General features: G+C 39.8%; 1 protein-coding gene and 1 pseudogene across 5 annotated transcripts; one reads left to right on the top strand and one right to left on the bottom strand.

Annotated features, from left to right (window-relative positions):
* Positions 1 to 2264: 2264 nt before the first annotated feature.
* Positions 2265 to 2382, bottom strand: LOC124559687 (annotated as a pseudogene).
* A 35322-nt stretch (positions 2383 to 37704) lies between these two features.
* Positions 37705 to 130125, top strand: LOC124615405 (calcium-transporting ATPase sarcoplasmic/endoplasmic reticulum type). 5 transcript variants are annotated; one of them, XR_006979789.1, is made up of 21 exons: positions 37705 to 37913; positions 41162 to 41348; positions 68821 to 68838; positions 93431 to 93513; positions 95489 to 95593; positions 96155 to 96293; positions 97486 to 97628; positions 98935 to 99025; positions 99792 to 99964; positions 100108 to 100331; positions 101362 to 101869; positions 107160 to 107444; positions 108315 to 108527; positions 108635 to 108855; positions 110147 to 110282; positions 111081 to 111233; positions 113586 to 113719; positions 113804 to 113921; positions 117048 to 117165; positions 126283 to 126347; positions 128293 to 128405. XR_006979789.1 is itself a non-coding variant. In XM_047143279.1 (20 exons), the coding sequence occupies exons 2-20, from the start codon at positions 41231 to 41233 to the stop codon at positions 128857 to 128859; spliced, it is 3015 nt and encodes a 1004-aa protein (XP_046999235.1). In that variant the 5' UTR covers positions 37705 to 37913; positions 41162 to 41230; the 3' UTR covers positions 128860 to 130125. The 5 variants fall into 5 exon arrangements, 4 of the variants coding, with proteins under 4 accessions (XP_046999235.1, XP_046999244.1, XP_046999215.1 ...); XM_047143279.1 differs by lacking the exons at positions 126283 to 126347; positions 128293 to 128405 and adding an exon at positions 128825 to 130125; XM_047143288.1 differs by lacking the exon at positions 126283 to 126347.
* Positions 130126 to 144179: the final 14054 nt, after the last annotated feature.

Raw genomic sequence — 144179 nt, 5'->3', positions numbered from 1 at the left:
AGAAAAGTCAAAAAACGTAACGCGGTCGACACTGCATGACTCTCACCTACAACTTACTGTCAGGCGACAATAGCTGTGGGGGTAAGAACCACCTAACTATCAAAGGGGTGGAGGAGAGGGTGGAAAGGAAGTACAGCAACTAATTCGTGAATTCCCAGATTTTATTCATCCAATATTTGAGAATAAGGGTACTTAGCGACTTACAACAAACTTTACACACAATTTCTAACCTTTTCGGAACTTTTTCTCGCTGACACCCTCCACAAAATAAACAAAGGAAAAATTTTATCGCTTACTACATGTTCGCTATTAATGCAATCCAACTTCAGCATTAGGCATCATGTTTCAATTTATTACTTCTTCACTCCTAACTCTACTCGGAACACATTTTACAGACAGTATTCATATATACCACTGAGTGTAACTGCAAAATTATATCACTGTGCGACATATAGTACAGGAGATATGACGTAATAAGGAATTTGATGCGTGAACAACTGCCGCATCAAGCATGGTGTTTAAATTTGTTTCTTTGCTGCTAACACTATTCGCAATAAATTTCGCAGACAGTATCCGTATGCCGCTAAATGTACCTATAGTATTATATCGTTGTATGACACAGAGTTCATGAGGTACGACATCATAAATAATGAGGTTCGTAAAAAACTGCCGCATCGTACATGACATTTAAATTTATAAGTTCGTTGCTACTAATTCCATTCGCACACATTTTACAGACAATATCCACATATGCCGGTGAATGTACCTTCAAAATTACGTCACTGCACAACACACAGTTCAGGAGGTATGACGTCATAAACATTAAGCACAGGGCCAGACGCTGCGTGTTACGGGCGTGGACGCACAGCTATAAATAAATAACGTGGGCAACGCCGGGTTAGTCTGCTAGTAATAGTATACATTTCGCAACAAGTACTATAAAATGTAGAATGGCAATGGCAAAGAAAGCGTTTCTGAAAAAGAAAAATTTGTTAACATCGAGTATAGATTTAAATGTCAGGAAGTCGTTTCTGAAAGTATTTGTATGGAGTGTAGCCATGTATGGAAGTGAAACGTGGACGATAAATAGTTTAGACAAGAAGAGAATAGAAGCTTTCGAAATGTGGTGCTACAGAAGAGTGCTGAAGATTAGATGGGTAGATCACGTAACTAATGAAGAGGTATTGAATAGAATTGGGGAGAAGAGGAGCTTGTGGCACAACTTGACTAGAAGAAGGGATCGGTTGGTAGGACATGTTCTGAGATATCGAGGGATCACCAATTTAGCATTGGAGGGCAGCGTGGAGGGTAAAAATCGTAGAGGGAGACCAAGAGATGAATACACTAAGCAGATTCAGAAGGATATAGGCTGCAGTAGGTACTGGGAGATGAAGAAGCTTGCACAGGATAGAGTAGCATGGAGAGCTGAATCAAACCAGTCTCAGGACTGAAGACCGTAACAACAACAACTTAATTACACAGCATACACTGTATTTCGACAAAGCACGTGTCGTATATTTTCGAAGCCTATAAGATTAGTTTGTCGTTGGAATTGTTATTTGATGGGAAATTTTTTTTCCATAGGATAGTTTTACTTGAGTTCAGTGAGAGGCGAGAGAGCTCCTTACGTCTTGAGATGAATGCAAGCATCCGGTGGGATTCTTGGAAACGACCAGAACTTTACAGGGGCTGGGATATGTGATAGTCTCGAGGGCAGCCGGGAAGGAATGAAGATTTTTTTCATCTATGTATCTCCTCTGCAAACCACCGTGAATTGCATGCCAGACGGTATTTCCCGCTCCATTTGTGTATGGAGCTAGAGAAGCGCGTTAACTAGTCTAACCTTTCCTTATGATCCCTACGGGAGCGACAAATAGGTGACTGAATAATGTCTCTAGATTTATTAATACTGGTTGCTGACACTTTATAAGTAAGCCTTTGCGGGATAACTGATAACAATTTACAAGTGTCTGCCAGCTCAGTTTTTTCGCGTTTCCATTACTCTCTCCCTTGGGTGCTGCCCTTCCTGGTATACGTTGAATATACACAATTAGTCCAGTTTGACGTGAACTAAACTCCGCCCGAACAGGCCTTGGAAGGCTCAACGGTACCGACCGGCCGCCTTGTCGTCCTCAGATACAGGCGTCACTGGGTGCGGACGTGAAAGGGCATGTGGTCAGCACGTCAGTTTACGAGACCGGAGCCACTACTTCTCAGTCAAGTAGCTCCTCAGTTTGCCTCACAAGTGCTGAGTGCACCACGCTTGCCAACAGCGCTCGGCAGACCGGATGGTTACCCATCCAAGTACTAGCCCAGCCCGACAGTGCTTAACTTCGATGATCTGACTGGAACCGGTGTTACCACTGCGGCAAGGCCGTTGGCTATAGGTGCAACATAGTTGTCCAATATTCTAATATTGGTCGCGCAAGTGTTTAGTAACTGGTCTCCTTCGTAGAATGCATTTTCCCAGTACCTTACCATAGGTACTGAGGTCCACAAACCTGTTTCATCCATGACTCGGCCAGTGTGATCGTTTCATTTGACATCCCTACAAACAGCAAGGCATTCTTATGAACTGACTGATTCTAGTTGTGCCCCACTGATACTGTAGTCATGCACTTTGTGAAGTGCATAGTTTTACATTCCTGAACATTTCAAACAAGTCTCCCGTATCCGCACCACTCTGAAATCTGACTGACTAGTTACGCGTGTTTGAGAGACTACTTCATTAGAATCTGAATCATGTACAAAAAGTCTGAAGTTACAAACAGTATTGTCTGCCAGGAAATTAACAATACAACATGAACAGCAAGGGTCGCAACACACTTCCCTGAGGCACTTCCCGAATCAGAGCATAGTATCACATTCTGGAATGTTTCCATTGCACGGAGAATCGAGAGGACTTATCGTGGAATTTTTCTGCTCGTTTGTCATATTAAGATACGAGTGCTGACAGTGCCTGCCAGCAGAACCAAGTAGAGGCTTTTAATGAGCTAAGATTCTTTTTGTTCTAATGAAAGTCAAAGCACAGAGTAGAGCAGTGGTTCCCAACTTTTCCAAAACCATTAAACCCAGAATACAATAGTAGCTAGTACCCCCCCCCCCCTTCCTCCTCTACCTCCACCCAACACCAACATTAGCTGTCAACTAAATTTTAGAACGATATGGGAATCTTCTTTGAACGCTTTCATTTGTAAAACGAATCAAGATAAATAATTTTTATTTTCTGTATGTATTTTACTGAACCAAGAACTTATGAGTCAAATGGTTACTGCTTATTTCTAACAACCTTTTTATATTTAGTTTGTTCTGCGTCAGCGCCCGTCATAGGGCACGTTCCAAATCTATTCAGTTCCTTGCGTTTGTCTTCATTGTTATCTAGTCAAAAATTCACTTTCACATATGCAAATCTTGAAGGCAGCGTTTCTCTTCCATGTGCTGTGTTCGAGTAGTGACTGAGTTAGAATGTATGATGAAGCAATTATCGGTACACTGTGAGCACTACCTACACCTCCTAAGAGGAGAAATCAACCTGTTCACAGTAATTGTGGACACTTGTCACAAAACATACTTACTCTGCATCACTTAAGTCCCTAGCGGCAGTTCCTTCACTCGTACACTGCAGCCCCATTTAAAACCAAGCGAGTTAAAATGTGTGCGCTGTATGTACTGTAAATCACTTGATTGCTGCACCCCTTACTTCTGAACCGACAGAAATTAAAATACTTCATGGTGTTAATGCTTTTTTCTTTACTACTGCCACTGATAACAATAAATAATAATTAATAACACAGTGTACAGCAGTATGGCAGATATCGTGTTGTTACTGTTGTGTTGTGCTCTCAGTGTCAGTTCATTTATCAAGTTTCAAAGCGAGTAATGAATCGAAATTTGTATGACATGTATAGCATTTGGTACGTGTCTCACTTTCATTGTCATAGATACACGGCACAAAGGGCAAAGTATGTGCGTAGGGTGGTGTATGTGAACAAAATGTTGTTCATACATTTGTTTTCTAGTTGTAAACTCTACCGCATTGTGTGACGCATTTTAATAATAATGTTTGAAGTATGAAGAAGTTGGCTGACTGCCGTCGAAATATTTTGCGGAAAATGGAAACAATGATTCGAAAAATACCCGGAGGCACTCTATTAACTGGTCTTACGTGACCAATATTCGAGTCTTACAATATTTATCAAAATATTAGTCATATTTTAAAAATAGGTTCGTGACTAAGACACAATTGTGGACCCTTTGTTTATATCCCTGAAAAACATTCATTTTGCCCCCAGGTCGGCAACCACTGGCGTGCAGTGTGCTGCACACGAATTATCGAACAGTGTGCGGCAGACGCATTATAGATACGTCCCTTGATGTAACGACAGTTAAGGTACTTACGGTCATTTGATTCATCAAGAACGCCTAACAGACACCTGAAGATGAGACTGTACTGTCTTGAAATCGATTGTGTGTATATGAGATAAGCATAAAAATAAAAAATGCAGCTGTAAGGAAACTGACTTTCCAAATAAGTAACAAAAAAAGTTCAAATGTGTGTGAAACTTTATGGGACTTAACTGCTAAGGTCATCAGTCCCTATGCGTACTCACTACTTAACCTAAACTATCCTAAGGACAAACACGCACACCTATACCCAATGGAGGACTCGAGCCTCCGCCGGGACCAGCCGCCCCAGACCGTTCGGCTAATCCCGCGCGGCCAATAAGTAACAGCTCGAGCACCATACAATAGAAGCCAGGGAAGTTCCGTCCTTCAAACTGGGACTTGCTACAAAGGTTAATGTTTCATGTTGTTATGCAGACGTGCGTACTCACTCGAGCAAACGCATTGACCCAGAAACCCGGAAATTATCTCGTGGATAACAGTTGGTTCGACAGCCACTTGGCCCGTCGGACGTCACTCAGCTACGTGCAATCAGGCGTAGGCCGTGCTGAGCAAAGGCTTCTTGCATGATATTCTTTAACCTCTTTTCCGACAGAATGGTTTTCCATGCCAGTTACAAGTGTCTGCCTCTAGCAGATTAGACTCAGTACAAACAGAATGTTTGTAACGACTGAAGACATGTAAACCATTCAACGCCAATGAGATCATCTGAAGTATGAAATAGCTTTCAGAGAAGCGCTATTGTATATCGAGACATAACTCACAGACGCACCGTGCTTGCTACGTCGATATAGTAGTGTATGCCCTAGACATGAGATATGAAGGACTTCTCCAGGGGAATTGTCAATATTTAGGTATATGGCAGGGATGCCCATTCGAAGCAAAATAGCCTAGTAAATAGGGGTTCTAAAATGTGTACTTGAAGAGCTATGAACACTTCTTCATCTTAAATACTGCGAAAAAAAATCTCCTCTACTGACAGCTCTTTGATTTCCATATTTTTGGAGGAGATAGTATGGATCGAAACAATAAAATAATGTCCAGTGAATCTGGGTCCTAAAGTACACACCATCAAAGCCATGAGCACTTGTCCAATAGCAGAAATGTTTTCACCGCAACGAAGATGGGCAAGTGCTCATGGGTCTTAAAGCTTGCGCGTTACAGTCATTATTTACTAGACTTTTTGTCCCGTATGGTTCATACTACCATCTCCTAAAATAAGGAAAAAAAAGAGGCTGCAGCAGAAGAGATCTGTTTCACAGTATCGAAGAAGTGCTCATACCTCTTTAGGTATGAATTTTAGAGCCCATGTCAGAAAATATTTTTTGCCTTTCATATACCTGAATATTCACCATTCATCCTGGGACATCCTGTATTGACCGGTCCGGGGTGACCGAGTGGTTCTAGGTACTACAGTGTGGAACCGCGTGACCGCTACAGTCGCAGGTTCGAATCCTGTCTCGGGCATGGATGTGTGTGATGTCCTTAGGTTAGTTAGGTTTAAGTAGTTCTAAGTTCTTGGGGACTGATGGCCTCAGAAGTTAAGTCCCATCGTGCTCAGAGCCATTTGAACCATTTGAATATCCTGTATTGGCAGGAAGAAGACTGCACTTAAAAGACTGGCCATGTGCGAGTAGGACTGGCACAATGACAGTTACGTAGAACTTAATTATGTACTGGTATATAGACAGTTCATGCACTCTGGAAGACCGAGAGGTCCGGGGCGCCTTGCCACGGTTCGCGCGGCTCCACCCGACGGAGATTCGAGTCCTCCCTCGGGCATGAATGTGTGTGGTGTGTGTTGCCCCTAGCATAAGTTAGTTTAAGTTAGATTATGCAGTGTGTAAGGGTCCGATGACTTCAGCAGTTTGGTCCCTTGGGAACGTACCCCAAATTTCCACTCCGGAAATCGGGAATCTCGATCATTTTCGCCTGTTGTCGACACTGATACTGGCAATGTATCGGTCCCACGGATTCCAGGATTTTCGAGAATGTTCTAATTTCAGTAATATAAATGTGACAAAGTGATGTAGGAGGAGGGCGACTATTATTATAATTATCAGTAGATCTGCATTCAGGCTGCCTGGGTCACAATGGTAAAATTCAGACATCTGGCAAGGAATGATTTTGTTGCTCATATGATACCTTTTCGAATTTATTCATGATCAAATATCCAAAAGCGATTACTGCACGTAGATACAGCGCTTGGAGTTGTACACGAAACAACATTCGCAGACTAGTCTGCCAATGCGATCCAATCAGCCTGAATGCAGAACTACTGATAGTTTTAATTTCGGGTTTGACATCGGATAATAAATGACAAAATAAATGTTTTTTGTGAATTATAGTTACAAGCTAACAATTTTCAGATTTTTTTCCTTTATTAGAACTTTAAAACATTGATTCTTGTCGAATTTCAGGATTCTAGGCCAATGGGAAGTACACTATAGGGTTTAGTGAGAGAGTATGCATTACAATCTACAACAAAAATGGCCGTCTATTTTGTCTGATTTGACTTAAACGCTTACATTTATTATGCTGCCAAGGGCGTATAGACCTTGGTATGTGACATATATTACAACTTGATTCGTCCACCTTTCCTAGGAAAATAGGGTCTTTACAGACGGAGGACAAACAGAGACAGGTACAAAAATGACAAAAATATTTTTCGTGTGATATAATTACAAACTCACAATTTTCGGATTTTTTTCCTTTGGTTTTACCGTAAAAGCTTGTGCCTTGCCAAATCTCGTGATTCTAGGTCAACAGGATGTACGCTACAGGTTTTGGTGTGAGTTTGCGAGTAGTAAAATATGTGACCTAAATGGCAGTAGCTTTCGTTGCATTGATCCTAGCATGCGACATGAATTTCAACTTAACACATCTATTTGTTCCTATTAAAAAGGTTTCTAACAATCTGACAGACAGACAGACAGAGGGACAACGAAGTGATTCTGTAAGGGTTTCATTTTTACGGACTGACGCACAGAACCCTAAAAACAAATGTGCGCTGCTGTCCAAGGAAACATATTTGTATACTGTCTCAAATGGATGACAAACAAAACCACTGAAGGGGACAGTCAACGGAAGAAGCAGAGTTTCGTAATGAAATAAAATTAAAAAATCTATGCCCTCGACACCGTTGACCTCTAATCCTGCTTATTTCCTTGTAAAACTATTACTAAATTGTTTGTAATCTTTGCTTTCTTCTCTCAAGGACATTTTTTTCACTGTGTTAATCAACTGCTTCGCTTCTTCTTTCAAACTTTAACTTTCCATCAACCGATGGAGTTCGAGGACAAAGAGAACAATTCTTGACAGAGCACAGAGTTGATATTGGCATCCAAAAAACTTTGTTTTTGTTGTCTTGGTACATGCTGTACAACAAGATAAGTCAAGTTTAAAGTTGGTGTACTGAAAAGTTTTGTTTAAACGCCCTTTTGAATTAGTGGCGCGAAACGCTGCTTTCGTCCAACCTCAGAGCTACCATGATGCCGGCGAAGTTCCAATAGCAGCCACGAAAAAACAAAAGCTCTAGCGATATGCTAGAGATTCCCGGGAGGAACGCAGATTTTCTTCGCGCAAGGACGGGATGTTTGCGTTGTCTTAATCATTTCGTGTCATGTTCTTCACAAAGATGTGCAAGTCGCCGAACAAGCCCGGCCAATAAAGCCATACGATCACTTCATTTCATTTTTACATGCAGAAAGATTCCGAGGTGCTACACAGAGCTGGAAAATGCAAATCGGTAAGAGTTCACAGAGCACCTGCAGCTGGCTCGTAACAACAGATGCTGATAGTTTCCACCACGAAATAGGAAATAGTTGGAGGTCAACAGGTCAAAACCACGCACTTCAGGTTTCAGTGGAAACAAAGTTAATTATTGGCTTCAATTAAACATTTTATAAAACCACGCCTCCCAGTTAGTTACTGACTGCGTCATTTAATACATACTGAACTGGCGTACGCTCACAAAACCGCAACCCTCGTCTGGGACACCACACAGTGTCTTATGAGAATCCCCATACGTAACCCATCAGTTGCCAGCATTATCTGCGTATCCGGTAATACTGGCAACTGATGGGTTATGCATCGGGATCACATCAACCTGTACCGCATCAAAGACAGCCTGAAGATGACGCAATGAAGCGTTGAAACTGGTAGCGACAAAATAAATTAAAATCACAAGGACGGCTGTAGGTGTTTTTATTTTGTGTCACGATGCATTAGGTTCGTCCATAAGTTCTTGGCGTTTTTCCATAAGCTTAATAAACACAACAGGTAAACGTAACAGAGAGTTTAGTCATCAGTAATGTATTCTCCTTCACTATTTACATCAATCTGCCAAAGCTGGAGCACCTTTACGATTCCGCGACTGTATAAATCACGTGCTTTTGAGAAAAAAGTCGTCGAACCGTGTTCGGAGAGCATTTTCATCCGGAAACAAAACTCCTTGGAGATTAATCGATAGAGAGCGGGAAAGATGAAAATCTGAGGGCACAAGATCAGGAGAATTAGTTGGGTGCACAATGACTTCCCAACTCACCTCCTGTACAGTGTTTTTACTCAGTCTAACAGAATGCGAGTGGGCGTTATCGTGCAGTACCATCACTTCAGGCAATCTTCTTGGTCGTCGTTCTTGGACTGCGTCTGCAAGACGTCTCAGTTGTTGACAATAAAAGTTAGTAGTGATGGTTACACATCGAGGAAGCAATTCGTAGTAGACCACACCTTCGCTGTCCCACCAGATGCATAACATTATCTTTTGTTAATGAGCGTAGGTCTTTCTACGGGGATTTGCTACTTCGTTTGGGCTCAGCCATCGTATAAAAGGAACTGACTGACTGACTGAATGACTGACTGACCCATCCCCGCCCAGTCCATATCGCTAAGGGTGGAAACCTGAAACTTGGAGAAGGTGTGGATCTTATACTGTACACGTCGCTTAAGAAGGATTTTTCGAAATTCCAAAACTAGGGGGGTGAAAAGGGCAATGAAAGGTCTTTTTATAAAAAAAAAAAGTCTGCAGATCTATGTTCACAGTCTGTGCAGTAACTGAAAAACTGGTAATGCTGACCAAACCCTTCTATTTTATATCGTGTAAATTATGATATTATGAAAGTTCTGAGAGTTTCCTGTTAATTAAGCTCTTCAATCAATTCCGTAACACATATGCTTCTCAGATTATTGGTCGCACGCTTTTCAAATTATGTATTTTTTTGGTCTGCAATTTATTGGGGAGGTATGCTAACACAATGTACTAAACACTGACGCAAACAAATTATTATTATTGTTACATTAAGCTGTTCTATACATTCCGCTGTTATTATTATTATTATTAAAATGCTAGACGTCTGTGGCAAGCTATTAGTGGGACGACAGTAAGTTCTATTTGGGGGACGGGCGGAGTAGGACAAAGTAACAATCTGTGCACCCTGCAACGACACTCTCCTCTCTTAATACATAAAATAATGCAATGTACAGACTTGAGAAATTAATTATTGTTTAAGTCAAATGCACTTTTTAGCAATGACAACGCTACAGTAATGCAGCCAAAATTGTGAGAAAGAAGGCTGCACAGTAAAAAAAAAATTACTACTCATCTGTTTTTTGTGGCGTCCAGAAGGAAATGTGCCTTCTAGGTAGCATGACCCAGGCTTTGATTTTCGCATAAGAACCTGTGTGCTTAAGATGCATTCAACTGTTGATTTATTTCCTTCGTTTCACATACAGTAGTTTTCATATTTCCACATTGTCTTCAGATTCAGAAGTTTTTCGGTATACTCAGTAACAATGGTTCCACAGATCAAAAATTACACTTTCTCTTCAAAAAGAGATTTACATAAGTATATTACACTCGCTATTTGCATCATACTGAATCATTTCAACTATCTTCCAAGTATGAAATCATGAATCAGATCTGTTCAACATGACAGTAAACGCCCGAAACCACGTCGCCAACAACAACACACGCCGTTAACAGATTAATGCATTTTAAGTACGCAGATTCTTAAACGAAAATCAAAGCCTGGGTCATGCTGCCTATAAGCCAACATACGCCATCCACATCACAACCAACTAAAGAAAACAAAGCTCCTATATGTATCAAAGAAATTTTTTGTGTAACAAATCAGTTACTTGTCGACATTCTTTCGTTTGGAGTGATTTTAAAAGTTTGTGACTACCAATTTCAATGTCTATGGCTTCGAATAGAATTAAAATTGAAAAAATAAACTTTGAAATAAATCTGAAAGAAGTGAAACTGAATGTCAGAATTCTTTCGGTAAACTACATTGCAGTGTATAACGGTTATTCCAGAAATACCTTTAACACCATCGGTAAAGGTCCATTCATGGCCAACCGTTTCCATCATCGGGGCTGTTCAGTTCCGTGAATGGTACATGAGACGTAAATCCGAAATTTCGTAACTAAACATCTCTTATTTCAGTATACAACGACTGGGTGGATTTGAATATGGTCAGAAAGTATAATCAAGAAACTAAAAGGATGATTAGGGAACAGGAGAAATGTTTGCTAAAGGAACAGCCAAATGACTGGGTCCGGCAGTATTTTTTTCGGTGTCCTTGGCGGCTGCTGGCTGTCTTGTTGAAATTTCTAAGCAAGATATTGAACCTAAGGCCCCTTCCGTCGCTGTTGGTGATAATGGTGTTGCGTCTGTCACTACTGGTAAATCTTCATTGGATGGATCAGAATGAACTGCATTATAGGCAGAAAAGTGATGATCCTTAAAGACATCTCTATCCACCGACCAGACTCCAGAACGAGCAAATCCATTGCTTCTCTATACTTGCTGCTCTCCCATATGCTTTCCCAAAAGTCGCTGGAACTTGGAATGGGTCATTACACGTCCTGGATGGGCTCGTAGCCATTTTTCCATTTCGTCTGCGTAGTAACTGCTTAAAGGATCGTAGTAACACACATCTAAAAGCTACAGTCTATGCCTGGTGTGACTGGGAAGAAACAGCAATATCACTCCATTCTCTCGAGCCAGATGCAGTGCATCCGGGTTTTTTGTATGGGGTGTATGACCATCGAGGAGAAGAAAAATCTTATACTACTTCGAATGTTTTACATGAGCAATAAAATGTACCAGATATTTCACAAATAATTCTGTATTTGTGTATCCGCTATCTGAATACAAAGCGAAGACTGTCCCAGTAGGTACTCCATGTCTCAGATCATCTTTAGCACGAGCACGCTTGAAGATTAGAATCGGTGGTGCGTATTGTCCAGCAGCACCGACGCGTCAAACAATAGTTGTAACACTATGCTCTCCACTCGAGATGGATCCAACTTGTCTCTCCTTCTTAGCAATTACTTTCCTTGTCTTTTTCTATGCGGTGGAAAGCCCAGTTCCACCGGCATTAAAAACTGCAGATGGTTCCAACATGTTCTCACCGACTGTCTTTGTGAGAAGCTCAAAAAACTCTGCAACTCTCTCTTTGTCGAAACCAGTGGCACGAGCCATGGGTGTGGCCGGCCTCTTGTGCTCTCAACGAGAGTTCTTTATACCTCTTCATAAAACTGTAGTACCACTTCTTGGCGCCCACCTTTTTCTCACAGCTGAATCTGAGCGGTATATTGTTTCTTTCGGCTACTTTGAATTCTGTCATTCGTTAAGTCCTTAGATGTGATGCCAAACATGCACTTTTTAACTGCGGCACTAGTTGACGTATCTCTTGCTCCGCTTCAGAAGCCAAGTCACTAGCGCTGCCGATTACTTTTTTATCGTCCACAGCCGTTTGAGAGTTGCTTTGGGAACAAAATACAGCTTTCCAACAGCATTCAAACCGAGATCACCATTTCGCAGAGCATCAAGTGTTCGCTGCAAATTCTCTTCCTTCCGTTTTCCATATCTGACATCTTAGTCATTTTGAAAACTGCAAAAAACTAGTTTAAGGGTATTTCGTTGTTGTTGTGGTCTTCGATCCAGAGACTGGTTTGATGCAGCTCTTCATGCTACTCTATCCTGTGCAAGCCTCTTTATCTCCGAATAACTACTGCAACCTACATCCTTCTGAATCTGCTTAGCGTATTCGTCTCTTGGTCTCCCTCTACGATTTTTACCCTCCACGCTTCCCTCCAGTACTAAATTGGTGATCCCTTGAAACCTCAGAACGTGTTCTACCAACCGATTTCGTCTCCTAGTCGATCTATGCCACAAATTCCTCTTCTCCCAATTCTATTCAGTACCTCCTTTTTAGTTAGGTGATTACCCATCTAATCTTCAGCACTCTTCTGTAGCACCAGATTTCGAAGGCTTCTATTCTTTTCTTGTCTAAACTGTTTATCGTCCATGTTGCACTTCCATACATGGCTAAACTCCATACAAATACTTTCAGGAAAATATTTCCTGACACACAAATTTATACTCGATATTAAAAAATTTCTCTTCTTCAGAAAAGCTTTCCTAGCCATAGCCAGTCTACATTTTATATCCTCTCTGCTTCGACCAACATCAGTTATTTTGCTCCCCAAATAACAAAACTCCATTACGTGTTTCCAAGTCGCAATATTTACGCTGTGAAAAGAAATGTACGACGAAATAGTTGTATCGAGTGACAGAAGAACGATAGTCCATCACAAAAAAGAGTGAGAAACATGCTGAACAGTGTGTGGATATGGCGAAAACACGAAGAGGTGAATATAGAACAGTGATAAAAGGGGTAGTGCGACCTCCAGACCAGATATGAGGAAACGCAGATCAGCAAATCATCCCACTGATGTTGCCTTAAAACAGTAGAAGGCGAAACGGGTATGGATTAAATAAAATAAATAACAGCAGGAAAAGGCAGTTTGATTTGCAAAACAAGTATTTATATGCTTGCTGCGGAGGATGGCCACACAAACAAACTTGTTAAAAATATCCCAGCTTGCTCGGTCACAAGCCTACGCAGGGGGTGGTAGTCCAGCTGCTGCTAGTAACCGACCAAAGATCCAGGATCACACGGAATGTAGCAAGGAGTTTATTATTTGTTCTCGGATGGCAGGCGCAGATGTGAAGCAGTTACGATGTGCTCGGTTCACAATATGGCGATTTTCTCTCGTTGTGGTCAGACGTGGTTACCAAAACCTTGGCGACGAGTATATTTTCTCTCACGTTACCATGCAATCAAACAGCAAGCCACTGTCACATTAGAATACCCCATAAACCTGGGTATTGTGCGATTCGACCAGCCACATCAATGGAGTCCTCAACGAGGCATTTTTTCAGACTATGTCGATTGCTGATAACGATGTCTCATACAAGTTCGCACCAACTGCATGTCCTTCACTATGGTCACTCATCATCCGACGCTGTTCAGGCCCTTTACGTATTCTGCCAGGCCTGGTAACTACAGACACACGAACAACACTAACACACTCTTGCGTCCGTACCATCTAACACCGATGATGTGCATGTTCAGACCTTTATACTCTCATCTATTACATTGTCAAAATATAATTTTAATATAATCCATAACTAATCAAAATATAATTTTATCACAAACCTCGCAAACTACTTGTTTGCTTATGTCTGTGTAATGTGTTTTGCCACTGAGAGCAAATACGAATACAGGTAGAATTACTCATAAAATAGTGGCGGCTATAAAAATTTATTAGGCTTTTACTTAACTTGTTGTATTCATTCGATTTATTTGTTGGCTCTGTATCTAGAAGTATGATATTTTTCCTCGCAGGAGGATATTTAGGATTTTGTTTAAAGTATGTATGTGACGTAACTCGTTGCAGGCACTTTATCTTTCACACTGAGCTATTAATTCTCATATTTTTTGATAGAGAACAGTATCAAGATTAAAAAATGCCTGAATATCAGAATATGACATGACATAGACAGTGCAGCAACTTCTAGCCAAATCCAAGCAACAACTTCCAACTAACTACAAAGAATCTGACGGCCGGTGTGGCCGTGCGGTTCTAGGCGCTACAGTATGGAGCCGGGCGACCGCTACGGTCGCAGGTTCGAATCCTGCCTTGGGCATGGATGTGTGTGATGTCCTTAGGTTAGTTAGGTTTAATTAGTTATAAGTTCTAGGCGACTGATGACCTCAGAAGTTAAGTCGAATAGTGCTCAGACCCATTTGACCCATTTTTTTAGAAAGAATCTTTTACATAACAACTGTGTTACATATCGATAATCTTCTATGAAGTTAATTTTAAAATTAAAAATTAACCATTTTAATGTCAATGACTTCAAGTGTTATTATAACTGGATAACCGAACTTTAAAATAAATCCAAAATACGAAAAATAATTGTTATTTGGAAAGTAATAAAAATTATCATTTAGCACCTATGACTGAAGCATTATAAAGAATGTAAGGAAAGGTAGTAAATTATTTTTACCTAGCAAGAATGACAAAATACAATTGCCATATCAAATATTCAGTGCCGGAAGCGAAGATGTGGAGCACAAGTGAAAAAATTCAACAGAGTCGTTCAATGTATCTTAGACAAGTACGTTCCGAACAAGGTCTTAAAGGGAAAACCAACCGTGATTTAATAGCTGTGCTAGAAAACTGATTCCAGTCGAAAGTTAGCTGGTAAACAAGAGATAAACGAAGTGAATATGAGACTAAGGAGAGGAATGAGGAAAACTTTCAGTGACTTTGAAAGTAAAATTTTGTCAGTCGATCTGACTAAAATCTCTGAAACCGTCGTCGCACGGTACGAGTTAGCTAACATTGGCGTGGCGCCCTACGATTTTTGTGCCGTCACTTCATGCTATTTCACGTGGAGGAGTCTTTCCGACCCGTGAAGCACAAAATACACTACTGGCCATTAAAATTGCTACACCAAGAAGAAATGCATATGATAAAAGGGTATTCATTGGATAAATATATTAGACTAGAACTGACATGTGATTACATTTTCACGCAATTTGTGTGCATAGATCCTGATAAATCAGTACCCAGAACAACCACCTCTGGCCGTAATAACAGCCTTGATACGCCTGGGCATTGAGTCAAACAGAGCTTGGATGGCGTGTACAGGTACAGCTGCCCACGCAGCTTCAACACGATACCACAGTTCACCACGAGTAATGACTGGCGTATTGTGACGAGCCAGTTGCTCGGCCACCATTGACCAGACGTTTTCAATTTGTGAGAGATCTGGAGAATGTGCTGGTCAGGGCAGCAGTCGAACTTTTCTGTATCCAGAAAGGCCCGTACAGGACCTGCAACATGCAGTCGTGCATTATCCTGCTGAAATGTAGGGTTTCGCAGGGATCGAATGAAGGGTAGAGCCACGGGTCGTAACACATCTGAAATGTAACGTCCACTGTTCAAAGTGGCGTCAATGCGAACAAGAGGTGACCGAGACGTGTAACCAATGGCATCATGCTATCACGCCGGGTGATACGCCAGTATGGCGATGACGAATACACGCTTCCAATGTGCGTTCACCACGATGTCGCCCAACACGGATGCGACCATCGTGATGCGAGCTGATAGTCCATGCTGCTGCAAACGTCGTCGAACTGTTCGTGCAGATGGCTGTTGTCTTGCAAACGTCCCCATCTGTTGACTCAGGGATCGAGACATGGCTGCACGATCCGTTACAGTCATGCGGATAAGATGCCTGTCATCTCGACTGCTAGTGATACGAAGCCATTGGGCTCCAGCACGGCGTTCCGTATTACCCTCCTGAACCCACCGACTCCATATTCTGCTAACAGTCACTGGATCTCGACCAACGCGAGCAGCAATGTCGCGATACGATAAACAGCAATCGCGATAGGCTACAATCCGACCTTTATCAAAGTCGGAAACGTGATGGTACGCATTTCTCCTCCTTACACGAGGCATCACAACAACGTTTCACCAGGCAACGCCGGTGAACTGCTGTTTGTGTATGAGAAATCGGTTGGAAACTTTCCTCATGTCAGCACGTTGTAGGTGTCGCCACCGGCGCCAACCTTGTGTGAATGCTCTGAAAAGCTAATCATTTGCATATCACAGCATCTTCTTGCTGTCGGTTAAATTTCGCGTCTGTAGCACGTCATCTTCGTGGTGTAGCAGTTTTAACGGCCAGTAGTGTAAATTCTGCTATATTTCGGCACTGTGCCACGTTTAGTAGAACCAATAAGAAGCAAGAACGCTCGCTACATAACAGTAGAACTTGCGAGACGAAAACGCCATATTGCGTTTGTCTTGTTCCATTGAAGACCATATTTGGACTGTATGAATATATGCTTTTGCTAAGCACCAGCACATTTAATCCCTTGAGAACGCGTTGTTATTGGTACGGTTTGTCGTAACAAAATGACGGGAAATGCCAAAGTGGTAAAGAAGTTTCGTATTTAGTTATTTTCGTGTTACGAAAGTACGCAGTTTTAAGGCAACGGCACACAGAAGATTCATCAAAAACATGTTGTTTTGTTTTCTTATTATACTTTAATAAATATGCTTTACGTAAGTGTGTGGGGAAGGTCTAATGATTTATAAGGTTCTGAAGATAACAGAGTCATCCAATGAAACAGGTAAAGATAAATAAAAATATCTGTGAAATTGACTACTGAAGTTTTTTCCGTGCTATTGTAATTTTCTGGTCATTTGCAGGAGACTTAGTTTTTGTGCACTTTTATTCTTTAACAGTTTATTGAAATATTTTAAGATATAAATGGCTTTAGTACGCTTTTCTTCCGAACGAAATGGGGGGGGGGGGGTGGGAGACATTACTCTATAATGTCCTCCTCTTCCTCCCCCACCCCTTTAGATCCGAGCCTGGTGCCAGGTGAAGCTGGTCACGCGGCAGCCGTCGTGTGCCGTGTGGCGACTATTACAGCAGCGGCCAGGCGGAACAGCTGGGTTGCGCTGAGCTGCCTGGCGGATCGAAGGGTCGGCCCGCCACCCTCGCCGCCACCAAGGTTGCTCTACGCCACCACCTGTTGCATTCCAGGCACGCGAGCGCTCCCTGGGGGCCGCTTATGGCCGGACTGCTGGCGTTAACATGCAACCAGAGAGCCCCCGTCTACATGCGGGCGACGAGCGCTCTGCTGCCTCGTTCTACCTTACACTGTCTACAAGCGATTCGTCAGTACACGGCACAAGTCCGAAGTGTTGGAACTCGTGTAAGCTTTAGTCCGATCGAATATAGCGATTTGGCGTTATCGGGTTAACCACTGCGTTGCCACTTCCTCTGCGCAAAGCGCTGTACCTTCTAGCTCTGAAGTAGGAAACATTTCTAGACGCAAAAATTTCGCCCATACACCACAGAAAACTACAGGGTGGTTATGGTTAACCTTTCGCTACTTGACATGAAAAACAAGTGATCGTAGGGCAATGAAACTTCGTGGAAACATTTGTAAAGGAGATACGGCACAGTTTTAGTTTCCACATGACAGGACAACATTAACAAATTTTGTTAACAGCGTACCATGTTTACGTTCCAGGATACAAACGTTGGTCACCGTGACTAAAACCTGCATCCACGACAGCCTGGAAGACTTTTTTTTTTATATAACATAGCTTTATTAGTAAAGCGCTGCTCACCCTGTCCAGACGCATGTTGACTATTTGCAACAGTAATGCGCACTGTAAAGGCAAGGCATGACACTAACACTACTAACAAAGCAAAGCCTGCAGCACACGGTCTGAACATCGTTCCTATAAAGTTGCGTACCCATACGGTAATTACAGTGAGGTGACAAACTCATGGGATAGTGATATGCCCATACACAGAAGGCGATAGTATCGCGTACTCGAGGTATAAAACGGCAGTAGATGGGTGGAGCTGTCATTTGTGCTCAGCTGATTCATGTAAAAAGATTCAGACGTGATTATGGCCAAACAACGGGAATTAACAGACTTTGAACGCGTAATCGTATTTGTAGATAGACGCATGAGACATACGGCTTCGGATATCGTTAGGGAATTCAATATTCTGAGGTCCACAGTGACAAGAGTATGCAGACATCACCAAATTTCAGGCATTATCTCTCAAAGCCGACAACGCAGTGGCCGACGGCCTTCACTTAACGACTGAGAACAGCAGCATTTGCGTAGCGTTTTCACTGCTAACAGACAAGTAACACTGCGTGAAATAACCGTAGAAACCAATGTGGGACGTGCGACGAACTTATCCTTTAAGACGGTGCGGCGAAATTTGGCGTCAGTGAGCTATGGCAGCAGACGACCGACGCGAATGCCTTTGCTAACAGCATGATATAGTCTGCAGCAACTCTACTGGCGTCGTGACCACGCCGTTCGGACCCTAGGCGACTGGAAAACCGTGGCCTTGTCAGATGAGTCCCGATTTCCGTTGGTAAGAGGAAGGGTTCGAGTGTAGAGCAGACCCCACGATGCCATGGACCCATGTTGTCAACAAGGCACTGTGCAAGCTGGTGGTAGCTCGGTAATGGTGTGGGCTCTGTTTAGATGGAATGGACTGGGCCCTGTGGTCCAGCTAAAGTGATTATTGACTGGAAATGATTATGTTTGGCTACAGGAGACGATCTGCAGCTATTCATGGACTTCATGTTCCTAAACAACGATGTAATTTTTATGGATGACAATGCGCCATGTCATTGGGCCACAGTTGTTGGCAACTGGATTGAAGAACGTTCTGGACAATTCGAGCGAATGATTTGGCCATCTAGACCGCCCGCCATGAATCCCATCGAACATTTATGGGACATAATAGGCCAGTTCGCGCACTAAATTTTGCACCGGCAACACTTTCGTAATTATGGACGGCTGTAGAAGCAGCATGGCTCAATATTCCATCAGGAGACTTCCAGTGTCTTGCTGAGTCCACCCCACGTCGAGTTGCTGCCCTACACCGGGCAAAAGGAGGTCCGATAGTAGGAGGTATCCCATGACTTTTGTCATCTCACTGTAGTTTTCTGTCTAGCTGGCTCAACTACCGTTCATTATACGTAAATTTAAAAAATTTTTTACCTGATTTTTGTAGGAAATAGGGACTTTAAAGTCACTTTCTTTCGCAACCCTGGATTTAATTTGAATCGGGCTTCATGACCAATTAGCCTATGGCTGGATGAGTGGCAGCCAACAAATTCCAAAAAAATCCAAGTTGCCCCGTGGCTCAGATATTCCCAGATAAACTGTAGGTCACCCCTGTAACTGGCTGGTAGCCCTCTTAAAAGGTCGGAGGAAGGCAGCAGGGCCGTGCCTAGTACAGCACTGTGGTGTTGCAGCCGATTGTCAGCTTGACGGCAGCAGACTGCGTCGTGACGTACGTAATAACATGTATCCACAATTAATAGTTGCTCAATAACAGTGAGTCCGCAGCTCGTAGTCTCGCGGTCGCGTTCTCGCTTCCCGAGCACGGCGTCCCGGGTTCGATTCCCAGCAGGGTCAGGGATTTTCACCAGCCTTGGGATGACTGGGTGTTGTTGCGTCGTATTCATTATCATCACTGATCCCTATTACGGTCGGAGGAAGGCAATGGCAAACCACCTCCACTAGGACCGTGCCTAGTACGCCGGAGAGCGTCTCCAGCATCGTTCCCTTACGCCCTGTCAAGGAGTATGGGACTTCATCATCAATAACAGAGAACAGCAACGTGAAAGATTAGCATTAAGCGAACCACACTGAAGAAGCATATTTGAAATGGAGTTTCTGACAACCCCCTCCAGAACAAGGAAGAAGACGTTGTTCAAATGGATCTAAGCACTAAGGGACTTAACATCGAAGGTCTTCAGTCCCCTAGACTTAGAACTATTTAACCCTAACTAACCTAAGGACATCACACACACATCCATGCCCGAGCAGGACTCGAACCTGCAACCGTAGCAGCAGCGCGGTTCCGGACTGAAGCGCCTAGATCCGCTCGGTCACAACGGCCGGGGAGATGCTGTTATTCGCATCTCCCAAAATGGTCAATTCCACCTTGACCCTTGATTATTTTGTTGGCAAGGTCACTTGGCTAAATATTATGCAGAGGATTGAAATCATCAGCCTGGCTGGACGTGCATAAATGTATTTCCAGAGGAAATATTTCTGTTGTTCTGAGCAGGTTTTGTTATTTCATGAGTATAATTTAGATCTCATACACGCAAGATCATGAAGAAGGCCGTAGTGGAGCACGTTTTGTCTCTCTCGTATTTTACATTGAGGGCAACTAAACCCATCGGAAGATAGTGCATTTTCATACTTCTGCGACCTAGGAACTACATTTGGGAAGAATGTGCGGATTCAGTCACAGGTACCAACCAGCTGGCGTCTGTACGAGGCAGTAGGTTTACGAAGAAGGAGATTGTCTGCAAAATACATGACACCCCCCTCCTCCCTCTCTACCCCTATGCTGGAGTGTTCCTAAGTTTGTGAAATGTGTGTTGCCTTAGGCAATTAGAAGACATCGACAAAGAACAGTAGCAGAACCGTAGTTGATATACTGGACTCATGGGAGAAACGCTGAAGAACAAATGCTCGACGAAGAACGTCGAGCACATCATGGGACATGTATTTAGAAAACCTCAAGACATGTTTATTGTATGAAGAATCAGAAAATATACTGTAATAGGTGACCAGATGTCCTGTAACGACGTTCAAGATGAAAACGTCCACAAACGCGTATAAATAGTCGTTCTTCCCTTGGTCATCGTGTGAACTATTTAATAGTTCAATACTCTCCGCTACGTATTAGGTTGCTGCATAAGTTCGTAGCGTTTTTGTTTAGCATGATGGTGTTCCGGTTGCTATGGGTTTATTTCTCGAGTATCATTTTTTATTTGTGGTTCGCTGTTGCTATTTGACTTTACATACTGTCATTTTATCATTTGGGGATAGTGAGTGGAGACGATAGAAAATGGAGGCCAAGTGAAGCATTAAGAGCCTCTCCGACATGTTCTTCTGTTTGAGTTCAGCAGATGGAAGACAGCAGCGAAACCAGCCAGAAACATTTGCGTCATGTATGAGGATAATGCCATTAGACAGAGCACAGCAAGAAAATGGTTTTCTGGTTTTAAGGAAGATCGTATTGACATTAGTGACTCTCCACGCTGAGCGCAAACAAAACAGCAACTCCCCGTACAAAGATCTGTGCACATCAACAAAAGATATGTTATGCATCTGATGGAACAGCGTCTGTTTGTTGTACTACGAATTGCTTCCACGAGCTGTAACCATCACTGCTGACATTAGCTGTCAACAACGGAAACGCCTTGGAGACGCAGTCGGAGAACAGTGGCCAGGAAGACTGTGTGAAGTCTACCACTCGATAATGTCAGTCTGTTACACTGACAAAGAAACTGTTGAGTTGGGAAGACATTCCGCTCCTACCATATTCAGCTGATCTTGCGCCCTCAGATTTTCAGCTTTTCTGCTCTCCGTCGAACAACCTTCAAAGAACTTCTTTTCAGGATGGAAATGCGCTCAGAACATTGCTCAGTGAGTTCTTCGCCTCAAAACCTGGTGATTTCTACCGCCGTGGAATCGAAACCTTATCCCAGCGTTGGCAGACTGATCTATATAGTGAAGGAGAATATATTATTGATGACTAAAGTCTCTGTTATGTGTATCTGTAGTCTTTATTAAACTTATGAAAAAACCCTACGAACTTACGTACCAACCCACTAATTTACAATGATCGCCAAGTGCGACTGTAGAGCTTGCAACGCATCATACCTCTGAACCTCTCCCTGGACATCGCAAGCCTGACGTCACTCAGCGAAGTGTTTTCACAGCTGCCTGCCGTACAAAGGCGTGTTGACCAGAATGGGAACCCCGGAGTAGGTGCCGCTAATCCCACAAGAATGCAGACATCTCTGCGAACTGCCGTCCTCGCTCACAAAAGGCTCGCCCTGCTCGGAGTAAGCTGAAATATTAACGCTCCACAAGCCAGTCTCTTACAGCATAAGAAAAACTTTCCCATGTTTGCTCCTCCGATGCAGCGAGTATATTCGGTATTAATAGTGTAATCAATATTTTGTATTTATGTGCGGTACATACGTACCAATCCCTAACGGCCACTTACCTTTTAAAGGGCGTAAGTACATCTTTTGTGCACAAACATCTCCAGTTCTTGGAGAGATTATTTTACCTGGAGGTCTTGGTACGTAAAAAGAAGCAGGTACCACCACACTTCCACCCCACAGATCAAGCAATTCCTATAAATTACCGCGATGTCTTTTGTGTGCTCTAAAGATGGCATTCAATGATATGTCATCGATTCCTGTAGGTCCAGGACTTCAACCAGCGTACGTCGTAATGTTCTCAGACGGCTTCTTGCGTGAATAACGGTCCTATCGCAAAATACTATTCTTGGAGCGGAACTATCTATCCGTGCAGTGGTGCAAGTTGGCAGCAGTATAAGTCTGTCACCTTCTACAAAAGCACAAGCCCCACATAAAAGACCACTGAGCAGCTACTATTATAAAGTAATAGCACCATCAGTGTGCAGAATACGTGACACCCTACAAACTGCTGTGCAATGACACCTGATGTAGGGAACGAAGCATCTTTCGATTGCAGGAAAGAGTTTAGACTGATGGATGGAACCCTGTGGTGCCAGGCAAGAATAATGCCTTTAAAGGAAGTAATATGTTGCGCATATATACGAAAAGAAATCCGCTACTGTACAACTACACTGTTAATAACAAACTGCTGGAAACAGTATTTACTGTATAGATCTAGGAGTAACTATGCAGAGCGACCTTAAGTGTAATGACCAAATAAAATGTATCGGAGAAAAAGAAGATATCAGACTGGGATTCGTAAAACGAATCTTAACGAGACGTAATTCATCCACGAAAGAAGTGGCTTACAAGGCGCTTGTTCGATCAATTCTTGAGAACAGTTCATCAATATGGCGCTCTTAACAGGTAGGACTCAGGAGAGAGAGAGAAGGTTTCTAAACGGGATCGTTTAATCGGTACGAGAACGTCACGGACATGCTCAACCAACTCCAGTTGCAGACCATGCAAGAGAGGGTTGTGAATCACAGAGAGGGTTACTACTGAAATTTCGGAAGCGTACTTTCCGGGAAGAGTTGGACAACATATTACTTGTCATTCTTCAGTTTCTCCTGGCGTATTTCTTGCTCGAACAGTCCACGGGTGTACTGTCGTTCCACAGTGTCCAACGGCCCGTTGGACACTATGGACCGGCAGTACGCCCGTGGACTGTTCGAGCCAGAAATACGCCGGGAGAAACTGAAGAATCACATCATATACCTCAATGGGGAGGAGATGTATCGCAGCATGAAGAAGGTGCCCGTTGGACACTATGAACCAGCAGTACGCCCGTGGACTGTTCTAGCAACATATTACTTCGTCCCACATACATCTCGCGAAGTGACCAACAAGAAAATTAGAAAATTATAGCTAATACAGAGGCTTAGCGATAATAATTCTTTCCACGCAACATTCGCGAGTGGAACAAGAAAAGGAGTATCAGTTAGTAATACCAGAAATGCACTCCGCCACACGCCGCCAGGTGGCTTGCGGAGTACTGAAGCAGATTAAATGTTTCCATTCATTGGCAGTATACCAGAAAACTGAAGTCGACATCAAAAATTGCTAATGAAACATTTGGACGGCATGTGATGGAATGCTGCTCCAGTGTGTGGTATCCACGCCAGGTTCAAGTAACAGAAGATGAGACTGCGTTAAAAGAAGGGCAACATAGGTGGTCTCGAGCGTTCGTAATCCACGAGAGAGTGTTGAAAATGTGCTGGCACAAGTTCATTCGGAAATGCTCCAAGAGAGCTGCGCCAATCTGCACAGAAAGTTTTAATAAAAACGCTATCCAGATCGCAATAAATAAATTATTTTTAATTCGTTCTGTACGACCATCTTCAGATCAGAGGCTCCAGATGAAGTGAGGCCGCCTCACGGAGCTGCTGTGAGTACCGACTGCCACCTGTCACCAACTAATGGCTCTGAGCACTATGGGACTTAACAGCTATGGTCATCAGTCCCCTAGAACTTAGAACTACTTAAACCTAACTAACCTAAGGACATCACACAACACCCAGCCATCACGAGGCAGAGAAAATCCCTGACCCCGCCGGGAATCGAACCCGGGAACCCGGGCGTGGGAAGCGAGAACGCTACCGCACGACCACGAGATGCGGGCTGTCACCAACTAAGTTCGTATGTTGGTGGCAGGTACGAGTCGGTGCTCACAGCAGCTCCGTGAGGCGGCCTCACTTCATCTGGAGCCTCTGATCTGAAGATGGTCGTACAGAACGAATTAAAAATAATTTATTTATTGCGATCTGAACTGCTTTTTATTAAAGCACGAGGGGCGTTCAGTGAGAGATGCAACACATTTTTTGTCTGAAAGCAGGTTGGATTTATTCAAGATTCCGATACACCATATTATTCCCTACTCTTTTAGCTACAAAAACCAGCTGCGTGAAAGGGGTAGTGTAACACCTAGACAACATAAGGGAAGAAAAAAGTGAAGATAGAAGAAGGGGAAATTAATGTTCATGTTGCTGTTGCAATTGATCCGCACGTTAGCTCCCGCGCAATCACTCGAGGAAGTGGCATAAGTCAGACAACTGTCTCCATCGATACTGGTTTCATCCCTGTTACATCTCTCTCAATCAAGAGCTGATGGAATCGATTGTGAGAATCGTGTTAACTTCTGTAAATGGGCATTAAGACAGGATACTCCAGATGTATCATGTATCTTGTTTAGAGATGAAGCCACATTTACCAATCATGGCAATTTAAACCGCCGAAACATGCACTACTGGTCTCTTGACAATCCCCGTTGACTTCGTCAGGTGGGACGTCAGCGTCCATGAAGTGTACACGTGCGACGTAGGATAGAGAACCATCAGCTCATAGGCTCGTTTTTCATAGACGGAACACTGAACGCGCAACTATTGCAGCCTCCTAACAAACCATCTCCCACTGATGCAACAAGACGTTCCTCTGCAGACTATGAGGTACCTGTGGCACCAATATGATGGCTGTCCAGTCTACATTGCACTAAGTACTACAGTATGTCTTCACGAGTTGTTTCCAAATCGTTGGATTGGGCGCGGAGGACCCGTACCTTTGCCAGCCCGGTGGTAGGATTGATTTTTTTCTGTGGGGAAAGCTAAAAGACGCTGCCTGCAAGGACATACCAACTACGCGCGATGATATGCAACGACGCATTACTGCTGCTTGCTCGGACATTTCCGCTGAAATGCTAGCACGTGTGCAGCAGTCGTTCCATACCAGACTGGCAGCGTTTATTGCCGCTGGCAGTGGTCATTTTTAACACAACCTGTGATGGTCGACTGTCTCGTTACTGGTCAGAATCCACGTAACTAGTGTTTGCACTTGTGTTGTTCGTTAGTGTGTGTTATCACAGGTACTGCACAAGAGTCGGTGTGAAAACTTTTCAAAATACTATATCTCGTAAACGACCCGCACCAGAATCCTGCAGCAAACACCATTGACATTCTAATTTACGCTAATTTTAGTTTGTTAATGTCAGTAGGCATCGTTCCATTTAAAAATGTGTATGTTCGCTCAAAAAATACACTTTCTAAGAACTGTTGCCATCTGTTTATTGGGCAACAGTACGAGTTCCCGACTACCAGTTCATTCTGTGAAAACCGCACGTCAATAGCGCTTTCCACTTCCGAAACATTTGCGTTGCAAGTCTTAGATGATTCACGGTGTATGTCATTCATTTATACGTAGTTTTGAACTCTCATAATAATTTTTGAAAAAGATTAAAGTATTGTGGCGTTGTTGTCTGGGTAACAGGAAAGTTTTCTTTCGTCGCTCACGTTAACAACTTGGGCACTGAAGAATTCAGTAACACTTACCGTGTGTGGCTAGCTCGCTCGACAGCAGACGCACATCATATCACTGCTGACGGCTTCAGTGGACTTCACCAACAGATTGTGGCAGGACATGTTCCACACCTTGGTGGCGCTAGTTTTGTAGAATGAGCGGAGCGTTGACTTCTTTCTCCGTCTCAGGGACGCTTAATCCGTTGCTCCGTTTGACTATACATTCCAAACCTAAACCTCTTAACAGTAGGAGCGTTTTTAAGGGACTGATTTGCATTATTAGTAGCCATTCCTACCTTACCAGCGGACTTCGCCTGACATTTTCATACACCGTGAACACTTACAAGCCCCTCGTACTATATGGTTATGACACCTTGAACGTAACTGTTCTGCAGCGGAAAATGCTGTTGCTTACTTCGAGATCCTGTATTTGGGAAAATTTGTACGCTCTCCACTGTATGGCAGCCAGAGAAACGAGAATTAACACTTGGTTGCATGGTTTGACGGTGATTATTTTGGGGTAACATTCATCTTAAGGAAACAATTAGCGACCAACAGAATTTCTACGTGACATACGACGAAAGTATATAACTGATAACGAGTAGTGTGTTTATATTTTGCGGCCTGCAGTTGCAGCTATAGCGGTTTTAAAGCTAAGTACTGACAAAGTTATTTGTGCACTGTTATAAAGTTATTAAATTTAATAGTTTTCAACGGTGTTTCGTGCTGTTTGTGGCGAAATAACGATTTTATGAACTTTTGGAAACGTTCGCTCGCTGTGTTTTTTAGAGTTTCCTGTGCGTTGAGGTCGTTTCGTAAATTTCGTGCTTTAGTTTACACATAACGTTTCTTATTGTTTCTAGTGAAATCTTTCAGGAAAATTTTCGTACAGTGTTTTAACTTCGTTGAGTGTTCCAGTGGCCGCTTGAATTTTTGGTTTTAGCCAATAATTTAGTGAACTTTTGTTGGTAATGGTATTAGCTGTGGTACAGCAGTACTAAAACAAGTAGTTGCTTTCTTAGTAGACAGAGAATTTCGAGACCGCTATTGTTAGTTCTGTAAATAGTTCTACTGGTATAAATGAACTTAGGTAACGTAGGCATATAGTTTTTTTCAGTACTGTAAAATATTACCATGAGTTAGAAGTGTGGATTCTGTCTTAGGTTTGTGAGTAGTGGGTTGTGGTGTGGGATTTGTTCAAAGTATTTTCATTGGAGGAATGCAATGTGGAAGCCAGTGGACAATCTAGCGAGATCCTCTCCTGGAAATGCAGAATTTGTAGCAGTTGATAGTGGAGGAGGAGAGTAAGATCTGTGCCCTTCAGGTGCAGTTACAAAGCGCAAAGGAGGAACTAGATGGGTTGAGGAGGGCAAAGGGTGGAGGGGAATGGGAACTGGCAGTTGGTGAGAAAGCAGCTAGGAGGAGGTATTCAGACAGTTATACTTTGCGTATATGTAATAGATTTGACCAACTGTCAGAGTTGAGTAGAGAGGACCCTCTTACAGCTGTAGGTGTAGGGAACATGCAGCAGTCCTCAGCAGTTAGGAGGTCCAAGTCAGCTGCAAAGTCTAACAGAAAGAAGAAGGTTCTGCTGCTAGTTCGTTCGCACGGTAGAGGTGGGCCAGCAGTTGCAGGAAGTGTTTGGGAGTGAGTACCAGGTCACCAGCGGCGGTGGCAAGGGGGGGGGGGGGGGGACTATGGGGCTATAGCCTCCCCCTCCCCCAATGGAGTATCATATTACACTGGATAAAATGACTTCAGTAAACAACAAATATATTACTTCAAGAGATTAAATCATTTTTTTTTTTATAATTATGTAGCAATATACTCGAAGGTTGCAATGTATTTCAAACACATTTTAACAAAAGAATAAGAGCGGCAAATTTCTTAATATCTAAACCAATAAATATCATTTAACTTAAAATGGGCGTATTATTATTTATTAATATACACTGGAAGTATAGTAATGTACAAGTACCACTTACAATAATCAAGAAAGCTAAATATGCCAGGTATACCTACCAGCACTTAAATTGCTGACTCCAGACAAAAACTTCAAAATCGCCGGACATTTGGGTCAAATCGTATTATTTTCCCGGGCACACACATACTGTAGACACGTTTTTACCCTGAACTCCAAAACAGTTACCTAAAACTACTTTAAGCAACACCAAATTTTACCAGTTTGTCGGTGGAGGACCCCAACTCTCCTCTCCTTTTGTTAAGCGTTATTCCATTCCACCACACCCCCTCCCCCCTCCATTAGCACCCCCCCCCCCTGACTGACTTCTAGAACCGCCCCTGCAGGTCACCAACATTGTCAAGCCTACTGCAGGGCCGGCCGCTGAGGACGAACGGTTCTAGGCGTTTCAGTCCGCCCAATTGCGCTGCCGCTGCGGTCGCAGGTTCGAATCCTGCCTTGGGCATGGATGTGTGTGATGTCCTTAGGTTAGTTAGGTTTAGGTAGTTCTAAGTCTAGGGGACTAATGACCTCGGATGTTAAGTCCCATAGTGCTCAGAGCCATTTTTTTTAACCTAGTGCAGTGTTGGCTCGGGTGTCTGACAGCATAGGGGAGTTATGTAGGAATTTTACGGAGGAGGATCAGGTAGTGATAGTGGGTGGAGCAGGGAACAGTCTTCATAGGGACGGAGGATATGATGTACGTGGCGACCTGGTAAAGATAGCTACTGAAACTGGTGGCGCTAGTGTGCATTTCGTGCAACTATTTCAGCGTCATGATCGGCCTCATCTTAATGCGGCTGTTAGGCGCGTTAACATGGGACTGGAGAGGGCGCTGATGGCAGAGGGCATGGCTCACATTTCAGTGGTGCCAGTTGTGTCTATCAGTAGGTCGCATTTCACTAGGCATGGCCTGCACCTCAATAGGTATGGGAAGGGGAGGCTTCTAAGTGACAGCGTTGTGGGTGGTGGTGGGATCACTCATGGAAAATTCCTGTAGTAGTTGGTGTTAGAACTGCACCTATTTTATACTGAAGTCAGCTGATAGGTATACCTGCTTAAAGAAAGTCCCTCTAACTAAGGTCTCAGCTTCAGAGCACGTCATGTTTCCAAGAAGAGAAGGAATTAGAATATTTCATCAAAATATAAAAGGTATTAGAGATAAAGTTAGTGAACTGCTTATAGATGTTCACTCTGAAATTATTCGTATGTCGGAGCACCACTTAAATAATTTGACAATTTATATGCTTCCTTTACCGGGATACAGATTGGCTGACTGTTTTTCAAGGAGTTGTTTGCGGTGTGGAGAAGTGGCCACGTACGTAAAAAACAGTATTCCATTTGAGTCCATAGACCTATCACGACACTGCACTGAACAGATATTTGAATGTTGTGCAGGGCAGTTGAATTTAGTGAAATTAAACTTCTAATTGTTGTTGTTTATAGGTCCCCTAATTCTGACTGCAGAGCATGTCTGCTAAAGCTAGAATGTGTTCTTGATTCACTTTATAGGAAGTACCAGAAATTACTTATATGTGGTGACTTCAATATAAATTTTGCATATGACAGTGCAAGAAAAAGGCTGTTGGTAGATCTCCTAAATTCATATGATCTGATGCAGACTGTGTTTTTTTCCAACTAGGGTGCAGGGGAACTGTAGCACAACCATAGACAATATTTTTATTCATTCTTCATTACTAGATGGGCATTCTGTTAGTAAAACGGTGAATGGCCTTTCAGACAAAGATGTACAAATTTTAACACTAAGAGGCTTTTGTACTCAAGCAACTGTCACATATAATTACAAACTATGTAGGAAAGTTAATCCAGCAGCAACAGAGAGTTTTTTAAACCTTGTCATGAAACAAGAGTGGCAGGATGTTTATAGTGCCGATAACATAGATGATAAATATAATGCTTTCCTTAACACATTTCTCAAGGTCTTTGAGTGTTGCTTTCCATTAGAACGTTCTAAATGGGGTACTAGCAGTAATAGGCAGCCCGGGTGGCTGACTAGTGGGATAAGGACATCATGTAGAACAAAGAGGGAATTAAAACCACATGGTTAGTTGTGAAGGAAGTGTCTGGTCAGCAGCACAAGGTCGACGATATAAAGTCAGTTCGTAGTAAAAATACTTCTGTTACTGATAAATCAGATATATGTACGGTATTTAACAATCATTTTCTGAGCTCTGCTGGTGAATTAAACAGAAATTTAGTTTCTACAGGGAATAACATAACTTTCTTGGCAAATGCCTTTCCGAGATTGATGTTTGAAATGCTCCTCTGTGATACAGAAAAGGGGGAGATTGAGTCAATAATTAAATCACTGAAGACTGAGGACTTCATGGTAATGATGGAGTGCCTAGCAGTATATTGAAGTACTGTGCTGCACATGTTAGCCCTGTATTTAGCCATATTTGTAATTTTTCCCTTAGGAATGGTCAGTTTCCTGAACGATTAAAGTATTCAGTAGTAAAGCCGCTTTATAAAAAGGAGAAAGGGATGATGTAGAGAATTTTAGACCTATTTCTATGCCATCAGCGTTTGCTAAAGTTATTGAAAAGACTGTGTATGTAAGGATAATTGATCATTTTATATCACACGATTTGCTATCAACTGTACAGTTCGGCTACAAAAGTCGTTTAACAACTGAAAATGCTATATTCTCTTTTCTCTGTGAGGTACTGGATGGGTTAAACAAAAGGTTTCGAACGCTAGGCATATTTTTTGATTTAACTAAGGCGTTTGATTGCGTTGATCACAAAATATTGCTCCAGAGATTGGACCTTTACAGAATACGGGGAGTAGCTCACGATTGGTTCACCTCTTACTTTAGCAACAGACAGAAAAAGGTCATTCATTCACAATGTTGAGAATGGCTGTGATGTGGGGTCTGAGTGGGGTACAGTCAAGTGGGGGGTGCCCCACAGATCAGTGTTGGGGCCATTCCTGTTCATTATTTATATAAATGATATGCCCTCTAGTATTACGGATAACTCTAAAATATTTCTGTTTTCTGATGTAGTAAAGAATGTTGTGTGCAACATTGGCTCGGTTTCAAATAGCGCAGTTCATGACATAAGTTCAAGGCCTGTAGAAATTAAACTAACGCTAAATCCCAGTAAGACTCAGTTTTTACAGTTTCTAACACACAATTCAACAGAACCTGACGTTTTAATTTCACAGAATGGACATGTGATCAGTGGAACTAAACAGTTAAAATTTATAGGTGTTCGGATACATAGTAAACTGTCATGGAAAGCCCACGTACAAGATCTTGTTCGAAGACTTAATGTTGCCATTTTTACTATTCGAACGGTATCTGAAGTGAGTGATCGTTCGACACAAAAATTAGTCTACTTTGCTTATTTTCATTCACTTATGTCGTATGGTATTATATTTTTGGTGTAATTCTTCCCATTCTAAAATGATATTTTTGGCTCAGAAACGGGCGGTTCGGGCAACAAGTGGTGTAAGTTCAGGAACCTCTTGATCCCTGTTCACGAGTCTGCGTATTTTGACATTGGTCTCTCAATATACACATTCCTTACTGTCATTTCTTGTAAACAGTATTAGCTTCTTCCCAAGAACAAGCAGCTTTGACTCAGTTAATACTCAGCAGAAATCAAACCTGGATTTGGATCGGACGTCCTTAACTCTTGTGCAGAAAGTTGTACAGTATACTGCTGCGTCAGTTTTCAGAAAGCTACCACTCGAATTCAAAAATCTTAGCAGTAGTTCACGCGCCTTCAAATCGAAACTGAAAAGTTTCATCATGGGTCACTCCTTCTATTCTGTCGAGGAGTTCCTTGAAAAATTAATGTGATTCTTGTTGTATTATTGATTGCGTTTACTTCAACTTATGGACTGACTTTTTTCGGGTTCACGAACATTTTATTTTTTTCTGTTATTACTTTTATGTTGTAATTTAACGTACTGACACGTTCCATGACCTTGGAGATTTGCTCATCAATTTGGTCCTACGGAACTTGAAGTGTAAATAAATAAAAAATAGAAATTTCTTAAAATTGCATATTTCTCTTTTTCGTTCAGTCTGTGTGAAATACACTAAACCTCACTCTTGACGCATACCAACCCGTACGTGCGCCGACAGACGCATATGTAGATGAAGATAGAACTTTTATACCAACACTTATTAAAGCAAATAAGTAATACACTAAACAAGAAAACTGAAATTTTGTATAAGATGTATGTGTGATTGGCTAATCAGTTACAGGACTCTGAGCTGCGTAGACGATGTCCAGATGCAGAGCAATCCGAACTAACGCTCACTTGCTTTATCGTCTATTTTTCAGAGTTTTCTCTTTAAGTTTCGCAACACTGCCAAAGGAGTGGCACATGCAATAAAAACTGTGATACAGACATATTTAATTAATCCGGAACCGAGCGCCTGCTACGGTCGCTGGTTCGAATCCTGCCTCGGGCATGGATGTGTGTGCTGTCCTTAGGTTAGTTAGGTTTAAGTAGTTCTAAGTCTAGGGGACTGATGACAGATGTTAATTCCCATAGTGCTTAGAACCAATTTGTTTCACTATTTGCTTGCAGTGCGACGGGACAGTTCTTCGGATTCAGTCTTGCCAGATATGCAGATCAGCAATGAAATTCCCATTTAATCGGGATACTTAATTTACGTCGATAAAATTGATAAACGACAGTACTAGTGATCGTCAGTAGATAACTCGTGCAGTCTTGCTGTTCTCTTACCTTTAATTCATGTTTGATGCGCTACGGTCGCAGGTTCGAATCCTGCCTTGGGCATGGATGTGTGTGATGTCCTTAGGTTAGTTAAAGTAGTTCTAAGTTCTAGGGGACTGATGACCTCAGAAGTTAAGTACCGTAGTGCTCAGAGCCATTTGAACCATGTTTGATGGGATGTAGCAGTAGGAAAGGTTGAAAGCAGCAGTGGCGGTGCGCAGGGGCATGCACCGGCCAAGCCACAAAAGAGTCGCATCCCTCGGATAAGTTCTCAGAGAGGCCATAAGGGGTGATGAAAAGGGGTCACTGAGCACCGGACGGCCGGCCGAAGTGGCCGTGCGGTTAAAGGCGCTGCAGTCTGGAACCGCAAGACCGCTACGGTCGCAGGTTCGAATCCTGCCTCGGGCATGGATGTTTGTGATGTCCTTAGGTTAGTTAGGTTTAACTAGTTCTATGTTCTAGGGGACTAATGACCACAGCAGTTGAGTCCCATAGTGCTCAGAGCCATTTTTTTGAGCACCGTACGGAGACTGTTGCCGTGCAGAGGCGTCGCAGAAGTCCGGGCGTTGTACAGAAAAGCAGACAGCATCTCCAGTATGGAAACGCCTTCCCCATTTGCGTCTTTTCAGGGGTACATTCAGCCGTGACTTCATTTTTATGAATGACAATGCGTGACGGCGTCCAACAGAGCAAGTGGAGGAGCTCTTGGAACGAAAGGATTTTCGGTGACTCGACTGGACTGGCCGTTCCAGCGACTTAACTCCCGTCGAACACTTGTGTGATACGTTGGGAAAACGTTCTGTCCACATGCACCACCGACCATCCAGTAGTTCTTACAACGTTGGTGGAGGATGGGAAGGTACTAACACAAGGACTCCTTATCAACCTTGGGGCCAGCACGGAAGCACATTGCAGAGCATGCATTACCGTTCATGGCAATCACACAACCGGCCGCTGTGACCGAGCGGTTCTAGGCGCTTCAGTCCGGAACCGTGCGACTGCTACGGTCGCAGGTTCGAATCCTGTCTCGGGCATGGATGTGTGTGATGTCCTTAGGTTTAAGTAGTTCTAAGTTCTATGGGACTGATGACCTCAGATGTTAAGTCCCGTAGTAGTCAGAGCCATTTGAACCATTTGATTTTGTGCAATCACACGCCGTATTATGAACCATCTCCCACCTTTTGTATTGTCCAGGGGATCATCATAAACCCCAGTGAGATCAACATAATTATCGTCTTTGAATAAAAGTGTCATTTCTGTTCGTCCTATTGCGTATTTCTTTATTGCCTACTGTACTATACTGCAACAGTTCTTTCTGCGTGTGGCCCAAGTTCCATCGACTTATGTTACATAGCAGTGACACATCATACGAAAGTTACTTTCATCCGTAAGCTTTACACACCGAGTGTAAATCTTTATTGCGAACGTTAGCCAGCTCTCAGCGGCTTGGACGCCGACGTTACTCTTAAGCGTCTACCCTGACGATAAATGTCTTCTAATGAGGAAAATAGCCAAAGTCGACACGTCAGGCACTCATTGGTCGTGATACATAGACAGTTTACTCATACGCGCCTGACATGCGTCCCGTTTTCAAAAACCCGTATCGCCTGGAATATTCACTTCCGATCTTGCCTCCCTATCTCAAAATATTCAGTTTACATCCGGAGTAATAAAAAACAACGTCTGGATCACAACTTTTTACTACCGAATACCTTTCTCTCTCTGCGCTGCAGACCATCTTTAGGTCTAAACTGGAACATGAAAATGGCAACATCAGTAAAAAAACACAGAAGTGAGATAATACAAACACTATCCTCAAACATAATTTTATAAACATGAAACATTCCCGGCGCCGCAAAGTTTAGTTTGTCAACATTGGTGTAAAACTAACGTAAAATGCAAGAACGTGTGAAAAAAAATTTCGTGTAGTCAAGCGAAGTTCGTATATGTGTAGGTTAGTACATGAAAACAGTGTACAAGAAATTCCTCCACCATAAAATAAAAACATATTTCATTTGCGTTTGCTCTAGTAGACACTTCAGCCTACATGCTTAAAAAGCATTTCAGCAAACATTGTTGGCAAATGTTATGTTAAATGGTAGTCTTTTAGTGAAATCAGCGTTTTTCTGCAGGTCAGTCGACGCTGTGCGTGTGTTCTCGTGTGATGCAATAATTCTGGATCTCTTGGAAGTCTGTTTGTTCTCGGTAGCTCCACATGTAGACTGCACACGCGGCGATTAGATCACGTGACAGTAGGTATTTGTAACGTGATAAGATAGTAAATTACATAATAGCATCTTTCTGCTACAGGTGTTCTAAAGCGAGACGTTCTTCCAAACTGTACGTCTGCAGCTGTTACACTGATAGCATTCAATACGTTTTGCTCTTCACATACGCATATAAAGTAAGTTACAGCAAGTTTCATTTCCTCCTGTTATATGATGTAGCTCGAATTGTGAGAATGATTGTGTTTCCACAATCACGCCTTGTTGGTTAGGTTGCGTAACGTCGTTTTAACATTACTGCTCATTTCATTTTTACATAATAGCTATTCAGCGAATACTGCTATTCAATCGCTTTCTTACTGGAGACAGCTGTCAGATTTTCTTTAATGGCAGCTACCTTCCTCCTTCATGCATCAGGCACTAATTGCCTATATACCTAATGAGCTTCACTTGTCCTCTTTCATGCATCAGTCCCTAGTTCCCTATATATCTAATGAGCTTCACTGGAGACACATTAATAAAATATTTTCATCACACAAATACGTCACTTCATCATTATAACCAACTATTTCGAACAAATTCCCCGTATCCATCAATGGGAAAATACTAACTGCAGTTACAAAATGCAATTCTTAACAGTGGAATAGAAGACAGTTGCAGAATAAGATTTGATAAGTAAAAATAAACCACGTAATTAACTCACAGTTCTTTTTTTTAGTTTTTTTACAGTTACATAAATCATTTGTCTCTCGTGTGCACATCACAAATAGATGCGAGGTGTGCTAAATTCCGGCATCATATAGTCTGTAGGATTTTATGTACTCTGAAACACCTCTACATGCTGTTGTTTACTTGATGATATATGGCTATTTTGACTTTCGGCATGAACACTCTCTGACAGTTGTGACGATTGATATTCCCGTCCTTTCTACGGGCGTCAATTCTCGTACCAATGCTCGATAATGTTTTATTTATATTTTCTCTTTATGTTTTAATTTTAATTTTACGTGCTTATTTATGTCCATATACTTTCCGTTCCTGGTAAATCTGATACTCCTTTTTTTTATTATGGCCTACTACTGGAAGAGAGGGTAAGGAAAAGACTGATGTGTGTGTTTCCAGCCGTAGTTTAGAAATACGTTTCTGATTGCGTGAAAATATCTATTGAACTGTATTTGGTTCTTGTGGTTTTGTTTATTTTCCTGTACCTTCGTTATTGCTGTTTTCTTTCATCGTGAAACGTTGAACTATGTTTCCCTTTACGACTGCAGGAAACCCGAGCTGGAATAGTGTAGTCTCGGACTATTTTCGTAGTTTTGTAGTTACAATTCAGATAATTAAGGTCTGCATAATTTCTTTTGTCGGTATGGGAACTCTACATCTTGGCTTATAACTTAAGGAAAAAATAGAACAGTGCAGATCGTTTTCTTCATCGTTGTCAATGGTGTGTCGTCTCGCCCCACTTTCTTTATCTACGTAGTGTCATCTATGCTGCGGGTGTGTACACATGTGTCTTAGATAACCTACCTGCCAGATTTTTTTACGACATATGTAATTAGCAAATTTGTCTTTTCGTTGTCTTTATGGTTTAATCGTTGCAATTTGTGACAAGCAGTTTTGTAGTAGTACTGTAGTGTCGTACTAGTTTAGGTCTGAGCACATTCATTTGCAATTTGAGAGTACCCTTTTGCACTGCTCGGGTTTTTTTTGTGATGAAAGGCGATTTCTGCAGATTTTGTTGATCAGGTGGTATACAGAGATGCAACACATTCGGACGGCGAAAAAGAAACTTATGTGGTGGCTGAGACCATCATCAATGATGAACAGTTTGTATTTGTCCCTAATAGTAGAAATGACAATGTCAGGTAATGAATATGTTCAATGCTACTTATTTTCACTTTTTAAAATTTGTAATAGTTCGCAATCTTGCACGATGTCGTACCATTCCACTGCTGTTTTGAATCGTCAAACCATAACATGATTTTCATTTGGTATGTAACTAGGATTGTCATGTAAACAAATTTCACGGTAACAATTTTTGAGGCTGGAATTGGAGTACAACAATAAGGGGACTGGAAGTATTGGGTCCGTTCAGACAGATGGGGAGGCTTCATAAGGTAAATACGAAATAATACGCAAAAAAATCCTCTTCTTGGATTAAACCCTTCAATTTCCCGTCGAAGGACAGAAGTAAACGGCACGTGTGAAGCTTGCGTTGCTGTGAGGATGGCGACAGTGTTTGCAAGGCCATACGTGTTATGTCTACCAACTGGTAATGACATTCCTCTCCAACTAGTGCTACATATGCTCGGTCCCTTCCGTAGAAAAGGCAATATGCTCATAAGACTTCGCTGAAATCATGAGCAGCCTAGCAAATTACCCAAGACATTGTGCAATATGAGAAACAAACAGCTGCCAATTCACGCCGCCCGGCAACCATTTATTATCAGCCGGACGCAATTAAGGGTGGATTCTGAGAAGAAAGAAAGGCTTCGCCTTGCGAGTTATTTGTTGGCTAATCAAAAATACGCGAGCGTCCTGGCCGCTCACGGCTCGAGTGAAGTGCGGCTGCTCGGTGGAAGGGGTTTTTGGCAGATGCCCCTCGAGCTTTTAGAGTTTCGCGACAGATGGCGCGCGTGCGGAGCTTATTTAAGTGCGGACCGCCTTGTAATGGTGCCCCGTTTCGTCCAGCAGCGCAGGCGTTGCCTTTTTTTATATACATATTTCGGGAGTTTTTGAGTGTTATGATAAAAGGGGTTTAGCGCAAACCCAGGAACTAGGGGCCCCTGAGTGAGTTTAAGTAACCCTTTTTATTGTGATCAAAAATCTTGCCGAAACAAGTGCAACAGGGACCACACTAACTCTCAAGTGTTTATAGGTAAGTTCAGTGTCCTTTATAGGTGACTTACTATGTTAAGAGATCCTACACCAACGACGCGGAGTGATGAAATGAAGCCAACGAGGATTGTAGCGGTGAAGATAAAGTGCGCGGTCTATGTACTTGGAGTGTGCCGTTAACATTGGGCGTCGAGTGCGGAGAGCGGACGCGACACGAAGGGAAGTGCCACAACCTCTGGCTCTGACATCGATAGTCCGTCAGTGCGGCCGCCTTTCTTATACGACATTTCAACGCGCTGGATACGTGCATCAACAAGTATGCTGTGCAAGCGTTTAAGTTGGCAACACTGTCAAGTTCCTGCAATCTGGCGGTGTTTATTTCGTATTCCTAGTTCCTGTTCTCCAGACTGTTGCTGAAACAGAGGAATCAGGGCGAAATGGAGAAAGATAAAAGGGAATTGACAGTTTATGTAGGATATCTGAAATTTTCTTCCTGATTGTCTGGAAATGTAGAGGACTTTCGTGCCTAGTCTCTAGTTGTTCTTCATCCGAATCTACCAACAATTCACTGAGCTGTCTTCAAATTTGTTCGTAATTAAATAGTGGCACCATTTGAAATGACCCATTCCGAAGGACAGCAGGCGAATCGTTTTTGAGTATTGTCTCTAGCCTGATTCAACAAGGAGTATCACAACAACGCTGTGAAAGATTTGGCAGAATAAAGCTTTTTTTTAATTAACTAAAGCCTAATTAGGTTACGGAAGGTTCTGTTAAAAAAATGCGTATGGTCAGTGAATCCTTGCCAAAAATGCTTCAGTGCTTTCACTAGCTTAAAGACGAACACTTTTGATGTTTAATTCCCGTTATATCACCGCATCGACATTACAAAAAGCGCTTTGCGCATGCCAAGGCACTTACCTGTAAGCTGCCAAGCTTCGTTCTCCTTGACAATCATTGTGATTTCATCTCTGAAATCTTGTGCATAAGTTTTTTCATTCCTTTGGACTCAGTGAATGTTGTGCAGTGGTCAGAAACATTTTCGTTCGTTTGTAAAAAATTACAGCTAATTTTTAAACGCGTTTTTCGAGCTCACGTCTGCTTATGGAAAGATGAATGAATCGTTTCGATGTTATTGGTTTGACTCCCCCAGTTGAAGCAATGCAAATGAAATTCCACTCTTCTGGTTTGCTGCCAATATTTTTGTTGAATATAAGATTAGAAGACCTGAATGAAATCATTCATTTGCATGCTGCACGAATCAAAATGTGAGTTATTTGTAGACTTTTTATCGTAAGATTTTCTGTAGGAATATGAGCAATATGAAGCTAATATTAAATGACTGCGTTATAAATTACAAAAGAAAGGAAAAGAATATGGTTTGTCAGAACCTTTCAGCCGAATATGCAGCTTTTCTAGTTTAGTACCGTACAAAGTCATGAAAATGCTCTATAAAGCGGAACGGCTGCTACCTTTAAGAAAGTGTTTGTAGCCCTGTGTTTTGTCCATTGTATACTGTATGAACCTTCCTTGCGTAATATTGTGTGGTGCTCCGTTAATGCCAACCACGAAACAGTGCTCGGGAATGTTTTGGCAGGGCTTAGCGAATATGTCACTCGCCTGGGACCAAATAGTTCATGGGAAGCCTAAGTTAAAAATGGTCTACCTCGCTCTTCGTCCCCTCCCCCCTCCCCCATTTTCCCCTCCTACCTTGTCTATTGGCACATCGTGTTCTAGCTACACTTGCCAAAATAATTAAGAAAGCCATCCCAATGCGCTAAAAGTGTTCGCTCCTGGCAAGCGATTTGGCAGCATGGCTCTTTCCCGGGGGAAATGATGAGGCGGTCCAAGCGGACATCTGCAGACTGTGCTCGGATTTTAAGTTGGCCGCCGGTTCAGCACATAGCACAGGTGATACTTTATACCTATGGAATTATGGTAGTTAAGAATTTTCATTAAACCCAGCCATGATGTATATTTGCAAATGTGTTGCTTTTAGGATCATTCAATAGAATGATGACTCGTTGGAAAATTTATCTTCAGTCAACGCAGTTGTAGGAATTGTAGAGTGCGAGTTCGATATTTGCGAATAATTACGACCAGTAGACGATGTTACATTATATTACGACTACCCAAGATTTATTGACCATAGGTGAATAGCAAGTTTCAAAAATGGTATTTGCAGTTCGTAATATAGTTTCTAGCGATTCGTGTCTTATCGGTTGCTCTCTGCAAACTGAAATACCAAAGAGTACATACACGTAGCACATAAATGACATAGTCGCTACGATAACACATTTGAAAGCTCCGCCGTAGCAACAGCTAGAAACGACAGAAGCAGTGCGCCAATCAGGTTCGACCACATGAGACACACCGGTTTCGAAACACTCATTTAGCGTAGCATCTGTTATGCAACCTTAGAGTTCAGGTGTAAGTTTGTGAGGACGTAAAATCATTTTGATTTTGTTTGAGGGAACCAGATGTACTAACTAACGACGTTTGCGGTTTCGGAATAATTCAGAACAGTTGAGTAACGTAGTGGTAGTGCCGAAAGCGGCCACCAGACAGCAGAGCCAACTGCTGGGCCTACCGTAAGGCAGTGATGCTGTGAGCAAAATGTGCTAACATGACGTGGTTTTTTGAGAGGGTCTGCGTCAGTTTTAGTTGTGTTTATTTATGATATTAATTATATCAGTTCTTCCCAATTTTTGTGTTTTTGAGTGCTCCTTCAGTGCTTTGAAGGTCTAGTTAAAGAGTTGTTCTGTGCCAAGTTTCTTGCAAAAGAGGTAATACGGGTAAGTTTCTACAATCTCATTTCCGGTTTTAGGAGCGCAGCATGTTTCTGTTTGTCATTACAAAGGAAGCTTCGTAGCATATTGTTTTCATGATTATTATTTTGTAGTATGCGAATCTGAAAGCGTCCGTTGCGCCTGCCACTTTAGAAAGTTAGACATGCTGACTTTTTGAGAAAATGTTGATCTGGCAGTACGCAGATGAAAATAACACTGAAGTTCAGCTCATTGCCTCTATTCTTAACTTGCGAAATCAGTCCTTGTGCAGCGATAAACTTGAACGATATTGTTAGTTTTTTTGTCATCTAACCGAACAGTCCGGTTAGTGGAATAGGCACTTTATGTATCATTTCCTGCGTATTATTATCGGGCATTATAAGCAAAAGGAAATACATGCTGTTATCTGTGTAGTGTAAACATAGCTTACATTCTCAAATTGATTCCTGGAATAATTATTATGATGTAACTAATGATGGGTCTTTTTCCTCATGTCTTACAGAACTATTGCTGCAAGTGCGTTAATGAACACAAGAAATAGCTCGTGAAGTGCACTAGAAACTGAGTGGCCATGGAGGACGCTCACGTGAAGACTGTGGAGGAGGTAGTAAATTACTTCAATGTTGATATAGATAGAGGCCTCACGCTAGATCAAGTGAAGAAGTACCAGGAGAAGTATGGCCCTAATGGTAAGTGCCTGATATTTCTTTCCATAACATAACCAGAAAATTGTGTTAAACTTCTAGTCTAGAGATTGGGATTGTTTTCATCATATTGGGTAAACAATGAACTTCGCATACCCATGTATATGTAGATGAATTCCTAGTGTCAAGATCCAGTGTAAGTGTTTTTCCAACTTGGGTAAATTCTGTGTCGATAACAAGCACTTCTGACGTTACTTGAACAGACTTACCGTGTTATGACTATACTGAAACAAATCGCTGCAGCTGTAGTGTAGGTAAACTGTAGTTTCGCTCTCCTACTACTTACACATTTATTCTGAGATTTACTGGCTACCTTTGTTTCAGTTAATCTTTTACAAATAGCAGAGTTAAGTTTTATCAATGCAAGAAAAAGTAAAGCACTGCAGTGTAATTTGCTTTGTTAATTTTGATTTTGTGCCTCAAATCAAGTGGGATAGTACATTAATTGTGGCACTAAACAATCATTAGGAAGATGCAGGGTTAATACCACTTTCCAGCCACTCCTGTTTAGGTTTTCTGTGATTTTTCAAAATCATTTGCAAGAAAAGTCATTGTGGTTACTCTGAAAGGGACTGTGCTGATTTCCTTATATATTTTTTAATTTGAGATTATCCTCCATCCCTCATTTTATCATTGTTAATCAAATGTTAAACTATGAACTTTCTTCTTGCTCTGATCGTTCTATTTCTGCAAAGATGATCACTTTTGTATTGTTTATATGAGTGTAGTTTATGATGATACTTATTTAGGCAGCATTAATTTGCTTTGTCTGCTGTGTCAGTAACAGGAAAGGAGAAAGGTTACTTATGTCTTGCGTCTCTGACAGAAAAGCAGTTGCTGGTGTGATTGCTGCTAATTATTCAGGGTAATAATGTGTATTTTAGTAGACAACTTGAAGAATTCTCCACCAGTAGCTCTGCTTTTCAGTTTATTTTAAATTGACTTGGTTTTGTAGTTTTGATAGATACACAACACCTTTGGTGGTCATTGGTTGTTTGCCACTATAATAACATTAATATGCTGAGGTGCAATTCATTTGCAAAGGGAGGCTGGATACACCTTTCTTGTGTGACTTGTCCTTCTGTGCATTTCCTGTATTGTGGATCCTCAGCAGGTCAGCTTAGAGGCAATGAAAGGGTTTTCTGACATGTTTTGTTAGGTTTGTAACCAGATGGGTCATGGAGTTAGTGTGTTAGAAACACACTTTAGGACTTTCCTTTTCATGAGCAAGTTTAGAGAATCCTTATTAACTCGGAATGCCTACAGACTCCGTTACTTTCATTATCCAATCGTCTTGATAGAAAAATGTCATTAAGAGCTTGCTGCTTGAAATAGAATTGTTTAAAATGCCTGCCTGTGAATGAAACAGAAAGAATAATCTCATATTATGATGCAACTGTGTGACTGAAAGTTAGTGCTCTGCCTTGTGAATACACTTAGCTCTCTTTAATTTTCTGTTAACTAACTAATTTTTAACACAAGTATCATTATTCCATTGCACTACTCACTGTTGTATTTAGTAAATAGCCATCTATTAAAAATTGTTTGTACAGGATAACAGCTCTTAACTGTTAATTCAGCTTACTAGTAAGTCATGACAAGATGCTTTTATTAAGCCTAAGATCCACAACTATACTGTGCATTTCATACTTATGTGCTTGGCAGAGGATTTTTGCACCAGCTCCAGACTATTTTTCTACCATTCCACTCCTTAACAGTGGAAGGGGAAAACAAAAGTGTAAATGTTTGTGTATGAGCTTTGATTTCTCCTATTTTATTATGATTATCATTTCTTGCTTCATAGGTTGACAACAGTACAGTATTTCCACATTCAGAGAATAAAGGTGGTGGCTGAAATATCATGAAAAGATAACGCAGCAACACAAAATGCCTTTGTTTTAATGATTGACACACCAACATGTTTATCGTATCTGTGTCATTTTCTCCCCTATTTTGTGGTAATACAAAACGGGCTGCCCTTCTTTGGACTTTTTTGATGTCTTCTATCAGTCCCATACAGCACAGCAGTACTCTAGCAGAGGCTGAATAAGTGTAGTGTTGGCAGTCTCTTTTTGGGGTCCTGTTGCATGTTCTCAGTGTTCTGCCAACAACACAATCTTTAGTTTACCTTCCCACTATTCAAGTTGTCTGTAATTGTGATTCCTAAGTGTTTAGTCGAACTGACAGCCTTGAACATTTGTCTAGTTTATCATTTAACTGAAATTTAATGGTTACAACCCCAAGGTTGCAGTGCTATATAATACATGGTCCTAATGGAGACACTATGCCCTTACCTTTCACCCACCTTCAAACTGGCATAGCCAGTCAGTTATAGGGGAATCCACAGATTGAAGTGGACTCCAAACTGCAGTGCAACATAACAATGTTCACATTGACAAATTGCTGCTTACAGTAAAATACACAGCAAGTGACAAAAAACTCCTAGGGCCAACTGGGATTGAACCCTAGACCCTTGGATTTGTAGCCTGGCAGTCCACTCAATCACACTAAACAGTCTTATGAAACAAACTGAATGTAGTTTGAAATAGAGAGAAATAACAGAGGCTGAGCAATGGTTCTCTTTATGTTTTTCAGTAAATATTTTGTGGTATAGCTAGTGCAGAAACCTCCCTCCCTCCCCCCCCCCCCCCCCCCCCCCCCCCCCCATAATTTTCCTACCCCAACACATTGAATTCAGTTCACAAAACATGAATACATATCTCTCAGTGATGAAAATGTTAAGATTAGCCTCCTGTTCTTTTGAACTGACTCTGCACTAACCTGTTCGAATCATTGAGGAACTATGACTGAGCAGGAATGCAATAGGCCCATATTGTAGCTTTGAGTCAGTCTGTAAGTTGTTGTTAAGTAGTCATGGCCATTAATCATAGAACAGTATTTTTAATTTATATTTTCACTGCCTCAAAAATTTTACTATATCATATAAATTGACTGTGGTACATATTCAAAGCAAGGGTGAAAAATTTCTTAAGTTATTCTTTGGGTTTGGATTTTTTATGCAGATGACAAAAAATGAATATTGGGCACAAATTCTACAAAAATCTCTTAAAAGTTCAGTTGATTGAAAATGCATAGTTGCAGAAAACGGCTCTAAATTATACACTGATGGCTGTAGTTTCACTTTGTTAACCCCTAATTAATGACTTAATCTACTGTTTTTATAAAATGCAAAAAAAAAAGGGAATTGTTTGTGTAACAGTAGACAGTCACGTGAGATATCCTAGTGTTCTTGTTTCAACACTGACCCATAGAATAAAATTCTTAACCCCTTATGTTGTCTGTTGTTTCTTCCAGTTGCAAGTTTGTCCTGCTTTTGCTGTAACATGATTTTCGTATTCTGTCAGTCAGAATATTAATTTTCTGTATTCACATTTACAGTTGTGTACATGAAAGTTTCAGTTTTCTGTTTTCATTGTGATATCAGATGAGGTAAAATTCAAGATTTGTCAGAGGAAAACCACTGCAGTCTAGAGTAGAAAGAGCTAAAAAGGCCACAGCCAATTCTTTTTTGCATCTTTATTAAATACCATGGTATTCAACAGAAAATTCACTAATACAAATTAAACTCAGAGTAATTTGCACCCTAATTCTAAGTAATTGGTAGAAAAAATAGTGCTGTGGTACAGCTACCCAATTGATTATATGGGAAGAAATAGGGTTCAACATCTCATTCAGTCATCCTGGTTTAGGTTTTTCATTATTTCCTAAATTGCTTCAGGGTGAGGAGTCACTGGTTTCGTTCACAAAAACATCTGAAGATTCTTTGTTGCTTGTTAGCATTGGTTTTTCCAGTTAACAGCAAGTGAATGTCTGAATGAGTACCATATTATGTAATTTACATTATGTGAGTAGTTACTTAGTCATGAAAAATACATATATTGGAAATTTAATACATTTTTGCGTTTTTGTGGAATTGCTAGTAGTGACACATCTCTACATTCTTCCATCTGTTGTCATTCTTCTGAATAGCATATCAAAACCATTCAATCACACTGTATACTATTCATGTCAAAAGGGAACTTCTACATTCTGGATCCATTTCCCATCATTGCAAGTTGTGTAGTTTCTTCTGACATTTAAGATTCAGTTGTTATAGTTATGAATATTTTCTGAGATTTTATAAAAAGTTACCAGTTTCTTTTCTGCTATCACTATTTTATTGGGTCTGTGATGGTATTTCAGCATAAATTCTGCAAAATAATTTTTAGTACAGTAGACTAGTGGACTTAATTCTTGTGTTGAGTTTTTTAATATCAGGGTTTTGTTACTTGCCCTTTTAAGTACACAAAATAATTAATACCATATTTTATGCTTACTAAAGATTGAACATCTTAGTTAATCATTTCATACTTTCATCCAGATGTGGATCACATTTCATCGATATCATTGATAGTTAAAAAGTGAATAGGGCTGTATAGATACTGGAAAAGGGCTGCAAGTGAATATGTAACTTAGAAAAGATGGGATTTTTTTAGTCTCTATTTCTTCATCTGTGGTATATTTTGTATTGTATGGTGTACATTATGTCTGGCACATGGAGCACTGTAGGAATTTTCTTATTTTGATCTTCTTGCTAGCTGAAAAAGGGCACCATGAAACCGTCTCTTGAGAGGTAAGATTTTACAATGTAAGATGCCCTTGATGTATCGTTGTGTTGTCAGAGTTCCCTCAGTTACAGCCAGCAGTAACCTGAAGTCCTACCAGATGGCTCTCCATGCGATGACGCCAGGAATAGCACCACTTTCCCCTCTCCAAAACATTGGAAGGATCATACTCTACACTGTTGAAGTCATACTTGCTGACTGTGATCATTTGGCATAGTGCAGAACCACAATTCATTGCTGAACACAATCCAACATTATCATCAGTTCATGCTTCTCAGCCATGGCACCACTGTAAAGATAGCCATTTGTATTGTTGTGTTAATCGCATCTTACGCATAAGATTGTAATTCTCTAGTCCAGCTGCCGCTAGTTTCCGACGTATGGTGCATGGTGACACAGAATGTTGCAGGAAATCAGTTACTTGGTCTTGGATGGCAGGTGCAGATGTGAAGTGGTTGTGATGTGTGTGGAGCACAATACTGTGATCCTAGTTTGTCATAGTCAGGCATGCTCAACTGGAACCAACTATGCAGTCCAGCATTAGGCCACTGTCACATCTGAATGCCTCAAATTCTAACATTGCATGGTTTGCCTGGACAACCAAATGGAAGCCTGCACTGGGTCTCCATTCAGACTCTTTCAGGTGCTTCTAATGCTGTGTCTGTCTCACACGTACATGGCATCTGTTTTCTTCACTGTGATCCCTCAGCATCCGACACTGCTCACCCTTCTTATATATCATATTATGTTCTTTGTCACGTGAAAAGGGAATTTCTGTATTCAGGATCCCTTTCCCATCATTACGTGTGGTGTAGTCCTCTCTCTCTCTCTCTCTCTCTCTCTCTCTCTCTCTCTCTCTCTCTCTCTCTCTCTGTGTGTGTGTGTGTGTGTGTGTGTGTGTGTGTGTGTGTGTGTGTGTGTGTGTGTGTGTGTCGAAGGGGGGGGGGGGGGGGGAGACTGATTTGAAGATGTAGTTTTCAAAAATGTAAGAGTAGATATGGGAGTTGCTTGAAATTTATGGAACATTTTTTCATGTGGCAAGTTCTCTTTCATAGGTCTTTCTCATTCAAAAGAGTAAATTTCATTTCATTTTGATGTTTAGTCTAATGGTATCATTCTGATTACAATGAGGACACTTCAAACATTAAATGGACTCTTTTTTAAATTTTTGAACGTAGTGCTCTTATTTTGTAGTTTCAAATGTTTTTAATGGTGACCAACTGATGTAAAATCTCATCTACATGCAAATTAAACCTACTTTTTATGTGACCTTATATCACCCTGTCCTGCAGCATTACCAAATCTGTAGCTGGGCCTTGGTTTATGCTGAAACATAAGGAAACTGCTGGTTTCCAATGTGGGAAGAAAGTGTTTGACTCGTGACAATTAAGTTGACTGTCAGTATCCAATTCGGATCATGCGTGTATGCAACATTACCAGTCATCTAACCTGGTTGGAGTATGTTGCCATTGATAGACAATTCATGTGTGGTGTTGAAATCACTTATTAGAGTTCCAATATGTGAAGTGGCTGCTAACAAATGAATTTACCTAGTTAATTTCCGTATCCACCACATATGTGTGTAAAGATATTTAATACTGTTCAAAGACCTGTCAGTAGACCTACTGAGAAAATGTATTATGCAACTATTATGAAACATATGTTATCACTACTGTGCACTTTCAGATTCGTGTGAAAAAGTTCTGTCCCTTGTGCCATGTTGGTTATCATGATTTAGAGAGGAACAATGGTCATCCAGAATGCTCGGAGAATAATTTTATTTCACCAGTGGGAGTGTAAGGAAGTTAACATGACATTGATATTTTGCTAATCAAAAATATTGATCAACTGAAAGGGCATACAGTTAACATTATGCATACATCCATGAAATGTAAGGGATGTTTTCATCTTGAAGGAGTAGACTGAAGTTGCTTTGGACAAGATCAACAGCATGTAGGATAGCAGTTAATTTAAGATCTGCGATACCTGTTGGGTGGAGGGGTGTTAATTGTTGCAAAGTATTGCATTTTCGCGAATGAACTATTTTTTAGCAGCTTTACGAGCGAATAGGGGTCGCGTATAATAATTTGTATGTATTTTACTGTATCGGGAATTGCACGAGGCCTTGATATTGCACATCTCTTTGGCGAGCAGCAGATGGCTGTGATAAGTGCGGACCGGCCGATGTGTGGTCTACTTTCTATGTTTACCGTCGCCGATGGCGGCGCACGTCAGGCCGTCGGAGTTATTTCAAGGCATGAACGGGACGCGCGCCTGCCAGCCAGGTCTCCGTTATCTGCGCGCTAGCCACTACGCGAGCCGCACAAATACCAGCCAACCCCAGCGGCAGCTTCAGCCGTCCTATGAGTGCAGTAGTCCTCTCTCTCTCTCTCTCTCTCTCTCTCTCTCTCTCCCACCACACACACACACACACACACACACACACACACACACACACACACACACAATAATGTAAGCATATGTACGTGTACACTTGAGCGTTAGCGTTTCTATACTCATTGAGAACTCACCAGAATTTTAAACCGACTGTTTACCAATTCATATGCGTAACTAAAGCTTATGGACAATGTTTCGATGTGTCGTACTTTCAGATGTTGACTCGTTGGGATCGATTTCATGCTAAATCAGTTGTATGTATCGTGTGCACATTTTACAACCTCCCTAATTTCTAATTACTGTGCACACAGTGTTCTTACTCCAGAGTAACTTCTTACAAGCTAGTTTTAAAGGATTAGCGATGTCACTAGGGGGCGGAGAACATAGTGGGAGGGGGGGGGCGGGGAGGGGGTGAGCGGGGAGACGAATCGACAAGGACCTTAGTGATTTAAGCAACATATCAAGAAATGTCTCGCTCTTTCAGTGAGTGAGGGTCGTGTCTTAAATGCGCTACCTAACTCGTTGCGCATATAGTTGTGTAAAAATTTAAGACTTACTAGTTTTCGTAAGATTGACGTTCTCAGTTTCGACAGTATCCGTGAATAACCATAAGGTATACATGTGAAAAAAGTACTTTCGCATGGAAGAGAGATTATTTGGGCAGTAATTAATACACCAAAAATGTACGAGAATGGTAAGCCTAAGGCAGTTTCACCACATCATTACAATAAGGAAGAGTGATGTTTAGATAAACCACAAAACGCGTAAAACTATATAGTCGTTCGTCTGTTTTCACGATGATATAAACTGAACATGCTGAGTCTTATACTGCGCTTCATTTCTCAACTTCTTGTTTTAAGTAAACCTAATGCAAGTTGAAAGTCGAATAAATAATCATAAATACAACACACGGGTGCTCTTCCCAAGCCAATGCCTCCAAAAAATTACTCCAGGCGGAAAGTTCCGTCAAGAATGTCACATTCGACTCTCTCCTGCATCATAACAACACACCATTCGTTTCCAGGGAAATGCTAAGATGATTCATTCGAGAAAGATACGGCGATGAAGCGTTAAACACTGATATTCCTTTTTCTTACCTTTTATTTTCCCGTGTAAAGTACAATAATGTGTAGTAAGATTGTAATAGAAATCAACCGTTCTGATTCACGAACTTGATTTGTTGTTTTTAACCGTTGCCGTATTCAGACAGTGTTCAGATAATATGTCAAACCACGTTAATTTGTTACTTTATTGACGCATATTTCCTGCTGTGTTTAACTTTTCCGCGACGATGCTGGGATACTTTTCCAAAGAATTTTGTACACATTGGAGAAATAATTTTTTGTAAGCAACAAGTAGATGTTTTATGACTTCTTACATGATCTACGCAGTTAGACCTTTGAACTATTGCCTTAGACACCTGTCATACACTGACCACATTGTATTCACAGATGAGTCTTAACATTTTAGGTATTGTAGTATAGTTCGTTTTGCCGGATGGGGGACATGTAGTATTTCTATATTACTTGAGAAGAATAGTGCAAACTATTCGGTTCCTTTCCCATATATTGACAGTGCTTCTAAACTGAGACCAATGGAAAAATTAATATCATGCGATAAAGGAATTCGTTTAAAACAGCATTTGTAGTTGAGTAAATAAATTCGTAGGATGAAGGCCGTAAACTAAAGAAACGCGATTTTCCGCATATTTAATATTATGAATGTCACTAACGTCACTCGTGTTGAGAACGGCAGAGAGCGGACAAGGCTGTGATGAAATTTTAACCTAAACATCTGTGTATTTGTCTTTTGTATGTCAGTCACTAGCAATCACATTCGATGGGGTGGATATTTGGCCTTCCACCGATCGTTCTTCTCTTTGTTAACGAGACGTAGTAGTCGGCACAGAAGAGCTACATAACATGCGTCACGGAGGAAGTGAAAGCAGCAAGCGGTGATATGAGAAGACCTTGGGCAAAGAGACGAGCAAATAACGTCAAAAATGACGCCTGTCCTTCGCGGAAGAAGCGTCGCTCGTAATCAGCTGTATCCGCCGTATCATTTCGTGGACTTTCTGCTTCTAATGATGAAAAACTTATCAGTTTAAGGTCACCTTAACGTTTTTTTTAACAGTCCGCAAATACGGACCCAAAATTCGCTTGTCATGTCTGCTTGGTTTGTCACGACGATCCGTGTGCCGAACGCGTCTCTATTTATTAATTCATACGTAATAAACCGGTCTAGATCCAGTATAGCGTTAATGTTAAAAGCCATCGTATCCCCTTATCTGCAGGAAGTTATTATTTCTTAAAGGCGCGTTTATCAGCAGCTTTGTGCGCTGCGATAAAATGACGCCTTGCCATAGGGACTATCTAAAGCAGTGGTCGCATAGCTTCCGGGCCCCAAGTTATCGAATGAAAATTTACTCGCAGAAGTTATACTACATCTACGTTCACCTGCTTTATTTTCTTCATCTTATACTCAACAAATTTTTCTGCTCCTTTAGATTTACGCATTAACTAGTTTTAAACAAATCTGTGCCATTTGGCACCATGTTTTGCCACCAGATTTGTGTGTACTTGCTAGTCACGCTGTTCATCTCTGCCTTTGCCATTGTATGTTGAGTTGCCATCCGTTAGTGATATAACGGTGAAATCGTGGGTCTCTTTTGAAGCAGCCAGTAGATTTTCCGAAATGTAGCTCTTCCATTCGTGATTGAGTTGTCGTTTCATACTTGAACAATTATTTTTCCTATTGTGAAAATGACAAGCTCCTCCTCCATTCGATCATTCTGTACATTGATTTGCTGGTTCATTTGTCTCGTTGTGTTTGCCCCACATAGTTCATAAACCCCATAGTGACCAGTTGTATTCCACAGTACCAAAATTAGCAGCATAAAATTAACTTAGTTGATACTGTCGATCTACTTTCTTTATAAAACTCAAAGAAAATGTGCCCATTTATGTAGCAAATGACCTTCTGGTATTGATCCGTGTTACAGGCTTAGTGTGTTAACAGTACAATCGAATTCTGTCATAGTCTATGTTTCTTGGTAATTTTGTTTTTATACTTTTAATACATTCCTGTTTCTGCAGTGTTCACTGCTGTTGCCTGGCGTAGTAAGCATTGTTACTTCGCAATTATATCGGGGGTGCAGTTACACGTGGTAGCTTTTTCTTCAAGCGTAGAGTCTCTTATGCGTGTTCTTACATGTTGCTTTTAGGGCAAAAGAAAGACAGCTTTTTCGAAACAATCGTGGCACAAAAAAGAAAACGAGGAACTATGTTTGTCGCAACAGCACAGGGAAGACAGCTAATCACCTATCCACCGACCTGGTAGTGTCAGGTGTACGTTATCTGTCGGACGTCAGAAGCGCGTATCATTTACGACACTGTCAAGTGATAAGGAATTTGAGCACGAAATTGAAAACTGATGTCTGTAAATAGTAATTGCGGGCAAGAAATGAAGAAAATTTTAAGACTACAGAAGCTGTAAGTTTAGTTTTCTTCATTTTTGAGTATAATGATGTAATCCAATAACTGTATCCTGTAGGTATTTACTGTTTGGCACAAGCTTCGTTAGATATATGTGTTCCTGTTTCGTGTTTCGCGCCTCTTCCCAACGCCGGTAGCATTTTGGACTGGTGAGTGGCGTTAGACCGTAATTTCTGGAGTATAACGTATCGGCTGTTTTCAGTGGAATTCCACCGAGTATTGCACTAGAGCCTTCATTTAGTGGGTGACGAAGCTACTGTTTAGCTTTAAGAAAATATTTCAATCGATTTTTATTCACGAATTAAGCTACTTGCCGTAGATTCTCTAGTTTTGCGGTGATCAGAATAATGTTATTAAATCATCGCTGCAGGAATATTGAAACGTATCTAAGAATCGTTTTCTCCCGAAGAACGTTTTGAAGTTAACTACTTCCCGTGTTTTCTCAGGACACTCTGGATTCTGTAGCTTTAAATTTGGATCTTCCCCTCTCCCTCTCCCCCCCCCTCTCCCCCCCCCCCCTCCCTCTCTCTCTCTCTCTCTCTCTCTCTCTCTCTCTCTCTCTCTCTCTCTCTCTCTCTCTCTCTAACTGGTTTTAAAAACACTTTCATTTTACTTAGTTTACGGAGATTTGGTGCGCAGCTTGTACAGTAGCTGCGCTAGGGTTCCCACAAAATTGATATTTATAAAATTACCTGTGTTTCAAACGTATATAATGCATGATACTAATTTTAGTGCTTATGAAAAATGCGTAATAGTATATAGAATCATACGGCAAAAGGGACTAATGACTATTGCAGCACATATATTTCAGTATTGTAAGGCGCGACTTGAACAGACAGCTAAAATAGCTCTGTTGAACAGCGTAAGTGGCGTACAGGTGTTGCAGCTGCCTTCCGGCAGTTGTGTGCTGCAGGCCCGTGACCCGACGTCGGCTGCCGCTCGCTTGGCCAGGCGCTATTGAAGCTTCTGACGTCTGAGCGATACCAGACAAACGTGCCGCAAGCTATTTTGGCCGGCCCCTCTCGATCCGCGTCGGAGATGGCTCACTTGAACTGGCTCTAGTCGCCTTCCATGGTCATGTGGGTCGCCGAGGGTGTCACCGCGAAGCACACGTTCTCGAATAAGCTGATGGCACTGGGATGGAAAACCCAATGCTTCCAGCTCATATGCAACTTCATCTCGTTGCGAATGCAGTCTTTAATGTGTAAGCATTGTGTCCTTATAAAATGCACCGTTTCTACACATCGTTGAATCTCGTAGTGGTACAGGAAAATTGTCTCGCGTTGATTCATCATCAATCGCGACGAAACTAATAACTGAGAAAGCGGGGTTACGATCGTTAATGTGACAACTCTAAATTAAAATGGAGATAGATTGGTTGATTCCTGTTGATCACAAGCGTATCAAGTGAAAACTAATCTAAAGGGAATAAGTATGATCAGACAACGGAAAGTCCAGGTTGGAATATCAACGTTCTGAAAAAGAGAGATTGCTACGCACCGTAATGACGACACGTTGAATTCCTTGTGTGAATGTGTGCGTGATCTAAATCTCAGTGTGTAACAATGTTTTGCATTGTGCCTATCTGCAATTCGTCGTGTCAGTTAGTGAAGAACCTATCTTTTTCATTATATTGGAAATAAGAAGTTTACGAGCCACGTGAGTAATAAATATGAGAACGAGGGCGCGTACTCATGCGTGGCGTACGACATGGTAGGTTGCTTGCAAAACCCGGATTGAGCCCTTGTTGGTATAGCGATCGCAGAAATCTCGCGCGTCTTTTTGAGATACGACTGGATTACTGTCGTGAGTTTCAGTACGCATCTGACCGCCAGATAGTGAAGTTCAGAATATATCGCAACTGAGATGCTTGCAGGCCACTCTTCACGATGAATCGAAACCTAACAATCCCTACTGGATGGATACTATTTGAGTGGGCTGGAGAGCGTATCTCCATCGGTTTTATATCGTTATTTTGTGTGTTTCCACTGCGCTGTCAACTTTACAGGGAATGCGCCAACTTATTCTGCTGTTTTATTGCTGTGCGGCATGGGGCACAGTAGCTAAGCCAGAGTTGCATCTATACACAGGCGCGAGAAAAAAGGTGTTCTTGCTCGACGGTGCGACCGAGAAGTAGGTTAGAATGCAATGGCTCCTTTCTTCTTTTTAATAACACACAGTCCTGGGATTAATTTAGTAAATTGATTTCCAGTAGTCTGAAAATCATCCCAGTCTTCTCATCCCTGGTTCTTACCCTTAGTTCGTAATTGTGGGAAAAGTTGCTTTTGTGGGAGTAATTTGCCTGTCAAATTTACCCACTCATTGATTGTGCACGCGATTGCAGTCATTTAGTTCACAATCTCTTCTACAGTGTTAATCCGTGATTAGCTTTTATATTAATTGTATATTTTGTGACAACTTCTTACAGAAGGCTGGACGAAACTGGTTGGTAATTTCACGTGTGGGTTGTTTATGTGAGAACTAGAAAAGTCTCCAATTCACACCTCTACTTGGTAGTATAAAGTTCCTTCAGCGGTGATGACTGTTTTAAGTTTATTTGAACGAATTATTTTTCTTTTATTGTCGTTAACAAGTTAAATAACGTCTAAAGCTACGGTCACAACATGTCAACTGTAACCAAAGAAAAGTGCTGTTATTTTCTTAGTCCTCCCTGAACGAACCTCTATGTTTTTGTTTCATCGTGAAACATAAAAACTCTTTATTGCTGATTAGTTTGTGACTCGTATGATTGTATTGAAGGTTTGGCTCCTGTTAAGATGTATACGTATTTGCATTTCCATGGTCGAATTTTTTTGAGTATTTCCTCACACCAATCGACACGAACCTGTATTTGGTCTTCTGTCAAATTGTTCGCGATCCATCAGGAGCAGATCTTCTGTGTACTTAAAAATGTTGGGAACGCCCAGCGATGTCCCTATCTCACTGTAAGTTACATGCCGAATATTTTCAGTCATGTTGTGCACAGCAGCATTGTGTTTTTTTGGAACAGCAGCCTATTTTGGTCGGCATCGACGAAATTCGTCGCTGACCCTGATGAATCGCTGAAAGCCTATTGTAAACCGTCTTTTCTGAATGTGATTGATTACCAATATTTGAACGAAGCAATTAGAGACATTGTCGTTGAGATACGCCGTTACAAAAAATCGTAAAAATCACCCAACGAGAGCCTTCATGTTAAAGTTCAGTTTTTTCCTCAACACTTTTTTTAAATCCTCAATGTAAGCAGACTACTCAGTCAATTTCTGAGCAGCCATTGTTTTAAACATAAATGTCAAAATTTAAACCAATGTTAATGCTACACCTAATGGCCCCATCCTGTGGCCGTCCGTAAAAACAGAAAGCAACTTTCGTACGAAGTGCAGTGGTAACAAAGCTCTTATACCAACCATGTGATGATATGTTTCTGACAGAGGAAAATTTTCATATTAATTCCACTTAAGTATGGCGAGTGACGAGTTAGTCGGTCCTGGACATGACGTGAGCCGAGCAGTATCTGGGGGACTTTCTTTAAAAAGTAATATAAATTATTGTTTGCGGAAGCTTTCAGACAGTAATACAAATATTCCTAAATTAGGCGAGGTAAACCACGTACGGTTGTTCAACTACCAGGCGGCTGAGATAATCGAGACTTTAATACACTGTGGCACTCTTATTTACTTTCGTCACTATCTTGAATGTCGCCCTGTGCCCTTGCTTAAGTAGCAGCAACTCGGGCGCTAAGACTCGTTGTCGCTTCCTTCACGAACTCTGAAGTTCGTGATTCGGACTCACCTTAGGTCGGATCGCTTTTTTTTTTTTTTTTTTTTTTTCATAAAAAATTAGGTTTTGATATTCGACTTTTACCAATATTATACTGGAATCCATTCGGACCGGAGCACTCTCTTGTCACTGAACTTATAGTAACGAAATTGCTTGATTGCAAATTATTGATACGACGAAATATAATGTATGCAGGATGTGCGGCATGGGCTGGTCTTGGCGCTTACGACCCTCCACGGCCGGTTGGGCCACACTACCTGCGCAGCCCAGCCCCAAGGCCAGCTGCGAGCGTCCAGCGTGGCACGGCTCTGACCTAGAAACTCGCTTAGCCGTCCAGGAATGAATGGCACGCCCTGCCCGGGGGGCTTCTCGTCGCCCATACTGTACCATGTGTCTGAAGGCCAAGAGCGTGCACGTGCCACGCGAGAGTCTTGTGTATATACGTACTCTGCCCAGTTAAAACGGTAGAGGCTACTCGCAGTTGCTCGACAGTACCTGTTTGAAATGTTGCCAAAAGTTAAAAAAAATTGCTCGAATGATTTAAGATGTCAGGAATGCATATACCTGACACCAAATCAAGAATCCTATACAAATGTGGGCCTGAAGATCCATCAGTTTGGGTTATTGGTGATGGAACACTTTTGAAAACTTCTGAAGTCGGACATTCATAACGAATGTTCAGATCGCCATCCGCTTCGACATATTGGCGTGCACTGTCGGGAACTTTCAACTGCCCGCAGACGCTTTCTAATAGTTTCGTACACCTTGATGACATCTACGAGAAGCGACTCTACCAAGGAATGTTGGAATCATCTACAGCAGGGATGTTTACCTGAGCCAAATTGGAAGAAAAGTATTTTTGGGCTGCACATAATATAGTTAACACTAACGATGATCACTGAGAAAGAGAGAGAGAACGGGGTAGACCAATGAGAGACTAGCATCGTGTGGTGAGAGTTTCAAATTGAAAATATTCAGTTCATCATAACTTTATGTAAACGGAAATTCATTGCTCTTTTCCCCGATCCCGTGATAGATACGGTCTTCCTGGATTGCATTGATACTTACTCTTTGGGCCGCATGCGGATCGCGGGTTGGATACGCCTGCTCTAAAGCATTTGCTGAATGCACCATGGGTAATATTTCAAAAAATTGTGAAACGTGCAAGACATGAAACTTTTTCTTTCCTATCTGCCTGTCAAAATAACACTATTCAGTGTATATCGAAGAGTGAGACGGAAATGTATTTGAGCCTCTCACTCATGAGAAACACGCTTCCTCTTATATGAACAACCAAGTTGTGTAGCTAACCCGCAGTGTTATTCCGATTGACTTCCATGTCGACAGCACGTGTAAGACATAGTGGAAGAACGCGTGAACGTTCCAGATAGCAAAAATCCCAGCATACACGTTAGTCTTAACGGCTATTCTGTGATTTTACCCGTAGAACTTTCCTCCGTCCTCAGATGTGCTAATGCATACATGTACAAGCGAAAGCGAAAGACACTTACACCTTCGTTGTGAGTTTCTGACTCAAGAACTTAGTTAAATGTCCTTTGACTAAAAAGCGAAATATTTCGAAAATGTGTTTATACGCGTTTTTTACCTTTTTATGTGATATTCCCACCCCAAAATTTGTCAAGTGTTTGACACACACCGTAAAGCTGTTAAAATACTTGCACACTATCTTCCTTGTATTACAGCTTTTTCTGCACGCGGGTCGACATGCCATAAACAACAAAGCCATCAAAAACGTTGTTTATATACAACAATGAACATACAAGAATATACACTTTTCCTCCCCAGGCAGGTTAAGCGATGCGCTCGTCTGTTGTCTGCTCCCTCGGAAAGATCGGCTGCTGTGTTCGTTGAGATGTCTTTACTATCCAAACGCTCTAGACGTTGGATGGATGGCAGTGCGCGGCTTTCGTAGAAATCATTCTTAATGGCTTTCGCTCCTGTAGCCGCTGAAATTGAGGTACACTTATTTTAGTTGTATAAAGTCTTTGTGAAGCTTAAAAAACAGCGCATTCCTTTCAGATTCTTGACATGTCACACGAAAGAAACAAGATTCTTAGTAAGGATGAAGTTGTGAATCAAATGTTACTCCGATTCTCGCAGTTAGCAATTTGGTTTTTCCGTTCCGTTCCAACCTTCTTGTACCGCCAATCTATTCTAACAGGTAGCAAAATGCGACATTTAGTACCAGTTCAAACTTAACTTGTGTGTGTGTGTGTGTGTGTGTGTGTGTGTGTTTGTGGGGGGGGGGGGGGGGTTACAGCACTGACACATCACGTACCGAGTTGTTTATTAAAGCCGTTTTTAATCATGAAATATATGCAAGAATCATCATTTCAGAGAGCTCTGTAGTAAAACAAAGACCTTTAATGGGTAGAATCGCGTCAACTCTGGATCTGAACGTACTGAGTTCATTACTGTTTCGCTTGTTAATCGATAGTGCCTGAATACCATTCCGTGAATAATTCGTAGCGTTGAGAATATCTAACGAGATGCTTAAGGCAAATTTTTCCTCGAATCTCGTGTATTCTACGTTTAAATTCGATTTTGAAATTAGGCTTATCAAATGACGCATTTTTTGGCGGAAATGGCTTGGGACAGGCCGATCGTTTGTTGACTGGAGCGGCCCTACAGTGTGTTAGTTTAGTGACTTAAATACGTCATTTTCGTTGTCAGATAATTATTTCTCTTATTTATTAGTGCATAATTAACCAGAGAAAATTTAAATAAGTGAGATGCACTTTCCTTAACCACTTCACTGCTAAATTTATATTGCATATATTTGGAAAATAAAAGGTCATTACAAAAAATTTTAAGCTGACAAATTTTGAAAATCGATCAAGTGGGACATGAACCTAACTATATCATGTTGTCATGTGAACCTAGGATTTTTAGGGTTAGATTTTTAATTTACTATTATTATTACAGGATTATGCAATACAATGATTAATTAATAACATCTTGTGTTCCTGTCATCCTTCACCAAGCCTCTTTATCCAGCGCATCTTCCTTGTCGATGCTGCGATGTTCCGTTACTCCATTTATGTGGTCTGTCCCAGAACGTCATGGTCTGCCGGGTGGTTTCCATTCATAAACCTTCTTTGGCCACCGATGATCTGGCATTCTCATCGTATGCCCATACAGTTTAATGATTTTCTTTCAATTGTATCAATCATTGTATCATTTGTTTTCATTCCAGCTCTTACTTCATTAGTTTTCCTTTCAATTTTTGATATTTTGGCCCTCCTACGCAAGTTCTTTTGAGAACTGCATTTAAGATCCATAGTTCTGATCCATAGAATAGCACTGATTCAACCATTATCTTACCTACTCTTTTCTTATTGCTGTTGGAAATATTCTTTTCCAACCAAAAAGAATTCGTGCACCCTAACATTTTTTCTGTTTTTCTGTATTCTATATTTAACTTCTGTGTGGCCCAATCCATTTTTATCAGTATGTGCCCCCGAGATACGAAGCGTGTTTTTTAAGTAAGGGCCGTTTGAACATAAGTACACAACGAAAGGTTATTTCAAAAAAGTATTTTCAGAAAGTACATACTTCACTCTATTTTTCGACATAGTTGCCAAGTTTGTTCAAACACGTATCATACCTCTCAACCAATTTTAAAATATCCTCTTCATAAAAACTTGCCGCGTGCTCCGATAAGAGTTCACTGCCGTTTTCACGTCGTCATCATCATTGTAACGATTGCCACTGAAGAGTTGTTTGAGGTGGAGGAACAAATGGTAATCGCTTGACGCCAGATCAGGACTGTAGGGTGGGTGGTCTAAAACTTCCTAGCCAAAATGTCCAACAAATAATCGCGGGTCTGACTTGCAGTGTGAGGTCTTGCTTTGTCATGGAGGAGGACAATTCCCTTTGTCAGCATGCTGCGTCTTTTGTTTTGAATCGCTCTGCGTAGCTTTCTCAGGGTTTGGCAGAATGCTTCTGCATTGATAGTGGTTCCTCGTTCCATGAAGTCGACCAACAAAACGCCATGCCTATCTCCATTCCATGCTCTGTTGCTTCGATTCGGGCGTGATATGCGAAACCCATGTTTCGTCTCCAGTTACAATCTGACTCAAGAAGCCGTCACCTTCTTCGTGATAATGCGTCAAGAACTTCATCGCACACTCAAATCTTTGGTTTTTGTGGCCCTCTGTTAGGAGTTTCGGGACCCAACGGGAGCACAGTTTCCTAAACTTTAGGTTTTCAGAAACAATGTTGTAAAGCCGGTACACGACACACGCGCTCGTTGCGGTATGCGCGCGAACTACTGTCTACAACAAAACGGACCTTACTTAAAAAAAAAAAAAAAAAACACGCCTCTTATTTAAATTTCTCTCCTGCCTCGTAAATGCTTTGCCATTGATGTGTACTTCAGATTTAGCATGATTATTCACCACCAGATATTCTGTTTTTTAATTTTAGAATGATTGTATTAGGTTGGCAATTATGGAAAGAAGTATAAAAATCATCATGGAAACACATTTATTCTCCTGACAATGAAAGCCATAACAATTGAAGATGGGTCTGACACACACACACACACACACACACACACACACACACACACACACACACCAATGTTTTCTACATTCTATGAAGTTTTCTAATTGCAAATTATTTACAAACCAGCAGAATTACTGAGATGTGTAGTAGTGTTTCAGGATAATGTCTACGATGAATCAGACAGCACAGATACTTCAGATGTTCATAGAATGGAGAAGATGGTGATTCGATCTAATTTTCGTGAAACAAACGCACTGTGCCACCTCCAAACATGCGCTGCCCCATTCGCTCGCTCAGTCTTACATACACTGAAGCGCCAAAGAAACCGGTATAGACATGCTTTTTCAACTACAGAGATATGTAAACAGCCATAAAACGACACTGCGGTCGGCAACGCCTATATAAGACGAAAAGTGTCTGGCGCAATTGTTAAATCGGTTACTGCTGCTACAATGGCAGGTTATCAAGATTTAAGTGAGTTTGAACGTGGTGCTTTAGTCGGCGCAAGAGCGATGGAACACACACATTTCCGAGGTAGCGATAAATTGGGTATCTTCCCGTACGACCGCCGGCCGAAGTGGCCGCGCGGTTAAAGGCGCTGCAGTCTGGAACCGCAAGACCGCTACGGTCGCAGGTTTGAATCCTGCCTCGGGCATGGATGTTCGTGATCTCCTTAGGTTAGTTAGGTTTAACTAGTTCAAAGTTCTAGGGGACTAATGACCTTAGCAGTTGAGTCCCATAGTGCTCAGAGCCATCTTCCCGTACGACCATTTCACGAGTGCACCGTGATATCAGGAATCCGGTAAAACAGCAAGTCTCGGACAACGCTGCGGCCAGAAAAAGATCGTGCAAGAACGGGACCAATGGCGAGTTAAGAGAATCGTTCAACGTGACAGAAGTGCAACCCTTCCTCAAATTGTGCAGATTTCAATGCTGGACCATAAAGTGCCAGCGTGCGAACCATTTAACGAAACATCTTCGATGTGAGCTCTCGGTTCCGAAAGCCCACTTTTGTTCCCTTGACGACCGCACGACACAAAGCTTTACGCCTCGCCTGGGCCCTCGACTCCGGCACTGCACTGTTGATGACTGGAAACGTGTCTAGTCGGACTAGTCTCGTTTCAAATTGTATCAAGAGGATGGACGTGTACGGGTCCTGTACGGGTATGGAGACAACCTCATGAATCCATGGACCCTCTATGTCAGCAGGGGCTGTTCAAGCCGGTGGAGGCTCTGTAATGGTGTGGGCGTGTGTAGTTGGAGTGATATGGGACCCCTAATACGTCTAAATACGACTCTGACAGGTGATACGTACGTAAGCATCCTTTCTGATCACTTGCATCCATTCATGTCGATTGTGCATTCCGACGGACTTGGGCAGTTCCAACAGGACAATGCGACATCCCACACGTCCAGAATTGCTACAGAGTGGCTCGAGAGACACATTTCTGAGTTTAAACGCGTCCGCTAGCTACCAAACTTCCCAGGCATGAACATTATTGAGCATATCTGGGATGTGGGGAACGTGCTGTTAAGAAGAGATCTCCACCCCTTCGTTCTCTTATGAATTTATGGACAGACCTGTAAGATTCATGGTGTCAGTCCTCTCCAGCACTACATTAGTGGAGTTCAGGCGTCGTCTTGTTGCGACACTTCTGCGTGCTCGCGGGGGCCCTACGCGATATTAGGCAGTTGTACCAGTTTCTGTGGCTCTTCAGTGTATATCCGCCTTGGCTCATAGTACTTTTTTTTTTGCTTCTTCAGGTTCCGAAAGCATCTCGCTACGTGCTAGCACTAGACGGATAAGAGATATAGACGTCTCAAAATTGAAAAGTACATATGACTTTGGTGGAACTTATGAAACCCATCTACCACGAAAGGGTTAAAAGGCGCCCCTGCTAACAAAACAGTTGAATAATTTACGCTGAAGTTATGTTATTTTGTTGATGACTGGTTTAGAACGGTCCCCCAGTGACCCGTCACTTTGAAAGCTTGATTGCTGGCCCGCGGTTGCTCGTAGGATTCGGTGTTGTGTTTCCTTATCAACCGATTTTGTCACTGCATGTACAGGGTGTTTCAAAAATGACCGGTATATTTGAAACGGCAATAAAAACTAAACGAGCAGCGATAGAAATACACCGTTTGTTGCAATATGCTTGGGACAACAGTACATTTTCAGGCAGACAAACTTTCGAAATTACGGTAGTTACAATTTTCAACAACAGATGGCGCTGCGGTCTGGGAAACTCTATAGTACGATATTTTCCACATATCCACCATGCGTAGCAATAATATGGCGTAGTCTCTGAATGAAATTACCCGAAACCTTTGACAACGTGTCTGGCGGAATGGCTTCACATGCAGATGAGATGTACTGCTTCAGCTGTTCAATTGTTTCTGGATTCTGGCGGTACACCTGGTCTTTCAAGTGTCCCCACAGAAAGAAGTCACAGGGGTTCATGTCTGGCGAATAGGGAGGCCAATCCACGCCGCCTCCTGTATGGTTCGGATAGCCCAAAGCAATCACACGATCATCGAAATATTCATTCAGGAAATTAAAGACGTCGGCCGTGCGATGTGGCCGGGCACCATCTTGCATAAACCACGAGGTGTTCGCAGTGTCGTCTAAGGCAGTTTGTACCGCCACAAATTCACGAAGAATGTCCAGATAGCGTGATGCAGTAATCGTTTCGGATCTGAAAAATGGGCCAATGATTCCTTTGGAAGAAATGGCGGCCCAGACCAGTACTTTTTGAGGATGCAGGGACGATGGGACTGCAACATGGGGCTTTTCCGTTCCCCATATGCGCAGTTCTGTTTATTGACGAAGCCGTCCAGGTAAAAATAAGCTTCGTCAGTAAACCAAATGCTGCCCACATGCATATCGCCGTCATCAATCCTGTGCACTATATCGTTAGCGAATGTCTCTCGTGCAGCAATGGTAGCGGCGCTGAGGGGTTGCCGCATTTGAATTTTGTATGGATAGAGGTGTAAACTCTGGCGCATGAGACGAAACGTGGACGTTGGCGTCATTTGGACCGCAGCTGCAACACGGCGAACGGAAACCCGAGGCCGCTGTTGGATCACCTGCTGCACTAGCTGCGCCTTGCCCTCTGTGGTTGCCGTACGCGGTCGCCCTACCTTTCCAGCACGTTCATCCGTCACGTTCCCAGTCCGTTGAAATTTTTCAAACAGATCCTTTATTGTATCGCTTTTCGGTCCTTTGGTTACATTAAACCTCCGTTGAAAAACTTTGTCTTGTTGCAACAACACTGTGTTCTAGGCGGTGGAATTCCAACACCAGAAAAATCCTCTGTTCTAAGGAATAAACCATGTTGTCTACAGCACACTTGCACGTTGTGAACAGCACACGCTTACAGCAGAAAGACGACGTACAGAATGGCGCACCCACAGACTGCGTTGTCTTCTATATCTTTCACATCACTTGCAGCGCCATCTGTTGTTGAAAATTGTAATTACTGTAATTTCGAAAGTTTGTCTGCCTGAAAATGTACTGTTGTCCCAAGCATATTGCAACAAACAGTGTATTTCTATCGCTGCTCGTTTAGTTTTTATTGCCGTTTCAAATATACCGGTCATTTTTGAAACGCCCTGTATACACACTGCAGAGCCTTTTTCTCGAATAACTCTTCGCCCTAGTTACTGGTGCTTCATTTGTATGTGCGCTTCTTGTGTGTGTGTGTGTGTGTGTGTGTGTGTGTGTGTGTGTGAATAAAATGATCTAAGCAGATTTATTTTCTAGTCGGTTAATGGAAACTTGAGCATCTACTTACTAAGCGTTATGCCTTATTTAAGATGATTGCGTGGGGAGCGCGTCACGTTATCGCTATTGCTATAGCACTGATATCCGTGCGTCTGAGCGCAAAGTTAATTGATGGCCGTGATAAGGGAAAACGACGTATCGCGTCGGCAGTATGGGCAGCGGTTCGCCGCCTTGTGTAGGCCGCGCGCCCGTGCCATCGATCGTGAACCGTTCACTCGGCTGGCTGGCGCTCCTCGCCACGACCTTTATTTTTAGGCGGTGCGCTCCGCAGCTCGAGGCACGCTGCCTATCATCGCGTGCTCTCTGCCTTGTGTAGGGCAGTCGGCCTACCTGTGGCACTGGATGGCTTCTGATCATGCAGATATCAGCAGGAGACACTTGCACGTAAAATATTGTACACCACTAGCAGCATCCTCCTTCCATTCCAATGTGATAAAAGAAGAGCGGTGACATTTGCGCTGCCGGACTGTCGAAAAGTCTCAGGCTTTATTTTACAGGTCGGTTTTGCAAGAGTATTTGTAATTACACACGTGCAAACAATGGAAAAATGAATAAGAATTTTGACTTGTTGATCGTCTCAGATGGTCATGCGTGATATTTCTGCAACTGACAGTTTTCATTGCTACAACAGCGCTTCCTGATGACATCGGATCTTGTTTGGTTTTGGTTCGCTAGGCTTCTTACTCTCTGTACACGCTGAAAAAGGGATGCATTATGTTCCATAATTGGATGACCTGGAACTAAAATGGTCTGTGCAGTTTTCTAAATAATATAGTTTCACGATTGATAATTTACACAATCGTAGGTGATCTATGGAGCGTTCCTCCCAGCAAGTATCCCCAGGTTGTGAAATTACTGGTGTAAAATTTTGATTTATAGACTATTATTAATTAATTTTGTTTTATTGCGTTTTGTAATGGCCAACTTAGTTACAAACCATCCAATAGTCACTGTGTTAATTTTCCACAATAGATGTGTACCTCGCTTTCTATAATTTTACAAAAAATCCGAACTTTGAAAATCTGAGGCAAAAAAAGCGCTATAATAGATATTATATGGTATTTGTTACCTCAATTCTTCATTAAAAACTGATCTGTAAGCCAGCGTCACACATTGGGCATAGTCATTCTTAAAATACAAGGTGTCGCAGAAGCCTTTCCTTGATTTACAGACACGTATAAGGCAGGAAATGACATATCTTTTATGTTGAAGTGCAGATAACATATTCAAGTTTTTGTGTACTCACACACACCGTTAATAAGTTTCGACGTATGTACCTTTCCCCGACGTGTCAGTTGACAATACCTTTCAAATTAAATGTGGCCTCACCTGAAAAAAGGACGCGTTTCATATAGGCATCATCTTCCTCAATCTCATCCTGCATTTCAACAAAAAAGTCATAACGAGCGCTGAAATCTGTTGGTTCGAGGGACTGCACGCTCTGGATTTCGTACGCACGCAAAAGAAGTTGTTTATGTAGGATGTGGTGCACTGATGTCTTCGTAATCTACAACCCACGTGAGTCTGCGGACTGTCTTCGTGAGACCTCATAAAGGCGTCTCTGTCTGAATTGTTTGCGCACTAGGTCCAGGCCTGCCTTTCCTAGGGAGATCACAGACGCTTCCTGTTCCCTTATACTTAGCAGATCACATCTTTATGCCTTTAACATATGGCGGCTGTCTGTTGTGCCGTCTGGAATTTTCTGTGAGCTGTTTTTGGTAGCCGTTTCTCCGTGTATCAGACGACACACTGGACATTCTCGTGGTTTGAGTATCTGTTGCTTATAAATAGTGCCCTATCCATTGTTATTACGTCACGGTGAATTGTAGCAAACAAAGTGACATTAAGTATGTATATATACACAAGAACATGAATATGTTATACGCAATTCAAGATAAAAGTACTTGTCTGTGTGTCATATTTTGTGCCTTGTAAATATTTGTAATCAGGGAAAGACATGTGGGAGACCCTAACTACTTCGTTTCGTCACATAATCAGACTTTCATTACAATAAGCGGTCCACTTTATGAAATAGTTCGCAAATAATTACGCAAACTGCCAGCAGTACCAAAATTATGATCCTCTGTAACCTGCTCGCCGTAAGATCCTCTGTAGATTATTGCAGCCGCCTTCTGTAAGCTGTTTTTTGCACCTAGTCGGCCTGATAATTTTACAGCAAAAAGCAAGCGTGTTTGGCCTCGTTCTAATAAAGTGCTCTGATGTGACCGGAAGCAGATTTCACAGTCGTTGACGGTCTGCTGAACACGTATGAACAGAAGAGCCCCCGATCCTGCAATAGTTTCACCACATTCTCCAAAAGGAGCGGAGAGTGTCACAACTTACTACGTGGACCAGCGTAATGTTCTTCAATCCTGCCCTAGGTTTCTCCAAATTATTCAACGACGCTGTGGTTGCAGATAACTCATGTTTGATGCTATTAACACTCTGACTGGCTGAATTAGATCGATTTATTGTTTAGCAATTCGGACTTCAGTCTGTAAACAAGTCACCTCAATTTTGGGCACGGCCTATACTGTGTTTATTGAAACAACTCTTCAGACATAAGGTTGTAGCTTCTTTAAATTTGTGGTTCCATCTGTTTTGAATGGAACGGACGATGGGTAACGAACCTGTTAACGTCAGTTCATTCACTTGCAAAAGTACCTACAAGTGAAAGTAACGTGAAGCCCAAAATTATCCTCTAAATCCCGTGATATTACAAAGGGCATCCTCGTGTTCATTGTCACGCACTACGTATCTCGCTCTAAATCCTATAGCACAGCGAATTCTCTTCTTCAAAATATGCTGTGTTTTATGCCGAACTGTTCGCATTGTCATCCAACCTATCAGTTACTTAGTGAATATTTCCTGGAACTGAATAAATCTATATGCGAAAATGGTAAATTTCGAAAGTCGTTCCCTCCCATTGCTACTCGTAAAACGTCAGAAATACACACCATGTAAACGATGGCTAACGTGTTCATTAACTATGAAGAGACAAAGTCTTGAAAGTCTGGCGAGGGCCTCAGTAGACGATTGCCACTGTGTTTGTGAACCTTATCAAAGTGCAGGGTGAGATAACAGATCCAGTACAAAAGGACAGATAGCCTTGTAACTCATTTGTTCATATGGTAGAACGACGTTCCTGTAATTGGAAAGAATGCCCACATTACTTGATTAACTCACTTTGGATCTTTGAGAAATTGTGGATGCCCCAGAGAAGACAACTAATTTGAGCGTGTTCGCGCTGAGCACACGATACTGTTACTAATGAACTTCACCTTCCAGTATGTAAGTATGGGAACGACAGATCTAACGATATCTTCATTAGGAATTGAGTCCTCATCCCATTGTCGGAGAACTGTCATTAAGTCAAATGCCCGTAATTTGTGAACTGATTCAAATCGTCTATTTTGCCCTTTAACGTCTTGCATGACACAAGTTCATCTGAGGATAGCAGTATTCCCATTGGTAATGAGTGAAGTAGAACAGAATCGCTTAAACAGTAATTTGCAATCATAAGACGCGTTGATTGTATTTTAAGTTACCTAAATTGTTCTAGTCCATCTCTACGTGGTACCTTTTCAAATCTGAGTTGACGTTTACTCAACGACGGTTAGTTTTATTTGTACTTAGTGCGAACAGTAATAAATTTTGTAAGAATTCAGTTAGCAGCGTGTTCCTAAGTGTTCCTACACGTTTCCTGTTTTCCTCGTCCGCGATATATTCCAAGCAGCCTGGGAATTTATAAATAGAAAAGTATCGCTCCCAATATACTTCTGATTGGTGCGCGTGGAGAGTGTAACAGGTGGTGGAAGCATTACTGTGGCTCATCGAAGCCTGCTAGTATGCGGAACAGGCGCTGCTCAGGCGATTGCGTGCCGCACTTCCCCTAACGGGGCCCAGAACAGCCTGTTGACGCACGCTACGAGGCAGCGCGCCTTTTACCGACAATTTATTCGTAATGTTGTCGTCGATAAGGTCTGTGCACGTAACGCGGTCCGTCACTTGTTGCTTGTCCACTTGAGGCAGCACGTCACGGGGCCAGTGTGCTTTGTAGTCATTCACAACTCTACGTTTATTCTTTGTCTTGCGACTCCGTTGGCCAAGTCAGTGCGCAGAGGTCTAATACAGTGCCGAGAGAAAAAAAAATACGCCTCATTCAACATGTTTTAAAGTGACGTGGGATCATCAGTATTTCGTAATTAGATTGATCGATTTTGTGTTGAAGAATACGAATGTCACATGGAATGCTCGCTCACCAAATGAGTATCACATACGCACACAACTCCGTCAGTCCAAACAGTTTCGAGACTAGAGTAATAAATAAATAAATAAAAACAGAACAGTAGTTAAGGTGGTGCTTTTAATTCTTCGCTTGTTCTTCATAGTCTGCCCCTCACTTCAGTACAAAGCACAGAACGTTCATAAAACCAGGTACAACTGTCACAAAAAGTAATTCTTTTGGTTGTTCAACTGTCTTGTCATATTGGCTTAAATGCTGATAATGTCGTCAAATTCTTATGAATTTCTACTCTGCGTCGTTTTGTGGTAGGTTAGTATTGATACAATCTCGTCGCATGTGATGATTTTTTTCTATAAATTAATTGTCCGATATGTCATTATAATGCAGCTTAGTAATTGGGAGGTAATCGCCATAACATGGACAATCCATATTAAAATAACTGTAAGGAAACTTTGATGTTTCTAAAACTTTCATGTATCTTACGTGTACTTCTATTTTTTTCTGCAGTACAGATTTTCATAATAGAGCTTGTGAAATTATTGTTTATGAATGCAGATAAATTTGTTCTATGTAATTAATTTCCATGTTTTCTTTGTTTCAGAACTGCCCGCCGAAGAGGGTAAGTACACACCCATCAGATCACTTTCACGTAGAATATAATTTACTGAGCACAGTTGGATAGAAGCCGTATCTTTTACTCGTCGGGAAACGCCTTAGACTCTGGCGCTTACTCAAAAGAGCGAAAATGCCGTTCACTTTCCGAAACCATTGCGTTTAATGTGCCACAAGCAAGTAGCTTGCAGCATAGACAGAGCATCTTAAACATTTATGAAATGAAGGGAAACTTACCTAAGGCAGATCTTTCTGTTCGAAGTAGTCATTATACAATATAACGTTGCTTCTGTTATGAAGAATCAATAATTAATTCACAACTGAAGGCCTTCTATTACGCGTACGCCAAATCACAGTTTGTGACAAAGATTGCATGTTTTGTGACATTATTCATGGACTGTATTGACTAGTTTGTGATGCTTGAACTGACGATGAATTGTGAGAATTACAGTCTTAATGCTCAATTGTACTAGGGGTTGTGTTGCAGTGGGAACGGTGTGGGTGCAGCCGCGCATCTGTACATAAACAGAACAGCTCTCAGTGGCAGCGCACGACGACAACGTCTTTCATTCCTGTTCGTCCAATCTTAATCTGGCCAATGTGATTAGTGACGATTATAGTGACGACGTAAGTTCTTCTTGGTGTTGTACCGCGTCATTATAATTAAAATATTTTGTAAAAGCTATTAAACCAATGTTTAGAATGTATTAAATGGCGTTCCTCAGAACAAGACTCGTTTTGGAGGAGAGAGAGGCCCCCAATTCATTGCAGATTATCGGTCTCAGTGCATCATATTTTTGAAACTTCATTGGCCCTAGAATAGTCTAGCCATGGTGAAAGGCAGTGGGTAAGAAAGACGAGGGTAAGAAAGACACTATCCAGTTTGTCAGCGATTGGCGACAATGTGCAGATCAGCGCTTGTCATCTGGTGGTTTTTCTTCTTAGTGTGCGGTAAATGCATTGACAGTCCCTATACAGCCGGTTGTGTAAGCTGTCGCATCTGTGCCCAGGTGTTTCACAGATATGATGCATTGACTGATTCTCTGCAGTAGAGGCACCTTTCTTCCTCCAAAACAAATGACGCGGTATATGTGAAGCGCATTCAAGTAGGTGATTATTTATCTCGTGTAATAGGTATCAGCAACAAAAGGTAGCGATTAAAGAGTACATAAAGATCCGTGAATCCTAAAGCTCCAAACTGAAAACGGCGTATCAGAATGCGAGAAATACTATCGACAGACACTCTTGTAAATATACTGTATTAAATGATTGACGAACATAGTGAAACAAAATCTAAATTCAGTTTTGAAGATCAATTGTGTTCGACAAATTACACTGGTGTACAAACCTTTCAGATGAAAGTAACTCACACATGATGTACGGCTGCCAAGTAAGATACCTCGACGAAACTTGGACCATATATAGAAAGAACTGCCACAGGATTTACATAAGGTAACTGAAAGGAATACCCAATGAGGCGAACAGAAATTACACTTGGTCTCACGAACAATAATTACACTGAAGCCATTGCGATTTAGATAGTCCCTGCAACATTACATTAGACGGGACTTGGTTCATAATAGGGCGTGTGGCCACTACCAGAAGGCAATGCATACTCTGTGATGTGCTCCCATGCTGGCCACAATGTTGATAAAGAGTTGTGGGAGGACCTACCATTACTCCAACAGCGTGGTTGACAGTTGCTGGATGACAGTCGGTGCACGTGGCTGTCTCCCCAACGCATCCCACAAGTACTCGATGGGATTTAAGTCGGTGAAACGGACAGGCCAACCCGTTCGCTGAATATCCTTTCGTTCCAATAGCTCCACCACATTCACAGTTCGATGCGGTCGCGAATTGTCATTCATAAAAATAAATTCAGGGCTGAATGCACCACTGAAAAGACGCAGATGGAGAAGGAGTGCAGTGCGACAATAACGACGACCAGTGAATGTACCGTGTTCAAAGATGTGGAAAGCTGTACACCCATGCGACATTATGATTTCCTCTTTTCCCCCACCCCTCCCCCCAGCGGGCGCCCCCCCCCCCCCCCCCCACACACACCATATCAAATAACTTCGTAAGTGCATTACATGTTCCCACCTCTCGTCATATGAGGGTACGTAATGCATACAGGAATATTATCGAACATGGACCAAAGTAAAGAGGCATAAAGTTACTTGTGCTTACTGACTTCCAAATCTCTGAACACGATATACTCACCGGTCAATGTTATTGCGACACTTTACTATTCCTCCGTGTGAAGTTCTTCGGGGGTGCAGTCGGCCCTGATTTTATTTTTATTGATACCAATGCGTGACTGCATCTAATACACAGGTGCGGGAGCTCTTGGAACGAAAGGACATTCAGCGAATAGATTGGCGTGCCCGTTCCACCGACTTCAACCCCATCAAGCTCGTGTGGGATGCGTTGGGGAGACGTATTTCAGCGCGTCCACATGCACCGACGACCATCCAGTATTTGTCAACCATATTGGTGGATTGGAACGTCCTACAAGAACTCCTTACTATCCTTGTGGCCAGCATGTGTACACGTAGCGGAGCATACTCTGTTGTCTGGAGTGGTTTCACTCCGTATTAAGAACCAAGTTCCGCGTTTTATACTGTCCAGGGTATCGTCATAAATCACTGTGGCTTCATTGTAATATTGTCTGTGAATAAGTGTGTCATTTCTGTTCGTCTTATTGCATATTCCTTTTACTTACCTATAGTACTATAGCACTTCTTTGTATGTGTGTTCAAGTTCCATCGATCTCTGCTACTCGGCAGCAGCACATCATGCGAAAGTTACTTTCGTCCTTAAGTTTTGCACACCAGTGTAGTTAATAAAAGAACCTGAAGCTCATATTAAATGCAATTGATGTTTATGATTAACATTGCCATTATGTGCGATAACACTAGCGCGACTTAATTTTCATAGAACAAAACCCTTCACCTACTGCTGCATGTTAATCTCCTGTTGACGAATAAGGAACCAATCTTCAGTGTCAAGAAAATTGTCTGTTTCCGTAAAGCAAGTCCCACAAAATAATGAGCTGAACTCTCAATAGCTGACAAGGTAGCCAACAGGAATGGTTTTGTCGGAAGAAAAGTGAAAAAACTCCGCAGGCCAACCAGCAAGACGTCGGCAAGCGTAGCCGGCTCTCTGTTGGACGGGAGTGGCTGTTGGCAACGCAGTCCCTGCTCGTAGCTCCGGTGGCCCTGGACGATCTCCAGCGCTAACGTCATTCCTGCTGCTTTTACGCCGCACTCACTACATTAGCCTTGAGATCGGACGACCCTGAGCTTGCTGAGGATTAGATATCGACCGTGTAGTCCTGTTGATCTACGTGATCACTACCGGTTTAGATAAAATATACGAAGTGTGGCTAGAAACAAACCGGACTAGTACTGGTGAAACAATAAAACGAATGCAATAAGGCTGAAAGTCGCGTGGCCTGTCACGTGACTCTCGCTCCGCCTACTGCTCGAGTTTCATCTGCCTCCTGCACTCAGTCTGCCCGTGGCGTCTGTTTTAAGTAGTTGACGTTTTGTCTGTGCGTCGGAAAATGTTGAGTGTACAGAAAGAACAGCGTGTAAACATCAAATTGTGTTTCAAACTAGGAAAATCTGCAAGTGAAACGTTTGTAATGTTACAACATGTGTACGGCGATGATTGTTTATCGCGAACACAAGTGTTTGAGTGGTTTAAACGATTTAAAGATGGCCGCGAAGACACCAGTGATGACACTCGCACTGGCAGACCATTGTCAGCAAAAACTGATGCAAACATTGAAAAAATCGGTAAACTTGTTCGACAAGATCGACGTTTAACAATCAGAGCAGTGTCTGAGTTAACAGGAGTTGACAAGGAAAGTGTTAGGCAGATTCTTCATGAAAGTTTCAACATGAACAAAGTGTGTTCAAAAATGGTTCCAAAGTGTCTCACAATTGAACAGAAGGAACGCCGAAGAATGATTTGTTCTGACATCCTGGAAAACATTGAAAGTGATCCCACCTTCTTACAAAATGTTATTACTTGCGATGAATCGTGGTTTTTTACTTACGATCCCGAAACTAAACGCCAATCGATGCATTGGAAAACTCCTGGTTCTCCACGACAAAAGAAAGCACGAATGTCAAAATCGAAATTCAAGGCAATGATGATTGGTTTTTTTTTTTTTTTTTTTTTGACATCAAAGGGATTGTGCACATTGATTGGGTACCAGAGGGACAAACAGTGAATCAGCATTACTACATTAGCGTCCTGGCTACCCTACGTGAGCGAGTACGGAGAAAACGGAACGATTTGTGGAGAAAAAAGTCATGGATCCTTCACCAAGACAATGCCCCAGCTCACAGTGCGTTGTCAGTGAAGACGTTTTTGGCAAAACACAACATTCCCATCTTAGATCATCCACCCTACTCACCTGATTTGGCCCCCTGTGACTTTTTTCTTTTCCCTAAAGTCAAGTCAGCTTTGAAAGGAACTAGATTGAGACTGTTGAAGCAGTAAAAGAAAAAGCGACGGAAGTAATGTATGGACTTACCGAAAATGATCTGCAGCATTGCTATGAACAGTGGAAAATTCGTATGGAGCGGTGTAGAGACCGAGGAGGAGAGTACATTGAAGGAGATAACATGAAATTGTAAATAATTGTAAATAAATGTTTTTCCAGCATCAGTCCGGTTTTTTTCTAGCCGCACTTCGTATGTATATATCGTTGAAAACTTACCCAAAAGGGCCCGCTAACAAGGGGACGGTACGAATTTCCCTCCCCGATTTGATTCACAGTGACTGTGTAGGGTACGATGAGAACTTCGACGCAAGTAAACAAGAATTCGCAACTCTCAAATGTTTTCGAGAAAATAGTTTGAAAATGTTTGGCGTGCTGTGTGCTTTGTATGGTCTCTGGTTTCCGCAGCCTAGCATCGTTTTACGTCATAAACTCGATGTCTCTGAATCGAATCTCCTTGCCGGTATTTCTTTTATTCTCAATGTGGCCCGCATCTCGTGTTCGTGCGGTAGCGTTCTCGCTTCCCACGCCCGGGTTCCCGGGTTCGATTCCCGGCGGGGTCAGGGATTTTCTCTGCCTCGTGATGGCTGGGTGTTGTGTGATGTCCTTAGGTTAGTTAGGTTTAAGTAGTTCTAAGTTCTAGGGGACTGATGACCATAGATGTTAAGTCCCATAGTGCTCAGAGCCATTCTCAATGTGTAAGTAATCAATATTTAATGCTTATTATTTTTTATAATATTTATCCTGAAAAAGAGAACTTTTCGTAAAGAAATTGTAAATAAAAAGGATACACGACAGCATTCAATCAAATCATTATAGTCATATATTTTTTATTATTGTATCTATACTTGTATCCATTACAACGTGTAGCCCACGGACCATTGCACGAATCAGAATGATACTGATTGTTGAAACATGAGGCACAATAATTATTTCGACATGCAGCACATGTAATCAAAGCCAAATTTTTGTATGTGGGTGGTTTTTTTCACTTTCCCTTGCAAAAAAAAAAGCTTCTCGGTTACAGTGTGAAACTGCTTTCAATTTTTGAGGAAGTCTGATTTATCAGGGCAAAGAGTATAAAATTAATAAATGAACGCATAATAAATTTGTTGTTAGAATTAAATAGGAATGAAAAAGAAATACGACAACGAGATTCGATCCAGAGACATCGCGCTAATAAACCTAAGGGCCTACGCTCTCGGCTTCGGACTCCTTATACGTAAGCACCCCCAAAATTTTCGAACTCGATTTCCTCGAGAAGGGGTAACAGTTGCATCTTCTTGTTTGCATATGTTGTGGGGCCTTGACGTGCCCTACACACCCAGCCGACGTGAATCAAAGTGGTAAGCGGAAGATCGTACGGTCCCCTTGTTAGTGTCCATCATTATGCCGATGTTCATTGGCGAAGTAGTTCAGTGCTTGTTGAAAGAAAATTGGCCGCTTTGCTTGATTCTTAGGTGTACTCCGACATGGATTGTTCAAGGATGTTTATTATTGTGCATATTTTCTGTTCGCTTTTAGCGCTGGCTTAAATGTGCATTGTCTTAAAGGCGAGTCCAGGCATAAATACTATTGCTTACTTTTCAGTAGTAACACCCTTGACGCGAAGAACAGCAATCGTACAACGGAATTTATGTTGTGTAGATGCCAAACTCTCTCTTATGGCCCTACTAATTCATTTAACAATTGGGTGCAACTAATTTTCTTCTTGAGTTTACATATGAAAAAATGCCGTAGCGGCTCAAAAAATGACTTCTGAGAAGTACATATCTTAAAGTTAAATTCATTATTTTTATTTATATTTGGGCATTGTGTTAGCCTACGCTGTAACATTTTTTTGGACTAAGATTTTCAAATAGCAAAACGTGCATTACCGTATATAGAGTACATATCATTGCTTTCTGATTAAAGAAGACATTGTGGGAAGTTTTGTTGTGAAGAACTAAGAGTAAAGTTTAACGCAGTTGTATGCGACCAATTTGCGATAAAATGCGCCATATGAAAACAGCAGCTTGCGGTGAATGGTGCCTGGAGAAACTTTTTTGCGTTCAGGTTTAAAGTAACCAAAGATGTGTTGACGTGGTGTAGAGAATGTTTGAGGATACTTAAGCATTGTAGACTGTGGTGGCTTATATACCGACGAAGCGACCTTGACAAACGGCAGATTTTTATGCCGACGCCTGGGAAAGAGCATGTCGAAAACTTCGAAACTGATCGGCAGTTGGCATACTACCGTCATCCTCACATACGTTCAGTGGTGGAAGGACAGTGAAACAACTACCCCACATTGTGTTGGACGTCCAGACTCGTCACAGAATGCGAAGGTCGGAGGTTTCCCCGCTCTTGAAAGCAAGGCAGGCGGCCATCTGTTGCAGGTTTGACGGCAGAGTACATGCTGGTGGAGGCATAAATTTTAGAAGCACACTATTCAGCTCATGTATTTGAACATGGGGCTCTGATAGCGATGTAAAAAACCGACTGGTTAAAATCGATACCAATATTTCAGTTCTAAATAACTAGTGTTTTCTCTATTTTTTGATCTCGGCTACAACAGGTGTTTATTTTTTACTAATGACCTAGTAAAAAAAAACGAAATATCAGTTAGCCATCAGTGCTAAAATTTTTCGTTTTTCAATAAACTGTTTAGGAGTAATTTTTATTCGTAAAGTTTGCATTGGTTGGAAATATTGCGTTACTGGGAAAAGCGAGCAGTGATATTGTTATAACAATGCCGACAGAAACGAGCAACAAACACATGATATAAGAATTGGTACAGCATTGCTGACAGTAATGTCCCTGGTGTGTCGTGGCTTAAGGTATGCGTGTAAGGACAGTGTGCAAGGCTTGCTCTCACTTGGCCTATATGGTAGTTTCTCGCTGTCGTCGCCGGACATCGTTCTATTGAAGAATGGCACCCACCCAATCTGGAAATATTTTTATATAGTGACGTAGCAGTGAAGTACAATGCTCCATTTCCTTTAAAAGAGTAAAGACTTTGCTTCCATTTTAATTAAATAATAGAAGGTGAAGGAAATTAAGGGATCAATAATAAATTAAAAACTTAACAGTTCATTCATAGTGTACGATAAAAATAGAAAGTGGCTGATCTGCTGCCTGTGTCTACATAACATGCCTTTATCTACTTATAGCCCTTGAAAACGGACAAATTAACACGAAAAACAGAGTTCTTCGACACCCGTTAGCGCTGACTATTCGTTATGCTCAAATTTAATCGTGAGTTTTGAACTAAGTTTCGAAAAATGGGACTACATTACATTTCGTGAAAAACAACGAACGTTGTATGAACAAAGTTTTTTTCTATTTGCCTACTTAATTTACAATTTTTATCCTATGTTTCCTGACATTGAATATTCCAATCTTTGTTAGATTTCTACGTTCACTGCAGGAAGTAAAAGGAATAAAAAAAACCGAAAATCGGTTGGTTCAGAAACAGGTTATTTTGGGCAGTGTTAACATGTTAAACTAGCATGAAAAAGGTTTGTTTCAGTGATAACCGCTGTCCCTAGGCTCCGGAGCATACGACCCTCGCATGTTCTCATGTCAGTTATGGTGGCAGGGGGCATGGGATCGTGGAGATTGGACACTGAATCAGTGTATACCTGTCACCTGATCGGATGACTCAAGTTTATTGCCCCAGGCCGACGTTCGTGTCTGCATGCGCTGTCATTCACGCCAACGACTGTTCGAAACGCCACGGGATAAGACCGGGGGGGGGGGGGGGGGAGGGGGGGGGAAGGAGGAGGAGGGCAGTATTATACTACGAGTGACAGTCACCTGGTCTTCCATGGTACCTGTGGTAGTAATTGAAGGCACTGTAACAGCTGTGGACTACGTGCTCATTATTGACGACCACCTTCATCCTTTCATGCTTTGTCAGACCTGGGTATCGTCAAGAGTGCTCCGTGGAAGAGTGATAGGACCGCTCTTGTTATCTGTATACATAAATGGTCTGACGGATGTGGGCGAGCAGCGCTCTGACCGTTTGCTAATGTCGCTGTAGTCTGCAGGGAAGTCTCGTCGGTGTGTGGCTGTTGGATGATACAGAATGATGTAGACAAATTTTCCATTTGGTGTGATGAATGGCAGCTTGCTGTAAATGATAGGAAAATGTAAGTTAAAAGATATGTATACGGGAAGAAACGCGTAACTTTAGAATACAGTTTTGGTGGTGTACTCCTTGACACATTCACGACAGTTAAATATCCAGGAGTGACGTTTCAAAGCGACAAGAAATGGAACTAGCACGTTAGGTCGGTACTAGGGAAGGCGAGTGGTAATTTTTGGGTATTGGGAGAGTATTGGGACAGTGTGTATAGAATAGGAGGGAGACTGTTTTAAGTACTGCCGTTATGTTGGGATCCCCACCTGGTCGGATTAAATAAATACAGTGAAGCAATTCAGAGGCGTGCTGCTAGCTTTATCATAAATTTGTTCGAGCAACACGCGATTATTACGGAGATTTTTAGTAAACTCAAGTGGGGAACGCTGTTGAGAAAATTTAGAGAACCTACGTTTGAGGCTGACTGAAGAACGATTCTACAGCCGCTAGCTTACATTTCACGTGAGGATCACGAAGACGAGAGAAATCAGGGCTTGTACGGAGGCATTTAGACACAGTCGTTTTTCCCTCGCTCCATTTGCGAGAGGGACAGGGAAGGGAATGGCTAGTACTGGTGCAAACTACCCTCCGCCACGCATCTTTGATGGCTTGCGTAGTATGTACGTAGTTGTCCTAATTATGGCGAGGGAATCTTCCAGCAAGATAAATGGCAGTGTCACAAGGCCAGAATCGTATTACAGTGGTCTGAGTAGCATGGTAATGAACTCACGTTGACGTCTCGCTACTAATTTCGTGATCTAAACCCGGTTGAATATATCTGGGAAGTAGTAGGCGCCAGCTGTGGGCGGCCCGATACACCACCTTTAATTTACGGGAATTGCTTGGATATACTCGCACGTAGACATCTGGTGCCACATATCTCAGGAAACCTACCAAGGGCTTGTTTAATCCGTGGAACACAGAACCGTTACTGTATTGCGTTACAGTGGTGGACCCAATATCGTTTTAAGCAGGTGGTCATAATGTTTTGGTTCATCTGTATTTGATGCGTTTTGTTCTCGTATTTCTTCAATACGTTAATGGACATGCTGCACCAGATACCCCTCTTCGACATAGTTTTCTTGGAAAACTGTAACTTTAAAATACGGTTGTTCTCTCTGCTCTCTCCCCTTTTTTTTTTTTTGTTATTTTCACTCCTTCATTGAATATCGGATGGTGTGCTATGACAAAGTGGCGATTATATTTCTTTGCCTGAAGCACTCTTAGAAAGCCTGTTTAATTTGCCCATAAGTAGCTATGTTTACGGGGATAATTTGAATCGGCGTGGTAGTTAACAAAATGAAATGTAACTGCCTGAACGAAAATTTTCTGGTTGAACAAGAAGCTGAGACCGAGCGAGGTGGCGCGGTGCTAAGCACACTGGACTTGCTTCGGGACGACGACGGTTTAAATCCGATTCCGTCTATCCAGATTTACGATTTCTATTATTTTCTAAAATAGCTCCAGGTAGCTGCCGGGATGGCATCTTTGAAAGGGCAAGCCCGACTTCCTTACCCATCCTTCAAACATTCCGGGCTTTCGTGCTCCGTCTCTAATGACGTCCACGTCTGTGGGTCAATCCCTAACCTTCCTTTCTTCCTTCCTTCGTTTCGACCCTGAGTCGGTATACAATTACGTCTACATATGTATTCTGCCACCCCTTCTACACTACATTGTCCATAGAATTCTAGTCAAAAAAACTATCGGAATCGTTAGATAGCTGCTTTACATGCCGTCTAAAATTTGACTTGAGCCTCTGTAAGAACTTCAAGAAATATCGAGCGTGTCTTTACAGATATATAGTCATTATTTTAAAAACTTTTTTTATTACAAGAAGTCGTTTAATGGATGTTTCACCTGTAATTTCAAGTTCAGTTCCGTCATATTGTTGCGAATTCCTAGTAGTTTGTGAGAAACTCTTTGGTGTAGATATTTATCACCGTAGTCGCTGCAGTTATTTTATGAAAAATAAGCTGCTTTACTGCTCCCACACGTAAGCACAGTGTTATCATAAAGATCAGTAACATTGAAAAGAGGTAGTATTCGTTACTGCTTTTTGTATTATTAAGGTCTCTTAGTGGATCAGCTTCTGCTAAATACTGTCGCAAACATAAGTCAGCAAAGTAATAAAAATTTTCTGTCTTTGGTAACTTTTTGGTATACAGCCAGTATTGCTTTCATTATATTATTACTGCGGTGATTTGACACTAACTTGTATCTCTTTATGTACATAATTTCAATTTCTGTGATTTCCAAATCAAATTGTTATGCATATACAGTCCATTTGTACATGTTACGATGTGTTTTGATGAGACAGAAACGACACGTAATTATCGAACAACTTAATTCTCAAGTCACTGTACGGACGATAACTCAGAACTACTATTAATCGACCTTCTTTTTATTTCGATGTATTGGCTTCTGGGTCGTGCCCAGTCAGCCATCTCAGTAATTGAAAGACGATACGATACCGTATTTGAGACGATTTTCTTGTAAGTTATGATGATACGAACGTAAGGACAACACAACACCCAATCCCCGAGCGGAGAAAATCTCCAATCGGCCGGAAATCGAACCCAGTCCCTTTCGGTTAGCAATCAGCCGCGCAGCTACCGAGGTGGGCAACAACTGACTTGAAAACATGCCCATAGCTACATCTATAGACACCAAAGATATCACATGGCAGTAAAATTTGAATCTCAACAATCCCCCTCAATTTTTACAATTACAAATCAAGAACTGAGTCTAAAGTTCGTGGCTTTAGGATTGAAGTCCAAGTCTTTCGACACATTTCTCGTGCTGTGGTGGAGGAAGAGCCTTCTTCAGTACATCTGTTATTTTCTGTTGGCTGACACTCCAGTTTCAGCAGATACTCCTGTAGACATGTAGTATTAAGTGATATTTTATGTGTGTGTGTGCGCTTAGTCTTCGAATGAAAAACAGGATTATGTGCTAATTTTACAACTGATTGATTGTTATTGAACAGTTTATTTCCTCTACCAAGGTCCTTGATAAATTTTGACAGGCGAATTGCTTCCTTGTAAAGAAAACAAGAAAACTAATTTCTACTAAAGGTTGCTGCCCTAACGAAATATAACAAAATTATTTTCTTTTTCCTCAGCTTGTAGCTGAACGGAGTTTTCGTAGGTGCTGTCTAAGGGAACCCATTTTGACATTTTGGTATCGTTGCTAAAGTTTTTAGCAACTGTGAATAGAACACAACAGGAAATAATCATTCTGTAATACAGTGACTGTTTTATGTTGTTTAATTGAGGACATATTTTGTAGTTTATCAGCCCGTGAATCGGTAATGCGTGGATGAAAAATGTGTCAGAATTGAAACGCTCTAAGTGCTGTCACTGTACGAATGGGTGGCTTAAGCGTAAAGGTCAAAGTAGCTGTAGTCTGTATATGAATGCGAGCGTATTTTGCTGCTGTATTTGCCTCTCTACACAAAATTGAATTATTTGTCTTTTCGGGTATCTCTTCAAGGATGTCGTTGAAAGATAATTACATTTTTTTTTATAAATACACGGAGAATTTTCATTCGAAAGCAAATGAAAGTTTACGTCTCGGAAACCGGTAGTTATTGTTAATGAAGCCCTCGCTCATAACAAACGGCGTTTGCAGTGCGCTGTAGCTGGTGCCATGTAACGTTTCCTGTCCCGCTGTAACTGTCCGTGTCCGGCTGCTGTGAGCCTCGCGTTCGCGTTTCTGCTTTGTATGAATGGAACTCCAAATGTTGTACCTCGATTTAATATGATATCGGCACAGAGTTGGCTTTAAATCTTGCTAATAACTGCACATTTTCTCGTGAATGGGAGTAAATGTTCGAAGCATTTGCTTTTTAATTTCAGGGCCACCTAAATGAGCATTCTTGAGTTGATATCGTTTCGCTGAACATCTGCAAACGTGCGAGCTATGAAATGATAATAAGTAAGATTAGGAACGTCCAATCGACGAGATGGATATCCAGTCGGGAGTTTGAATTAGAGTTAATTCGTGTCCGTTGAGGAGAAGAGTCCAAATATGTTTTGGGGAGCGTGGAGGGCCACCTCTGATTCTGCGTAGACTGTTTGTGCATCTCGTCAGGGGGAGCAGTTCTGTGGAATCTCAAGAGATACTGTCAATTATTTTATTTCACAGTCAGTGATAGCTGCAAGTTTTTGTTTTGTTGTTATTGCAGAAAATTCTCGTTAGCCTTTATAAACTTTCTAAATAAGTATAAGAACTTGGAATTTTTTCTCATAAATTAAAACTGGAAGAGACTTCCTGGAAATTTGAGACGATTGTGGTATAAGGAGAAACATGCGTCGAGAAAGATAATGAAACAGTAAATCCAATGGATTAAAATTTGCACCAGCAGTAAATCAAATTTTTCCTTTTATTTATTGTCAGTGATTGGAAGTCGGGTGGTTCCAACCGATGTCAAGTTCAGACAAGGCACTCAGTCATTCCCGTGAGCATATGACACGATACGAGGGAACTGTAAAAAAAAAAATTTCTTAACAAATTTTTAATTACCATAATATTTTCAAGAAAGAGCACTTGTGCTGCCACTGAAATGTCCAAAATCACATTTCTGACAACTCAATTTGCTCACGAGTATCCATTGACCAACACTCATTGAATATTGTATCGTTACGAAGTCCGTTGTTGTTTACTTACAGGGAAAGGATTTCCCAGCAGATGAGGTTATTTGTCGATTAGGGATTACTATTGCACGTGGCTGCCGTAGGCATATTAAATTTGGTAGGAATGCAAAATATCTGAAATTGCATCATGATAATTTGTCATCGATAATGTATAATAAAATCAGTTCTTCGGTGCGTACACGTGCCCTTCTGCGGGTTGTTTTAACTTCTGCTTTGTCCTGGAATGTTCTGATGTCTTGTGGTTTTCGCAGATTTTGCTTCAGCGCGACGTTGAAGCAATATGCGCATGTTTAGTTAGGAACTTCTGACGAATGGCCTTCCTTTGGTCTCACGGACTTTACTATAGCTAACAAGTTATGCATTGAGACTACTGTGCTCCGCGAAATGGGTTGAATTGCTCAGCTTCTCTAAGAATAATCTAATCAGTGACTTCCTTAGTGGTAATCGTGTTTTAATTTCGTTTTTGTCTTGCGATGTTTACATTGGCGGCGATTAATCAGTTCAGTAACACAAAGCATTACTTCGTAAAGCGACGTATACGAAAATTATTAATCTAAAGAATACAAATACGTAGTGCTCCATTCCTTAATGTCTTTTCTGTACTTGTTGCTGTTACTAAAAGCGGATTATCATTTCTTTACACGGGCGTTATCAACGTTTTAGTAATGGTAGTCACTCTTCGTGTATAGTAGAACCAGACATAAACAAATTATTGAATAGATGCGTCGAAGTTCTCTGTGTGGTGAAAATCATCAGGATCCAATCAACTTCATATAAAGTGAATAACATGGGACCAACGATTTGTGCCTTTTTTCCGAAAGACAAGAACATTGGCCGCTTCGTCTTTGTAACATGGAAAAAAACTTCTTAAAATGACGTAGATGGATTACGTTACATCTATATTCGGTGGCCCAAGAGATGTGCGAATTACATTTAACGCACTTTGCATTAAAAGACGAAGTCATGGGACACACATCCTTGAACTATCAGTGAAAAATCTCTCTGCTAGGACTGTGTGATTCCAGGTTCAGATAAAAACCATCAAACATAACCAATGTTTTGTCGGACTGTGGTTTGCAAACTGATATTTTCTATGACAAAAAAGCTAAACTACTGCAGTTACGTGTCAGTCACTTTTATTTTTCCACACGAAGCGTTTCGAGGACTCTCACCTACATTTGCAGGTGGATCTGTGGTTTACGTTACAGTTTTGTTTGCTTGATTTGGCCACTTGTCTGTTTTGAACTGCCTTGTTCTAGAAATGAGGTATAACTTAGTTATTTTCGTCATAGGGCAGTGGAATTACTAATTGTAAACTGTAAATAAAGCTACTTAAAAGATGGTTCAGCAGAAAGAGCTCTGAGGGTCGCTGTAAGTACATATGTTCATCAATATTTTTAAGTGATAAGACTGGAAAGATTTAAACACTTATATAAGCGTTATTTGCATCTTTAATATGCTTTGTAAGCTGGTACTGTTCTTTGGACAACAAGGCACTATATTTCTACATCTGTAGAATCCCTGGACTGTTTGTCGTCCTTAAGACATACACCAGAAAACAAAAATAAAAAATACTACAGAACGAAAATAAAAAGAACACACTGTAAAACAATTGACGTAAAAGTTTTCTGGGTATGGTACCGCATCATAATGTATAAAACTACTGCTGCTGGAGAACAACTACCGTTTCGGCCACGGTTGCAGCGGCCTTCTTCTGGAGCTATTGGTTTCGAAACGTTGGTTTTCCTCCATCAGCAGTAATTTTATACATTATGACGCTGTACCATAACCAGAAAACTTTTATGTCGATTGACTCTGGCCGCGGAAACCTATGCAATTATGTGGAAAACAATTGTAAAAGAACACATTAAGCAAAGCACAATAAAAAAACGGGATGTCAGCCACAACGGAGGAGATATCAACTGCCGATAGTAGTCCGTCGGTGCCGATCTCTAGCTTCATCCTCCACAGCTGTCAGCTCCACTTGTTTAAAGATTGTTAGTAGTCGATCCTTCCGTCACGTCGTTGGACGTCCAGCGGGTTGAGAATGGAGAACTCGGTTAGGGAACGATCCATCAGCTCGAAAGATGCGACAAAACTACTGTAGCCTCCTGAGCCAATGTGTGACCTCCTAAACCACTGCTATAGGTCTTCTTCCGTTCTTCGTTCCCATTTACCTTCCATTGTATCGTAGACGTGCCCACAGATCTTTCGAAGTGCCTTCTTTTCGAAGGTACAGATTGCTTCTTGAGTTGTTGATAACGTCGCCCAGGTTTCACACCCATATAGAAGTATCGGCCCTGCTAGTGTCATATGCTGCTGAATCTTATTCTTCTGTGATATTAGACAATAAATTATTCACACTAAAAATATGCTATTAGCGTTTTTATTTTAATTTAATGTAATTTTATTTTTTATTTGGTGATTCACTTCTTTCGTCGCTTCTATTTTATTAGTCAGTGTGGATCGCAGGCACTTGAATTCTTGAAGTCGTTCAAATGTACTCGTATGCCTGACATCATCAGTGGAGGGTAGGAGAGCTTGATGACATGTAACATCGAAATATTTTATCATCGTTCACTACGAGCTCAATTTACTCCGCATTGCTGACAAATCGGGACGTATCATCCTATGCTTGCTCCAGGGTGTCGCCAAGAATGACAGCATCGTCAGCATATTTGTTTCCACCTTCTCAGTTTCTCTGATTCGACAGCTGTTACGGCTTACTTTTTCCAAGGCCAATTTTAATAATAATGGCGCCAATGTTCTTCTTATCTCAATCCATTTCGAATACTGAATGATAGCGATAGTAGGTTGCCGAACCGCACATGACAAGTCGATTGAGAGTAGCAAGCTGCAATATGTCGGATATATTTCGATGGGATGTCAAATTTCTTTTGACGTTTTCCATAACATGGAGCGACCAACGCTCTCATAAGCATGTCGAAAATCAGTGAAGATGTGTAATTTTCGATCGACCTATCAGCTGCCTCAAAGTACTTATGTGATAAAGAGTCGACCGTCCAGAGGCGAAGCCAGATTGATGGGGCGATACAGTTCCTTCAGCCAGTGGTTTCATGTAGTCGAGGAGCAGCGTTGTAAAGACTTAATAAACAATTTCAAGTAATGAAAAACTTGGATACTTGTGTAGCACCACGCTTCTTGAAGATGGGACATATAATTGCTGCCTTCCATTCTGCGAGAATTATTTCTGCCGACCAAATGATAGATATTAATAGCGTCAAGGCATCCATCAGAATTTCATCTCCCAAGCGGAGTATCCCAGCTGTGATACCAATACGCCCGGAATCTTGTTGTTTTGAGGGCCTTTACGCAACACTGTTTTCATCCTCTGATGGTTCAGGGACTTTCACTGTATGAAATTGGGCTTGCATCTGAGTTGTCATCGCTCTTGGAATGTCATGATTCAGCAAGTTTTCAAAATGTGTTTTTGAGTAGATTTTTGCTTTGATGGTACCACTTCACCAGGCTCATTTGTTAGAACCAACGTATGACGCCGGCAGACACCTGTGGAAAGTCTTGAGGGCTAGAAAAAGAAGCTTGTGACGACTTTGATTCTTCATCTGCCATGAAGACACATTCATGGTATTCCCGTCTCTTCTTCTTCTTCTTCTTCTTCGTGAAATTTCGGTCACGCCTGGCCTCGTAATAAACTATTCCTTGCGTCTTCCGACAGTTGTTCTGGCCATTTTACCCTCTTCGATGATCTACTCTCTACGGGTTTCTGACATTTTTGGGCGGGAGCCATTTATTGGTGAAAAGTATGCTGACAGCGACTCTTAGGTTTCTTTCAGCTGGAACATCTTAAGTAGCTTTATTTATTGTTTAAAAATTATAATTCAAATTCTATAACAGGATAACAAGTTCGAATTACAACTTACTTCCAACGACATACAGTTCAAAACAAACAATTGGTCGCAGCTAGCAAACGAAACTGGAAACCAATCATCTGACTGAAGATAATGATGCAAGTCCTCGAAACGTGTAGTGGGAGAAAATGAGTGACTGACGTAGATAAGTGTTTTTGTTTGTCTTTTGTGACATAAATCAATGCACGTACAAATACAGTTACACGGTTAAACTAGGGTTTTAATTTAAAAACAAGAGGCGTAAACAGTAGTTCTATTTTTTCTTTGCTGCATCTATTTTGTGGAGCTGTTATGGCTCTCAACAGAGATGGAAAAACAGCACGGAGCACATTGGCAATTTCTCTCTCCTCGCGTACCTTTCAGGTATCTTTCCCATTGAACGCAAAGCAAGAACTGTGCTTGAATTATTATTATTATTTTTTTTAAAGCGGTAATTCAAAGTAGTTGCACAAATCAGTGGGAAAGCAGGCCATTCAGTTACATTTTGTCACCACTGAGACCTGCAAGAAAAAAGTACCGTTAATGGACAAAAAAGATCTAGGATGGCGACTGTGTGTTACTCATCGGTTACTAGAGATTTTATGATCTCACGTGTTTCAAAAATTCGTTCATTGGAGGACAACTGTACTGCAGGAAAAAAGGTCGATGTACGTCCAGCGGACCATAACGATTAGGAACTAAAGGAAGATTTTGTTTGACACAGTAAGCTAGAGACAATAGTGAGCGGATTAGGAACGGCAGGAGTTTTTTACTAACGTCGTGGACTTAAGAGTTTAAGAATAACGTTGTTACAGTACATTCGCAAATAATATGTCTAACAAAGAGTGCCTTGTGGCTCTTTGATGCTATTTGCCGTCTCTTTTTCAGTTATATATGAGTTAATTTCCAACTGTACTGATCGAACAACTTCACAACAGCGTGACGAATAATTAGGAATTAGATTTGTGAAGAATTTCCAGGATTATTTTCATACACATTGTTCTTACACGTTGTACTTAACAACGAACTTCCGTGAGAAACGAATTGATCGATCGTGACCGGCGCTAACTGATGCCGGTTTCCAGTTTGAAGATTGGTTTGATGCAGCTCGATACAGGTTTTAATTTAGTAATCCAATGAAACGAGGACTTTTCTGTCTTAGCTACACGCTGAAAACTTTCACAGTTTTGATATTTTGTTAAATATTACTTTGACTCATTTATGTGTTATATAGAAACACCTCAAATTTTCACTTGTATGCTCTTGCATATTATAATGCGATGATTCCCGAATTTCGTAGAACGGAGATATTTCTACGGCGGTTTCCATGCAACTTAGCCACTTTCCAACCACGTAGCACATAATCACTGACACAACTTTCGTTGGCAGTTTTTCTAACTGCTGCTGTAATGTGTAGAAGTTTAAGTAAATTAGTAGGAGTCACTTTATAGGCCCGCTGTTATTTTTTCTAGGTGAATAGAGACATTTATTACCCACGAGTAACTGCGTGAAAAAAGGTGTGGCTGTCATCAGATTTGTCGTTCACTCTCATTTAGCACCTGACTGCAGCGTCCGTACAGTTTGATACGCGAATCTGCTAGGCTCCAACTGGGCACGTATCACGCATTTATTCTCTTAAAGAGCCCAGTTTAAAGCGTTACGTTGCACCAGACTAAGAGGGTTGCCTTCTGTCAGAGACTGACTAAAGGCACTAAGAGACCAATGAAAAACTTCAGCATATTATACAGCAAAAAAAGAAAAAAAACTGGAACGCAAGTCACCTTATAGCCATATGATGTGTACAACTGATGATAGTGAATTTGCAGACTGAGCATTATAAAAGATGGAGCGAAGAAACATGCCGCTGGAAAGATCAGGTCGTGTAGAGTTAAACTTTTTAAAGCAAGTTTGATATCTTTTATGTTAGTAATATGCCTACATGATTATCGTGTGAGATGCTAATAGAATTGTAGATGTCTCTGTAATAGCTCTCCAAAACGAGAAATGTTATTAAAAATTCTGGTTTCCATATTTCGCTGTATATGTTTCTGAAGTCGACATGTACCATTCAGATTTTTTTCCGAGGAACTACGCCTATTAACAAATTGCTGTTCCTTGTACTGTATAGCCCTCTTCGTCCCACTTTATTCTTTATTGCTTGAAAGTATACCAGTCGGTCGATCTGACCCACATACATGTATCTTTGTAACAGTTTCATTTGTTAATAAGCGAATTTCCAGTTTAAGGCGTGCACATTCTCTTTCCTGTTGTTTTTGGTGGAATTCGGGAGTTGACTATTTAATTACAGTCAGATGATTTTGTTGAACATTCAGGAAAAGTAATCGTACTGTAATGCCGCCGCAATTGTTAAGACTACGGATTCTTCTATTGACCGTACTACCGAATTGTATAGTTCTAGCCATTCTCTTCGCTGGGACTCTTTGTCGGCGGCCCCTCTGAGATAATCCAGTGAATGAGCAGGCTTCCTGCGTCGACGCACTGTAAGCCCCAGCACGTGTTAAAAGTGATCAGTCGGCTTCATGTCAGCAGATAGAGCAGACCATTTCATTCTGTTGATTCTTTCCCCCTGGTGTTAATGGTCACTAGCTTTGGACTGCACGGTCGTGCTTTATTCTCTTGCAAGACTAACATATCATCGATGTGAACTGTAGAGCTGGACAGTCCTCAAATTACCACCGATGGGCATGACAGGCGCAACGTCCGACATCTGTGACTGCGGCACCTTGCTAAACCGTGAGGATGCTTGCCCGATTGCTGGGTGTCGATCATCAGGTTCCAGACAAATCCTGAACTTGCCGATAAATAGAACCCTCAGTCATTAATACAGGTTTCGAAGCAAGTGTTCTCTTGCCTACTTCGGTGCTGGGAGGTTTTACTGTTGTTGGTAATGGATGCGTAAAGGCCAAATTCACAGTGTACAGATATTTATTTACTATTATTGTCAGCCGGCCGGAGTGGCCGTGCGGTTCTGGGCGCTGCAGTCTGGAGCCGAGCGACTGCTACGGTCGCAGGTTCGAATCCTGCCTCGGGCATGGATGTGTGTGATGTCCTTAGGTTAGTTAGGTTTAATTAGTTCTAAGTTCTAGGCGACTGATGACCTCAGAAGTTGAGTCGCATAGTGCTCAGAGCCATATTATTGTGAACACAACTCTCCAGTTGACCCCAATAGACGATGCACAGACCTGTTGCAGTCTCCTCAAGTGTATCTACGAGCCATAATTTGTAACTATGTCATCAGCTGGCGATAATTGCCAGCAACCATTACGGCGCGGTTGGAGCTGAGGCGATACGATACGCGATGCGACACTTGATACGATGCAGAAGCAACTCACATCGGTGGAACGCATGGAAACAAAATGGAAGCGGCGTAACAGGTTCACGCTAGGACGACAGGGATATAACACCGATACGCATCATACCGTAACAGGACGTGCTGGTCGCTCCACGCAATTCGTATCGCACGATACACCGGGAATAAAATTTCTCCCTTGGATGGGGCGGGAGGAAACTTTTAAATTTGAAATGGAAACCCCTATTTATTTTTTTCGGATTCTCCATAAAAAAGTAATCAAGTTTTGCCTGAAACATTTTTTAAACCATTGACAGATGGCGCTGAAATCGAGAAAAATTAAAATTGGGGAAGAATTTTTTTTTTGCAAAATGTATCCTACCCGCCACAGTTTTTGATGGAGGGACGCGGAATGGTATTAAAATCTCGTTAGGGAACTCTTCACAATTGCGTTACTCATCCTACTGTGGCGCTACCGTGGCCAAACTGCGAACTATGGCTCAGAATAAAGGTCGGTGCAATGCAATCAGACGTCACTTCACTTTCAGATTGTAAAGCGTAAACCTCAATTGACGAAAGTAAATTATTCTTTAGCGAAACATGGCTCACTATCCTCCTACAGATGTTGATATGAAGTTAATGTTAGGTGAATGCCATAACAATTACGCTGAAGCTGCGCAATTGTATGTGGATAGGACGCGGCGGACCAATTCAGTGGCTTCCACGTTCACCAGACCTAATATCTACTATTTTTGCTTGTGGGGTTAATTAAAAAATATTGTTAGACAGACAGCCCACAACCCGAAATGATATGGACCATCGCGTTCGAAGAGTGTGTGCAGCCACACCACGGGATGTGCTACTCAAAACGGGGACAACTTTCGCAAACAATTGACTTTATGCATTGAAGCAAATGGGAATAATTTAGAACAATTTCTTCGTGGCCAATTTCATTAATGAGGCACCCTAAATTGTGAGAGGCAAGGGGACTCTCACTAATGAAGCACCTCATGGGAACATCATTCTACTGTGGCAATGTCGTTGTTCCTGGGTAACGCTAAAAGTAGGATACAGTACATTTTGTCCAAAAATAGCTTAATTTGGCGTAACGAAAATATTGGTGCACATTTTTCATCGATTTGACGCCTCTTTGTTGTATAATTCTAAATATATCAGAGTTCTTCCCCAATTTTACTTTTTTCTCAATTTCAGCGCCTTCTGTCAATGGTTTAAAAAAATGTTTCAGACAAAACTTGATTACTTTTTTATGGATAATCCGAATCCGCAATAAAAATGGGTGTTTCCATTTAAGATTTAAAAGTTGCTTGCGCCCCACCCAAGGGAGCAGGGGCTGGAGTTCATGTGTAGTATCATTTGATGTCCCGCCTTGAGCTTACGAACTTGTCTTAACTACTATTTTTACCCAATGTATAGTTTTCGAGATAATCTCATCTGAAACTTCAGATGGACCACCCTGCATATTGGCTTTGGGCATTCGAAGTAGTTGCCGACTTTTAAGTAATTCATTCAGTAAACTACAAAGTAAACCTATACAGCAACACATAGTGATGTTTAGCAGACCATTCTGGCAATTTCCTCTGTCTTATCGTGGCGACTGTGACATCGGACATCACAGCATGGTGTCATTTAGTACTCACCAGTCTAGTATTGAGCTCACTTCGGTACACAAACAGCATTGTTCCCATCCATGATTGGAGACGCAACATTCTCTATGGGACTTTTTCTGAGACTACATTTTTATTTACGCCGCGTTGGTACCACAGGGTTCTCCCAGTCTGCAGAGGAACGTCTTCTAGCATCAGTGGAAGGCGGTTTGTTAGGAGACTGCGATAGTTAAGCGCTTTGAGTGTTCCATATGAGCTGATGGCTCACTATCCCACACCACACATTTACACACCACGGTCACTGATGTTCCACCTGACGAAGCCAACAGGGATTGTGGACAAACCAGTAGCACATAGTGCGGTGGGCTTCCTGGCTGATAGGTAAATGTGGCTTCATTACTAAACAAGTGCATGATACGTCTGAAGTATCCTGTCTTAACGCCCAGGCAGAAGTTAACATGATTCTCATAATCATTTTGATGCAGCTCTTGATGGAGAGCGATATGACAGGAATGGAGCCTATGTCGATAGAGAATGTGTAGGACTCGGCCTGTCTGATGCCACTTTCTCGTGCGATTGCGAGGGTGCTAACTTGCGGATCAACTGCAACTTATTTTGTGTGTTACATTGTCTAGTCGATACGCTAGCACTTTTACGTTAATGGTTGAAGAGGTTGATAAATAATTGCAAAGATGGTTGATACCTATTGGCATATCATGTCGCATAAACCGTGCAACAATGAACTGCATTCTTCCTATACCCACCGTACACCATAAGCATGTCTGGCTTTTTCAGCATTGGTAAATCCTGTTGTCCACTCGTGACCTAGTGCTTGGACTGTCTCACTCTGACCAGCAAGTCGCAGTCTACTCAAGGCAAACATAACATCATAGTACCTAGCAACTATGCAGGTTGACTGGCACAAACAAGTGTCGGTGTGGAAACTTTGCAAAATACGTTCTCATAAAACTCGCACTAGAATCCTGCAGCAAACACCACTGACATCCTAATTTACCCGACTTTATTTTTCAATGTCAATAACCTTTGTTCCATATAAAAAAAGTGTATTATTGCACAAAAAATACACTTTCTAAGTATTATTACATTCTGTTGATTGACTAACAATATGAGCCCCTGACTACCAATGCATGCTGGGAAAAACGCTCAACAGTTATACATTCCATTTCCGCAATATTAGCAGTGCAAGCCTTAGTTGATTCACCCTGTATACAGTGCTCTTTTTGTGACGGGAAGCGCCGGTACGCCGTACCTGTACCTCTGACAAAAAAACAGCATTAAAAATAGCATTTTAAGATGTCTAAATTTCAAAAACAAAAAAAAAAGAAACAGTATCGGTTACTCACCGTACTGGCGTCCCCACACCACCAATTCCTTTCTGCTTTGTAAATATGCCATCATCAGTGCTTCACAAAATGAGGTTCTATTAGGAATTCTCGTAAGGCGGAAACAATTGTCGACCGTTGTTATTGGAAAGCGTGCATTTTGGTGAAACTGGCGCTTTGTTTGTTAATCACCAATCAGGTGATGGAATGGTGAAGACTTTACGCTCTTATTCGAGGGGAGATAATCCTCATTTAGATTTGCCGCTGTTGCCCTAAAGCCCAGTAGACGAAAAACCTTAAAACGCCATTATCCTTCCCTCATCCTCGCTTCTTCACCTGTACTGCTGCTTCGCCTCTCTTGAATCGAACTGTTAGCCAAGCTTGAAGAGAAAAGTGACACTACTTCACACATTTGTATGTGAATAAACCTACATAGAGCGGCTGCGGCCTGTTATCTAGGCTATAGATTTTGTAGTTTCATACATCACTTCTGGCAACAAAGTCTCACTCATAATTTTTCAGTGACAGTACTGTTTAAATCTTTTGCAGGAATACTCAGCTTTCTCTGACGGCTGAAACAGTATAATCATGAATTCTGATTACTGTCGCAGCCGTAGGAGCTAATAATAAATCCCTCGTGTAGAATTTCTAATTGTTAACCATATTGTAATTAGTGTATTAGTCGTAACATAGTGGAGATGAGGAAATCAGAAACCATATGGTCCAAACGTCTAGTGTTAGTGTTCTTTAGAAGTAAAACAGCAGTGATTATAAAATGTTTCCTTAGGTCTCCCTCTCCCTCCTCTTTGTCGCCATCATCCTCCTCCTCCCATTAGTAGCACTTCCGAAAAGCAGAGGAACTGCAGAAATTAGGTCATTTGAGTTGAAATCAGTACAGCGCTTAAAGTACTATCCCATGCAAAATATCAGGTATTTCAATACCTCATTGTACAAATACTTTGAACAGCACAGCGGTTGTCTTGCACGTTAGCTTTTTTTTTTACATGCCTGTAATTACTGGTTTCTTAGGCCATTAGCGTCTTTCCTCCAGCATAAATTTAATTTTGATTAAATAGTATGTTGTGGCACTGTTAATCCAGTTTTGGAAATTACAATTATTTCCATGATTTGCTCCATAATTTTTTTTGTTTGTTTCAGGCAAGTCGATATGGCAGTTGGTATTAGAGCAATTCGACGATCTTCTAGTTAAAATTTTGCTGCTTGCAGCCATCATATCATTCGTAAGTATTTACTTCATCACAAGTAAAAGTTCGACTTTAGTTATAATATAGAAATAGTACATGTTCATCCACAGCCAGTTTAAAGCACAAGCTACTCTAGCGGCCTCTTGCGGTGCCAAGCTGAAGTGCACCAGAGGTGGCAAAGCACAATAAAATTTAAAGAGTCTTACCAAGAGTCTAAGGAAAGGCAACTAGGTCACGTGTAATTTCATTCAGGTGATTGGGGGAGGGGGATGGGAGGTTGGGACCCAGTGGACCCCCTCTTTGGCTACCTCCTTGGCCTGGTGTGCACCGATTTGGAACAAGTGCCACACAAGTGTCAGATTTCATTCAGGAAGTTATCTGCCACGCTGATCTAAATCGCTGCCTGTGAGTCACTAGTGATATTTTGAAACACATGTGAAACCACTGTCATTGTGTTCAACATGAATTTGTACCAAAACTTCTGCTATGCATATGGAAATGGCATGATAACAAGTCAAAACAGACATGCCAGCAAGAAGTTAAATGTTTGTGGAAGGAAGTTAAGCTGAATTTCACAGACAAGAATTCTCTTAGTGATCATAAAATCAAGAGACTGGAAAGCTACACAATCACATGGTTCAAGAGAAGGCACAAACAATGTCGTCTTTCATTTGCAAAGTAAGTAAATGTCCAGTGACATTTAAAGTGTATAATACACAAATAAAAGGTCCCTTCTGTCCGTCCATCCAAATACTACACAGTGTTGGCATATTTAAAATATTGTTATTAATAAAATGTTAAAATAATTGTTTAATACACTTTCTAAGTAAAATGTGGTTTTATTAAAGTGTTCTTATCAATGTTTACAACAGCTAAAATCTTACTCATTTTTACATATTTACCTGGGTTCAATTCCCAGCTGAGATGGAGATGTTATGATATGTTATCTGCTCGGGGGACTGTTGTTATGGACACACACGTTATGGGAGTCATATAAAAAGCCATACGATCATTTCATTTCTCATGTATCAATTTTGAAATATAATAAATTGTTGGGAGGAATAGCTGGAGCTCGCAGTTGATGGGGTGGAATGATAAATTGTGAGTAAACCATGGATTACAATTGGATGGCAGAGAAACATTGTGGTGTAAGTTAAAATAGCTACTTATTCAAAACAAAGGTTTTGTATTTGACACTACAGAAAAATCAATGAACCATGTACAGTAACTTTATTGAAAGTTTTAGAGATTGCCATACACCACTATGCACCATAACAGATAGGTCGTGGTATATTCTGAACAGCTGGATATCTCAAAACTGCAAAACATTCACTTGCGTGACTTTTTTATCAGCCATCCAATTATTACAGAACTTTTTAGAATGGCAAGATGGAACTTTCACACTCGTACATTTATCTTGAAGTTGAATGTATTAAGATAACATTTTTGAGTTCCAGATACTCAGTCTCATGTTCTGTGTTAATAATATTGCAACTAGCAGCTGAAAATACTACTGGCATAATTATGGATTTGTTGAAATTCAATCAGAATGGTGGCTTCCGTGTAGTCTTTCATAATCGAATATGTAAAGGATAAACTGTGCTCATGGATCTTGCAATTTCCATTAAAAACATTTAAATGTAATGTTGTCCATGTTAATATCAGTAGCTTTCAAGAAAATTATTAAACATTAACCCTCAGGCTACCAGTACAAAATGAAGTTTGGGAACCCTTTCAGCACCACCAAATAGTATCTGATCAAGAATTCAGGGGAGTCTAGTTTTTCAAAGCCACTCATCATTTGATTGTATTTCATTCTGGTTATATCTTGCTTTCTGCCAGTCCATGAAAAATAAATTTGGTTTATTTAAATTAGTCTTAAATTGTTGCCTTAGATGTTACATATTTAATAACATCAGAAATCTATTGATAAAAGTAGTGCATCATTTCTTACAATATATATCTCAAATTTGACAACACTATTATTTCTGAAGTAAAGTTTCTGTTGCAGGTTCTTGCCTTGTTTGAAGAGCATGAAGATTCAGTCACTGCATTTGTTGAACCTTTTGTTATTTTGCTTATTCTCATTGCCAACGCTGTGGTTGGTGTTTGGCAGGTAATAAGTTTATATAACGTCAAAAGATAATAACGTTATGTTACTGTGTGTGTGTGTGTGTGTGTGTGTGTGTGTGTGTGTGTGTGTGTGTTTGGTTTTTTTTTAATTCTTTGCACCTTTGCACAGTTCTTGCATAAATTTCACTTTTGATTATGTCTGAGTTTTTTAATTTTTGCATGTTTGTTGCCTCCTGATCGAATCCAAATCCAGCTAGTATTCTGAAAGGATATTCTTGCTCTCTGCTATCAAATGCTCTTTTAAAATTGACTGATGTAATAATGCATCCTTTGTTTGCTGTGTTGCAAAAATATGTTATTGAATTCTTCAGGCTAAAATTTTATTCTGTACACGATCACACTTTTCTGAATGTGCCCTAATATTTGCGGAATTCGTATCTAGTTGTGGGTCGGTTTGGTTGAAGAGAAATTTGGATAGAATCCTGTAGGGCTTCAAATTGTGTTAAAACTAAAAGAACATTGTAATGCATGTGGAGAGAGAGAAATAGTAGTTACAGATAAGCAAAAATTCATTTTACTCATTTCACACTTCTGTATGCTCCAGGAACGAAATGCTGAATCTGCAATTGAAGCGTTAAAAGAGTATGAGCCTGAAATGGGCAAAGTAGTAAGAGGTGATAAATCTGGAGTACAAAAAATCCGTGCCAAAGAAATTGTTCCAGGAGATATTGTGGAGGTCTCAGGTATCAATATTTTCATTTGTTCATTTAGAAGTTAAGCTATATTAATAGGTGCATTTGTTTACTTTTAAATATTGCTTGGAATCTAGATGGCTTTTCTGATATACCAATTGTTTCATAATTTGTTACTGGTTTCTGTCTGACTGGCTTTTGTAAATTGTTGAACATGAGTAGCTGATTATGGCCCACAAGTTTACTGCTGATTGGAACTGTTAACTAATAATACGAGTTTGTTGCAAAAAATGTAATTGTTGGTAAACTAAAATGGTGCACAGAGATTAGCAATATATTTTAATGAAAATGCCCATTTTGCTCTATAAGTCAGGTTGTGTGTAACATCCGCATTTCATTTCCTTTGCCTATTTTATCTACTTCTAATTACATGAAAAGTAAGCAAAAAGTGAATTGTCTTTAAACAGCTTTAAGAAGTTTTATCACAATACAGTATTTGTTCTTCCCTTGTGCGTTATGTGAGTGCAACTTCAAAGAAAATATGTTAGTAGCGAGTTAAATATTTCTAAATAAAACACAATTTCAACAAGAGCGAGCTTAGTTACTGATAGTGTAACAGCCAGAACTAATAGAAAAATGCCACTTATCAGTAGCGACTACGAAATAACACACACACACCTCAGTTTTGCAAGTTTTAACTTAAATACTGTTTATGTGAGAATGGGAATTTCTCCACTCCCTCAAGAGATTTTTGTTTTGTCACATTTTTCTTTCCTTTCTTTTTCGTTCTCGGCACAACACTTTGCTGCCTGACATAACCTCTTTGTAGTTCATACGACCTGTTAAAGAAACTCACCAAACGATGTACAATCGTCTGCAATATTTTTGTGATTATGTAGTTTGAATTCAGTAAGTAACTGACCATTATTTGCCAAAAGATATCTGATACTATCTGAAATGACTTTTAAATCAAAAAGCAGGCCTAGAGTACTCCTGACTATGAAATGTGAAATGGGGTCTGCTTGCTGCAACATTTTCAAATGAAACCTGTGACATGTTACTATTATCTACTCAATTTTTTCCATATACAGGATTGTAATACTTTATAATATGAGAATCAGTAGTACTGAAAACATCTATTCTGTAACTTTTGTTTACTTTAATTTTTTGTGTGATTATATCAAGTAATGTAGTGTTCCACTGAAATCTCATTTAATCAATATGTAACTATTGTCTTTCTCAGTGGGTGACAAGATTCCAGCTGACATTCGACTTGTAAAAATTTTCTCCACTACTCTGAGGATTGACCAGTCAATTCTGACTGGGGAATCTGTGTCAGTTATAAAGCATACAGACCCAGTACCAGACCCTCGAGCTGTAAACCAGGTTAGAGTGGAACTGTATACATTATGTATGATACTTTTAGCATGTTTCAGTGTTACGGAATAGTGCCCATAGGTCACAGTGCAAAATATGATGATAATATGAGAGTAGAATGTAGTCTGTTGCTTGTCTTAGTGCCGTAGGCTTCCTTGTGACATACTGATCTAGTTCTGCATTCAGCCAGTGTTAAGTGACTGTTGGACAAGGATCATCATCATCATCATCATCATCATCATCATCATCATCATTGCACAAGGACCCCTCTAGACTTTTCAATGCATTACAGTTGTCAGCTCAGTGCATTACAGTTTTCTAGTATCATCTACACACCTTCCATTTTATTGTCTTCTTGTCTCATATCTTGGTGTGTGGCAAAGAACTTTCTTTGTCCATTCACCTGGCTACATAAGCTGCCTACCTCTATTTAATTTAGTCATAATCACATCTTCCACTCCAATTCGTTTTCCGATCAATTTGTTTGTTTACTAGTCTCACCCAGTACACCTCACTAGTACTCACTGAATAATTGTAAGTTTACGAATAGTTTTTATGTTAAAAATGCCTCAGTGCCATAAGTCAAAACTGGCAATACCTGCTGTTTTAAATCTTAGTTTTAAAACTCTGTTTAGTTTTTCAGCAGATATGTGATTGTTCTTGACACACTCTAGTCTGAGAGGTCTGTTTCTGTAGTCTCTTTACAATTCAACACATATTCCACATCACACACCTCTCTTTCTTTAACACTGTGCATTGCTTCTGATCTCTCCCAAACGTTTTTCTTCGTGATGTTGCAGTGCAAATTTGTTCATTTTCTCCACTTTCATCCCCACCCCCACACACACTTTTTCTGATTTATCTTCCCTTTCTCCGTATCTCCCAACAGATTTTGTTTTTTCATGTTTGTCTATTATTTGCCACTGTGTCTGATTTATGTTGTTTATCGTCTCTCCACTTAATTTCTGCACCTAACTTGATCTTTTGGTTAGCTTGAATGATTATTCAGACAATTATCTCTCATCTTAAAACTTTCTTCAAGTTTGGTGTGCAGGAACATGGTTTTTGTATTGTTGTTGTTCGCAAATGTCACCACGCTTTTGCCTGATTTCTCTTTCACCATCTTCAATTAGAAGTCGCTCTTTCTTATTAAATTACTAGTATAAATTTCCTATTTTCCATCTTCATTGCATCCTTTAGTGTACCCGGCCTCTTGACAGCTCCTCCAGTACAGGAAAGTATGTACAGAAATATAACAATATCTACTTTTACAAAATTGAAATTAGAGCTTACAATTTGAAAATCTTTGTTACAGGACAAGAAGAATATCCTCTTCTCAGGTACTAATGTAGCAGCTGGAAAAGCTCGTGGTGTTGTGATTGGAACAGGTCTTGCAACAGCCATTGGTATGTATAACATTACATACAAATATCTTAGTTTTTAATAAACATTACATTAATTGAAAACTGTTTTAAATTCAACAACACTCATTTCCATAGCCAAATATTTATACCATCAATTTTCATAAAATTCTTGTGGGTTGTAGATCGCATTCTATTGTAAAATGTACCAATGTTTTTGCTAATATTGCCAGTGATCTTCTTCAGTGTGTATAATGCTATTGTGGTATGCTCTTTTATACTGTGAAAAAGCTATACAACAATATGCTGCAGTGATATTACACACCCTGATCAAGGCAATTTGCAATATTGATTGAAATGTTGTTACATTTTACAACCTGACATGATCAACAACTCAGATTTTTTTGATGGAAATTGGTTCTGGCCACATAGATCTAGCAACTTAAATTTATTCCATCAATAATAATGAAAGGGGAAGGGGACAGGGTTTGTGGGGTGGATGAGGTTAAAACAATGCTGCCAAGCTGTAAAATAGCCATGAAATTAGTATGTATGAAGGATGACCTTTGATGAATGTTGTGGTAAGTTCAACAGGACCAGAGCAGGTTGTCTTCCTTAGGCACATTAAAATAAGCTAATGCTTCATATGTATAATTACTCAGATGCTAACAGTATGTGAAATCTAACTTCCCTTTCTTTTCTTTCTGTGGTGCTGAAATGTTACGGATTCGTCTAATACTTGTAGATTCAAAACTCGTGTTATTAAGAGTGGCATGCAGATTGTAACCCATGTACATCAATGATATTTCAGGTAAGATCAGAACTGAGATGTCAGAAACAGAAGAGATCAAGACTCCTCTTCAGCAGAAGTTGGATGAATTTGGTGAACAACTGTCGAAAGTGATATCTGTTATATGTGTTGCTGTGTGGGCGATCAACATTGGCCACTTCAATGACCCAGCTCATGGGGGCTCCTGGATTAAGGTACCTTCTTTAATTAATTGCTATTTATATGTCATACCTTCGCTTACAAATTTTGCCAAGGCACTCTTGTCCAATTTTTTTATAAGAAAGAGAGGCCACTGAGCTTTTAATGTGAGTGTATCATAGAGCTTATAAATTTATAGGGTGCAGTTTACTACTTCAAGATTGCAGTAGCGCTGGCCGTTGCTGCTATTCCTGAGGGTCTCCCAGCTGTCATCACTACTTGTTTGGCCCTGGGCACAAGGCGTATGGCTAAGAAGAACGCAATTGTCCGATCTCTGCCCTCAGTGGAGACCCTGGGTTGTACTTCTGTCATTTGCTCTGACAAGACAGGAACATTGACAACAAATCAGATGTCTGTCAGCAGGTAATTGATCTTAGAAGGAGCAAGTTTTATGAAAAGGTTGAGTCCTCATCTCTGTAGTCAACTACTCACCACCATCGTGATTTTTTCCGGATGTTCAGCAACAACCAGAAAGATATGGTATCTGTGAAGTTTGTCACCAAATCAATGTTTACACTAAACAATATTAAAATACCTTTTTACTTGTACAAAAAGTTGTTTGTTCACATGTAGGGTTAATTAAACCTTTAAAACAAGGAGTCTGTAATTATGTGTCACTCCAGTCATTATCTATAAATGCTATAGGATCATTTACACACATACTATGTTTCATAGTTTTGAGATCTCAGCTGGCTACACAGAAAGCACTTGCAACCTTATTGTTTTTGCCTTGCATGTCGCTGTGCGTTATTAAACATTTGCATAAATTGTTAACTTTTTTGCACATGATCACCACGAAGCTTAAATATGTACTAGCAAAGGTGTACATTCCTTTGCAAAATATATTAAGTTGCACCACCAAAGGGACACCTATTTGCAATGCATGTTATTTACATACTTCTCAGTTGTCTTTTCCCCATTCACCCTTTATGAATTATCATAATGTAACTTACTAGTAATGCCATCTTTTGCTCTTTTTTTCTCACATTTCACTACTACTAGTCCAAATCACTTCTGTTCACTCAAAAGTGCCACTGCCCATTAGTTAGTTGTTGTTATTGTCATCGTTAGTGGTGCTGCTGCTACTACTACTACTACTACTACTACTACCACCACCACCACCACCACCACCACCACCACCACCTAACAGTCATCTTTATCAGTTTCATTATCATTGAAATATAATAGTAAACTAGTATTTCATGTCATCTCAATCGTTGGAAAGCAAAATATTTTAACTGAAGGTAAAGCAAAAACAACTTTATATGTTGCTGCTTCTGAAATACTAAATTTTCTGTAAGAGGACATGTACTATGAACACAAGAGATATGCATTTTATTTAATTGTTCTTCTCACTGCATCTATCATTTCTAATTTTTTTAACTTTTTTTAGGATGTTTATATTTGAGAAGATTGACGGCAATGATAGCTCATTCCATGAATTTGAAATTACTGGTTCCACTTATGAACCCATTGGTGATGTCTTCCTGCATGGGCAGAAGATAAAGGCCAGTGAATATGACACATTACATGAATTGGCTACTGTCTGTGTTATGTGCAATGATTCGGCTATAGATTTCAATGAATTCAAGCAAGCTTTTGAGAAAGTTGGAGAGGCCACAGAAACTGCCTTAATTGTGTTGGCAGAGAAACTTAATCCCTTTAACGTCAGCAAAATTGGTCTGGATCGTCGTGCTGCTGCCATCTGTGTTCGCCAAGAAATTGAAACCAAGTGGAAGAAAGAATTCACTCTGGAATTCTCCAGAGATCGCAAATCCATGTCATCTTACTGTGTTCCTCTAAAAGCTTCTCGCCTTGGATCTGGGCCCAAACTTTTCTGCAAAGGTGCCCCAGAAGGTGTCTTGGACCGCTGCACACATGCTCGCGTCGGCACTCAGAAGGTATGTGTTAGTGAGAGATTGACGTAAAAATGTTCGTCCCATCCATTATTTTCTGCATAGATAAAATTATCTTAAAAATTAAGTTATTGTACACAAAGCTCATTAGCTGTATTCATATTTGTATCGCGAAAGTGTGTTCAGTGAATAATGCTTTATGTGAAGTGTATTCACAACAGCATGAGGCAAGTTGGAAAGTTGTTGTCTGGTACAGAGATGTTGTTTATACAAGTGAAACTTAGCACTTAACTTTGGTCACCAGTGCAGCACAAGAGTGTAAGTTAAGTGCTAACTTGCTTTTCTACGTATATACACTGTAAACCACTCTGAAATCCATGGCAGAGCGTACATCCCACTAGACCAGTTAATAGGACTTTTTCCTATTCCATTCACATACAGATCATTGAAAAAATGGTTGTTTAAATGGCTCTTTGCATGCTGTAATTAATCTAATCTTATATTCAGGTACCATGTTCGTGTGATGTGTGGGGAGTGTTGGAGTGATGTATGAGGGGTTTCAGTGTTGTCTTAGAGTCACCAATGAAAACCAGTTCTCCAAACTTTGTCAGTAGACTTTCTTGGGATGTCTTCCATCTATCTTAAAATGTCTGACAGTGCAGTTCTTTCAGCATCTCAGTGACACTCTCCCGTGGATCAGACAAAACCTGTAACCATTCGTGCTGCTCTTCTTGGTATACATTAAGTAGCCACTGTGAGTCCTGCTTGGTATGGGTCCTGCACACTTCAGCACTATTCTAGAATTGGTTGCATAAATGATTTGTGAGCAATCTCCTTTGTAGACTGATTCCATTACTCTTCTGCTCTACCAATAAACCAAAGTCTGCTACTTGGCTTTACCCACAACTGAGCCTATGTCGTCATTCCAATGCACGTCCTTACTAACAAGGGAAACTCCCCACCACACCCCCCCTCAGATTCCACTTTGCAGACAAACAGCGTGCCCACACAACCATGACATGACGCTATGATTCTTGACATTTGCTTGATGTTGCTTCTGTTGAGCTTGAACCATTCACTGTTTCTATTTAGCTCTTTTTCCCCCACTATTCAGTACACCTTCCTGTTTTCATGCTTGATCTGTATTCTGTTTTTAACAGCGTATCCATTGAGCCATTTTAGCACTAAATCTGAGGGATTGCAATCGGGAGTTCCCTTGTAAGTGTTATAACCAAGTACTTGCAAGACTTACAGACTCCACCTGTGATTCAGTAATATTATATTCATAGGAAACTAACTTTTTGTTTTGTGAAGGACATCGTTTTACCTTTTTGAACATTTGAAGCATGTTGCCAGTCATTGCACCAGTTTGAACTCTTATCAGGGTCTTACTGAATATTTGTACAATATTATGAAAAGGACAGGTTTGCTAATCGCCATATAGCAGAGATGTTGAGTCACAAATAAGCACAATGAAAGGCTGTTGCCCAAAAAGGCCTTCATCAGAATTAGGCAACAGTCATGCGTGCGCACGCACGCACGCACGCACACGCGCACACGCGCACACACACACACACACACACACACACACACACACACACACACACAACGCACACACAACGCACACACACACACACACACACACACACACACGCACGCACGCGCGCGCGCGCGCGCGCGCGCGCATATGATCATGGTCTCTGGCTGTTAAGGTCAGACTGGGCAGCTAGAGACTGGTCGTGTGTGTTTGTGTGTGTGTGTGTGTGTGTGTGTGTGTGTGTGTGTTTTGTCTAATTCTGATGAAGGCCTCTTTGGCCAAAAGCTCCTCGAGTGTTTGACAGTCTTTTGGTTGTGCCTATCTGCGACTCAGCATCTGCACTACATGGTGGGTAACAACTTGTTTTTCTCCTAATATTGTAATTATTTCATCCTGTATTTTTCAGCTTTGTTCAGATTGTACTTAATTGTAGATAACAGCATCATCTGCAAAAAGTCTGATGTTACCATTAATATTATCTGTAAGATCATTAATGTGTAGCATGAACAGCAAGGAATGCAACCAACTTCCTTGGGGTACATCCAAAGTTAGTTCTACATCTGTTGATGATTCTCCATCCAAGATAACATGCTGCATCCTTCCTACAAAGAAATTCTCAACCCAGTCACATATTTCATCTGATACCATGTATGATCGTACTTTTGACAATAAGCATGCATGTGGTACTGAATCAAATGCTTTTCGGAAATAGAAATGCTGACTCTACTGGATTGCATTGATACATGGCTTTCAGCCCATCAAGTAAGAAAAGTGCCAGTTGGGTTTCACATGACCTAAGTTTTCAAAATCCAGGTGTGGAGAAAGTCATTCTGAGATATACAATATTATGTTTGAATATTGTACAATTACATGCCAAGCATATTGGGACAGGAGGTTTTTTTTAAATCACTTCTGTTACCCTTCTTGTAGACAGGTGTGGTCTGTGCTTTCTTCCAGCTACTGGACACAGTTTTTCGTTTGAGGAATCTACAATAGATTATGGCTGTAGAGTGAGTATAGAATCTGATGGGGCTCTGGGGCTTTGTTCAGTTTTAATGGTTTCAGCTGGTTTCAACACCACTGACACTGGTATCTGTTTCACTCGTCCTTTAAGTGGTATGAGACTTGGAACAATGCTCTTGGGTTTTCCATTGTAAATAACATTTGAAAACAGAGTTAAGCATTGCTGCTCTCGCTTCGCTGCTCTGTTTGATTTCCTGTCTCGTCCATGTGTGACTGGACACTGGTGTGCTACTAATAGCCTTTAAATGTGACCAGATTTCTTTGGGTTTTGTGAAAGGTCTTTTGACAATTCTTCTATGGTAGTTGGCAGAGGCTTCACACATTACTCTCATGATTGCCAAATGCATTTCATTCAGCATCTCTCTTCCTGTAGCCCTATGCTTTATAACTATTATGCAGTAGTATCTGTTTCCTTAGAAGTTCGTTTACAATGACTGTATACTTTGGAGTACATGTCCCATTATGAATTTTATTACTGGGTATGTATCTACCGGAATATGGGCAACTATTCTTATAAATTTGAGTCACAGTTCCTATACATGCTCCTGTCCTGATCTAAAACTTTGAAGTTCCCCATTGACATGCGAGCCTACCGTTTCTCTGTGTAGTTTGCTGAACACACAAACTTTTCTGCATGATTTAGTTACCTTTTGTGTTTTGACAATCACTGTTGCTGTAATTGCCTCCTGGTGAATGATACCAGTTTTAAAATGGACTTCCTCAAACAGATTAGGACTGTTTGTTGCCATTATATTTAAGGTCTTTCCAACATGAGTGGAGTTCTGAACTATCTTTTCTAGATAATTTTCAAAGAAGGCATTTAGTAAAATTTTGCAGAATGTCTTGTCGTGACCACCACGAACAAAACTATAATTTGGCCGCCTTAAAAATAATTGCAAAGTGATGGGCTCTTTAAATGGACTTTGGTGCCAACATAAGAAGTTTTATTTTAGATGACTTATTGCCAATGAAAGTTTGGTCAAACTTGGTAAAGCTGTATAAAAAATCTGGTCCTTGATTTTTAGTAGTTAATAAATGCTTGATCTTGTTCAAATGAAGCAGTACCTATGTTGGGGATGATACATGAGGATGATGTTCCAAAGCTGGAACCACAGATGAAAACACCAAGAAGGTTCACAATATGTCATTGAGTGAGCTGTAATTAAAGGTAGATGGTGCCACGGAAAGTACGAAAGGGGAAAGTGCAGTACATTTTACTTAAACAGTTAATTATAACAGGGCCTTACGTAAGTTGCAGCACATTTCTTAAATGTGAAAACCAATTGCTGAGCAGTATTTCTTCAGTTTCTGAAAAAGAAGTTAACCAATTTTGTGTGTTGATTTGTTACTGAGAAACTATGGCCCCCCCCCCCCCCCCCCCCCCCGGGATACAACAGGGATTTTCCTGCTGACTTCTTAGTAGAGGATTAATCAAAGTATGAATTCTTGTAGACCAAATGGCTGTAATAAATGTCTGAGAAGCAGTGTAGGTTGCAAAATTAAGGGAAAAAGAATCATCATCCTTTGTGCTCACGAAGATGCTTTGACAACGGAAAACTCAAGGGACAGTTGCAACAAGGACACTGTTATCAACTTTGACACCTTGAGACTTTAAATTTATTCCCAAATCCAAAGAAATTTATGGATGATGATTTCTAGAGCCCAATGAAGAAGTTACGGGATCCATACCAGTTTGGATTAAAGGAAGACATCAAAGCATTTCAGAGGCAGCCTGCTAGATTTGTTATCGGTAGACTCGAACAGTGTGCAAGTTTTACAGAGATGCTTCAGGAATTCAAATGGGTATCCCTGGAGGTCCCATTAAAGAAGTAATGTCTTTCCAGCCATATACCGTCAAGCTGGTTGGAGGGCAGAGTGAGCCTCAGTTTAGAATATTTTGGAATGGATTTTCAGTTCCAGCCTTACAACCAAGGGAAGCCTACCAAACCCTTTGTCAATTCCATCCTATAATAAAATATAGAAGTTAATATATAGCTTTGAGAACATGATTTAAATTTTAGTTTTGAATTTAGTTTATACTAGAGCTAAGTAAACTCCACAAAAAGTATGTGTATTTAATGCAGAGTTTTGAATGGTTCCAGTGTGGTTGTCCATAATAGTATCAAACTGTGAAAACAGCATTATAGACTTTTGCATTGAGTACCTTGGGCTTTGCCCTTACACTGATTTCTGCATAGTAATGAGATTTCTCCTAAATAACTGAAATTTTACTGCATGCATCGGTTTTTTGGAAATTTTAACTTAAAAAATTGCTGAAAGAAAATTGAGTATCTTTCAACAGGTTAACACAGAGTATCTCATAACTTATATTAAAAGAAAATATTAACAAATTGTTGAATTAACTTTGTTGCATTTTATTTTATTTTATTTCCACACATATTAGTGAGCTTATGTTTGCATTGGACCTGTTGATGTAGCTAGTATATCGTACTTGTACCACATGCAGAACTTGTTTATTTTTAGAAAGTGAATATATGTATCTGTTTACATAAGTCCTCAAATCAGGGTAGTATGTTGTTGTTTGTTAATAGTAAATCAGTTTTTGAATTCCTTAGACCTTATCCTTAAATGGTTGAGTTTGACACATTTAGTGTTACTTGCACACTGATATATATGTAACATAGTTATTTCCTTACAAGATGTGCCATTGTTAAGTGCTACAGAATCCACATTTTTATGTAAATACTTTTGAGCAATTACAGTAGTGAACTATGTACAAAGTATAATTTTTATAAAAAAACATTTATTTGGCAGGTGCCTTTGACAGCCACTCTGAAGAACCGCATTCTGGAACTTACACGGCAGTATGGTACTGGGCGTGACACCCTCCGTTGCCTTGCCCTGGCTACTGGAGACAGTCCTATGAAGCCTGAGGATATGGATCTTGGGGATTCTACTAAGTTCTACACTTATGAGGTGAACTTGACATTTGTAGGTGTTGTGGGTATGTTGGACCCTCCACGGAAGGAAGTGTTCGATTCTATTCAGAGGTGTCGTGCTGCTGGTATTCGTGTCATCGTCATTACTGGAGACAACAAGGTAAGATTTAAAATGTGTTATGTATAGTTTTTCATACATGAACACCCTAATCTGATCATGTTAAATAAACATATACTGCATATCTGGATTATTGAGTAGTAATCTATTTATCATCATCATTACCGTTATGAAAAATGAATTATATTGTGAGTGCTGTAGTTCTGTTGCTTGATTACTCGCCATGCTGTGGTCTTATTTAAATAAAATAGTCAAGCTGTTATAAAATTTTATTTTCTGTGAAAGGAAATAATAAACTGTAGAAAAGTATTCCCACAGGCCTTGAAAATATTTTTTCCCTGGGATTTTTCTTGTTTGCTGAATCAGGTTTAACTTTGTTAACACAGTATAAATAATACCATCAAAACTAATGTTCTTTCCTGCAGCAAATATGTCATCAAATGATCATAGAGTTTTTTTCAAATACAAATATAGAAGAAAATTGTAATATAAAGGTAGAAAACTTTGATTTTTCACTGCCAGAGTAAGTGATATGAGGTACTGCAGAAGACTTAGAAATGAAAACTATAGAAATCAGACAAACAAGTTGAAAATATTTCTTTTAGTCGAAGCTAGACAGTGTGAAATTAGTGCAAAATAATCTATAATTACTGACTTTTGTGATTTCATAAGTTATATATTTTAATATCAGAACTATAATTGTTTATTATGATAGAATATCAAATATTGAAAGGAACTATGGTGTATGAATAATAAGTATCCTAAGTATGAAACTGCATAAGTGTTCTATAAACTTATCACCCGTAAACTTGGAAGTTTTGTGTGTGTGTGTGTGTGTGTGTGTGTGTGTGTGTGTGTGTGTGTGTGTGTGTGTTGGGTTTTTTACTCATACTAACATTCAATATGTTACAGTCCACAGCTGAAGCAATTTGCCGACGTATTGGTGTATTTACTGAGGAGGAAGACACAACTGGCAAATCATACTCTGGCCGTGAATTTGATGACTTGTCACCAGCTGAACAAAAAGCTGCTGTTGCCAGGGCTCGTCTTTTCTCCCGAGTTGAACCTGCCCACAAGTCAAAGATTGTGGAATACTTGCAGAGCATGAATGAAATTTCTGCAATGGTATGTTAATTTATTTTCAGATGGTATGCAAACAAATGTTATTGAAAGAAAAAAGTACACTGTATCTACATTAATTGCTTGTCTGATACAATGTGTCTTCTCTGTAGACAGGTGATGGTGTGAATGATGCTCCAGCACTGAAAAAGGCTGAAATTGGTATTGCCATGGGTTCTGGAACTGCTGTAGCCAAATCTGCATCAGAGATGGTATTAGCAGATGATAATTTCTCCACAATTGTTGCTGCTGTTGAGGAGGGTCGTGCAATTTACAACAACATGAAACAGTTTATCCGTTACCTCATCTCCTCTAATATTGGTGAGGTTGTCAGGTGAGCTCTTTTATAAAATAAACACTTTTTTTTTTTTTTTTGAATGTGAAGTAAAACAACTCAAGAGATCTCATTTATCCTCAAAACATAATTTTTAATTATGTTATAAAAAAACTAAATTACTTCTAAAATCAGAAAAATTTGTGAATACAACATCAGTACCAAGGCAAGGTACCTTGAAGAAAACATTTTAATGTTAATTTGTTTTTCCACTAACAAAATTACAGAGGTAAAGCTGTCATCAATTTGAAGACTGGTTTAAACAACTCAGTGCTTTACTGTGGTCCTGTTGGGGCTGGTGTGACATTAACTTCCTCCAACCTCGGAACTGATTTACCTAGCCAGTTATGGTGGGATGGGGGGTTCCCAGTTTAACATGGACTCAAAACCACAGTGCATCTCATATATCTCACTACCAATTAACTGAAAACTAGCTAGATATAGGTCAAACAATTGTCTAATGTTTACAACATTAGATGTCTTCTATTAAATTACCCATATATTGAGCATCATACACATCATTACTACCAAAGTGAAATTGGAAATGTTTACCACACAGTGAAACAGTACTTTATAGCATTAATTTGGATTTCATTATCTGTGTCACTGGTATTGGCCAACAAATGTGACATTGCACAGATTGATTTATGTTAGCTAATAGTGATTTGGGCCATGACTTCAAATATTCACAGCAAGGAAGTAAGTGTAAATAAAACACACCACAGGCTGAAAGATTTGCTGCTGTCCTAATAGGGTTTACTGAGACAGTTTTGTAAAAAAATTAAAAATATAAGTAAAAAATGCTAGCAAGCTCACAGTTTTCACTATTAAAAACAAATAGTCAAGCACATAATAATATGAAGCCTCTCAGTTATTCACTGTATTAAATATCGTGGAATATTAGATAACACTTGCTAGCAACATCCTTCTTTGTACATTAATTATTGTTCACCTCACCAACTTTTCAAGAAAAAATTCTTCGCTCAAGAAGCTTAAGGTTATTTTATTATCAGATTTCTTTTTTTTTTCTGTCCGCTATAAGTTCACTGTTTTTATACACACACAATCAGAGAGCAATACCTGTAAGAATAAACGACTACTTACAATCTGCATGGTTACTTTTGGTTTTCATACTAGGAATCTCTCTTCACCAAATCTAATCCCATTACCATGATGATATTCATTACAGGTGAATGTTTTTTTATAGCTGGATAAATTGTAGTATTTTTGTTTGCTTGTAAATGATCACCACATTGCATTCAGATTACAAATGAAACCGATCTATTCACAGTATCTTCTTGACTGCTGCCCTTGGGCTTCCTGAAGCACTCATTCCTGTTCAGCTGCTGTGGGTCAATCTGGTTACTGATGGTCTTCCAGCTACAGCACTGGGATTCAACCCACCTGATCTTGACATCATGAACAAGGTATGGGCATTACTAGCAGAGATAATTTTTTTTATATTGTTGTTAGTTACTCGTATGTATTTATGTACTTGTATGTATATAACAAGCACAGCCATCTGTAGTGTCACAGATGACAAATTTGCCACCAGTCACTATGTAAAGTTTTGGTTATTTACGAACCTCTGATAGTAGTCATTGATGAATTACATAAACTAAACATACCATGGTTGGTAAACACTGAGACATTTAGTGTCTCGGCATTGTAACCGTGCTGTGCTCATCTCGGATATATAATTGTAATGCAGACAGATAAACATATAGGATCTGTTGTAAAAATTGTATCCCCGCTCTACAATGAAAATAGAATAAATAAATAAAAAAAATTAAAAAAAACTGTTCGAGACTCATCCAATTGGTATCTTTGTAATATTGTGCTGTTCTGGGTAGACTGAATAGTCCTAAGAAATGATATGTCCATTCTTCTTAAACATGGTAAGAAATAAGTTTTTGTAGAACACATTGTAACGAGAGATCACAGCATGTTCGTGCAGCTTATTGTGTAACTTAATAGTAAGATACAGCAGTAACTTGCAGTGGAAAGACTTGGATTTGTACATTTAATTTCTTTATGGAGAACCAGAAGTACAATCAGGAGTTTAATGCCTTAAAACAGCAACAATGAAAAAATATCTAATTATAGTTAAGCTGTGTGTGTGTGTGTGTGTGTGTGTGTGTGTGTGTGTGTGTGTGTGTGTGTGTGTGGTGTGTGTGTCAAAACATGAACCCAAATTATTACAAATGTTTAATGCCATTTTACAGCCACCTCGCAAGAGTGATGAGGGTTTGATCTCTGGATGGCTGTTCTTCCGCTACATGGCAATTGGTGGCTATGTGGGTGCTGCGACTGTCGGTGCTGCTGCATGGTGGTTCATGTATTCTCCTAATGGCCCCCAGCTGTCTTACTACCAAGTTGTAAGTTGAAGTTACTTGCTTTATATCTCATGCAAGTTAGTGTTGGGTACCTGTCTTTTTACAGTCTTAATCTCTCTTATAAATAACTTGTGATGGTTGCAAAGATCTACAGAAGTTCATGATCTGAAAATTCTCCCTAAACAGGCACACCTTTTTTTACTCAGTCATTGCTCTGCTGACACTTCCAACCTATTTCGAAAAGTGTAAATGTTACCATGATGAGGAGATATATGTGAAATTGTTTTGACAAACCATTATAAGAGTTCAGGTGGAGAAATTTCACAATATTCTTGCCAGGCTTGAATTAATGCCAAGCTGTGATTTTTTTTTTTTTTAGTGTGTTATAAGTGGTCCTGAAGTAAGTAATAATTCAGTGTTCACTCATATTGTTTGATAATGAAATATTTGTTTTCAATATTTTCTTCTATAAGAAGCTGTGCTTGTTAATTTTATAACCATAAACTCGATACATAGTTACACAATACCAGGATAGACAACACTGACTCACCGTTCGCCAGAGGTGACAAGTGAATGGCAGATACAAGCAATAAATTAATTTATAAATACAGTGAAACCCCTTTTTTACACTTTTAAAGGGACTTCAAAAAAAGTTGTAAAATGTGGTAAATAACGTTTTAAGCCGTAAGTTATGTACAGGTTATCCCCTTACATTTTTTCATTTTATGTGTGATATATGTAGATAACAAGCATCAAAAGACTTGTCAGGGACTTTTTTATTATCTAATAAAGGTTTATTATCCAATATAAACTGCTGATGTAACTGGCACTGATAACTGTCCGGGAAGTAGGAACATTTGACTCAATTTCATTCATCATAATCGATGTTCCTGAAATTCTGCAGCTGTCATTCATTATGTAAATAATGAAATACTGCACTAGCTATGTATTTTTTCATGCATAGCATGACACGTTTTGAGAGTTTTTTCTCATTGTCAAGTGCAAATATATACACAAGTATTTTGTAAGGGGTTTGGAATGCGTTATTCTGCATCTCTTGCACTAGTCGTCTTTTTGAGGATATCAGGAACTGTGCCTCTTCGGTTATGTGGGAAAATGCACACACACACACACACACACACACACACACACACACACACACACACACACACACACAGTTTGTATGTGTAATATCGCAAAAAAATACATTCGTAAATGCTGCACTTGACAGGAAGAATAAATTCTCAAAACACGTTTTGCTCAGCATGAAAAAAGTACATAACAGTTGCTGTATTTAAACTAAACATTTGAGCAACGCACAGTGAATGATGGCGTCAACTAGCACTAAACACTGAAACACGCTAAATATGGTTCGACAACGGACAAAGGTGTCTCAATGATCACAACAGTCGCGAAACTGCATTTGCATAGAAGAGAGAGTTTGGAAATCTTTGTGATTGGTTATGATACCCTTATTGGAACAAACCTAGTTACTCCCATCAGCCACCACGCCAAGTATAGCTAGGCAGCGGCGAGAGATCGGCATGAAGTGTCCCAACTGTTACATGTTTACAAGTTAAAATCCACTGAGTAGAGTGCCCAGGTGTCAAGAAACTCAACCACGTAATATTTGTAAACACTCCTGGACAGCCAACATTATGCCAGTGGCTTTTTTTTTTTTTTTTTTTTTTTTTTTTTTTTTTTTTTTTTTTTTTTCCCCATGAAAAATTTTTTGTAACGCATGAATCGCGGGAATGATCAATTCGTTGACGCAAAATTGGGTGCAAATTAACATTGTGGACATAGGAAATTTGACAGGAACAATAAAAAATTGCCGTAAACAGCGGGAAAACGTTAATTCTGGGAACGTAAAAGCGGGATTATACTGTACATCTTAAGGACAAATATTTCTACTGCATGCTTATATTGCTGGGGTTCCCAAACATTTACTCCATTTTGAGAATCCTGATATAATACTTTGTGTATTTTGAAGATTAATACTACTTTTAAAAAATGAGAAAAACTTGTTTTCAGTGATTACTTTAATTTTAAATCATCAGTAACAACACAGGAAAAAAAAAAGATGCCATGATATTAAGTTGTTTGCAGAGCAGTTATTCACTTCCTATGGAACACGATTGTTCCACAGAGCACACGTTGTGAAACCTTGTTGTATTGAAGCTGTGAATTGAGTTTGGTTTAATATAATGGAAGTACATTTTCTTTATTGTCTTCTGAAATGCATTAACTTCATCTTTTTTATCCCTTCAGAAATAGTGCGTGTATTTCCTGAAAGGATTTAAGACAGGTTCTCAAATGATGAATGTTATGTAGAGGAAGTTTAGCCTTAGAGCGTTTAGAAGTTTATCAGAAACAAGTGTTACTCCATTGCAGACTCACCATTTGGCTTGCATTGGAGGTGGTGATGATTTCAAGGGTGTTGACTGCAAGCTTTTTAATGACCCACATCCAATGACAATGGCCTTGTCAGTTCTTGTCACAATTGAAATGCTCAACGCAATGAACAGGTATGTTTTATTACAGCTCCTATTTCTGTTACCTATATAACAGGCAAATAGATTTTGATGTTTGACACTTTACTTGAATTGCAGTTTATCAGAGAACCAGTCCCTAGTCGTAATGCCTCCATGGTCCAACATTTGGCTGATGGCTTCCATGGCCCTGTCTTTTACGCTTCACTTCGTCATTCTTTACGTTGAAATTTTGTCTGTAAGTATGATAAATATTTAGCATATGTTTGTAAAATAAAAACCCTTTGTTCCTAATAATGAAGTGGATTAACTACCATGACTACTAATAATTCTAGCAGTTACCATAATGTCATTGTTGTGGAAATAAGAGGTTGTAAAGGTGGGCAGGGCTTTCAAGTGATGATAGTGGCCCACATAGGTGTTATTGCTTAGAAGTGACAGGGTTACTCACATTATCCTTAATCATAGCTTATTGTTCATGGATAGAGCAAGAACAGTAAACTGCCAAGAGTAGTTTGAGTTGGGGCACTAAAAGCTTTTTGCATTAACTGAGAGAAGTAATTGCAAATCAGTGAGAAGAGACATTGTCCACCATCCAGATGAAGTGGAGAGGAAATGGAATAACTGCTGAAGTTGACAAAAGACTAAGATAGTGTTATGATGCTGTGAGACTTAAAAGCTATTCTGAGATGCACATCGCCTCCGCTGCAGCAGGTGAAATTAACTGAGGATATGCAAAATAGGACTAATGTTTAACAATGCACAGATTATTAGTTGTCCCAGGAAGGAAATACATCTGCAAAATTGGAAAGATTTAGGCTGCACTAAATCATAGTGAAGCAAAATCGCAAGAACTAAACTGCAATTACAACTGCTGTGTATCTGGCATCGGTAGTGATTGCAAATAGTTTTGACCAAGTGCAACTTGAAGCACAAGGAATTTAAGCATGTAATACAGGATGGGGCACAAGCTGGGGAGAATGAAAGACAAAGTACTGACCCAGGAGGTCCATTAGCATGACTCTCTTCTTTAGCGCAGATAAAACAAGGAGATTGTAGGCAGCAATGTTATCTAAGAGGAAATGGTAACCTAAGAAATCTTGAGTGACTAATAAAAATAATGATCTAGAAAAATACTGGGTAAAGAGATAAGTGCGGATGGAGGTGTAATGAAGTGTAATGAAGCAAAAATATAGACTTTGGAGAAAAAATTAGATGAGGTTTTTAACAATAGGAGGAATCGCATCAAGTTTCTACCAAAAGTGAAATTTCCCTTTTATTGACACTCTGAAAAGCATTTGACTGCATAAACTTCACAGTAATTACTGTTTTCTTCTCCACTTTGATTATCCTCATCTCAGTTAGATTAGAAAGAAATCCAAGAACCAGATTGACATGAATGATTTGATTTCAGTGGTGGAAAGAACTGGAATGCTTATTCACCTTTCAGTATTTTTCGTAGAATTGGCTTCATTAGAGTTTATAAACTGTAGGTCAAATTTTATACAATAATGAGTTACACACATGGTCACAGAAAATAACAGGCTTATGTAAGAAGCAAAAGGTTTTCTTAATCACTGAGGAAAAATGTGTAATGATCTGTTTCTAGGAATTCTTCATTTGAATTGAATTCATTATAATTTAGGCATATATGCATGATAGGCAGAGCCAGTTTAAGGCCCAAGCAATACAAGCAGCTGTTTGGTGTGCCTATCATGCCCAAGTGCAAAATTTGTAAATAGGGTGTATCATTAGTAATGAAAACTGAAATGAGTGAAAGTATACAACAATAGAAACGTGGTTAGAGTAAACATGAGTCAGCAAACTAGCTATTTACAAAATAATTGTGATAGTGTGGTTACGAGCTGCCACTGACTTCAGTATGAAATATTGTACTAGTTAGTATAAGTGTATTTGAGATGTAAACTTTCTGATTAAATTTTCGTTTAAGAGGGCTGAAATTTCACCCAGGGCCTACCTCTACAAGAAGTACAATAATACTTAAGCACTTAATGTGTTACAAGATAGTGATTGGTTTTCTTCCTGCAAAACCTACAACCTGGACATTGGAATAGATCAGTATAAATTTAAAAGATTTTTGTATTTTTCACTTTTTGATGTCAGAGAAATAAGTTGTGACCTATATAATTAAAAAGTCCCTTTGCTAAAAGAAAAGAAAAGAAAAGAAAAGATACAGGAATTTTATATTTTCACTTTTTCCACTCAGTTTAATAAGCAGAACATTTTTATCAAAGCTATAACAATATAATACTTCTAGTTCTTTCTGCTTCCACTGAAAACATTTTCAGTCTCAAGAAATGGAAACGAATTTTTTCTTGTAATATTTAGCATTGCAGTAATATTCAAGAATTTATTTCTATTGCGATGAATGCCGCTGTATAACTTATTTTTAAAAAGAAAACACAACCCCTTTTCACAATGTTAGATTACCAGGAGCCTAATGAAAGGCAACAAATTCGCGAGGGAGGGTCACCAAATTGTGTCACTTGTTCGGAAAAATGTCCTCGAATGAGCCCTGGTGGTATTGTATGAGCTTGGAATGTTAATTTAGTGACAACTTCCCTTCGTAAATAGTTATTGTTATTAGGGCTTAAAATAAGTCTTGAGGAAGGCCAGTTCTATAAGTAAATGTTACTGGTATTGTGCACATCATATCTCATATTGAATTGTTCCAAATTTTCTCTAGCATACTGAGACTTTTAAAGTACTTTCTGTAGAACCTGGTGGGTGCTAATCCTAATAGATTTCTGATTGCTCTCTTTCTTCTGCCATCTGAAAATACATTTAAGTCTTGTTTAATTACCCAAAAGCAATATTCCGTACTGCAGGTGGAAATTGAAGAAAGCAGAATACAAGTGGAGTTACAAATATCTGCTCATCCTGTTTCTTAATTTATGCAGTTAAAAAACAGAGGAGAGTTGGCTGCGCAGATAATTTGTATTTCTTTGCCAAGAGATCTTCTAATATAAGGCAAGGGAACCATAGGAACAATGTTACAGGTTTTCACTTGATAGAAATTAAACAGCAAGGAAATGTTTTGCAGGGTCATAGACTTAAAAAAAAAAAGTAGTGGAAACATTTTGCCTTGAAAACAGTAATTAAGTTCATAACTGCATAATATAATCATGGAATCAATTGTTTGAAAACTAATGAAACAATTAATGATGTTGAAAATTATGATACAGAGTTTATGTAACTAGATTATGTAGCTCAGAACAAACCCAAGTTGGTTGTTTTTTTTTTTTAATTGAAGAAAACTATTAAAATCTACAGTAAATATGTACTGTATTTATCAATATAATTGAAATACTCACTAAATATATAATTTTTTTTTTTCTCTTAGACTGTCTTCCAGGTGACGCCACTGTCAGTTGAAGAGTGGATAACAGTATTGAAGTTTTCCATTCCAGTCGTTCTTCTTGATGAAATGCTCAAGTTTGTCGCCAGAAAGTTCACAGATGGTGAGAACCCCTTCTTAACCATGCACTGGATTGTTCTTATGTGGGGGGTGTTCTTTGGTTTGTTATATATATCCCCGATTTAAAAATCCATTGAGTGATTGATTTTTAACTATCCAAAACCCTTTTATTCAACTTTACCCCCAACACCATGGATTGCTTGAACACTAATTTACAAAGCATGTGACATGTAGAATGCAAAAGTGATTCACTGTGTTATTTTGAAAAATGGTGGAAGTCGAGTGAATATGTTTATTGTCCATTGCGCTGTTGGGGGATGAAGAGATTAGGGAGAAAGCGTGTGCTGTAGATTGTGCCACTGAGTTTGAAAGCTCAGAGTGAAATCAGCTGGGATCAATGCATTTTTGCCCTTACAGTGAACAGTACAAAAGCCCAGAATTTTGTAGGTTATTTTGTACAGTGTGTAGTGACATCGCTGAAGTGCGTTTTTGATACATTGTCCCCGTTGCATTTGTCAAGTGTAATGGATTTTTTTTGTAACTGTAGATATGTGCCTTTTTTAAAACCCAAGCATCTTTTTTGTGGAAAGAGTATTTTTTACATCTGGATGCTTCCCCATTTTTTAAAAAGGTTGCTGTAAGCTCTTAATTTGTGCTAAGTTATGTGCAGTACTTAAAGAATGGGATCAGATATGTGAACTTGGTTTAAACCTGTGACAATAATTACTGTTCAGGAAAGGGTGGCGAGAGTTTGTTTTGATCTGTATGTATAAGCACAGTAACGAGCTTCCTAGTTTTTTTATGGTCTTAAGTTGGTAACTAACATTGCACTGATTGCTAAGTTGCCAAGAATCTCGTGACACGTTGTGAATAGTCTTTATCAGTGCTGCAGTATAATTTTATTTATTGTGTAGTTATAAGATTTGGCTGATGAAGAATTATTTATTTATTTAGAAATTGTCTTAGAGGGTACTTTATTTCTCATGTTTGTATCTGAGAAGCAGCAGTTATTTTTAAAAAAAAAGGAAATATTAGAATAATTGGGAGATCATCAGTCACTTGGTTACCTATGTAAAGTAAATCTACGTCAACACATTGTTTAAATCCGTGCCTTATATTTAGTAAGTAATAACTTTTATGTTTTATATCAAGAGATCATTGTTTACTTCATGATGCAGGTATATCGAGGTCAAATTGGAACAAGAATTTATTAGTTTGGGTCAAGAAGTCAAAAAGTAAAAGTGCATAAGTCTACATGGATCTTTCAAAAGCCTCAGCATATAAACTTCATTTTGCCTGTTTTATTGCTTTCATCCACAACCATCTTTCCCACCTGCAAGAAGCACTTAAGTTATGGGGCAAATACAGACTGCTGCTTGATTTGTTCTGCGTCCTTACCTTTGCATGCGGCACCTGAAACCTGCTAATCCTATGGCACTTCTTCCTATATTGAAGACTAGTATGGACTGAGTGCTACAAGAAAAAAAAATTGTTTTGCTTTTAAAGTTAATGAACAGTTAATTATTGTGCATGGTGATTTTTTTTAAAGCGCAACAAAATGGTAATATTAAAATCAATTTTGAGTTTTCTTTGCAATTTATCTCCCAAAAAATGCAGGTAACAAGTGATTTGAGTGTGAATTATGAATTTTGGAAAGACAAAATTTATTTATGCTGCATGATGATTAAATTATTTATGAAATCAGAAAAGAAGTGTTTAGGTGGTTGTTATTTGGGTGTTGATCATCGGGCAAGACTCGGACTTTTGTAAGTATGATTTTTGTGTGTATCTGTGTGAGAAAGACATTAAATCTGCAGTCCTTGAAAGGATTTGCTAGACAACATAGTATTAATTCTTGTGATCGAGGTGTCCTGGACCCTGTCCTAAAAATGTGATCAGTCTGCTCACAAACTACTTTACTGAAAAAAAGGAGAATTTAAATGGGTAGAGTATGTTGCATTTCCATCTCTTCCAGTTGTGTATGATGGTTTCTGTAAGTAGTATACATAAGAGCAAAATGACTTATTGTCATTTGTATGTTCCCTTCATTTTGAACTGGTGTGTACCGTACACGAGTTGACAAATTATCAGAAATTGGAATCCAATGCCATGTACATATTTCATAATGTAATTGTGAACCTTGTTACAAAGAAACTGTTACTAATAAACAGATATTTTAAATGTGTTGTGTTTGATGAATGCCTTATATTAGTTTTGTGCCTATTCCCATTCCTTTTAATATCCATGCAAAAATGATCACTGCCTTAAGAAAGAACTCCTTAATAATTCAAATGGTACTGAGAAACATACATGATGCTGTAGGCAATTTCCATCAATTCAATATAACATTTCTCCTCCTCTCTGTTTTTCGAAGTTGATGCCTGTTATATTTGCTGCCTCACTAGAGCTTACTACAGTAATTCCTCAGTAGGATTTGGTATCAGTCTTGCAGATTAGTTGAATGAATTACATGGCATTAAAATGGTGTACACACAGATAAATTTTGATCATCACGAAAAACCAGGTAGCACAATTATAACCAGCATCTGTCTCTTTCTTCCCCTTCCCCTGTCCAGTCTAAGACAGTTCTCATTTTCTAAAGTTGAGCAGTTAATTGTATCATAGCTTCCTTTTACATTTCATTGTAGAACTGATCAAGTGGAGGAAGCAGTCAATTTTCGATACTATGAGTCCTGTCTGTTAATTGGTCCTTGGTGTTTTCCTTAAAGTTTAGATTTTGTGCTACCAAAAGATGGTAACACAACAGTTTCTATATTATAGCCTACCTTGGGCTTCCATACGAATTAATTTCTCTTCCTATCTAACTGTCTTTGGCAGGTTTTCATTTGAATTGTATTCTAAAAGTTATTCTGTCGTGTAGTATGAGACTTCTAACTTACTACATTACTAGCATCTTGTATGTTTCTCTCTGCTATTTTCATCACACTTACAATGTAATTTGGACTTTTAATTCGTTTTACAAATTGTATTCTCTCCGAGTTGCAAGTGGTAATATTTAATTGGCCAAGAAAACTTTCAACGATCTTGATTACAATAAAAATACAATTTTATTGTAACTCAAGCTGATAATTATTTGGTTCTGATACAGTTAGAATATGATTACTGGAAGTGAATCATTTTTGCCACAGTTTTTAACAGAAAGCATGTACTTGAATGTAATCCTGAATTATTTTAAAACATTACTTAACACATTTCATTATTCCTGTAGAATTATAAGCATGAACTGCAACATCCCTTACCAAATTTTAATGCAGTTCTTTAAAACATTCCTCACACTACAGAGTAGAAAAATAACTTATGTCAAAGGGAATTTGAAGAAAAAACACTTAAATTTTCCAGTTATCATATGTATTTTATTGGCTAAAAAATCGGAAATGTGACTATAAAAATGTATGAGGTAATATAGGTTCCAGTGAGAGATGAATGTTAAGAAATATTTGAGTTTTTTAAATGCTCAGTACTCTGTGCAGTTTCCAGATTCTATCTGATTATTTGTGCTTTTATAAACCTTGGGCACTGTCTGATGGCAGATTTTCATTTAGGAGTATATCTTTCCTTAGACTTTTTATCATATTTTGTTAATATCAATGGCCAGCATTCGTAAGACCACATGTAGCTAGAAACACTGTCCTTGTACACATGTCTCTGTTGCATTTTTTATTAAAAATATACTGTTCAGTCATATTATTGTTAACTTTTGGGATTTAATTGATTCTTACATGAATCCTTTCAATGCTCTGACAATTTTCATTTTTGATTCACATTAGAGACATCGTGATCACCAACAGAATATTTAAAAAGTTTCGAAAGGATACTGAAATTCAAATGTGATGTTCTGGCATATACCATGATACAGAATGTAAATGTTTTCAAGCAATAAAAATCTTGCTTAATAAATATTTCCTGGGTCATGGAAAGATACTTCATGAAATGGAGCTTCAACAAGAGACTCTGCAGTTCTAGAAATTTAGTATAATCTTTTCTAGGCTGCTGTTTTTTGAAAATATCTCAAACAGAATCTGAGATTCATTCATGTCAGTTTTCACCACATGTTGCTTGACCATTTCCTGCTAAACTCTGGTTGAGATTTCGTTAACACCGCTTGCAGACAGACTTCCCCCAAGATTGATATAGTGAGAGCTGTGTGTTCACAGCCCATCTTTCCATGAAACATTTCTGAAAATAATTACATGTAATGTATGTCTGCAAAATAAATACAAGAGATCTTTATCAAAAAGCTTTTCAGTCAGAACACACACACCTCTAAAAGTGCCTGCATTTGATTGAGTTGTCAAAAACTAATACCTCCTATTTTCTGTTAAATGGCCAAAACAAGTGGTTTTTTCCCTCTCATTTTCAAATACATTTGTGTATAAGATGTATGTCAAAAGTACATACATACATGTTACTGAATGCTGAATCACATGTTCATTTCATTCTTTCCTCTTCATGGCTGTTTCTGCTCACTCGCTTTCTCAAATAACTGGTGATCAGTTCCATGCATCAACTTTGGCCCTTTTTCCAGGTGTTAACTGATGAAGATCTAGCATCTGCATAGTAATGAACTTCATAACTTACCATGTGCTGTGTCTGCAAGTTTCTGTTTGTTTATGAACCTCCAGTGACCATCCAGCATAATTTCGCAGTTGCTTCCATTGTTGATACAGAGCTTGTAATTTTGGTATGCAGTTTCACAGCCCCTGTTACAGATGCATACTTTCTCCAAAAAAATCATCACTTTTCACACATGCAGTGAGGCACTTTGATGTACAGTTAACTTACACATTTGCAAATTTTAAACGTTTGTTTGACAGATGATTGTTCACCTCCATTTGTTTCATGTGTATAGTACCTAAGAAAGATCAAACAGTGGAAAATCCAGAATGGAATAGTGACAATATTATGAAAAGAATAATTTCTTCACCACATAGTGGAGATGTTGCATCCCAGATAGACACAACAAAAGACTGTAATACCTAAGTAAACAAGTTATCTCCTGTAAAAGACATGAAGACGAAAACATTGCTTATGCCACTATTGTTACATTCCCACAAAAGTGTGAGAAGGCTGGGGTGAATCACTTTTGTTTGTGAAAAGCAACAACTTTCAGTGCCCCCCCCCCCCCCCTCTCTCTCTCTCTCTCTCTCTCTCTCTCTCTCTCTCTCTCTCTCTCTCTCTCTCTCTCTCTATGTCCTGTGTTCATTGACCCTTGATGTAATTCAAAAGATGTGAGCTACGAGATAAGAATGCAATCAGTTAATTTAAATGAAGTAAACAACAGGTCTATATCAAGTAATAAAAGAGAAATAATATTTTGTGAAGTTGATTGTTTTATTTTTTCCCTAATTTTCCAGTTCTGAAGGCCCAGGACAACCCTTTCCCTTTATCCTACTGACCCCAAATGTCACACAACCAATTTTTACATAAAACTGAACCATTCAGGAGGAACTTGTGAACATTTTAGCAGAAAATTTGAGAAGCATCTTATAAGAGCTAACCGTAAAATACATACACATGCTCAAAATATTAAGGGTTGCAAAAACTTGATGATATCGGAATATGGGTTAATCTCATCATAGTTTATCAAATAGTCGGTATATTGAAGGAATGGAATTTTTTAAAAATTCAGATAGCATGTATAAATTCGCAAAACAAAAGACTGTATAAGTGGGTGATATTAAGAGAAACAGCATAGTTGTATCATTATGCTTGTATTTTGAGGTACAAGCGTTGAGTTGCACATCAAAGGCACCTGACTATTGACACAACTTTAATAGTAGGTGCAGTACTGGCCTGCAGCTGTGAATGTTTCCTGGGAATTCTCTCAGTTATGTAATCCACAGATATCAACAAACCATGAAAATGTTTGTCATCTGTTTTAAATTATCAAAGAAAACTTTAGGGATACATTGTGTGTAGAATGAGATGTACTGTTTCAAAAATTTATGTGTTGATGCCTAGTAAATACAGCAAAATAGTAGTTATATATTACCTTTCTGCACCATTAAAATGTCATGATTAGATCATAATGCCAAAACATCATATGTTTATTATAGAGAGAGTAGGGTGTCAGAATAGTTATTTCCAGAAAATACTGAATTTATTAAAAAACGACTTTTTAATCTTGTTACAGTTTAAAAATGAAGAAAGTGTCCCCAATATTGGTGTGGCTTCTCTGCAAGTAGGAGATTGCCTGTGATTCATAAACAGGCTGCTGTATAATTACTATGGTTTTTAACAAACCTATTACAACTTTTTCTAGGGGAAGGTGCTGTTGCTATCAGTTTCGAAATTTTTTATGTTTGCTGTTGTGAAATTATCTTTGAAACTGTAATTTACTCTGCAGAAACCTGCCCAGGAACAAGTAGTGTGTGAGTGGGAGGGTGGGTGGGTGGGTGGCTGTCTGCCTGGCTTACTGAAGTTATACTTCTTCTAATAGTAATTCTGACCTTGTTCAGAAAGGATCTTATTAAAAAAAAAAAAAAAAAAAAAAAAACTGAACGATTTTTAGTGAGTATATCACGAGAGAACCTAAAAATCCACTGGAAACAGCAGTTTTTGATCCTCTATACTAATTACACCAGCTCACTTTTACTAGTCCTTTAAAGCTGCATGTTTGTTCAATTTATGTGCCCTATTTCATGGTAATGCAGTAATTTCCCTTTCCCACAAATATATTTAGTTAAAAGGTGTTGAATGTTACACGGCCCAAGTTGTCATCAAACGGCAATACAGGACCAGCTTTATATGACATCACTGAGTTTTGGAGTTACTCATTGCCTTCTCAGAATAAAATTTCATTCATAAAACAGGTGAGTGTCTTAATATATTATAAATAATAATTTAAACCAGGTGAGTCATGCTACAGATCATAGCATTTTTGATGTTACGTGCTATTTATGCATATTTTTAGAATGGTTGTAACATAAAACTTGAACGATTCGGCACTAGTTCTTCTGGAGACTGTTTCAAAAATAGATAAAATTTTTGTGACTTACCTCTTTCCATTTCAACATCTTAGTGCATAGCTTACTATTGAGATGACATTTTTAGTTGAGCTTCAAATATCTGAACAGTCTCTGAAATAAGGGAAAAATGTAAACAGAGGTCATGTTCTTTGTCTTTAGGGGTAGTTGAAACAGTGTCAGTACTTCAGTGACACTTAGGGGTTTAAATAGATATCACACAGTTGTGTAAGAGACCTGTAACAGAACAATCAGTGACTAATCCAAATCTTTCATTAAACAGCACAATACATTCCCCCTTTACTCTTTGGAGCTGGCATTCCCTTTGCCATCTGCCCACCTGTAAACTGTTTCATCCAACCACTTGCTGTAGTTAATGTGTAATCTGAACTACAGAGAAACTTTGTATTTGTCATACACATCAGATGCCACTTCAGATGGACATCACCATCTTGAGTGTCTTCTGGAGCTTTTTATTACCAAATTGAAATATATTTTCTATCACATTGAAAGACAAACATTCCAGAGTAAATGTTGGCATGCTTTCTGCAAAATGTTGTCCTGTGGTAAATTGTAATGGGTATCCACATGACTAGTCTTCTGACATGTAGTGCTCTTAAATGAAGTCTTTTGTGCACAGATATGTCATACATAAATTAATTGCAATTTTTGATAAGACAGAAGTACAGTGGTTTATCTGACCACCTCAATGGGCGTCACATGCTTCCAGTCTGCCAATGGCTCTCCATTGTACTGTGGATGGCACATGATGCCTCAACATAGCGAAGTTGCTCATCCATGGTGCCTTCTCTCTGCTCACAGCACTAACGGCAGTCCTAATCAGGTGTTCCATTTTCTGATGTGGTTGTATGATGTATACAGACTGACAATGCTGTTGATTTTTTTTTCATTTTCCAGAAATGAATGTGCTTCAGAACAACCTTGTACATGCCAGTCTAAGTAGAATCATACTTCTGCATGAAACCTTACTATCTTAACTTTCACACCTGTTTGTTCAATGTTCTCTTTGGACATCCTATGTGAACTCCAGCCCATGACATCTGTAATGTGCTACTATTATATTTTTAGAGAATGTCTTCAAATATTCAAATTTCAGATCACATAATTTATGAGTTCTACTTAATCCTGAATAGAAACTGTTGTATTTTGCTGCAGATGGACAAGCAGATTAATGTATGAACATGAAATATGAATTATTCAAGTTTTGATACACACAGATTTGCTTTGGGGAAGAAAGATACAAGCTGAGAAATTAACTTTCTTGAATTAAAAAATGATCTTACCATATTCTGAATGTCTAAGAGAGTAAGTGTAATGTAACAGCCAAACTCAAATGATAGTAATAATAATAACAACAACAACAATTACGTGACTATACATTGTTCATATATCTGTTTCCTCCAGTAATCTTTATTTGATCTGACCAGCTCTATATTGGAAAACTATCAAGACATTTTTCATGGATAACACTTCATATACATGAATATAGTTGGAACACGTATGCATAAATCTTGAAGTTTCACAGAGAGTTCGTTTTTATTTTTGGGGCACTGATACATGCTTTTATTTTAGGGGTACTGATAGACCAACACAAGCACTAGCAGTATGAATCATGTATTGGTTTGACAATTTTTTGAAGAATTTCCTTGATTTATCACCCTAGCATGCATTTTAGAGAAATACATAGTTCTAAGGCACTAGAGAGAACTCAACTTTAAACAAGTTCAACCGACAGAACAGTAAGTTTATCATTTCTTTATTTTTGTGAAGTATTCTATGTGCTTTTGTTGACAATAAAATTTAATATTGACTGTCTCCCATTTACTTTTTTATTTGGTGTTAGTTTGTGTCATGTGTAATGAATTGCAATTTTCTTCCCCATAAATTGAGACCCTTGATAGGTATACTTACTTAAGCAGAATGCAAAGTCTGTTTATCCATGATTACAGTGTAGACCATTGTACTGTACATACTGTCATGTGTATTTCTATGATACCCTAGCTTCCTTCCTAAGCAAACACACAATTTCTGTACCATCCTACTGTCTTACCCATCTTCCAGCCTCTTCTTTCATTCTTAACCTACCTCTAAAAAATAATTCATTTCCCAAATTTCTTCTAATTAAAATTATTCTTTTTTTCCACATTATTCAGTGCTCCATTAAACTAAGGAGTTTAACCCAAATTCATCACCCCAGTGCCTTCATATGGAACCTTGTGTGAGTATAGACAACCTTTATGTTTCCAGTTTTGTACAGCTGCGTCCTGGTCTGCTCTGTGGAAAATAACATTTTCATTTGATTGTGTACTATGTACTCTGCTAACTGCTTTCTTTGCACAGTTTCCAGTCTGCAGGTGATGGCTGCAAGAATATGGAATAATTGTTTCAAGCGGGATCAGCATTTACTTGGATGAGGAGATGGAAACAATGACCATTTAAACTGAAAATGAGCTTGTGTGTATGAAGAAATAGTTTAGTGTTATATGAGTAAAAATAGCTCTCTACTGGTGTTGATTTTCTGTTTCCAGTTTTCCTCATAAAGTAATATGCAGTTCCTATGAGAGAGAACTATTAATTCAGTACTACTATGTGATTTCGATTATGCTTTCTATGTTGTTGTTTGGTATATACATTTAGAACATTAACTTCTCTCACTGTTAGTTCTTGTTCAGGTAGTTAGACAGCTATTATTCAAGGAAGTTTTGATATTATTATTTCGTAGATACAAATAATTCTTTTCATTAAGAGCAGCACTGTGAAGTTGATTCAGCATAACAAAATTTGTTACACACTGCATGGAGTATGTTGTACTCATGTTTACACATGTAAAAATAATTCAGCAAATAATGGGCTAGAGTAATGGATATTCCAGTTATTAGTACTGCAGAGAAATGGTATTTGTAATACTAGTACAAGAATGGGTTTAAGTGACAGGGGATAATACACAGGTGCTTATTAATTATGATGCTGCTACTGCTGCACACTAAGTAATGTACAAAGATAATCTAGTGTTTGTGTCATTAACAGATGAATGGTTTAAAAAGGTCATATTTTTTACATTTGTGCTTAGAAGCATGAGGAACATGATTCGGAGTTGTAGTTAAACAGTGAGGAGCTCTTGTAACTAATGCTGTATAAATGCAAGCTTCTTTCACATAGAAATCTTGAAGTAAAAGTTTCAAGCAGAAAACTTTATTTTAGTTAATATGCATTTGTATGAACACTCTTGCTGTTGTATGTATTATAGACAACAAGAATAGCAACTATCACATTTTTGCATGTAATTTGTATACTCAAAACAACTTTATGCTTACATCATCATCAAATGGCGCACATTTTACTAGGTATACGTAATAACTGCTCTCCCCCCCCCCCCTCCCACCCCCCCCACCCCACACACACACACAGACACACACACACACACACACACACACACACACACACACACACATACACAGTGTCTCAGTGTGCTACATAAAAGTTAAAAGCAGGATACTGACTGCAGTGTTGCTGTGTGCCAAAGGAGAAATGGCAAAATTGTTGCATATTTGTACTAAAAAGTAAGATTTGGATCAAGTCTTTGTTGCTTATCTGAGATGTAATTTAAAATTTGTGTGACCTGTACACTGCAGTTGCTCTTATTCCTGTGTTAACATGACAACTTTCATTTCTTGTTCTTAAAAATCAGACAGAGAGAAACACACTGAAATAACTCTTAGTACTTTTAAACTCATAGCATTTATCATGTTTTATACAAAGTATGAGTAGTAACTGCAACTGCATATTTTTATTGCCAGTTGTGACATGTGATTAACACAAGCTTTCCCCCTCCCTACCACCCATCTTTGTATTAGATGAAAGTTTCATGTTTCAACCCCTAGTGGTTCATTACGTTTATGTACTTTTGAAATGTGTCTTGCCATTTGAAATGAATGTAAACCTTGTCTTGTAATGGGTATATAAACAAATTAATCACTTAAAAATGACTAAAAGGCATTATTTCGGAGATTTGCATCACTGTAGCAGGCATATTGTACAGTTAATGTCGGTGTATAGCATCATGCTTCTGTCATACTGTCACTAATTCATCTGTAATGTGTTAATTATTTTCATTTGTCTTTGTATTGCGCACATTTCAAGAATTCACTTTTCTTGTTCCGCAGCAACCCCAGATGCAGTAGCTGACAAGTGGTGAGATTTAAGTAAAACAGTGCTATAAAATGGAAATCACTGGCAAATGAAAACACAAAAAATAAAACCAACCCTCAAAAAATAAGAAACTGAAAGTGAAAATATTCCAGATATGTTGTTCCCATTTGTAAAGCTCTTCAGTAGTTTCCCAAGATGCTGTTGAATATTAATATTATGTAATTTCTTTCTTCAAATTGCATCTCTCTGTGTTGCCAGCAAAAATCAACTGCAGCTAATATTTTCTCCATTACTCCGCTTTTGCAGTAGATACTCTTATCAACTGTTAATAGCATTTGCTTTTCTCAGCATTCAGCAGCAGCTGCAGCTAAGAATATAGCAAAATGACTTGAGTAGAACAGCTTTGTTTTTGCACTTGAAATATTTCATAATATGGCTTATAGTTAGTTGTAAGTTTTGCATAATACATGATTAGCTTAAACCTTCAAATTTAATATATCTTGTAGAAAATTTACTAACTCTTTTAATTTCTGTATTTTTTTGCAGTTGGTGAAGTTGTTGTAGACAAGTGGGCCTATTAAATTCGCAGTGCATACAGCGTCTAAACATGCTTTAAGCAAAACAGTGCTTTCTGCTAAAGAGATCTGTAACAAGCATATTCATTGTAGATTATAAAACAATTTTTTTTGGAAACCCTTCACCATCATACTCAAGTTATAACCATGTCGGAAGTACAGCATATTAATTCTTCTGTTTCTGTACTAATATTCCGTAATTGTGAAACTAATTTGCTTTCTCAAGTCACCATGCTAATATCCGCTCTGCCTCAATTAATTGTGGGAACAACACTAACATGGTTCACTGTCTGTGTATTCAATTTATACATTCTTCCTGTTGTTCTCAGTCCTCGGCATCAATTACAAGTGAAATACTGAGCATAAAGGGTGGTGCAGAGTGAGAGAGCCCTGGACAGGCTCGCTCACATAATTTCATAGTCACATTCGTGGAAGCCACTTTCCTGATTGTCCTATTACTTCTGCCATGGTTTTTGTGTAATTTTGTACAAAGAGAAGAAAATGCAGCAACACGAAGAAGATGAAATAATAATTCTCCATTATCTTCCTTGTATTGCACGAAGTAATCCATACGAAGACTACGTCTGGAATCTGTGATGGTGTGAATGAATCATAAAACCGTTCTTTTTAAAAGGAGGGTTAATGTGTTTAAGGTTGTATAAATTCAGAGAAACAAAGTTTGTAAATAAACAAATACTGAAATATATTTTGAAACCAAAGATGAATTGTGTAAACTTATACCAGAACGAAGTACCTGTGGAGTTTCGTGCTAATTTGGTCTATGGGCGAGAATCACAGATGCCTGTAGTGGACTGCAAACTTCATAAGAGTGGGAAAACTACCACACAAACTGTTGTCAGATTTTTACATATCATTACTTACATTAGTATTCATGCTGCTGGTTGGACATATTGTATATAAATATAACAAACATGTATACACTTTTTTGAGTGAATGAGTGTGTCAGTATAAATCTTGTTGGATGATGTGTGGGAGGTAAGACTTATGTACAATCATAAATATGTCATTGAACCATTAAATATCATCCATTTTACTATTTTAGGGAACAAGTGTGTTTATTTTTCTCGCCCATACTGTCCATTCTTCACTCCACAAATATTTGTTCATCTTGTTAAAGAAACTGCTGGACGGAACCCGCACTATTCTTTATCATATGGAAAGTCTGTTTCCCTTTGTTACATTTTGATAATGTGACATTGAGATTTTCATGTTTTGTACAATAAAATCCAAAAAATATAATAGTGATAAAGACTCTTGAGTTTTTTTATTGTATTGTCCCGTGTACCGTATCCATTTAATATAATGGTACACATGCATCCCAACAGCAGAAAAAACTTCATTCCAGGGTTTCAACACAGAAGGTCAGTATGTATAAATCACTGCTGTTGACTGAGCTAAGCTATGTTATCCATAGTAAGCACTATACTAATCAATTGGATTTTGAAATGGAGTAATGTAAGAGAATTATCTGCTAATTTAAAGGAAGTTTTGGAAGGTTAAAATGCAAAATGTGCTTGTTAGTAAACAGTGACCTTTTTCAATGGAGATGCACTGATTCATTCGTTCTTTTAATAATATTATTCAATATCATTTGCTGAAAGCTTCAGCTCTCACAATAAGGCTCCTTGTCTGAAGCACACAAGAGAATTAAGGAACGTTGAAGCATGCCAGAACACCACCCTGGAAGTCCAGCATGTCCTGTCCCAGCTTAGATTGTTAGATAGATGTGTGCTTGATTCTTCTGTAGTTTTTCTGTTTCTTTCCTTCCCTCTTCCAGTTTCTAACTCTGCCCCCAAGGTGCCCTATCTTGCATTTCTTATAGGACACAACCCAGTGTTTTCGAGGTCCATGTCAAATAAGCTTGAAGTACGATGTAAGGGATTCAGCGACACAATGCTAATATTGTTACAAATCAGTCTAGGTTATACAAGGATAACAGGTACTCACGATACTTAAATGGGAATTGGAAGAATTGTGATATCAGATTTTCCATTTTTTCCCTCCTCCATTTTAAAACATATAGGATGGAGAATAGTTAATACTGGAATGAAGAATCCTCTACCGATCTCTGTAGAGTTGCTCCAGAAGTATATGTTTATGTTAGCCCCATTCTTCATTAACTCCTATTTTTGTTCTCATTTTCAGTATTAGCCTTTCCTTGCCTGGCAGTTTTTCATTTCATTCTTTGATCAATGCAACTTTGAATCATCAGCTATTCTGCATTTGCAATTTTTATCATTAGCTATATTGTGCAAGAAAAATACTTCAAAAGTTTGTTCTGCAACTCATTATTTCACACATCTGGCTTCCTCAAGATCCAAACCTGTTTTTAGGTGTGTTGCTGTTTCAAATACAGTATTCATCCTGAAGCAATAATTTGGACCTGGGACCTGAAAAGTCAGTTGTGTAAAATAAAAAAAGGTTGTGAAACTTAAGCAGAAAAGTGTCTCCTCATGTGTAATAGTTACGTTTCATTAAAAACCCACAGTAAAGCTGCTAATAATAATTAAAAAGGACTAATTTCCTTTTTATCCAATGTTTTCTTTGAGATTTGTATTTATCTTTTGCCATTCATAGGTTTTGCTGTATTTATTTTTGGATCATTATAATCTGTGATCCTTTTAATAGCCTATCCATGTTTTCTTTGGTGTTGTGTGTCCAAGTTCTTAGACTTCCTAATTTCATTCTCAAACTAAACTTTGCAGATGCTGCCTCTCTCTTATTCTTCTGAGTGACCTCCACTCCCTCCACATTTCTGTCTTTTTTAATTATTTTGCTCAAGTGCTCCTGAAAGAGGAAACCTGCACCAAATGCCTAACATCCTCAGAACATGCAAATAATGCGTATCTGAATAGCATTTAGCTAAACATGTTAGTGTACCAGGAATGTTGAAAAGAGAACTTGATGTGCTGTTTGAGGCTTTCCCAATGTAATAACTTCTTAAAAGGTACACAGGCATTCTGTCAGATGGTATTGTTTAAACTGCACAATATTTCCATGAGGAAACTGTTCACCAACTTCAGGTGAGACACTGAAGATCACAAGCAGCTGCCTCACAGAAATCTCGTGCAGTTTAGAGAATACCATCCAACTCAACACTCTTGTACCTTTCAAGTAAATGAGATCTTATTTAGTTAAAAATATGCATGCCACAAAATTTGTGTTGTAATATTCAGTTCCAAAACTAATGAAGATTAAGGTATCAAACAATGGAATGGCTGGGATGGGATTATAACATATGAATAGGATAGATCGCTACTCACCACATAGAGGTGGTGGTGAGTTGCAGACAGGCACAATGAAACGACTGGTAGACAGTTAAGCTTTCAAAAAAAAAAAAACACACACACACACGTACGCGCAGATGAAACTCTCACACACATGACCACACACTCTGTCTGCTGGGGCCAGTGCCAGCAGCCAGAAACTGTGATGTGTGTGAAATTTACTATTTCTCCAGATGCTGCATCATGGTTACTGCTGGACAGTGACAAACATTCTCTTCTGGATTGTAGTGTAGCTATACTTCAGTGGCAATCCTATGGGGGCTTGGACGATTGTGATACTTTGAGGCCCCTCTGGAAACAAAATACTGTTTTGGAAAAAAAATCATAAAAATCCTTTTTTTAAACCAAAATTTATTTTTGCAAGAAAGAGCATTTCTTAACTATTTTTGTATATAGTTTCCACCATTGTTCAGACATTTGTAATAGCTGGAAACCAATTTCTCTATGACCTCTTCAGAGAAAGATGCACCAGTGAAAATAGCTACTGCTGATTGATTTCCTCCCCAGCGTGGTACAATACTTCTTCAGTGCAACTTTCAAAATGAAAGGCATGGACGGCTTGAGTGGCCGAGCGGTTCTAGGTGCTACAGTCTGGAACCGCGCGACCGGTACGGTCGCAGGTTCGAATCCTGCCTGGGGCATGGATGTTTGTGATGTCCTTAGGTTAGTTAGGTTTAAGTAGTTCTAAGTTCTAGGGGACTGATGACCTCAGAAGTTAAGTCCCATAGTGCTCAGTCATTTGAACCATATTGAAAGGCATGGAATGCTCAGTCAGGGCATTGTGTTGCTTCATGAAAACACACATCCCCAATCTTGTTCAACAATTGAGTTGGGAGCAGTTCGATCATTACCTGTACCTGATCACCACTTGTTCTTAAACTTGAAATGTCATTTTGACAGTGATGACAATGTAAAAAATGTTCAGCAGTAGCTGCCTTCATCGGCAGTATCTTTCTATGAACAGGGCATAAGAGTTAGTTTCCTGCTATGAAAAATGTCTGAAGAATGGTGGCAGGTATGTAGAAAAATAGTTTAAGAAATGGTCTTTCTTGTATAAATAAATTTTTGTTTCAAAAAATATTTTTATGATGTTTTTCCAAAATGATACTTATGTTTTAGACATGTTTTGTAAGAATTATTTCCATATAGGCATTTTGTTGCACTCATGTGTAAGGCTTATATAATCATAATTGTTAAAATTGTTTTGTATGCATGTTATTAATGAGTTTCAGCAAATGGTGTTTAAAAATGAAACAAGTGTCTTTGATTTTAGTGCAAAGAAACTTCATCATTGTGATATACAAAGTAACATCTAGTACTTTTCTCAGAACTGAACTTTCTATTTATAAGGCAAATATCTCATATGAAATATGTCCCAGACTTTACAATGGGGTGCAGGATTTGCTTCACTATTTCAAGAGCAATAATTATTGTTTATGCCATGGTACACTTCACATTTAACAGGTACAGTAAAAGGTATATTTTTTCCTCTTCAAATCATTCTTGGATGTGGCATAACATAGTTGGAGGTCTTCTAAGAGGAGAATGGATGAATTTAGCAAGTAGACTCCACTCCACAGTTATACCCTCATAGGGTGAGGAGAAATATCTTGTGCAAAAACTCCGCATTTCATACGCAGGGTAGCCAAAACATCAATGCCGCTTATGCTTTATGCTTCTAAGACATAAGTAACACTCAACCAGAATTTCCTTATACATTCACATATTCAATAATGCTAGAAGTTTCTGCAATATACATAAGCTTTCCAAATAATATACTAGTCACACCCTTAAAAGAGCACACTGATCATTTTGGACCACTGTATGTTGTGTAGAACAAGTACCAGGCAGCCAAATGACCCTCTGCTGCTGACGTAAGTCATTGTAGTGAAGTACAGTGTAACTGTATGTGTCAGTCAGTTGTATGGAATCAGTGCAGTAAGAGGAGTTGATGTGGAGACTGTACAGGATGGCGGAAAGACGTTATAATTTTTAGTTATAATTTCTGTAATGCCCTTGACCACACCATGGATGAAATTGTGCTATTTGTTGGTGTATGAATGCAGACTGTCCAGTGTGTGTACAAGGAATGGTGTATCATGTGCAGCTTTGTCACATAAGTTAAGGATAATATCATTAAAAAAATTCCTAACCAGTAGTTACTTGAGAAAAGTGTCATACTTTACAGTTGGTTTCAAACACAATAGGAACGGCTCCTGTCAGTGATTGCAGCTGCATTTCAACCAGTTTCTTTGTGAAAGGAACTGCAGGTAGTGGAGATTTGGAGTCGGATACCTTGCAGAAGGTCATTGCCCACAGTGGCACATAATGATGAACTCCTTCAGTGACCCAAACAATAAACAAATTGAACGGTAGCTGTCTTAAAGCATGTAGTGTGGCCCAAAGAATTGAAATTTCATTCAAATGATGAAAAGCATTAGCTTTCACAGACAGCCCAATGAGGCATTTAACCCACAGTGTGTGGAGGCTGTAGTGGGCCAGAGGTGGTCAGGTTACATTACATTAAGAATGTGGATGCACTCAACGACTCGGAGTAGTCTTGAATAAACTGTGACAGATACCCAAAGAACAGGGGACTGACATACTAGGACAAGCATTGATACTACGAAATAGCGCATTGGTAATGGCTAGGCACTAGCTGAAATCTAAATTTGCTTAATAAAACTCGAGAGAAAAGGATGACCAATTGCTGTGTCCCATTATTTTGAAAGCCAGAGGTGATTCTGTGGTTTCTTATATTTCATGACTTGGGACCCCTCATTCAGGTAGTTGTGAGAGAGAACCAGACTGTTTATTCAACATTCTTAGAGACCAAGTGTTGCACTTAATTCTAGCAACATTTACAATTATACTCTGCAGATCACTGTGAAGAGCATAACAGATTATATCTTCATGATGAGTATACTTTGGACACTCCAGTCTTCCACAATGATGACAACCACGTTCACAGGGCTGGCTTAATAAATACCCAGACACATTATTATACCTCCACTGTCCCACTAAATCACTCAATCCCATAGAAAATACCAAGGGTTATATGGAACAGAGTATGAAATGTAGGTCTCAGCATCACCACAATTTGATAACTCTACACAATCTAATTACGAATGAGTGGCTTCAGCAGGACATGGCATATCTGAAGAGACTTGTGGACATTCTTCCTAGCTGAACAGAGGCTGTTACTAGGATCAGAGGTGGTGTTGCATGGTACTAGTGTGATATCCCCTTGGGGTGACTATTATTTTGTCCAGTGTGCTTAAAACTACTTCTGTACCCATGCTACAATATCTGATTACAATGGTTGGCAGTGGCAAATGAAAAAGCACCAGCGCCCTAAATTCTGACTCGTAGTAATTGAGGATCAAGGAACCGAGGGCTAATGCTAAAGCGTGCACATACGCTGCTGGCCACCGTAAATGCAACACCAAGAAAGACAAGAGGTAGCACAACAAAATTTATTTTGTAGATAACATGTTGACCAAGTATCAAATGATTACGTTTACAGACGTCTGTGACATGTGGTTCCTGCCACAATCAGTAGCCAGAGTAGCCGCCATTGTTGGAGATCACCGCTGCCACACGTCTCGGCATTGAGTCAAAGAGACGTTGGATGTGTTCCTGGGGTACAGCAGCCCAAGCAGCTTCCACACGTTGCCAAAGATCATCTGGTGTGGCAGCTGGGGATGTAATCTGGGTCACTCGTTGAGCAACCATGTACCACATGTTTTCTATCGGCGAAAGATCCGGAGAGCGAGCCGGCCAGGGAAGCAATTCAATCTGGTTATTGACGAAGAACCTTTGGGCAATGCGTGCCACGTGTGGTCGTGCATTATCCTGTTGAAATATGGCTGTGGCCGAGCCCTGAAGGTAAGGAAGGACAACTGGTTCCAGCACCTCGGATATGTAGCGCCGGCTATTTAAAGTACCGGCAATGCGTACTAGAGGCGTGCGAGAGTAATATCCAATACCGCCCCATACCATAATACCCAGTGCAAGACCAGTGTGGCGGTGCATAATGCAGCTGTCCAGCATCCTCTCTCCACGGTGTCTCCACACTGGAATCCGACCATCGTGGTGCTGCAGACAGAAGCGTGCCTCGTCAGTAAAGACAATGTCATTCCATTCTGCCGTCCACATCCGTCTGTCATCACACCATTGGCGACGGAGACGTCTGTGGTTCTGCGTCAATGGTAGACGAAGCAATGGACGTCTTGCGGACAGACCACTCTGCTGTAAACGGCGTCGAATGGTACGCGCAGACACTGGATGATCCGTTACAGACGCAATGTGCTGTGCTATGGTTCGGGATGTCACTGAGCGATCGGTCACTGCCATGCGCACAATTTGCCTATCAGCACGTGCAGTGGTGCACCGAGGTGAATGCGATCGACAACGTCGGTCCGTCGTACCCTCCTGCATCCAACGGTCACATATCCGCATTACAGTTGTTTGGTTTCGTCCAACACGACTAGCAATTTCTCTGTATGATAATCCACAATCTCGGTAAGCCACTATCCTTCCTCTGTCGAACTCGGATACTTGATCAAACGATGTTCGCTGTTGTCTACGAGGCATAACTGATCGTCTTGTGAAACAACCACAAGGTAAACACACGTGCCGAACGTACACTCGTCGAAATCGCCAAGCCTTAAATTGCGCTATGAGGTGGCGCCACAGGCGCGCGTGATGTGCGTCTGCACTGAAATTCTAATCAGTTACATATCTCATCGCTGCAAACCCATGGTGTAAATTTCACTTGATTCGGATGCTTCCTTCAGGGTGTTGCATTTACGGTGGCCAGCAGTGCAGTAATTCAGACTATATGGCAACAACACATTTCAGAAATTTTGGTGGTGTCAGTTTACATTCACAGACAAAGACCCCATCTAAATTATTCAAAAGTTTACTATTAATGACAAATTCTGTTTGACTACTTCCTTAATTTATAATTTTCCAGGTGTAAGTAAACAGCTATTATTAGGATTAGCTAGACAACAAGACTATGAGCATTTATGTCCCCATTTTTGAATAGTAAATACAAAATGAATGACATCCCACCCAATTTTTTAAAAATACAGTGGTTTCTTTGAGATCTCTCAACTCTTAGAATTGGCCTTTCTATTGGTAGAATGGCCTTTGATCCTAGTAGTTGACTTCCATGTTTTACCCAGTAGTAGAAAGCACAATGTTGTATTAGAATTTGAATAACCACTTCTAGATAGTGAAATTCATTTGCATCAAATTTATTACTGTTTGGATAGTAGTAGTCTTTGTGTTCCTTAAAGGGTCTTGTAAGGAAAGTAATTTCATCACAAGTGGAGTGGTTGCCCAACTTTATCTGCTTAACTGAATTGTTCTTGCCGGCCGCGGTGGCCGTGCGATTGTAGGCGCTACAGTCCGGAACCGTGGGACTGCTAGGTCGCAGGTTCGAATCCTGCCTCGGGCATGGATGTGTGTGATGTCCTTAAGTTAGTTAGGTTTAAGTAGTTTAAGTTCTAGGGGACTGATGACCTAAGATGTTAAGTCCCATAGTGCTCAGAGCCATTTGAATTGTTCTTATCCTTTCAACTGTCTAGTAACACAGCACGTTTTTAAAACTCTCTCACTGTTAAAATTTATAATTTATTACAGGAATACAGAATACACCCGTGAAGAAAAATAGATTTGCTAAAATTACAAATTTGTCATTTTGAAGACAATTTCCCATTCAATGTCTCCTTATTTTGCACTGGCTGGTAGATCCCTAATTCCTTGTTTTTTTCCTAGCTTTGTTCATCTTTCAATGTTTGCACCAATTAATAATCAGTCACAATTATAAGAGCCTACAGAGACCAATACACATTTATTTCCTCTTGTGATATTCCAGTTGTTATAATGACAGTCAATATTTAAAGTACAAAACTCTACAACCAACATTTTTTGTACAGGTGTATATCACAAAGTAGTAAATTTTAACAAGGTAGAATAAACTTTAACTTACAATTTGTAACTACTCACCCGATTTTTGGTGTTTTCCTCCACAGCAATCTACATCTACATATACTCTGTAAGCCACTGTATGGTACATGGCAGAAGGTACTCTGAACCACTACTAGTCATTTCCTTTGCTGTTCCATTTGTAAATAAAGCGAGGCAAAAACGTCTGACTATATGCCTCCGTACGAGCTCTAATCTCTCTGATCTTATCACAATGGTCCTTACAAGAAATGTGCATTTGCGGCAGTAGAATCGTTTTGCAGCCAGCTTCAGATGGCTGGTTCTCTAAATGTTCTCAAAAATGCTCCTCAAAAAGAATGTTGCCTCTGCTTCAGTGATTCCATTTTAGTTCCCAAGCATCTCTGTAATACATGTGTGTTGTTCAAATCAACCAGTAGCAGGTCTAGCAGCCAGCTTCTGAATTGCTTCAATGTCTTCATTTAATCCAACAAGGTGTTGATCCCAAAAACTCGAACAGTACTAAATGAACCCGTTGCACTAGTGTCCTAGATGCAGACTCCTTTACAGATGAACCAACTTTCCTAAAACTCTCCCAAACAATGTCGACCATTCGCCTTCCCTACTACAATCCTTACATGCTCATTCCACTTCATAGTGCTTTGCAATGTTATGCCTGTATATTTAATTTGGGATATCATACAAGGTGTTTGCTGCCTGGAATAATCCTATGTAATAAATTGGTTCTTTAAATAATATAAACAATACTAGGTTTACAGTTCGGGTACTGGTAGCTTTACCTGATGTTTATTCAACACACAATAAAAATACGAGTTATTCTGAACATATGAAGTGGCTCCATTCATTTAAACTGATTAATTTTCCAGATTATAAGCTATCATACAGTATCATACAAAAAGATCCACTTCAAAGGCGATAAAAATGGGAAGTGCAATTATTCTCATTTGTAATTGAAATTATCATATTTATGTCAAAAGAAATTATATCAGTTGACTCTGATATACTGAATGGAAATTAACTTCAGGCCAAAAGGCTGTTGTTGGTTAACAGTGCACGTGGTGGTGAGTGACCAAGTAAGTAGTTAATATTCATACAAAAGAAGTTATTTTGTAAAAAGGTGATCAAACTTTGAATTATGATAAAAGCTTCACTTTTTAATACTAAAATGACTCACTTTTTAATACTAAAATGACTAACAATAGAGCAGTTATGGTGCTCAATCATAGCATCACCAAATCAACTTCTTTCAACTTAATGTAAACAGTTAGAGATTAATAGCCTGATTTAATTAAAATGAGGACAGAATTTTGTCATTTCACAGAATAAAACATGCTTAAAATGTATTATTCTATTTATTAGTGATAAGAAGATACATCTAGTGCAACTTACATCTGCATTGCATTGATGCCAGAACTAGTATCACGTATTTCTGAGGTACGACGACCGGAGAACAAAGATTGGTATAATATCAGCATATTTAAGATACTGCTTTTTCCAAGACTTTGCAACATAGTTTTTTGCTTTTAATTCCTTAGAATTGACATAAACTTGAAAAAATTTTAACTGAAATAATATTAGTTGCTGTTATATGGCAATGCACATGTAGGAATATCATTTGACATTGTTATTATCATGCCCCTTCAAAATTATTTAATTAGGCACAAGAGTTCACCCTCACAGTTTTATTGAAAGATAATTACATAGATCGCGCAAATGGTGAAGGCACTGTTAATTAGAGTAATGCGGATTCCACTTTTTGGCTACATGTTATTCACTTAAGTTGTTACCAAAAACTGGTACCGTTAATATTAGTCACTTAGCTATTGTAATTGATTATGTAGTATTCATGACAAGGGAACTGTTTGACTGAATTACTTTGATTATCATTCAAGGGTGGATTTACAAAACAAACATTATCATTTGTCTTGCTTTTGCATAGCCATACCTCATTAATTAGTTACAAGTCTGATCAAGTCTACGCAAGTTATTAAAGATCATAGCCTATTGTTAAAGTCTGGATTACTTTGTCAACACTCAGGATCTTATTTAATATGTTTGCTCCCATATTCAGGCAAAGTCCAGAGAAAACCTGAGCCGAAAACTGCAGCAGAACCCTCACACTTTAACATCATACGTGATTATAACCTTTATGTACTGTGGTGAACAGCAGGTGGATGCCACATAAATTTTGGAATTTATTTTACGTACAACTGATAATGAATTTAAGGCCCTTGAAAACCAGTATAAGTGTACGGCTTTTAGATAAAGTTTATGTGTCTCAACCATGATCAGTAAAAGTATAGAGATTTCTGTGAATATGACGTCCAATAAAATTTGAATTTTAACCTTGAGGAGTCAAAATGCAGTTGTATTCAACACGTTGTGTCTGAGCTCAACGACTAAATTCTGTAGAGTTCATTAAATCATAATAGTTTTTACAAACACTTCACCTCTTTTGGGGAAACCTGTTTTGTCCAGCATCAAGAGGAGGCAAACACAAAAGGATAGGGGTCTATTAATTGTCAACAGCTCAAATGTATGGCAAATGATGGTACCCCTTAGGGAAATGACAGCAAGGGACAGGAGAGGACACCAGGTGATACATTCATTGTTCTTGCCTAGGTGTCTCATTCAACAGTTGAAGAGGGTATTCCAGCATCCATTGAGGGAATATGGTGCAACCAACTGCAGATTGTGGCGCATGTTGGAACAAGTGATACCTGTCATCTGGTCCCAAAGGTCATACATGGAACCATTCCAGCAACTAGCAGAGAAGGTTGAGGAGACTAGCCTTGTGCATGGAGTTACAATGAAGCTCACAATTTGAACTGATCATGGCCCTTTGGTTCTGAATTGAGTGGAAGGACTGAGCCAGAGACTTTGAAGGCTCTGTGACAAGCTAGGCTGTGAAGTCTTGGACTCGCGCCATAGAGTTGAGAAATGTAGGGTTCCCCTATATGGGTCAGGTGTGCACTACACATCAAAGCACATCACTATGCATCACACTCAGGTAGTTGACTGTATGTGGTACACAAGGATTTTTAGATAAGGTAACTCTCCATCCAATCCAGATAATATAGCTATAGGAAACTCAGAATTATCAGTGTAATATCGAAAGAAATTCTTCCCAAAGGTGACAGTATTAAAATTCTAATGATAAAATATTGAAGTGTTCACAACAAAGTGCCAGAGTTGAAAGTGCTCCTGAAAAACAGTGAAGCTCACATAATACTAGGAACAGAAAGCTGATTGAAACCTGTAGTTGATAGTAGTGGGATTTCTGGGGAAAATCTAAGTGTATATCGAAAGCGTAGCCAAATGATGAATGGAGGTGGTCTATTTGTCACAGTAGACAAGAAACTCAGATCTGCTGAGATAGAAACTAAAGCTGAATGTGAGATTGCTTGGGCAAGACTCAGTGGGCATAAAATGATAATTGGATCCTTCTGTCGCCCTCCAGACTCATCTGCTAATGTAACTGAAAACTTTAAAGAAAAGCTCTCTCTGTTCACTTGTACATAAATTCCCCAATCATACTACAATCATTATTGGAGACTTTAATCATCCAACAATTAATCAGGACAATATCAGTTTTGTTAGTGGTGGGCATAAGATATCCTGTTAAACATTACTAAATGTCTTCTCTGAAAACTACTAGAACATACCATAAGGAACCCCACTCATGATGGAAATATATTGGATCTAATGGCAACAAATAGACTTGACGTCTTTGAAGATGTCCACATCAAAACTGGTATATACAATCACTGTAAACAAACTTCTAAAGAAACTGAGAGCAGGAGAGCTTCTGTAAAGTTTGGAAGGTAGGAGACGAGATACTGGCAGAAGTAAAGCTGTGAGGACCGGGCGTGAGTCGTGCTTCGGTAGCTCAGATGGTAGAGCACTTGCCCGGGAAAGGCAAAGGTCCCGAGTTTGAGTCTCGGTCGGGCACACAGTTTTAATCTGCCAGCAAGTTTCATATCAGCGCACACTCTGCTGCAGAGTGAAAATCTCATTCTGGAAATAGAGATTACTGCATAATATGTGTAAAACAAAGCATAAAGCTATAGATAGAGAAATGCCGAATGAAATTTGTTTGGTTGTCAAGTGAGCTATGCATGATGCCTTCAGTGACTACTGTAGCAGAATATTATCAAATGATATTTTCACAAATCCCAAAGAAATCCTCTGGGTGTATGTAAAGAATGTAAGTGGTATCAAAGTTAGTGTACAGTCCCTAGCAAATGGGAAAGGAACTGAAATTGAGGTTAGCAAATCAGAAGCTGAAAAGCCTAACTCTGTTTTCAAATACTCCTATGCAAAGGAAAACACAGGAGAATTGCCCCAATTTAATCCTCACACCACTGAAAAAGTGAATGAAATAATTGTCAGTGGTGTTGAGAAACAGCTGAAATTGTTAAAACTGAACAAAGCTCCAAGGTCTGATGGAATCCCTCTCAGATTGTGTACTGAATCTGCAGCTGAGTTAGCCCCTCTTCTAACTATAATGTATCATAGATCCGTTGAACAAAAAGCTGTGTTCAGTTCTTGGAAAAAAAAAAGACGGGTCATACCCATCTACAAGAAGGGTAGTAGAAGTGATCCACAAAACTACTGTCCATTATCCTTGACATTGATTTGTTGTAGTGTCTTGAGCTCAAATGCCCTTCTCAGAGCCAGCTGGCATGGCTTTCGAAAATATTGAACATGTGAAACCCAACTCAAACTTTTCTCACGTGACATACTATAAGCTTTGCATCAAGGCAGTAAGGTAGATGCAGTATTTCTAGGTTTCTGAAAAGCATTTGATTCAGTATCACACCTACACCTATTGTCAGAAGTATGACCATACGGGGTATTAAGTGAAATTTGTCACTGAATTGAGGACTTTTTGGGAGGGAGGATGCAGCATGTTATCTTGGATGGAGAGTCGTAGTCAGATGTAGAAGTAACTGCAGGTGTGCCCCAGGGAAGTATGTTGAGACCCTTGCCGTTCATGTTGTATATCAATGACCTTGCAGACAATATTAATAGAAACCTCATACCTTTTGCAGATGATGCAGTTATCTATAATAAAGTATTGTCTGAAAGAAGCTGCATAAACATTCTGTCAGGTCTTGATAAGATTTCAAAGTGGTGCAAAGATTGGCAACTTGCTTTACATGTTGAGAAATGTAAAATTGTGCACTTCACAAAATGAAAAAACATAATATCTTATGACCATAATATCAATGATTCACTGTTGTAATCAGCCAACTCATACAAATACCTGGGTATAACACTCTGTAGCGATAGCACCCACCAGGTTAGCCGAGAGCGCTAATGCGCTGCTTCCTGGACTCGGGTAGGCGCGCCGGCCCTGGATCGAATCCGCCCAGCGGATTACCGATGGCGGCCGGTGTGTGGGCCACCCTGGATGTGGTTTTTAGGCAGTTTTCCACACCCTGCTAGGTGAATACTGGGCTGGTCCCCACGATCCACCTCAGTTACACGACTCGCAGACATTTGACCATGTTCACGCTATTCCATGGATTACGCTAGACACAGACAGCTGGGGGTACACTAATTCTGTCCTGGGGGGTAAGAGGTAGCGGCAGGAAAGGCATCTGGCCACCCCTTCAATCTAACCTTGCCAAATCCATTCCTAACCGTGCCGACCCTGTGAAACCACGGGACAAGGCACCAGCAAAAGAAAGAAGAAAAGAAAGAACACTCTAACGATATGAAATGGAATGATCACATAGGCTCAGTTGTGGGTAAAGCAAGTGGTAGACTTCATTTATTGATAGAATATTGAGGAAATGCAATTAGTTTACAAAGGAAATTGCTTACAAATCACTCGTGCACCCCCATCTTAGAATATTGCTCAAGTTTATGAGACCCCTACCAAATAGGTCTAACAGAGAATATTGAATGTATACAGAAAAGGGCAGCATTAATGGTCACAGATTTGTTTGATCCATGGCAGAGTGTCAACAGAGATATTGAAGGAAGTGGGAGAGTGTTACAGAGATACTGAAGGAACTGAACTTGAATGCTCTT

Source organism: Schistocerca americana, chromosome 1 (genome assembly GCF_021461395.2).
Source record: "Schistocerca americana isolate TAMUIC-IGC-003095 chromosome 1, iqSchAmer2.1, whole genome shotgun sequence".
NCBI lineage: Eukaryota > Metazoa > Arthropoda > Insecta > Orthoptera > Acrididae > Schistocerca > Schistocerca americana.
Note: the sequence above shows the minus strand (reverse complement) of the source record. Positions and strands in the feature narration are given on the sequence as shown.

What these genes read in the sequence shown, in the direction of transcription:
- LOC124615405 (XM_047143259.1), top strand. Translation starts at nt 41,231, where the DNA reads ATGGAGGACGCTCACGTGAAGACTGTGGAGGAGGTAGTAAATTACTTC. An exon ending in AATATTGGTGAGGTTGTCAG is followed by an intron (nt 108,856 to 110,146) that starts GTGAGCTCTTTT and finishes ATCTATTCACAG; the next exon opens with TATCTTCTTGACTGCTGCCC. An exon ending in ATCTTGACATCATGAACAAG is followed by an intron (nt 110,283 to 111,080) that starts GTATGGGCATTA and finishes GCCATTTTACAG; the next exon opens with CCACCTCGCAAGAGTGATGA.